The sequence below is a fragment of the Mobula hypostoma genome, chromosome 8 (genome assembly GCF_963921235.1).
Source record: "Mobula hypostoma chromosome 8, sMobHyp1.1, whole genome shotgun sequence".
Classification (NCBI taxonomy): domain Eukaryota; kingdom Metazoa; phylum Chordata; class Chondrichthyes; order Myliobatiformes; family Myliobatidae; genus Mobula; species Mobula hypostoma.
In genome coordinates, this window is record NC_086104.1 from 125,764,728 (window position 1) to 125,886,623 (window position 121,896).

Genomic DNA, 121,896 nt, shown 5'->3' on the forward strand with positions numbered 1-121,896 from the left:
CGGGTGCTTCCAATGGTGTTGCATCGGCAAGTTTGCGGCGCTTGGAGGTTCATGGCAGTGAAAGTTTCTCCCTTCTAGCGCCTACGTGACAAGTTGGGGCTATCAGGACTTGAGACTTTTTTTTACCGTGCCCATGGACTGCTCTTTATCAAATTATGGTATTGCTTTGCACTGTTGTAACTACATGTTATAATTATGTGGTTTTGTCAGTTTTAATCTTGGTTTGTCCTGTGTTTCTGTGATATCTTTCTGGAGGAACAATGTATCATTTTTTAATGCATGCATTTCTAAATGATAATAAATGAGGACTGAGTGTCTTCATAATCTAATCTAATATTCCAAGTGTAGCCTAACCAAAATTAGGCTATATGGCTTGCACTGCATGAGTGAGGGAGTAGTTGATGGAAACATAGAGAGAACAAATGGACTATTGGGATGGGAAACCGAGTCTGTCCTCAGGTACTGAGACTGCTGACTACTGATCTTCCTACAGGTCTAATCACAGATGAAGCGCCAGCAGCGTAATACTGGTTACTTTTTAACTTGTGTCGTAAATGCTCCTTGTGCTAAAGGTCAATCTTCTGTAATATATCTTATTATTTGTTCATTTATTTGTGGTAATATTACATTATGTGTTATGTGCAAGTTGTATTGTGCACCTAGGTCCGGAGGAACTATGTTTGGCTTGGCAGTGGACACGTATTCGGCTGAATGACAATAAGCGTGAACATCAACTGGTATAAATTGGTGAGTAACGGTCAGTATGGACGGTGGGACGAACATCCTCCTTCCTGCTGTGTAGTTCTATTGGTCAGGTCTCCTTATGACCTTAGGGTTTTGTCACCTAAATCAAAGAACCAGAATCTAACCCAACTTCATCACAATTACTACCACACAAATTCCATTAGCAATAATGTTCCACGGTTATAAGAAACAAGCTGCAACTCCCAAACATAGACTATTCATTTGCCTCTATAAATGCTGCCTGACCTGTTGATCACAATCTGTTGTTCACAATGTTTACAGACATTTAGGAAACTTCAAAGATAGGAATTGTTTAGAAGAATATGGCCCAAATGCAGGCAAGTGGGACTAGCTCAGAAAAGCATCATGGCCGACATGTTGAACTGGAACAAAGTGCTTGTTTCCCTGCTGGATAACACCAGGAATTTAATGATTTGATCTCCAGTTAGTTCCAGCGCAATGCCATTCTTCTGGTGTATGGAGATACTTACAATTTGGTCCTGACTGACTTCCCTGAATCCATCTGTATCAACATATTAGAGAGTTCTGTGTCATGCAATACTAATGTAATGTCCTGGTTCATTTTTTTTTACTGTTATGCTGTATGTATTTCATTTTGTGCTGTTCTGTGACAGCTGCTTGTTTCAGCTTATGTTTGAGTTATTTTTGAAGATGAGAGATGAGAAGAAATGTGTGCCATCCAATTAGGATGTTTGGATTAAGGGGAGGTTTCTCTCATGAGGGACACTAAGGTTGAGCTTGGAGCTTTTGTTTGAGAGGAGATGAAGAGAGAAGAGGCTGGGTAGAACCGGTCATAGCATATGATCCGGTGGGAGACCCGTTTGTTCAATATAGATTGCGAGCGACGTTCGGAAGGTGATGTGTGCTTTCACGCTGACCCAGGGCCCAGCGCGTGAGTGACAGAGAAGTTCAAGATGAGCACCAACTTGTGCATATTTGACTGTTTAATTAGAATGGGCCCTTTTCTTTTTGTTATTCTTTACTAACCCTTTAGTTAAGATTCATAAATATAATTCCTTTAATCGTATGCAGTGTATTGTCTGTTATTCCGTGGCATTCATTTGTAACAGGGTAGCAAATGACACAGCATCCACACAAACCGGGGCTTGGGGTGGGATTGAGCGCACCTCAATCTCATGAGTTTGATGGGGCTGGAGCTTGTCTTCCCTACACTTACGCAGCCAAAGAAACCAGGGTGTTTCACTAAATAAAATTAAACAAAATTCCTGAACACCATTCCTCATTCCCATCCCTGCATTCAAAGGATAATGCTTTCTGGTGTCAGGCTCCCTTCCAAATGGGAACACTGCCCTTATTTTATCGAGACCCGTTCATGAGTCCAAACACTTCTAACTGCTTTCTCTGAGAGAAAAAAAATTAATCCCAGTCTCCGCATCTGGTTGGAATGTATTGACCCTGACTCAATTTAATTGACCTCCCTACCCCAAACCCGGCAGAACAGTGGCGGTGCTCGTAGAGCTGCTGTCTCATAGTTGCAGTGAGCCCGGTTCGATTCTGATCCTTGCCTCTGTCTGTGTTGAGTTTGCACGTTCTCCCTACGACCAGGTGGGTTCCCCCCAGGTGCTCTCACATCCCAAAGATAATCGCCCCCACGTGTAGAATCTATGGCGATTTGGTAGGTGTGTGAGGGGATACAGAATGGGCATTAGTGTAGCTTTGGGGTGTATGGGGTGTCTAGGGAGTGGCAGTGCCTATAGTGAAGGGGTTTGTCATGCCCAGTCCAGCACAACTCACTCACCCTTGGTTCCCACCAGATAGTCAGCTCTCACCTGTAGCTGTGTACACGTGACAGTGGCTACGCCCCGATACTCCACTTGGACAGGAAGGCTAAACCAGGTAAGGGTAGCCAGTGGGGATCATGCGCTGGTGTGATAGGCTCCAGCTGACTGGGTGGATGAGATCTACACAGAGATCCGAGGCCAGGAAGGTGGTTCAGCAATGTCTGTAGAGAGCAAAGGGCATGACGAGGCATTGAAGGAGTCATGGCCATTCATTGCAAACAAGGAAGACCCCAATTGTGAGAACTATCCATGCCACTAGACCCAGATTTCCAAGGTCGAGAGAATGGAACTTCACCAGTGCAACAGCTTTTCCGCTTTAAAAACTCTGAACAGGTTTCCAGTCATGTTGGATATGATGGACAACCACCAGTGTAGCACTGATGGCTGAAGGGCGTTTCTCCATCATCTTGTGTCTCTTTATGACTATGACATCCCTATTGTGTTAGTATTTACAATATAGAGTCACTATTCTTTGCAAAAAGTCACAAGAGCAAGGCATTTGCATAGAACATAGAACATAGAATAGTACAGCACAGTACAGGCCCTTCAGCCCACAATGTTGTGCCAACACTCAAACCCTGCCTCCCATATAACCCCCCACCTTAAATTCCTCCATATACCTGTCTAGTAGTCTGTTAAATTTCACTAGTGTATCTGCCTCCACCACTGACTCAGGCAGTGCATTCCACGCACCAACCACTCTCTGAGTAAAAAACCTTCCTCTAATATCCCCCTTGAACTTCCCACCCCTTACCTTAAATCATGTCCTCTTGTATTGAGCAATGGTGCCCTGGGGAAGAGGCACTGGCTGTCCACTCTATCTACTCCTCTTAGTATCTTGTACACCTCTGTCATGTCTCCTCTCAACCTCCTTCTCTCCAAAGAGTAAAGCCCTTGTTCCCTTAATCTCTGTCATAATCCATACTCTCTAAACCAGGCAGCATCCTGGTAAATCTCCTCTGTACCCTTTCCAATGCTTCCACATCCTTCCTATAGTGAGGCGACCAGAACTGGACATAGTACTCCAAGTACGGCCTAACCAGAGTTTTATAGAGCTGCATCATTACCTCGTGACTCTTAAACTCTATCCCTCAACTTATGAAAGCTAACACCCCATAAACTTTCTTAACTACCCTATCCACCTGTGAGGCAATTTTCAGGGATCTGTGGACATGTACCGTGAGATCCCTCTGCTCCTCCCCACTACCAAGTATCCTGCCATTTACTTTGTACTCTGCCTTGGAGTTTGTCCTTCCAAAGTGTACCACCTCACACTTCTCCGGGTTGAACTCCATCTGCCACTTCTGCATCCTATCAGCGTCTCTCTCCAATCTTCGACAATCCTCTACACTATCTACAACACCACCAACCTTTGTGTCATCTGTATTTCATTATGATTTCACAATTTCATTGTGATTCTGTAGTGTCTTGGTGAGACTGTAACTGGAAAATGTTGGCAATAAATGGATAGGCTTGCCTTTAAGACGATACAGTGAAGGTATGCCCAGGGATGGTGGGTTTGCTTTATGAACACAGACTGAGCAGACCAGGATGGTATCCTTTAGAGTTCCGAAGAATGAGAAGTGATGTCACAATAAGTTAGAAAATTTAAGAAATTCCTTTGCCCAAAGGAGTGGGAATCTCAGGAATTCAGTACCCTCAAGGGCTGTGGAAGCTTGGCCACTGACTGTATTGGAAGTAAAAGATTTCTATATATAAGGGGAATCATAGATTCATGGAGATGCACAGGACAAAAACAAGCTCTTTGCCCCAACTCATTGTTGTCCAAAGTGCTGGAGGAACTCAGCAGGCCAGGCAGCATCTAGGAGAAGAATACAGTCGACGTTTTTTTTCCTGGATGCTGTCTGGCCTGCTGAGTTCCTCCATCATTTTGTGTGTGCTGCTCAGATTTCCAGCATCTGCAGATTTTCTCTTGTTTGTGATTAAGTTAGCTACCTGAGCTAGTCCTATTTTTGGATATTCTATCCATGGTTTTCAAGGGATATTGGAAACTTGTTTCGGAAAAAGAGAGGGATCTTCAATAAATATTGGCAGCTTGGAGTTAATGAGGTACTCGAGGACTATAAAGAATGTAAAAAGAATTTTAAGAAAGAAATTAGAAAAGCTAAAAGAAGATATGAGGCTGCTTTGGCAAGTAAGGTGAAAATAAATCCAAAGGGTTTCTACAGTTATGTTAGTGGCAAAAGGATAGTGAGGGATAAAATTGGTCCCTTGGAGAATCAGAATGGACAGCTATGTGTGGAGCCAAAAGAGATGGGGGAGATTTTGAACAATTTCTTTTCTTCGGTATTCACTAAGGAGAAGGAGATTGAATTGTGTAAGGTAAAGGAAACAAGAAGGGTAGTTATGGAAAGTATGACAGTTAAAGAAGAGGAAGGACTGGCGCTTTTAAGGAATATAAAAGTGGATAAATCTCCGGGTCCGGACAAGATATTCCCTAGGACCTTGAGGGAAGTTAGTGTAGAAATAGCAGAGGCTCTGACAGAAATATTTCAAATGTCATTAGAAATGGGGATGGTGCCGGAGGATTGGCGTATTGCTCATGTTGTTCCATTGTTTAAAAAGGGTTCTAAGAGTAAACCTGGCAATTATCGGCCTGTGAGTTTGACGTCAGTGGTGGGTAAATTGATGGAAAGTATTCTTAGAGATGGTATATATAATTATCTGGATAGACAGGGTCTGATTAGGAACAGTCAACATGGATTTGTGCATGGAAGGTCATGTTTGACAAATCTTATTAAGTTTTTTGATGAGGTAACTAAGAAAGTTGACGAGGGTAAAGCGGTGGATGTTGTCTATACGGACTTCAGTAAGGCCTTTGATAAGGTTCCACACGGAAGATTAGTTAGGAAGGTTCAATCGTTAGGCATTAATATGGAAGTAGTAAAATGGATTCAGCAGTGGCTAGATGGGAGACGCCAGAGAGTAGTAGTGGATAACTGTGTGTCAGATTGGAGGATGGTGTGTAGCAGCGTGCCTCAGGGATCTGTACTGGGTCCAATGTTGTTTGTCATATATATTAATGATCTGGATGATGGGGTGGTAAATTAGATTAGTAAGGATGCAGATGATACTAAGATAGGTGGTGTTGTGGATGATTAGGAAGGTTTTCAAAGCTTGCAGAGAGATTTAGGACAGTTAGAAGTGTGGGCTGAAAGATGGCAGATGGAGTTTAATGCTGAAAAATGTGAGGTGCTACATTTTGGTAGGACTAATCAAAATAGGACATACATGGTAAATGGTAGGGCATTGAAGAATGCTGTAGAACAGAGGGACCTAGGAATAATGGTGCATAGTTCCCTGAAGGTGGAATGTCCTGTGGGTAGGGTGGTGAAGAAAGCTTTTGGTATGCTGCCTTTATAAATCAGAGCATTGAGTATAGGAGTTGGGATGTAATGTTGAAATTGAATAAGGCATTGGTAAGGCCAAATTTGGAGTATTGTGTACAGTTCTGGTCACCAAATTATAGGAAAGATGTCAATAAAATTGAGAGAGTACAGAGGAGGTTTACTAAAATGTTGCCTGGGTTTCATCTCCTAAGTTACGGAGAAAGGTTGAACAAGTTGGGTCTTTATTTTTTGGAGCATAGAAGGTTGAGGGGGGACTTGATAGAGGTGTTTAAAATTATGAGAGAGATAGATAGAGTTGACGTGGATAGACTTTTTCCATTGAGAGTGGGGAAGATTCAAACAAGAAGACATGAGTTGAGAGTTAAAGGGCAAAAATTTAGGGGTAACATGAGGGGGAACTTCTTTACTCAGAGAGTGGTAGCTGTGTGGAACGAGCTTCCAGCAGAAGTGGTTGAGGCAGGTTCAATGTTGTCGATTAAAGTTAAATTGGATAGGAAAAAAGGACAGGAAAGGAATGGAGGGTTATGGGCTGAGTGCAGGTCAGTGGGACTAGGTGAGAGTAAGAGTTCGGCACGGACTAGAAGGGCTGAGATGGCCTGCTTCCATGCTGTAATTGTTATATGGTTATTTGCCTGCTTTTTCTCTATATCCCTATAAACTTTTTCTATACACCAACCTGTCTAAATTCTTTTTAAACATTGTTCCTGCTTATTCTATTTTCTCCAGCAAAACTTTCCATATAACACCACCCCCACTCACCCTGTGTAAAAATCTTGCCCCTCAAGACTCCTTTCTCTTCTCCCCATCTGCCTATGCCCTGTAGTTTTAAACTCCCCAACCCTAGGGAAAAATCCTTGACTGTCTATCCTATCTATGTCTCTCATGATTTTATAAACCTCAACTAGGTCACCCATCAACCTCCTACGCTCCCGCAGGGAAAGCATCTCAGCCTATCCTGTCTCGCCGCATAAATCAACCTCTCTATTCCTGGCAGTATCCTTGTGAACTATGGGTTTTGGGTGAGAGCATGAAGATTTGAAAGGGACCTGACGGGCATCTCTTTCACCCAGAGGACGGTGAGTACATGGAACTAGCTGCCAGAGGGAGTAGTTGAGGCGGGTACCACAGTATCATTTGAGAAGCACCATGATAGGAACTTGGAAATGCGGGATATAGGCCACAAATAGGAAACTTGGCGGTCACTGTGGTCAGCATGGACTTAGGCCAAAGGACCCATTCGCATGCTACATTCCTCTAGGGCTCTCTACAGCAGCATCTGCGTGAAGCACACGCTGGATTATTTGCCCAAAGCCAGTAGAAAGGTTTGAATCCACAATCCTTCCCAGTTCTGAGAAAGGGTCATCAGTCTGTGGCCCCCTCGCCTCTCAAAGATGCAGCTTGGACCGATGACGGAAGAGGAGCTATGCGGTACGGGACATTGGCACCACCTCCAAACCAATGAAAGTCTGGTCCTTCCCTGGGCTAATGTTTGCCCTTTAAGAAGTATCAGTGCGAGAAATCAGAGTGCATCGTCACAACACAGTTGAGGAGAGCACCACTGGACATCCAATTATCGACCTTTCAATCAAACCTCATTGTCTGCAAAGAGTTTGGGAAGCTGTTGACTGGCGCTACGAATAACGCCTTTCTTGTAACTGGGTCACGAAACAGGTGATATTTATTTTGCGGCCCCATTCAGTCCAACGGAATGCCACATTACAGCAGGGCATAATTGAATTTCCACTTGAAGATCAGATCAGCTTACCACAGCCAGCAGCAATCTCTCCACAATGTGTGATGTTGGATTGGAATCTGAAATAGTGTTTATCCTCATTAGATAAAAATTCTGGGCCAGCTACTCCAGTGTTTTATTCCAGCATAGTTCTCTTTCTCTGCCTTCTGTATTTCTTCACCTCTCTATTTATACACCCTCCTCCTTTGCCATCTAAGATGGGTTTCCCACTTGTCTGAGGATGGCGTGGAGGGATCACTGCACAGGATCAGAAAAAGCTGCAGAAATTTGCAAACTCAGCCTGCTCCATCATGGGCACTAGCCTCCCCAGCATCAAAAGCATCAAAAAGACGGAATCTGTCATGAAGACCATAAGATACAGGAGCAGAATTAGGCCATTTGGCCCATCAGGTCTGCTCTGCCACTTCATCATGGCTGATCCATTCCCCTCTCAGCCCCAAGCTCCTTCCTTTCTCCCCGTATCCATTCATTCCCTGACTAATCAAGAATCTGCCAACCTCTGTCTTAAACATACCCAATCACTTGGCTTCTATAGCCACTTGGGGCAACAAATTCTACAGATTCACTACAGAAATTCCTCCTCATCTCCATTCTAAATGGACATCCCTCCACTCTGAGGCTGTGTCCTCTGGTCTTAGACTCCCCCACCATAGGAAACATTCTCCCCACGTCCACTCTATCAAGGGCTTCAACATCTGATAGATTTCAATGAGATTTCTCCCCTCCCCAACCCCCAATCTTCTGAATTCCAGTGAGTACAGGCCCAGAGCTGTCAAATGCTCCTCATACGATAAGCCTTTCAATCTCGGAATCAATTTCGTGAACCTCCTTTTTATGCTTTCCAGTGTAGATATGGGGCCCAAACCCCGAACATTCCAAGTGAGGCCTCAGCAGTGTCTTATGAAGTCCCAACATTACATCAACGCTTTAATATTCTAATCTTCTTGAAATGTATGCCAAAATATCATTTGCCTTCCTCACCACTGACTCAACCTGCAAATTAACTTTAGGGAATCCTACACATGTGTTTATATATATTTCTTACTATAATTAACAGTATTTTATTATGTATTGCACTGTACTGCTGCCAAAAAATAACATATTTCACAACATATGCCAGTGATATTAAACCTGATTCTGATTCTGAAAATGGTGCATGACCTCCTCATCACCTTTCCCAGTGTGGCAATCCCTTTGCAATGCCCCTCCCATATTGCAACACACCCTCCGCATCGCTCCTATAGCAACAGCACCCCTACAGTGCAGTGCTCCCTCAGCCCACCCCGCCCGCGGTAAGCTGTTCCTCTGACAGATATCCACCCGCACGGCGAGGCAGTGCCTTGTCGCGGCCTCGTTAACGGCTCAGTGCCAAACCATGAGACGAAAAGTTGTGACGGGGGGGGCGACAGGCAACGGTTAGTGTTGCCAAAAATAATACCCAACTGCAGAAAATAGATTTCTTTAAATCGTAAGGAACCAACAGGAAAAGTGATTCATCCACAGCTGACAGGGGAAATTAAAGATAGAGCTAAATCTGTTTCCAGAAATAGCAACTGCCTGAGGATTGGAAGTATTACAGATCTCACTGAGATGGGTAGCGACATGGGTCAAGAAAGGCTAGGCAGGATTTGAAAGCAGAGTGATAAGTAACATACAACAGATCAGCACCTTTTTTTTAAGTGAGTAAAGAGGGCAAAGGCGTGTTCACTACACACATCCCACCCTCTGTACTTCCTTGGGCTAACATACAGGAGGAACATGGAAATGACAGAGTGATTAAACAGTAACTCTTATGGAAGGAAACCTGGCAGCTGCTGTATGTTGCAAAGTCAAGGGGTCCAGTGACAACAAGGAACTGAGAGAACAAAGTGGAGACACAAGAACAAATAGCAGTAGAGCACAGGAGCAGACCCTGGGTCCCACATTGTCGCTGTTGACCATAATACCAGACTAAACAAATATCAAATTAAACTAATCTCATCTGCCTACACACGATCCACATCTCCCCATTCTTTACCTGCCGAAATGCATCTTAATCTCCACTATCGTGTCTGCTTCTATCACCATCTCTGGCAGCCCATTTCAGGCACTCAACACTCTGTGTAAAAAAAACCTTCCAGATACATCTCCTTTAAGCATTCCCCCTCTCACCTTGAAGCTACGTCCTGTAGTATTTTATATTCCTTCCCTGAGAAAAACTTCCTTATCAATGCCTCTCATAATCTTATAAATTCCTATCAGCTCTCCCCACAGCCACTGCTGTCCTAGAGAAAACAGTCTGAGTTTGTAAATGTCTCCTTATCGCAAACACTCTCTCACCCAGACAGCATCCTGGTGGACCTCTTCTCCACTCTTGCTAAAGCCTCCACATCATCCCTATAATGCGGTGGCAAGAACTGCACACAATACTCCAATGTGGCCTAACCACAGTTTTATACAACGACAACACAACTTCTTGACCCTCATACTCAATGCCCAGCTGGTGAAGGTAAGCATGCCACATGCCTTATTTATAAATCTATTTATTTCGAGCCCAACTAGCCACGCTGCCTAGCAACCGACCTATTTAACCCTAGCCTGATCACAGGACAACTTACAGTAACCAGTAACCTATTAACCATTGCATATTCGGACTGTGGGAGGAATCTGGAGCACTTGGAAGCAACCCACGCGATCATGGGGAGAACATACAAATGCCTTACAGACGGTGCTGGAATTGAACTCTGAACCCTGCTGCCCCGAGCTGGAAAAGTGTCGCACTAACTGCTACGCTATTACGGCACCCTGTTACCATCCTACTTACTTGTGTTGCCGCTTTCAAAGAGCAAGGGAGGCTAGAACACCAGGATCTCCCTGTACATCAAAGCTTTTAAGAATCCTGCTATTTACTATACAGTTAGGCTGGCACAGTACCATAGCAGCTGGCACAAGACTATTAGAGTGCCAGTGACCCCGGTTCAATTTTACTGCTGCCTGTTCTCCCTGACACCGAGTAGGTTTCCTCCCTCAGCTCACAGTCAGGGTTAATAAGCTGTGGGCATGCGATGTTGATGCTGGAAACATGACAATATTTGTGTGCTGCCCAGCACAACACTCGCTGATGTGATTTGATGCAAATGAAGGATTTCACTGTGTGCTTTAATGTTTCCATGTGCATGTAACAATTAAATAAAGCTAAAGCTAATCTTTGAAATAATCTTAGTCTTCTATGGCCAAACAGTTTTGGATCTAATCTCCCAAGTCTTCTTAGATTCCATGTGCCTTAATCTCCTGTATCATCCTACCCCATGAAGAATCTGGTTGAATGTGCAGTGGCTGTGATCAAAGTCAGTATTCTTCACAACAAGCAGGCATTCTCTGGAGACACACTCGGTAGAGTTTCACAAGTACAATGCATTTTTATACCCTAAAGACCAATTGGTGATTCAATACAGTTTCAATAGTTACAATGATATGTTTACTTTGGGTTGACATGCTTCTTCTGAATTGTATGTCCACAGTGGGCAGCACCTGTGAATGTTCAAATACCTTGGCTGAGACAAAGCCAATTGCAGCGTTTTGAATTTACACAACTGTTCACAATGTTAAAACGATGCAAATTCTTTAATCTGTTTTTTTTTGCGAGGGAGGAGGTTGGGGGTTTGGGGTTTGATGTTCCAGACACCATTTTCCATGTGGGCGATCTGTTAGCTTTTGTGTGAGGGAGTCGGTAGAGGGGTTTTGGGTTTGCAAACTTTTTTTTTCCTTTTTGTGCGGGAATGGAATTGATGTCTTTTCTTTCAAAACCTCCGTGCTTTTTTTTTGTACTTCATGGCTATCTGGAGAGGGTGAATAGCAGAGTTGTATTGTACATGAATACTTTAACAATAAAATGAACCTTTGAACCTCTAGTTGACGCAGATCAATTAACACGACACAACTGTGTTAACATTTGGCTGGTGTTATGCAAACATGATTCCTGGTCACCATATTGTAAACCCTTTCTCTTAGTCCGTGGGCTAGCCTATGCTTTAAACTTCAATTTACTGCTTGCAATTTATAACCTACTACTAAAAACTGAAGACTGGATCTTGTTTGAGTTAGTATCTACTGTATCCACATAACTCCGGAATACTCCCTAAAAGAATGTCAGACTAATTTCCATGCAGATAACATCCACTGGCCCACAATCATCAATCATCTTCGTTACCTCCTTATAAAACTTCAATATTCTGGTCAGGAGGTTCACTCGCACTACTTGGAAGGGCTTAAACTAGTTTGGCAGGGGGACAGGAACCAGAGCAACCAGGTCAGAAATTGGAAGGATGGAGAAGAAGCTAGATGTGAGGGCCAATAAAAACACGCAGGATCAAAATAATAGATGCGATGGGATGGCGTAGTTTGAAGTGTGTGTATTTTAATGCTATGAGTGTTATGGATAAAAAGTGATTAACTTAGAGTGTGGATCAGTACACGGAACTATAATGTTGTGGTCATTACAAAGGCTTGGTTGAGAGAGGAACAGGAATGGGTGCTTAATGTTCCAAGGTTTCAATGTTTTAGGAAAGATAGAGGGGGAGGTAAAAGTGGTGGTGGGGGTGAGATGTACTATTAATAAGGCACAATATCACAGTTGTACACAGAGGGGACATAATGGAGGGCTCATCCACTGAGTCTATATGGGTAGAACTCAAAAATAGGAAGGGTGCAATCACTCTGATGGGATTGTACTACGGACACCCCCCACATCCACCAGTCGCCAACAGGACATTGAGGAAGAGGTATGGGGGCCGATATAAGAAAGATTTAAAATCAATAGGGTTGTTGTCATGGGGTCTTCAACTTCCCTAATATAAACTGGGAGCTTCTTAGTTCAAGGGGTTTAGATGGGGCAGAATTTGTTAGGTGCATCCAGGAGGGTTTCTTAAATCAATATACAGATTGATAAAAGAGAAATGTTTGTACTGGATCCAGTAATGAGCTTGGCTAGGTGATCGACCTATCAGTGGGTGAACAGTTAGGGAAAAGTGACCACAACTCCTTTTTAAGATAGCTGCAGATAACAATAAGAATGGACCAAGCGGAAGAGTATTACGAAGGGTCTCGGCCTGAAACGTCGACTGTACCTCTTCCTAGAGATGCTGCCTGGCTTGCTGCGTTCACCAGCAACTTTGATGTGTGTTGCTTGAATTTCCAGCATCTGCAGAATTCCTGTTGTTTGTGAGAGTACAGGTCAGGTATGTTTGTTAGAAGGAAGAACAAGGGCGGCAAGATAAGAGACTCTTGGATGACGAAAGAGCTGATGAACTTAGTCGAGAAGAAAAAGGAAAAGTATGTAAAGCTTAGGAAGCTACAATCAAACAGAGCCCTTGAGGATTATAAAGAAGCCAGAAAAGAAATGATGAAGGGAATTAGGACAGGCAGGAGGGGCCATGTCAAGTCTTTAGCAAGTAGGATTAAAGAGAATCCCAAGGCATTGTGTACATACATGTATACCAGGAGCAAGAGGACAATTAGGGAGAGGGGTAAGGACTACTCAAGGATAAAGAGGGGGAAGACTTACTCGGGTGCGGAGGATGTAGGTGAGGTCCTTAATGAGTACTATACATCAGTATTTACCAGGGAGAAGGACGTGGAGGATAAGGAGATCAATGATATGCTACTGCATTTTGAGGTAAACGAGAAGATAAGGTTGGGACTCTTAAAGAGCATTAAGGTGGATAAGTTCCCAGGCTCTGAGAACTTGTACCTATTGAGAGAGGAAAGATTCAAAAATTCAAAGTACATTAATTATCAAAGAACATATAAATTATACAGCCTTGATTTTTTTTTGTTTGTTTACAGTTAGGGTTGCCAACTTTCTCACTCCCAAATAAAGGACAAAAGTAGCAGTCAAATATGGGACACTTGTGTTTACCCCGAGAAAGGGCTACCACGACCATGATACCTTGCGCGGGCACCTGTGTGCGCCTGCGTGACGTGCGCAAGCACGTACGTGCCGATTTTTTTCTACAAATCGGTTTTGCCTTAATCTTCCTGATTCTGTTAAGTGAAACTACACTGTACATACATTATTTCTACTTTATATAGGCTGTGTATTTATCATATCATTCCTGCTTTTACTATATGTTAGTGTTATTTTAGGTTTTATCTGTTACTTGGTGTGATTTGGTAGGTTATTTTTTGGGTCTGGGAACACTCAAAAATTTTTCCCATATAAATTACTGGTAATTGCTTCTTCACTTTATGCCATTTCTGCTTACGAACGGTTTCACAGGATTGCTCTACCTTAGCGGGGGAAATACAGGATAAGGGCATTCCCGTATGGGACAAACCAATATATGGGATGTCCCGGCTAATACGGGACAGTTGGCAACCCTACTTACAGGAAGCCATAAAGTTAGAAACGTGAAAGAACCCAATTAAAAAAAAAATTAGAAGACCAACACCTGATGCACGAAAGGAAAAAAGAACAAATCATGCAAACAAATTGAAGCGAACAACAACATTCTGAACCAAATTGAGTCCTCAGATCTGAAACCTGGAGCAGCCTGGAGTAGGCCCAGATCCTTGCTCATTATATTCACCAGCCAGCCAGCCCGAAGCCTCTCTCAAGCTCTTCAGATCAGCTTGATGCCCAGGGCAATCCAACCCCACACTCCGGCCAGTTGTACGGGCATTGGAACTCCACTGCCCCAACTTCTCCTCTCCAAATGGCTCACTCCATGTACATCAATTCTGCGACACACCATCTCAACTCGTCTCGCCATCGCTCGCCCCCTCACTGTTTGTGGCGTTAATTTAACACAATTTACCTCAGAAGAGGTGTTTTTAGTGATGTTTTAGTCAAATTTCTTACCAGTGAGCTGCCGCACATGTTCGGTAACACCATCTCAAAGCGGAAGAGATTCCTGGGGCCTTAATCAATATCTGTGTAGCCACAGGCAAGGTTCTGGAGTACCAGCGAGTAGCTAATGTTCCATTGTTGAAGAAGGAAACCAGGGGTGATCCTGAAAACTATAGAGTTTCAGGTGAGTAGTAGGGTGATTACTGGAGAGAACTCTTAGGGATAGGATTTATAAGCATTTGGAAAACCATGGCCTAGTTAGGGAGAGCTAGCGAGCTTCTGTGCAGGGCAAGCTATGTCTCACTAACTTGATTGAGTGTGATGAAGGTGATTTGTAAAGGCAGAACTGTATATGGATTTAAGGAAGGTATTTGACAAGGTCCCTCTCGGGAGACTCATTAAGATGCATAGGTTCCATGGTGAATTGGCCATTTGGATTCAGAACTGACTTGCCCACAGAAGACAGGGCAGTGATGAATGGGGCTTATTCTAGCTGGAAGGTCTATGATTCGTGATGTTCCACGGGGATCTGTGATAGGACTTCTCCTGTTTGTCATATACATATATAAAAATGATATGTATGGTGACAGGGTGGTTAGGAATGCATATGGCATACCTTATTTATTAGTCAATAATAAAGCAGTCATTTTATTAGAAACAAGAGAAAATCTGCAGATGCTGGAAATCCGAGCAACACACACACAATGCTGGTGGACTCAGCAGGTCGGGCAGCATCTATGGAAAATAAGTACAGTCGACGTTTTGTGTGAGTCACTTAATTAGTCCAGGCATTGAGTTGAAAAGTCAGGAAGTTATTTTGCAGCTTTGTAAAATTCTAGTTAGATCGTATCTGGACTATTGCATACAGCTCTGGTCGCCCTGTAATAGGGAGGATGGCCAGGCTTTGGGGAAGAGTTAACCAAGATGTTCGCTGAATTAGAGGCATGACGGAAGGTTGCTCCAGCCCGGATTGTTTTCTCTGCAGAGGCGGAGGCTGATTGGTCTTCCGGCAACCTGCGTGCTTGTGTCTGGAGCGCCGGTAAGCCACTTCGTTTGCTGATTGGTTCCTTCCGTCACCGGCGCTCGCTGATTGGTCCGCGGCTGCGCTCTGCCCTTCCCTTGCCTCCTGATTGGTGGAATCGTGGAAAGGGTGGTTCCCGTGGACGTCATTTCCGTTGCCAACTGGACATCGGAGGGAGCGACGATAGAGGTAGGGAATGGGGGCTTCAATGGACCTCCGACTCAGTTATCGAACCAACCCCGCGTCAGCCTGGGGAGACCCGGGGATAGGGTAGGTTTCGGAAATTCTTGTATCCAGAGTCGTGGGCTGGGTCAGTCCTATGGATACCTGTGCCCGGGATAGGGTTAGTCTGGGGAATACCTGTTCCTAGAGACAGGGTCAGTTTAGGGAAGGTCTGGAGAAAACTGTGGGGGACATAGTCGGTCATGTAATACCTGTACGCAGAGACAGTGTCGGTCTGGGAATACCTGAACCCAGGGACAGTGTCGGTCTCTGGATACCTGTATCCAGGGATAGTGTTGGTCTGCAGATACAAGCATCTGGTGGAGCAAGGATGTATATACCCATGGGGAGAGAAATCAGTCTGGGTATACCTGTGTGCAAGGACCTGGGGAATGAGATGTTATGATTGTATATGTGTTTCTTTTAGTTACTTCCTACTGCTGCATTGAAGCCCGGGAACCATGACGACAAAGGCAGAGGATGTGTTCTCTCTCACCAAGGAGGAGGAAGCGACAGGTGTGATGGGCAGGTAACACGATACTGAGCGATGTTACAGACCCAGCTTGCCCATTGCCTCTTCTAGCCTGCTTCCAACCATCTGCTAAGTGGGTAGGGGCAGCCTGTGGGCAAAGTCTGCCTCCTTTGAGAATGGGCTCAGCCTGGAGACATGGCAGATTGTGGGCGGAGCCTTCCCCTGCACAAGGGTGGGTCCAGCTTGTGGGAGGACACTGCATTCTGCGTAAGGGCATGTCTAAACTATATGCAGTTGCTACCATCTGCTGAGAGGTCTCCGGGCCATAGGGTGAGCTTGTGGGTGCTACTCCCCTGCTTTGGTGGTCTATCTCTACACTTGGTCCATTACATAATGAAGATCCCTCTATTTTACAAACCCACTTTTGAACTCTGGTCTCATCCTCTGCCCCCTTCCCTTCCCACCCCTACATCCCTCACCAGGATCTACATCCCCAAGATTATCTCGCAGGGCCCAGCCAAGGAGTGGATTGAGAAGCGCCGGCTGGCCATTCGCCCCTGGGCCAACTTCGTCGACCAGAAGCGTTTCTCCAAGCCCAAGAACCTGGGCGAGATGTGCAAGCGGCTGGTGAAGAATGTGGAGTACTTCCAGAGCAATTACGTCTTTGTCTTCCTGGGCCTCATTGTCTACTGTGTGTGAGTGCCAGGGGAAGGGGTTGGAGGGATGGGGCCATGAGGGTATCTGGGATGGAGGCTTGCCTTGCGACGACTCACTGGGGAGTGAAGGACATGGTATAGTCATAGTCATACTTTATTGATCCAGGGGGAAATTGGTTTTCGTTACAGTTGCACCATAAATAATTAATAGTAATATTACTAATAGTAATAGTCATAGAAATAATAAATAGTAATAGAAGATAGTAATAAATAGTTAAATAGTAATATGTAAATTATGCCAGTAAATTATGAAATAAGTCCAGGACCAGCCTATCAGCTCAGGGTGTCTGACTCTTCAAGGGAGGAGTTGTAAAGTTTGATGGCCACAGGCAGGAATGACTTCCTATGACGCTCTGTGTTGCATCTCGGTGGAATGAGTCTCTGGCTGAATGTACTCCTGTGCCCACCCAGTACATTATGTAGTGGATGGGAGACATTGACCAAGATGGCATGCAACTTAGACAGCATCCTCTCTTCAGACGCCACCGTGAGAGAGTCCAGTTCCATCCCCACAACATCACTGGCCTTACGAATGAGTTTGTTGATTCTGTTGGTGTCTGCTGCCCCAGCACACAACAGCAAACATGATAGCACTGGCCACCACAGACTCGTAGAACATCCTCAGCATCATCCGGCAGATATTAAAGGACCTCAGTCTCCTCCGGAAATAGAGATGGCTCTGACCCTTCTTGTAGACAGCCTCAGTGTTCTTTGACCAGTCCAGTTTATTGTCAATTCGTATCCCCAGGTATTTGTAATCCTCCACCATGTCCACACTGACCCCCTGGATGGAAACAGGGGTCACCAGTACCTAGCTCTCCTCAGGTCTACCACTAGCTCCTTAGTCTTTTTCACATTAAGCTGCAGATAATTCTGCTCACACCATGTGACAAAGTTTCCTACCGTAGCCCTGTACTCAGCCTCATCTCCCTTGCTGATGCATCCAACTATGGCAGAGTCATCCAAAAACTTCTGAAGATGACAAGACTCTGTGCAGTAGTTGAAGTCCGAGGTGTAAATGGTGAAGAGAAAGGGAGACAAGACAGTCCCCTGTGGAGCCCCAGTGCTGCTGATCACTCTGTCGGACACACAGTGTTGCAAGCACACGTACTGTGGTCTGCCAGTCAGGTAATCAAGAATCCATGACACCAGGGAAGCATCCACCTGCATCGCTGTCAGCTTCTCCCCCAGCAGAGCAGGGCGGATGGTGTTGAATGCACTGGAGAAGTCAAAAAACATGACCCTCACACTGCTCGCTGGCTTGTCTAGGTGGGCGTAGACACGGTTCAGCAGGTAGACAGTGGCATCCTCAACTCCTAGTCGGGGCTGGTAGGCGAACTGGAGGGGAAGGTAATTATCATTGAGGGATGCTACCTGGTGAGGGTGCGACTGTGATCATTGGGAGATGTTGCCCGGTGAGGGTGTGACTGTGATCATTGGGAGATGTTGCCCGGTGAGGGTGTGGCTGTGATCATTGGGAGATGTTTCCTGGTGAGGGTGTGACTGTGATCATAGGGAGATGTTGCCCGGTGAGGGTGGGACTGTGACCATTGGGAGATGTTTCCTGGTGTGGGTGTGGCTGTGACCATTGGGAGATGTTTCTTGGTGAGGGTGTGGCTGTGACCATTGGGAGATGTTTCCTGGTGTGGGTGTGGCTGTGACCATTGGGAGATGTTTCCTGGTGAGGGTGTCACTGTGATCTACCATTGGGAGATGTTTCCTGGTGAAAGTGTGACTGTGACCATTGGGAGATGTTTCCTGGTGAGGGTGTGACTGTGATCTACCATTGGGAGATGTTTCCTGGTGAGGGTGTGACTGTGATCTACCATTGGGAGATGTTTCCCGGTGAGGGTGTGACTGTGATCTACCATTGGGAGATGTTTCCTGGTGAGGGTGTGACTGTGATCTACCATTGGGAGATGTTTCCCGGTGAGGGTGTGACTGTGATCTACCATTGGGAGATGTTTCCTGGTGAGGGTGGGGCTGTGATCTACCATTGGGAGATGCTCCCTGGTGATGCTGGGTCTGTGGTCTGCCTTTGGGAAATATCCCTGTTGAGGTTTTTCATTAGTGAATGTGACCTGACTTTGAGAGATGTTCTACTGCTGAAGCTGTTACATAGTAAATGTCATCTGTATGATCTGGCGTTGAGAGACATTCCTTGGTGAGACTGTGAACATTGACTTACATCTGCCATTGAGAGACTCTCCTTGTATGGGCAATGTCTGTTGGGATGATCCCATCTGACATTCGTGCTTCTTTTCTTCCCCCCCCCTTAGGGTCACTTCACCGATGCTGCTGGTCGCCCTGGCCGTGTTCTTTGGCGCCTGTTACATCGTCCACCTGCGGGCCTCCCAGTCCCGGCTCGTGCTGTTTGGTGAGAGAAATCGAGATGTGTTCCTGTTGCGGTTTATGGAGGCTGCCTCATCCCACCCCTTCATCCAGCCCCTGTCACCTGCCATCAAGAGTGGGGAAGGCCAGTCCAGACTTCAGCTGCTAATCCCAGTGAAGGCCCCTGCAGTTGAACAGCAGTCCCCTTGGAGACCCCTCCATCTGCAAGATGTCATGGAGTCTCATGGCTTAGTAACAGGCCTTTTGGCCCATAGTTTCCATGCTGACTGCAAAGTACCAAGGTACATTAGCAGTTGGTCCAGAACCTTGTCTATCCTGGTGATTTAACTGCTCATATAGGTTTAGATTCACTGTTATGCAGCACCAAAACAGGCCTTTTAGCCCAAGTCATCCATACCAACCAAGTTACCTATCGAAGCCAGTCCCATTTACCTAACCGATATCTATCTGAACCTTTCCTAACTGTGTTCGTGAATACAGAACAGTACAGGTCATTCAGCCCACAATCTTGTGTCAACCTTTGAACGTCTTAGCTAGCAGCTATACCTCGTCTACCCTTTCCTCTGGCAGCTTGTTCCATCTGACTACCACCCTCTGTGAAAAATATTTCCTCCTCTGATTCCTGTTAAACCTTTCAATAGTTCCAACTAATATTTGAGAAATGTATGCAATATACATCCTGAAATTCTTGTTCTTCACAGACAGGAGTGCCCCAAAGAATGAGTAAAAGTGTTAGAACCCCAATGCCCCCACACATAAACAGCAGCAAATCAACAGCCCTCTCCCACCCGACTTCCACAAAAGAGGTGTCCTTTTCCACAGCGAGTGGGGAGACATAACAAATGACTTGCAGTTTTAAAAGTTTGTCACGCCCCTTTTTGTCCTGAGTTCTCTGCCCAGAGAATTGGCAACCATCTCTCCTCCACCAATGAGAGAGAGAGTGTGTGATTTGCCAGGAGTTGCAATTGTGACTCCTTCGAGTTCATCTATGAAAAAACAGCTTAAACCTTTCCCATCTCACCTTACATGTATGTCTGAGGGAGACACCAGAGAATATAGATGCTAGAATCTGGACCGACAAACGAAATGTTGGAGTAACTTGGGACTGTCATAGAGTCTTGACCTGAAACATCAACAGATCCTCCTTCCACCCTGCACCCCACAGATGCTGCTTGACCAGCTATGTTCCACCAAAGTTTAAAGTACATTTATTATCAATGTACTATATGTGTACTATATACAACCTTAAGATTTATGTCCTTACAGGCAGCCACGAAACAAAGAAACACAATAGAACCCATTGAAAAGACTGTAAAATGTGCAGAGTAAAAATACAAACAAATAATAAAAGTAAGCAAATAACATTTGAACTGGGTCCACAGCCAGTAAGCCAGTCATCACTGCAGCCCAACCAGGAGCCCACTAGTTGCAGGCCACAGCGTCAGTTCAGCACAGAGATGACTAAACGTTGCAAGTGGTGAGCTGAGCCCTCTCCTCAGGCCGCGACACCCTAATCGTTTCAATCTGGCCCAATAAACCTCGAGTCCTCACTCTCAGTCCCCTCATTCCAACCTGACCTTTCCAATCTGACCTGGTCCAGACCCGGTAACCTCCTCATGAATCTTTTCCTCGTCAGCTGGAAGACCAGAACTGCGCACAGTACTTGCATGGTAGTTGCAGGAGGATTGGAACCAGAGTGCCAGACCAGATGGTGGCGTCAGATGTTGTTAAGACTTTAGAGAAAGTCAGGAATTAAAAGGTTGAGCATGGTGGGTGCAACTAATGTCCTGAGCTGCACATATTTCAATGTAAGAAGTAGGAAGGGCAGATAAGCTCAGGGCATGGAATTATTATATTGCAGCCATCAGCAAAACTTGGTTGCAGGACTGGCAGTCCAGTATTCTGGGGTTCCATTGTTTTAGACACGGCAGAGTGGAAGGGATTAAAGGAGAAAGGGTGGCATTACTACTCAGGGAAAATGGCATGGCAGTGCTCAGACAGGAGAACTCGTGTGGTGAGGTTTTACAGGTGGAACTGAGAAATAACAAAGATATGACCACATTAATGCGGCTTTATTACAGACCACTCAATAGTCCAAGGGATTTGGAGGAACAAATAATTAGTACGTAGAAGTCCGAATGAGACTGTGCGATACTTTATCTGCTATTAGGAAATTAGACGGGGCAGGTGACAGAAATTTGTGTAGGGAGCACTTTGCATCTAGTGATCATAATGCCATCAATTTCAAAGTAAATATAGAAAAAGATAGGTCTGGTCTGCGGGCTGAGTTTCTAAATTGGAGAATGGCTAATTTTGATGGTATCAGAAAGGACCTAGCAAGTGTGGATTAGGACAGTCTGCTTTCTGGCAAAGGTGTACTTGGCAAACGGGAGGCCTTCAAAAGTGAAATTTTGAGAGTACAAAGCTTGCATATGCCTGTCAGAATAAAAGTTAAAGATAACTGGTTTAGAGGACCTTGGTTTTCAAGAGATATTGAGACCCTAGTTAACAAAAAAAAGGAGGTGTATAGGATGTATAGGCAGGTAGAAACAAATGAGATGCTTCAGACAGATAGATGACCACCAGGTGAGGTAAGGGGATTAAACAGTCAGTGTGGGGGTCCTCTGTGTCCATTCCCCTCAGCACCAAATATACATCTTTGGATACTGCTGGGGGTGTGTGGGGGGGCATAACCCATCAGGGAGCCCGCAGCCAGGCTAATGGCACTGAGGCTGATCAGGGAAGGGTAAAGACAGGCAGAGCAGTAGTGATAGGAAATTGATAGAGAGGCGGACGGGAGATTCTGTGGCTGCGAAAGAAACACCAGGATGACCTGTTGCCTCCCGGGTGCTGGGTCCAGGATGCCTCGGAGTGGCTCCAGTACATTCTCATGGAGGAAGGTGAACAGCCAGAAGTCATTGTACATATCACCACCAACGACGTAGGCAGGAAAGAGGAAGCGGTCCCACGCAGTGAGTTTATAGAGTTCGGAAAGAGGCTCAAAAGAAGGAGCTCCAAGGTAGTAATCTCCGGATTACTCCCGGTGCCCCAGGCTAGTGTAAGTAGGAATGGGATGATAGCACAGATTAATGAGTGATTTAGGAGATGGTGCAGGGGGCGGGGTTTCAAGTTCTTGGATCATTGGAACCTTTTCTGGGGAAGGGGGTGACCTGTACAAGAGGGATGGATTACACCTGAACTGGAGGGGAACAAATATCCTGGCCGGGAAGTTCGCTAATGCTACTCAGGAGGGTTTAAACTGGTTTTTCAGGGTTTGGGAATGGGAGCACTACGTCAGTAAGTGGAGGATTGGACAGAAAGGTAGATGCCAGGGAAGTATTGAAAGGTAAAATCAAAATTACAGGTTTGATGGGTAGGATAGTCGAAGTATTTGTGTTTTAATGCTAGGAGTATTATGGGTAAAGGTGATGAACTTCGAGCATACATGGAACTATGACATTATGGCCATGACAGAAACTTGGTTGAGAGGGGGGCAGGAATAGGTGATTAACGTACAAGGTTTTGAATTTTTTTTTGTATAGTGGAGGAGGTAAAGGGGAGGTGGTGAGAGTTGCACTACTAATCGGGGACAATATCACAGCTGCATTCGGGAGATATACTGGAGGGTTCAGACACTGAACCCATTTGGGTAGAATTCAGGAATAGGAAGGATGCAATCACACTGATGGGATTGTACTGCAGACCCCTCCCCCCCCATAACCTTCAGGACATTGAGGAACAGACATGTAAACAGATTAGGGAAATGTGTAAAAATAATAGGGTTATTGTTATGGGGGATTTCAACTTCCCTAATATAAACTAGAACCTTCTTGGTGCAAGGGGTTAGATGGGACAGAATTTGTGTATCCAAGAGGGTTTCTTAAATCAGTACCTGGACATTCCAATGAGAGGAGGGTGTGTACTAGACCTGTTGAGTAATGAGACTGGCCAGGTGATTGAACTTTCAGTGTGTAGGCAGTTAGGAAGCAGTGACCACAACTCCTTATCTTCTAGGTTAGCTATAGATAAGGACAGATATGGTCCTAGCGGGAGAGCCTTAAATTGGAGTCCAGCAAAGTACAAGGGTATTAGGCAGGAGTGAAGAAGAGTTAATTGGGAACACCTTTTCTCTGGTAAGTCCACATCAGACATGTGGAGAGTGATTAAAGATCAATTGCACAGAGTACAAGAAATGTATGTTCCTTTTGGAAGGAAGGGATGGAAAGATAAGATAAGATAAACTTGGATGTCCAGAGAGGTGATGAGTTTAGTCAAGAAGCAAAAGGAAAAGTATATAAAGCTCCAGAAGTTAAGATCAAATAGAGCACATGAGGGTTATAAAGAAGCCAGAAAAGAACTCAAGAAGGGAATTTGGAAAGCCAGGAGGGGCCATGAAAAGTTCTTTGGGAAGTAGGATTAAGTTGAATCCCAAGGCATTCTGTACATACATCAAGACCAAGAGGATAATAGGGAGAGGGTAGTTCCACTCAAGGGTAAAGAGGGGAATATTTGTTTGGATGCAGAGAATGTGAGTGAGGTACTTGACGAGTACTTTGCTTCAGTATTTATCAAGAAAAAGGAGATGGAGGACCAGGAGATCAGTGCTGAGTGCATTAATATGTTGGGGAGTTTAGAGGTCGAGGAGGAGTTGTTGGGTCTCCCAATGAGTATTAAGGTGGATAAGTCCCCAGGCCTGATGGGATTTACCCCAGGGTTTTGAAGGCGGCAATAGATGTAATTGCTGGGGCCTCTTGACCAGTAACTTTGTGTCCCCCCTCGGCATAGGTAGGGTTCAGGAGGAGTGGTGAACGTTGTACCTCTATTTAAGAAGGGAACAAGGGAAAATCCTGGGAACTATAGACCAGTGAATCTCACGTCAGTTGTAGGGAAATTGATGGAGAAAATTCTTAGGGATGGGATGTATGAGCATTTGGAAACCCATGGCCTAATTAGGGAGAGACAGCATGGCTTTGTGTGGGCCAGTTTGTGTCTTACCAATGTGATTGAGTTTTTTTGACAAGATGATGAGAGATAAATGAAGGTAGAGCAGTGGATGTTGTCTACATGGATTTTAGGAAGGTGTTTGACGAGGTCCCTCATGGGAGGCTAATCCAGAAGATTAGGATGCATGGGGTCTGCAGTGAATTGGCTATTTGAACTGACTTGCACATAGAAGTCAGAGGGTAGTGGGTGAAGGGACTTTTTTGAGCTGGGTGTCTTTAATTAGCGGTAATCCGCAGTGATCTGTGCTGGGACCTCTACTGTTTATGATGTAAATAAATGACCTGAGTGAAAATGTAGATGAGTGGGTTATTAACTTAGTAGATGATACCAAGATTGGCAGAGTTGTGGATAGTGTAGAAGACTGACAAGGAATACAGCATGATATAGATCAGCTGCAGATATGAACAGAGAAGTAGCAGAGTTTATCCCGGATAAACGTGAATTGTTGCTCCTTGGTAGGGCAGATGCAAGGAGACAGTACACTTTTAAGGGCAAACCCTTAAAGCTGCTGAGCAGAGAGATCTTGGGATCCAGGTTTATAGCTCCATAAAAGTGGCTACACGCGTCAAAAGAGTGGTTAAGAAGGCTTATGGATTGCTTACTTTTACTGATTGAGGCATTCGGATCAAAAGTCAAAAGGTTATGTTGCAACTTTATTAAACTTTGGTTCAGCCACATCTTGAGTATTACATACAGTTCTGGTCGCCCCACTATAGGAAGGATGTTGATGATTTGAAGAGGGTGCAGAAGAGGTTTACCAGGATGCTGCCTGGTTTAGAGTGCATGTGCTATCATGAGAGTTTGGACAAAGGAGCCATGGAGGCTGAGGGGAGATCTGATGTATAAAATTGAGAGGCATAGATAGAGTAGCCAGGGAGTATCTTTTTCCCGAGGTAGAGATGTCACATTGAAGGCAAGTGGGGGTAGATTCATAGGGGATGTGAGGGATAATTTTTTTTTACTCAGTGTTAGATACCTGGAACGTGCTGCCTGGTATGATGGTAGAGGCAAATACATTATAGGCTTTTAAGAGGTGTTCGGATAGGCACATGAGTATGAGGAAGGAAGATGGAGGGATATGGACATTGTGTGGGTTATAGGGATTAGTTTAAGGGGGGGGATTTGATTTACTTTTTAGCTGGATCAACAACAACATTTTGGGCCGAAGGGCCTGTTCTTTTGCTTTCTGTTCTATATTCTAAATGCAAGAGAACCCTTTTTTCTGAGATTCAACATGGAATTGGTCCTTCCAGCCCTTTGCACCATGCTGACCAGCAATCTCCTGATTTAATCCTAGCCTAATTGCAGGACAATTTACAATGATCAATTGACCTACCAACCGGTACATCTTTGGGCTGTGGGAGGAAACCCACACGGTTGTGGGGAGAACATACAAACTCCCTACAGGTACTGCCGCGAATTGAACCCGGGTCACCTGTACTGCAAAATGTTGTGCTAACCACTACGTGCTACCATGCCGCCCCACTTAAGAAAGAAATCAGGAGGTCTTTTTTTTTTATTAAAAAAAAAGACGATGTTATTTGAGCAAACAAGGCAAGGGATTCTACAGATACGTTAAGAGCGAAAGGATTGTAAGGAACAAAATTAGTCCTCTGGAAGATCAGAATGGTAGTCCACCAAAAGAGATGGGGGAGACTTTGAGTGAAGTTTTTGAATCTGTATCTACTCAGGAGATGGACACAGAGTCCATAGAAGTAAGGCAAAGCGACATCAAATTCTTGGACCCTATACAGATAACAGGAGATCTTTGCTGTCTTAAGGCAAATTACTAGGACCTGATAAAGGTGTTCCCTCAGACCCAGTGGGATGCAAGTGCAGGTATTGCAGGGGCCCATCTTTAAACGACAAGTGAGGTACTGGAGGATAGCTAATGTTGTTCTGCTGTTTAAGAAAGGCTCTAAAAGTGAATCAGGAAATTACACGCTAGCGAGCCTGACATCAGTAGTGGGAGAGTTATTGGAAGGTATTCTAAGGGACTACATATGAGTATTTGGATAGGCATGGATTGATTAGAATTAGTCACATATCTTCGTGCATGGTAGGCTGTGTCTCACCAATCTTACAGTTTTTCGAGGAAGTTACCAGGAAAGTTGTTGAAGGCAAAGCAGTAGATATTGTCTACATGGACTTTAGCAAGGATTTTGCATGGGAGGTTGGTCAAGAAGGTTCAGTTGCTCAGTATTCAAGATGAGGTAGTAAATTGAATTAGACTTTGGCTTTGTGGGCGAAGCCAGAGAGTGGTAGTAGATGGTTCCCTCTCTGACTAGAGGCCTGTGACTAGTGGATTGCCGCAGGGATCAAGGCTGGGTTCATTATTGTTTGTCATCTATATGAATGATCTGGATGACAATATGTTTAACTAGATCGGCATTTTTGCAGATGACACCAGGATTGGAGATGTTGTAGAAAGTGGAGAAGACTGTCAGAGCTTGCAGTGAGATCTGGACCAGCTAGAAGTGGCAGATGGAATTTAATGTAGACAGATGTGAGATGTTGCACTTCAGTAGGTCCAACCAGGGTGGTAGATCTTGCACCATAAATGTTAGGACGCTGAGGAGTGTTGTAGAACAAAGGGATCTGAGAATATAGGTCCATAATTCATTGAAAGTACCATCACAGGTAGATAAGGTCACCCAGCAAGCTCCTAGCCCATTGGTCGTCTTAAGTCAATATATTGAGTGCAGAATGTTATATTGAAGTTGTATAAGACATTGGTGAGGCCTAACTTGAGGTACTGTGTGCAGTTTTGGTCACCTACCTCCAGGAAAAATGCAGATAAGGTTGAAAGAGTGCAGAGAAAATTTACAAGGATGTGTCTGGGACTGGAGGACCTGAGTTATAAGGAAAGGTTGAATAAGTTAGGACTTTATTCCTTAGAACGTGGGAGATTAAGGGGAGATTTGATAGAGATAGACAAAATTATGAGGGGTATAGATAGGGAAACTGTAAGCAAGCTTTTTTCCACTGAGGTTGGGTGAGGCTACAACTGGAGGTCATGGGTGAAAAGTTTAAGGGGAATATAAGGGGTCACTAGTTCCCTGTGTTGTGAGAGTATGCAACAACCCGCCAGTGCAAGCAGGAGGTGCATGCAAGCTCAATTTCAATGTTTAAGAGAAGTTTGAATAGATACAGGGGTGTGGAGGGCTATGGGCTGGGGGCAGGTTGATGGGAGTAAGCAGCTTAAATGGTTTGGCATGGACTAGATGGGCTGAAAGGCCTGTTTCTGTGTTATACTTGTCTATAACTCCACTCCAAGTCTGATCTCGCCAACGACTTGTACATTTGCGATATAATGTCTCCACTCCTGGACTCAGATGTTTAAATGCCATGAGAGTCTGTCTCCACAGCCCCCTCCATCAGAGTGTCCATGATTCCAGCACCATCCCCAACCCCAGTGCGAATAAGTTAATCACAGACCCCTCTCAACCTCTTACTGCTTGCCCTACCTAAATCGATGTGGTCTGCGAATGATGGAATGTCTCTCTAATACCCACCCCAACACATCGGAGATTTGTGAGCCAAAATTCTCAGCCCACGTATGGGGCACATCAACAAAAGTTACCATCCCCAACTCCCCCAACCCCCGTGTGGCCCGTGTAAGAATGCGGGCAGAGAGGGAGACAATGGACAGGGTAATGGGGAGCGTGGATGTCCCTAGAGCAGTCCTACCACACCATTTCCCAGCCGAGCACCTCTGAACTGCTCTTACCCTCCCCAAAATGACCTTCCACACCGCCCCCAGCCCTCTAAACTGCTCTGAATAAAGTGGCTGCAATGTTGCTGTTGCCAGTATCTTGCCATGCACCAGCCAACCTCTGTCCTTACTCCTCCTCCGCCCGTACTTTTGCCAACCCTCACATAACCTTGTGCAGCCCGTCTCTGATTCTCGTTGGGGTAGTGGGGGGTTGGTGGTTGCCGGTAGTGGGTTTGAGCGAGTTGTGCCGCGACTGAGCTGTGTCTGCCTTGCTGCCCACAGGCCGAGAGCTGAGTCCTGCCCACCAGTATGCTGTTTCCGGAGCAGTGTCCTTCCCCTTCTTCTGGCTGGCTGGTGCTGGCTCCGCTGTCTTCTGGGTGCTCGGTGAGTAATGAGTGTGGTAGGGGCATCCCACACAGCGGTGCCGGGCTGATTCCCTGCCCCATCTTCGCCCTGGCCGCTGACTTCTGTCTTCCCCTCGGGAGGTCTCCATTCCCATCACTCTATGCATCCCTTTCCTCTCGTTACTGCACCTTTCTCTTCGGGTTCTCCACGCTCCATGATCCCACTGCTCTCCCATTCCCTGCGCTCCGTGGACTTGCCCTGCCCCTCCCCATTTTCCCATCTCTATCCTCCAGGCCCAACCCTTTCCCTTGTGCAGTCACGGCACCCCCTGCCTCCCTCCCAGTCCTTATAGTGGTTCGTCATCTCCAAACCTCTCCTCCTACCACATATCCCTGACCCTAAGCCACTGTTAAACATGTCCTTTGCCCCCCCCAGCCCTTTCCCCCTCTCAGAACCACACTGCTCTCTCCTCCCCCTTCACCTTGCTTAACTCCTCTCTCACTCCCTCTCCTCTCCTCCATTCCTCTGAATTGTATTTTTCCTCCACCCCCAGTCCATACTCGCTGAACCTCTCTGCTTCTTCTCCTCGCTGAGCCAATATAACACTCTCTCTGTCCCCATTCTGGCCTTCCCCCATTCGCTGAACTGGTATTACCCCCACCTCTCTGAACCAGTCTCTCTAAACTCCTTCCTACATGCACAACTTTCCTCCACCACCCCCCCCCCATGTTCTCTTCTCGCCCACACTCAAATCTCCACACACGCCTGGCTTTCCTCTTCTTCTCTGCTCGCCTTGCCAAGCCAGAACCCCTCTTCCTCCCTCTCTCCAGGCTTGTCTCTGCATGCACAACTCTCTCCTCGCTGATGCCCTCTCTTTCCGCGCCCTTCCCACAGGAGCCACGCTGGTGTTCATCGGGGGCCATGCCAGCTTCCACGAGCTGGAGTCTGGAGACGGGGAGGAGTTGCAGATGGAGGCGGTATGAGCAGCTGCCGATACGGACGGGTGCCGCACGGAGGGACAAACTCTGACTCCTGCCGCCCCTCCCATCCACCGGTTCAGTCCGCTCCTCCCCACTGTCATTGTAACTGTACCTCATTCTCACCTCTTGCCCTCGTCAGTATACATCTTCTGTTTCGGACTCACTGACCCTCACCATGGCAAGCGGAATCTTGTTTAGAAGGCGTTTTCTTTACACATTAACCTTGGTTGGGACGTTTACACGGATTTCAGGCTTGAAGCTCGACCTGATCTGGGACACTCTGTGTTGGGACTGGGGTTACTCCTCAGAAGAACCCCAGAGATATATTCCCGGGTTCCCAGACATGAGCATATCGTCAGAAGGAGGGAGCAGATGGCTGCCTTGGGCAGTGGCTGTGGTCAGAGGCAGTGTGCACTTGGGACACTGGTTGACCTTCAGTTCTCCCACCTGCATTCCCCTGCGTTGCTCCTGAGCAGGTCTGCTAGCTGTGGGGTGTTGATCCCAGCTTGGAGGTACCTGACTGTAGCTGTTCTGTCCTGGACCCTCCATCCTGTGTGGGTGGGGGCTCAGGTAGGTACACTGACCTTTCCACCCACTTGCCGCCTGTCCTGTCGCTCCCAGAGTCGCTTGTCAGAGCACCACCACCCCCATCCCCTCCTCCACGTATCTCCCCTCCATACAAACCCCATCCACTCCACACTCTTTCCCCATCCCCTCCACCCGCCTCACATCTCCCCTCCCAACAAACCTTCCCTTCACCTCATCTCCTCTCCCCACCCCCTCCACTTCAGTCATTCGCCCTCTCTGGGGAAAGAGTTACTTGCCCTACCCCATATTTCTTGCCCCTGGTCCTCCCACTTCTTTTTCCCCCCCACAACCCTCCCTCTCTTCTCTCTCCCCCACCCCCCCAATTATCTGGTTACTGCTCGGACACTCCTACCTACCAGGCGTTTCACTGTGTTGGGAGTGAATAAAATGTGTGCACTAACAGAGTGACTTGTTGGACGTACTGAATCCGGGTCGCTGGGTGTTTGGGAGAGGGCCCCACTGAACCCTGCACTCCTGTGAGGGTCAGACCACAAGGACCATGCCTGGCACTCGTATGGAAAAGAAGATCATGGAGGCACATAGGACAGAACAATACAGCACAGTAAACCGGCCCTTTGGACCACGATTTCAGTACCGAACACAATGTTGAATTTAAATAAATCTCTTCCACGTGGATATCTCTCTACTGTCTGCATATTTGTGTGTCCAGGTAGCAGCCACTATTGCATCTGCTTCCAACAGTACCCCTGGCATCTAACACTAGTTTAAAACAAGCACTTATCTGCCCCCACCCCCCCCCCAATCTCATTTCAAACCTGTTCCCTCAAGTATTTGATATTTCTATTCTGGTTGAAAAGATTCTGCTGGTCTACCCTGTCTGTGCCTCTCATCCTATAAACTTTTGTTAGGTGTCATCTCAGTCTCTGCTGGTCATGAGAAAACAACCCAGATTTATCCAACCTCTCCTTGTAGCTTATATCCTCTAAAGTAGGCAGCACCCTGGTGAACCTCTTCTGCACTCTGAACATCTTTCCTGTATTGGGTGACCAGAACTGCACCTACTACTCCAAGTATGGCCTCAACATGTTGAATACAGCTATAAAAAATTGTTTCTGCCAACTCATGTTGTTTTTCTGGAGCTGAGTGTTACTGATTGCCCCTTAAGGTAGGAGTGAGCTGCCTTCTCAATCCGCTGCAAGGTGGGGAGGAAGTTCCAGAGTTTAGACCCAGTGTCAGTAGGGAAATGGCAATAGATTTCCCAGTCAGGATGGTGTGTGACTTGTAAGGGAATCTGCATGTCATGGAGTTTCCCCCTATCCTTGCTGTCCTTTTAGCCCTTTGTAGTGGCCATGGTCACAGATCTGTGAGGCAGGTGTGGAAGGGAGGGAGTGTTAAAGAAACAGAGCCTGCAGAAGGACGTGGACAGATTGAATGAGCAGAGAAGTGGCAGATAGACTATTTGTAAGCAAATGTATGGTCATACATTTTGGTATTTTTTTTAAAGGGGAAGTGAATTCAGAAATCTAAGGTGCAAAGGAACTTGGGAGTGCTTGTGCAGGATTCCCTAAAGATTGACTTGCAGGTTGAGTTGGTAAGGAGGAAGGCAAATACAATTTAGCATTCATTTCCAGAGGACTAGAAATATAAAAGCAAGGATGTAATGCTGAGGCTTTATAAGACATTCATCACACCACATATGAAGTAGTGTTGAGTAGTTGTAGGCTCCATGTCTAAAAAAGGATGTACTGGGATTAGGGTGGGTTGAGAGGAGGTTCGCAAGAATGAAAAGGTTGATATGTGAGTGGTTGCAAACGAGAAAATCTACAGATGCTGGAAATCCAAGTAACACACACAAAATGCTGGAGGAGCTCAGTAGGCCAGACAGTATCAATGGAAAAGAATACAGTTAACACACATCAAAGTTGCTGGTGAATGCAGCAGGCCAGGCAGCATCTCTAGGAAGAGGTACAGTCGACGTTTCAGGCCGAGACCCTTCATCAGGACTAACATAGTCCTGATGAAAGGTCTCAGCCTGCAACGTCGACTGTAAGTTAGTCCTGATGAAGGGTTTCGGCCTGAAACGACAACTGTACCTCTTCCTAGAGATGCTGCCTGGCCTGCTGCGTTCACCAGCAACTTTGATGTGGGCTGCTTGAATTTCCAGCATCTGCAGAATTCCTGTTGTTTGCGTTTTTAAAGAATACAGTTGATGCTTTGATGTCTCTGGGCCTGTACTCTGGAGTTTGGGAGAATGAGGATGATCTCACTGAAATATTAGAAGGCCTAGATAGAGAGCACATGCAGACTTTGATAATAAAATGCATCTTTGAGTGGACAAAGGATGTTTCCAAGTGCGGGAGAGTCTAGGACCAGAGGACACAGCCTCAGAATAGAACATCCCTTTAGAACAGAGATGAGGAGGAATTCCTTTAAGCAGAGGGTGGCGAATCTGTGGAATTCATTGTCATAGTCAGATGTAGAAGCCAAGTCATTGGGTATATTTAAAGAGGAGGTTAATAGGTTCTTGTTTAGTCGGGGTGTCCATGGTTACAGAGAGAAGGCAAGAGAATGAGATTGAGCAGTAAAATAAATCAGCCTCAAATAAATGCAGAGGAAACTCCCTGGACCATTTAGCCTAATTTGGTCCCTATGTCATATGGTCTACGAGTATTTGGGGTGGGGAATTGAGCACACTGCTCTGCTGGGTGGTATCAAGCTTCCGGAGAGTTGTTGGAGCTGCAGATACTAAACTAAGTGCAAAGTTTTCCATCACACCCCTGACTTGTGTTGAGTCTTGTGGGATTCAGGAGGTGGTTCACTCACTGGAGGATTCCCCAGCCTCTGACCTGTTCTTTTAGCTTCAGGATTTATGAGGTTGATATACTTGTTTCCACTTGATAGTGACCCCTCTTCTCCCAGGACACTAAACAGTCAAGGGACAAGCACAAAATGCTGGAGGAACTCAGCAGACCAGGCAGCATCTATGGAAAAGAGTACAGTCGACATTTTTACGTCTCTGGGCCTGTACTTTCTGGAGTTTAGGAGGTCTTGTCATGAAACGTCGACTGAACTCTTTTCCATAGATGCTGCCTGGCCTGCTGAGTTCCTCCATCATTTCGTGTGTGTTGCTTGAAGATTTTCTCTTGTTTGTAAACAGGGGAGATGGATAGACTACCCCTTGTTGGAGGAGACTGTCACTTAGGATATGGATGTTACTTGCCATATCTCAGCCCCTCCCTGTGCGTTCTCTTGCTCTCGCTACTTGATATAAGGTAGGCTCTCCGCGGGTCTGGTCAGCCATAGACGTTGCATCCCAGCTGTCTATGCGGATACTCAGCACGATGTGGAGAGCAAGCTGTTGCCCATGCGGCAGGCTCCCCCTCTCCATAAGGCTGATGAATCCAAAGGAATGGCAGAGACCGATCAGCTGCGTCGCAAGTTTCGCCAGTCAGCGTTGAATTCGATGTAGGACTGCCTAAGGGATTCCAGCTCCGGAGTGTTCCTCGAGTCTTCCCCATCAACGGGTAAACCTGTAAGGCAGCAGGCAAGAGTTTTCTTTCTCCTAGGTGAGTTGCCGATCACAGCTGATGAACCCCATTTACCCGAAGCGATTGCTTCTAAGACGCCAGTAACCTGCTATGCCCCATCTGTCAGTAAAAATGGTTCGGGCGGGCTTGGTAGCTAAACCAAGACTATATCCTGGCTGAATATAACAGAGTGCTAGCACCTATATTTCTGAACTCGTCAACGATGAAGAGGTGCTTGGGTTCAGCGCAATGTCCAGCAGTGATGTCCTGGGACGGGGAAATGGCTGACTCCCTCCCTTCGTGTGGGGTGTGACCCCCACCACCACCACTAGAGGGCTCTCCCCTCGATACCCTGGAACTTCATGCTTCCCGGGGCTCTCTGATGCCACACTCGATGTTGAAGGTAATCACTCAAAAAGTTCAAAGTACATATTTATTATCAAAGCATGCCTAGCTTATACGACCTTGAGATTCGTCTCCTTACAGGCGGCCACTTTTGTCTCACACTTGGAGTTCGGCGCTTGGGTTCATGTTTGGACCAGGTCTGGAGCTGAGTGGTTCTTGCGGGACTTGGGGCTAGGCAATATTCACGGGTTAAAGGGCGACAACCAGCTTGGTTGGATTTGCCCTGCTTCTGGTTAACGGGTAATTGTCCACAGAACCAGAGGGGTGCATCTGTGGGAACTATTGCAAGAGCTTCGCTGAGCTGAAGGTGGCGATAGTTCAGCAGCAACAATCGATTGGATGGAAAGCCAAGGCTGGGCTGGCATTGAGAGACTGACTCCGTGAAATAACTGGTATTAAGAGACGCTCCCTGGTGAGTATGAATGGCCGAATATTGAGACTCCCCTGGTGAGGATGATTGTGGTAAATGGACACAGGCATCGAGAGATGCTCCCTGGTGATCCTGGGAGTGCGACTCTTGTCTTTCATTAAGAGAAAGCTTCCTGGTGGTTAGGAGTGGTGATTCTGCCCAGGCATTGAGAACGTTCCCTGATTGTCCTGGCATTGAGAGACGTTCCCTGGGAAGGCTCGTAGCGGTGAATATGCTCTGGCGTTAGGAGAATCTCCCTGGTAAATCAGAGAACGCTAGCAGGGGCGAATGGAGTGCTGCAAATGACAGTCGCACTCAGGCTCGGAGAGTTAATGAGAGACGCTCCCTAGTGAGGCTGCTCGTGGGGAATGGGGGACTAATATTAAGTGTTCCCTGGTATTGAAGAGTTGCTGGTATTGAATGACAATCCCTAGTACAGCTGGGCGTGGTGACAGTGGCCTGACATTGATACAATCCCTAGCGAATATTCTGACATTCAGAGACTCTCCCTGAGGTTGTGAAGGGTGTTGATAGGCCAGGGACGTGCAGATGGAAGGTGAACTGTAAATACGTATTGGTTGAAGTGCTTAACTGCTGAGAGATGGGAGGTGTTGTGTCCTTGTTCAGCATTCATTGAAATCTAAGGTGCAGAAGGCAGAGAATGTGCTAGTCTTTATTGCAGAGGCTCTCATTACCAGAGGAAAACCATCTTACTGAGGTAAACAGAGCCATGTTGAGACTACACAGGGAATATTAGGTGCAGGTCTGGTCTCTTTTCAAATATATATGAATCGTATCAGAATTAGAATGAGATTTAATATCACCAGCATATGTTGTGAAATTTGCATGGCATAGTAATAAAAACTATAAATTACAATGAATTATGTATGTATTATATACATAACAGAGAAAAAGGAGAGGGGAAATACTGAGGAAGTAACTGTTCATGGGTTCATTGTCTATTCAGAAATCTGATGGCGGAGAGGAAGAAGCTGTTTCTGAAATGTTGAGTGTGTGTTTTCAGGTTCCTGTACCACCTCCTTGATGGTAGGCATGAGAAGAGGGCACGTCCAAGTTGACGGGGGTCTTTGAAGATGGACGCCACCTTTTGGAGGCGTTGACTTTTAAAGGTGTCCTGGATGGAGCTGGATGAGTTTACAACCTTCTGCAGCTTTTTCTGATCCTGTGCAGTGGCCCTTCCATGCCAGATGGTGATGCAACCATTTAGAATGCTCTCCACAGTGCATCTGTAGAAATTTGTGTGTCTTTGGTGACATACCAATTCTCAAACTCCTAATGAAATATATCCTCTGTGGTGCCTTCTTTGTAATTACATCAATATGTTGGGCCCAGGATAGATTCTCAGAGATGTTGACACCCGGGAACTTGAAACTACTCGACTTTCCATTTCTGATCCCTCAACTTTAGCCTTCCTGAAGTCCACAATCAGTACTTTGGTCTTACAGACGTTGAGTGCCAGGTTGTTACTGCAACACCTCTCAGCCAGCTCATCCCTGTACACCACCTCATCACCATCTGAAACTCTGGCAACAGTAGTTGGCATTTGGATTTTCAGAAGGCCTTTGACAAGGTGGCGTGCGTGTTGCTGCTTAACAAGGTAGCCCCATTCTCTTGCATTCAGCCCACATCTCAACAAGCCTCTCCCCTCCATGTACCTATCAGTGCTTCTGAAATGATACTGTTTGTGGCTGCCTCAACCACTTCCTCTGGCAGCTTGTTCCATACACTCACCACATTCTGTGCAGAGAAAGTTTTTCCCCTTTCACTCTAAACCTATGCCCTAGTTTTGGACTCCCCAAGCCTGGGGAAAAGACTGTTACTATCTGTTTTATCTCTGCCTCTAAGTTTAAACACTTCTACATGATCTCTTCCTCCTCCCACTCTCAAGTTCCAAAGAATAAAGACCGATCCTGGCCAACCTCTTCTTATAACTCAGGCCCTCCAGTCCTGGGGACATTCTTGTAAATAATCTCTGCACTCTTTCCAGATTAACCACACATTTCCTATAACAGAGTTAATGGAATAAAGGGCTGTGGTGTTAATGCAAAACAAAAATGACAATGTCTTTTCCAATCCATATACCCATCCAACTGTCTTTCAAATGTTGATAATAAACTGTAGTCAGAGATTTGGACTACAGTATTAATGGATTTGTGGCTAAATTTTCCAATGATACAAAAATAGGTAGCAGAGTGGGTAGTGTTGAAGATACAGAGAGCCTGCAGAGAGACTTAGATAATTTAGGGGAATGGGCAAAGAAGTGGTAAATGAAATACAATGTTGGAAAGTGTATGGTCATTCACTTTGGTGAAAGAAATAAACAGGCAGACTATTTAGATGGGGAGTGAATTCAAACTGCAGAGGTGCAAAGGGACTTGGGAGTCCTTGTGCAAGATACCCTAAAGATTAACCTGCAGGTTGAGTCAGTTGTGAAGAAGGCAAATGCAGTGTTAGCATTCATTTCTAGAGGTATAGAATATAAGAGCAGGGATGTGATGTTGAGGTTCTAAAAGGCACTCGTGAGACCACACTTAGAGTATTGTGTGCAGTTTTGGGTTCCTTATTTTAGAAAGGGTATACTGCCATTGGAGAGGGTTCAGAGAAGATTCACAAGAATGACTCCAGGAATGAAAGGGTTACCATATGAGGAACGTCTGGCAGCTCTTGGACTGTATTCCCTGGAGGTCAGGAGAATGAAGGGGGATCTCACAGAAACATTCCAAATGTTAAAAGGCCTGAACAGATTAGATATGAGTTATTTCCCATGGCAGGGGATTCTAGGACCATAGGGCAGGACCGCAGGATTGAAAGACGTCCTCTTAGAACAGAGATGCGGAGAAATTACTTTAGTCAGAGGGTGGTAATTCTGTAGAATTTGTTGCCACGAGAGGCTGTGGAGGCCAAGTCATTAGGTGTATTTAGGGCATAGACAGGTTCTTGATTAGCCAGGGCATCAAAGGGTATGGGGTGAAGGCAGGGGAGTGGGGATGACTGGAAGAATTGGATCAGCCCATGATTGAATGGCAGAGCAGACTCGATGGGCCGAATGGCCTACTTCTGCTCCTATATTTTATGGTCTTGTATACCTTCCTCTGAATATTCACATTCCAAGGTCCAGGAGGTTTACTGCTAACTTCAGCTTTCCAACACAACATTATGACATTTAAGACCACAAGAACTTAAGATATAGGAGCAGAATTAGGCATGGCTGATCCATTTTCCCTCTCAGCCCCAATCTCCTGCCTTCACACCGTATCCCCTCATTCACTCTGCCTTAGATATACATAAAGACTTGGCCTCCACGGCACCCTGTGAATTCCACAGATTCACCACTCCATTCTTCCTCATCTCCATTCTTCCTCATCTCCATTCTTCCTCATCTCCATTCTAAAAGGGCATCCCTTTATTCTGAGGCTACATCCTTTGGTCTTAGACTCCTCCACCATAGGAAACATCCTCTCCACATCCACTCCATCAAAGCATTTGTGAATTTGGTTTCAATTAGGTCACCCTTTATTTTTATGAATTCTGGTGAATACAGGCCCAGAGCCATGAAATGCTTTTCAGATAACAAGCCATTCAATCCTGGAATCATTTTTGTGAATCTCCTTTGAACCCTCTCCAGTTTTAGCACATCCTTTCTAAGATAAGGGGCCCAGAATTGCTCACAATACTCCAAGTGAGGCCTCAAAGGTGCTTTATAAAGTCTCAACATTACATCATTACTTTTATATTCTAGTCCTCTTGAATGCTGACATCACATTTGCCTTCCGCACCACAGACTCAACCTGCAAATTAACCTTAAGGGAATCTTGCACAAGGACTCCCAAGTTTCTTTGCACCTCAGATTTTTGTGTTTTCTCTCCATTTAGAAAATAGTCAACCCTTTCATTTTTTCTACCAAAGTGCATGATCATAAGCTTCCATCTGCCACTTCTTTGCCCATTCTCCTAATCTATCTGTCCTTCTGTAGCCCCTGTACTTCCTAAAAACTACCTGCCCCTCCACCCACCTTCATATCGTCTGCATACTTAGCAACAAAGCCATCATTTCCATCAATCAAATATTTGACATATTAAAAAGAAGCTTGCAGACTAGATTTATTTTGTCACTCAGCACATCAAATATTGTCACAGGTATAGTTAATCAAACAATAATTAGGATATCGAGAGTCACAACATCAATGTTAGATACCTGTATTGGATAGGGCTTAAGTATCCTTTTAAGTTTGGGACTTTACAGAAAGTGAACCCAATACTATCACACCTCAAGTGCTTCCTCTGGCATCTCATTCCACACACTTACCACTTGTTGAGAAAAAAGTTGCCCTTCAAGTTCCCATTAAATCTCTTCCTTCACTCCTTAATCCTATGTCCTTTAATTCTTGATTTCCCCAGTAATGGAAAAAAGACTGTGCATTCACCATATTTTTTTTACACAGATCAGCTCTCTGTTTCCTCTGCTCAAAGGAATAAAGTTCTAGCCAGTCCATTTTCTCCCTGTAACTCGACATTTTCAAGAGCCAAGATTGGTTATTGTCATTTCCAGTACATAGTGTAAAGAAAACAAAACAATTGCTACTCCAGATCCGATGCAGCACAAACCAGAACAATAAGATAAAGAACATAATAATGAAAACAAAAAATATAGATACATAGGACAATGCATAAAGTGATGCTAGGGGCAGGAGTGCCTATACTTGAGGTGACTGTTAGAACTCTGGTCAATTCCGGGATTGGCCAGCAGGGGCAGACATAGTTCCCTCAGGGCTTTTTTTCAGAACTGACTGGGCTCTTGTTGATCGTTGATTGCACATGTTCCCAATTAGCATCTATATTTAAACCCTACTTCCTGTTTCTTACTTTGCTCAGTGTTAAAATATGATCTTGTAAGTGGTAAGAGTCCCTGATATGTTTGAGTCTTCTTTATATGTTTTTTTAAATGTCTGCTTACTGCCTGCCACTTCTGGATCTTATTTGTGCATCAAGATCTTGGATTACTGTATTTGTGTGTGGATTACTGCTTTTTTGAGTTGGACTGGTTGCCTGTTTTTGTTCATAGAACCATAGAACACTACAGCACAGAAAACAGGCCATTCGGCCCTTCTAGTCTGTGCCGAAACTTTATTCCACTAGTCCCATTGACCTGCGTCCAGTCCATAACCATCCAGACCTCTCCCATCCATGTATCTATCCAATTTATTCCTAAAACTTAAGAGTGAGCCCGCATTTACCACGTCAGATGGCAGCTCGTTCCACACTCCCACCACTCTCTGAGTGAAGAAGTTCCCCCTAAACCTTTCCCCTTTTACCCTAAAGCCATGTCCTCTCGTATTTATCTCTCCTAATCTAAGTGGAAAGAGCCTACTCACATTTACTCTGTCTATACCCCTCATAATTTTGTAAACCTCTATCAAATCCCTCCCCTCATTCTTCTACGCTCCAAGGAATAAAGTCCTAACCTGTTCAATCTTTCCTTGTAACTCAACTCCTGAAGACCCGGCAACATCCTAGTAAATCTTCTCTGCACTCTTTCAATCTTACTGATATCCTTCCTATAGTTAGGTGACCAGAACTGCACACAATACTACAAATTTGCCCTCACCAATGTCTTATACAACCTCACCATAACTTCCCAACTCTTACACTCAATACTTTAATTTATGAATGCCAGGATGCCAAAAGCCTTCTTTACAACCCTGTCTACCTGTGATGCCACTTTCAGAGAATTATGTGTCTGAACTCCCACATCCCTTTGTTTCTCAACACTCCTCAGTGCCCTACCATTTACTGTGTATGTACTACCTTGACTTGTCCTTCCAAAATGCAACACCTCACACTTGTCTGCATTAAATTCCATCTACCATTTTCTGGCCTATTTTTCCAGTTGGTCCAGATCTCTCTGCAAGCTTTGAAAGGCTTCCTTGCTGTCCACAACGCCTCCAATCTTAGTGCCATCAGCAAACTTGCTGATCCAATTTACCACATTATCATCTAGATCATTGATATAGACAACAGACAACAATGGTCCCAGCAAAGATCCCTGAGGCACACCACTAGTCACAGGCCTCCAGTCAGAGAAGCAATCATCCACTACCCACTCTCTGTCTTCTGTCTATTCTTTGTCCGTCTTGGCTAAAAGAAAGCACAACTTGCTTTGAATCTGCACATCAGCTCCAGTCTGCATCATAGTTTCTCAATTGGGTTCACTCACAGTGGCAGAGTGCTAGGCTTTTAACTCAGAGACCCAAGTGTGATTCCCGATCAGGCTATTTCCTTACAGTAAGACTGAGCCACTCCATGGACCCGGCAGAGACAACCCCACCTCATCTGGGGCCCTTCTGACTTTGACAATCCCCTTTCTGCTATGGCCGGACAAGAAACGACTGTGGGGAGGCATGAGCAAGCCTTGGCCAGACAGGAAACTGCAGTTACTAGGCATGAACAGCTGCTCACCCAAGTTCTACACTCTTTGCAGACTCTCCAGTGGTCCAGTCCAGCACCTGGTTTGCCAGATCCTCCTGGTCCACTAGTTTCCAGGTCTGAGCCACGCCTACCATCTCGTCAGAGGTATGATGGGAACCCAGGGGAGTGTCAAGGGTACCTCACTCAATGCTCCCTCACAACAAGTTCTAACCTTCCCTACATAAAGTAGCCTGTGTCATCACCTCACTTGCTGGAAAAGCACTAGCTTGGGCTACCGCCATCTGGGAACAGCAGGGACCTCTCTGCCTCAGTTACCAAGCCTCTATGGATGAGATGGTGGTTCTCCTACCACCCAGTCAGCAGTCCCAAAGCAGCCTAACAGCTCCTCCAACTTTGTCAGGGCAGCCTCCGCATCACTGTTTACGCCATTTCCTTCCACATCCTTGCCGCTGAGAGCCATGGGAACTCAGAATCACTCATTGCTGTTTTTTAACATGGGCTTTCAGATGCTATCCAGAGATGTGGTGCGCGATCTGGATACCCTGATTGACCTCTTCATTGGACTGAACAATCGCCTTTGTCAGAGATGAAGGGAATGCTCTTCTGCTCCTGAAGCCCCTGAGAGCAGATCACTGACATTACCATCACCAGCACAGTGCCCTCAGGTTTCCACTGCCTTACAAGAGTTAGGTGAAACAGAACTCTCAGGCTGAGCAAAATCATAGGATGAGGGCAAGGGGCTGCCCCTACTGCAGGAAACAGAGCCACTTTGGGTCAACTAGTCCCTAGCTCTCCGGGGGATGGGGGCAGCCAAGCCCATCTGGATGAGGGGGATCTGTGACAGGTCCTTCTTCACTCCCAAGACCTCAGTTACATGAAACCAGAGAAATACAAATTCCATCAATCTAAAGTCTTCTTCCTGGGGATCATCGTCTCCAAAGGTAGATTCCAGATGGATCCCAGGAAGACCAAAGCAGTCAGGGACTGGCCACAACCCTCTTCTGTTAAGCAGGTACAACACTCCCTTGGGTTTGCCAACTTTTACCAGCAATTAATTTGTAACACTAGTTCTATAACAGCCCCTCTCACAAGCCAGCACCATCTTATCACCCTGGAAAAAAGGTTTGGCTCTCTACCCAGGATCTTCCTCTGAGAATAATCTCACAAGCTGGCTCCCTGCTTTTTTGGCCATTTCAAAGTGTTGAGGAGGGTCAATCCCGTGTCCTATCATCTCCTGCCCCCAGATCAATGTGGATTAACCCCACGTTTCCCATCTCAGGCTTGTCTTCTGGCTCCTGCTGCAAGCCCCTGCACCTCGTCCAAGGCTCACTGATGGCCATCCTGCATACTCGGTCCGCTGCCCACTGGACTCCTGCCAGGTCCATGGGCGAATCCAGTTTTTAGTGAACTGGGAGGCTTACAGGCCTGAAGAACACTCTTGGGTTCCAGCTCGGGATATACTTGGATCCTGGTCTCATTCAGGAGTTCCATCAACATCCTGATCATTCCTGGGGGAATTTCAGGAGCCGTTCCTAGGGGAGGGGGCCCTGTTAGGACTCCGGTTCTATCCTGGGGTTGCCCAGCAGAGGCAGACATAGTTCCCTAAGGGTTTTTCCAGAACTGATTGGACTCTCTTGTTCTTGATCATTGACTGCACATGTTCACAATTAACATCTGTGCATTTAAACCCTGATTCCTGTACTTTACTCAGCTTTAAAGTGTGATCTTGTAAGTAACAAGAGCCTCTGGTATTTTTGAGTCTTTTCTGTGTTTTTTTCTGCATTGAGATCTTGAAGTACTGAATTTGTCTTTGGATTACTGCCTTTTTTAAGTTGGACTGGTTTTGCCAATGTCTGTTTTTGCCATCTTGGCTAAAAGAAAGTAAAGCTGGCTTTTGAATCTGCACATCAACTCCTGTGTACGTCATGGTTTCTGCCGTTGGTTTCATTCACAGTCCTCAGTGATACAGTGGTAGACTTCCAACCCAGCCACCTGAGTTTGATTCACGATCAGGCCATTTCCCTTGCAGTGACTGATAGGGTTTTAAAGGTGGGTTGGTGGCTGGGGGTGTTGATCAGCCTTACTGCTTGGGGAAAATAACTATTTTTGTGTCTGGTGGCCCTAGCATGGATGCTACATAGCCTCCTCCCTGATGGGAGCGGGATAAACAGTCCGTGAGCAGGGTGGATAGAATGTATCTCCTTGAAGGCAGGTAGGCAGGTGCCGGTTAAGAAACTACATGAGTAAGAAGACCCTGAAGGAACTTGTATCCGAACAGTCACAAAGATGTGGCTACAAATTACAACAGGAGATAGAAAAGGCGTGTCAAAAGGGCAATGTTACATTAGACACAGGGGATTGCAGGTCAATCGGGAAAATTAGGTTGGGTGCTGGATCCCAGGAGAAAGAATTTGTAGAATCCTCACGAAATGGCTTTTTAAAGCAGCATGTGGTTGAGCCCACTAGGGGATCAACTATACTGGATTGGGTGTTGTGTAATGAACCAGATTTGATTAGGGAGCTTAAGGTAAAGGAAGCCTTGGAATTCACCCTGCAATTCGAGAGGAAGTGCTAAAGTCAAATGTAACAGTATTACAGTGTAGTAAAGGGAATTACAGAGGCATGAGAGAGGAGCTGGCCAAAGTAGATTGCAAGGGCACACTAGCAAGACGATGGAGCAGCATAGGCTGAAGTATCTTGCAGCAATTCGGAAAATATATAGATACACCCCAAAGAAGAAGTATTCCAAAGATTTCAACCCTGGCTGACAAGGGAAGTCAAAGCCAACATGAAAGCTAAAGAGAGGGCTTATAATAGAGGAAAAATTAGTGAGAAGTTAAAGGTTGGAAAGCTTTTAAAAACTTACGGAAGGTAACTAAACAGCCACAAGGAGAGAAAAGATGAAATATCAAGGGAGCTAACCAATAATATCAAAGAGGATATCTTATTTTTCAGATATATAAAGAGTAGAAGAGAGGCAAAAGTAGATATTAGGCTGCTGGAAAATGATACCAGAGAGGCAGTAATGGAGGACAAGAAATGGTAGATGAACTGAATAATTATTTCACATTAGCCTTCACTGTGGAAGACACTAGAAGTATACAGATATTTGCGAGTGTCAGGGGGCAGAAGAAAGTGCACTTGCCATTACTAGGGAGAAGGTGCTTGGGACACTGAAAGGTCTGAAGTAGGTAAGTCACCTAGACCAGATGGACTACACCCCAGCATTCTGAAAGAGATCGCTGAAGAGGTTATTGAGGAATAGGAAGAATGAAGAGATTCTGTCATTCTGAAGGACTGCAAATTGAAAATGTCACTTCACTCTTCAAGAAGTGGGGGATGCAGAAGAAAGGAAATTCTAGGCCAGTTAACCTGAGTTCAGTGGTTGGGAAGATGTAGGATGAGGTTTCAGGGTACTAGGAGGCACATGATTTTAAAAAAAGGCCAATGTCACCATTGGTTTCCTTAAGGGAAAATCGTGCCTGACAACTCTGTTGGAATTTTTGAGGAAATAACAGGCAGGATAGACAAAGGAGAATTGATGGATGTTGTGTACTTGGATTTCAGAAGGCATTTGACAAATTGCCACACATGAGGCATTCTTAGCAAGTTGCATGCCCTTGGTGTTACAGGAAAAATACTAGCCTGGATAGAGGATTGACTGACTAGCAGGAGACAAAGATTGAGAATTTAGGGAGCTTTTTCTGATTTGCTGTCAGTGACTAGTGGTGTCCCACAGTTGTCGGTGTTGGGACCACTTTGTCGGCCAGAAAGAACTACAGTCTATGAATTTCAGTGTGGAGGATCAGAGGGATCTTGGGGTCCGAGACCATAGGACACTCAAAGCTGCTGCACAGGTTGACCCTGTGGTTAAGAAGGCATACAGTGCATTGGCCTTCATCAATCATGGGATTGAGTTTAAGAGCTGAGAGGTAATGTTGCAGCTATATAGGACGCTGGTCAGACCCCACTTGGAGTACTGTGCTCAGTTCTGGTCGCCTCACTACAGGAAGGATGTGGAAACTATAGAAAGGGTGCAGAGGAGCCTGGACTGGGGAACATGTCTTATGAGAATAGGTTGAGTGAACTCGGCCTTTTCTTCTTGGTCGATGGAGAATGAGAGGTGACCTGATGGATGTGTATAAGATGGTGAGAGATATTAATCGTGTGGATAATCAGAGGCTTTTTCCCAGGGCTGAAATGGCTAGCACGAGAGGGCACAGTTTTAAGCAGGTACAGAGGAGATGTTGGGTACGTTTTTTATGCGGAGAGTAGTGAGAAGTGGAGGCAGATACGTTAGGGTCTTTTAAGAGACTCCTGGACAGGTATTTGGAGCTCAGAGAAATAGAAGGCTATGGATAACCCTTGGTAATTTCTAAGGTAAGGACATGTTCAGCACAGCTTTGTGGGCCGAAGGGCCTGTATTGTCTGTAGGTTTTCTATGTTTCTATATGAATCATGGCAGTGGAAGTAGGTAAACCAATTATCTTTGTTCTTGCATGTGCTTGAAGGAGATGGAGGTGGCCATTTTGTGAGTCTGTCTTTGGAGCCCCCCATTTTGTGAACTCATTGATGTACTGATCCTTGCTCTGGGGTAGTCTCATCAGAGCAATTGAATATGGACACAAGGAGTTTCAGCGAATGATAGGCTAAACCTGAGACCATTCTCAGGTGAGTAGTTATTTATTATGTAAAGTGACAGACTTTCTGGAGAAGCAATCTGTGATCACATTAGACTCAGTGTCTGGGTCACCTAGTTTAACTGAATTATTTAGAGTTGAAAAGAACAAAGGCACAGGGCTGGGGGGCAGAGACCATAGAACAATGCTGATTGTCGCCCTGTACCAGAGCCAATCAGGATATGACCCAGGTAGGTCAGGTGACCTTGAGCCAACAGAATGGAGATGCATCATTTGAACTGATGAGGAACACTATAAGAGTCAGGAGCTTCAAATATGAGAGAGTGAATACTCTCCAACCACCAGAGAGCAATCATTGTTGTTGTGAAGGACACCACGGACACGTGGGGATCTGAATGGGACCACGAGGAATACTTGGCCAGCGTAGACTCCTCTCCCGAGTAACACCTTTTCTCTTCGTTGACTTCAGAGAATCCTAGTGATGTGCACTTCGGTAGTTTGTTTGTGAACCCACGTGCTTTTTAGTTGAGATTAGGTATTTGTCAGTAATTACAGACTCTCTCTGTGTCTCTCTCATCATTATTATTTAGGGGAATATCCTTATAACATTGTATGTCAATGATTTAGACGATGGATTGATGGCTTTTTGGCCAAGTTTGCAGACTATATGAGGATAAGTGGAGGGGCAGGTAGTGCTGAGAAATCAGGGAGGCTGTAGACAGGCATAGATAGATGAGCAAAGAAGCAGCAGATGGATTACAGTGTTGAGAAATGGATGATCATATACCTTGGAAAAGGAATAAAAGCATAAACTATTTTTTTAAATGAGGAGAAAATTCAAGAATCCGAACTACAAAGGGATTCGGGAGTCCTCGTGTGGGATTCCCTAACATTTAACTTGCAGACTGAGTCGGTGGTGAGGAAGTCAAATGCAACGTTCATATTCATTTTGAGAGGACTAGAATATCAAAGTAAGAATGTAATGCTGAGGTACTGGTGAGGCCACACTTGGAGGATTGTGAGCAGTTTTGTGCTGAATTAGAGAGGATTCAAAAGAGGTTCATGTAAATGATTCCGGGAATGAAAGGCTTATCATTGAGGAGTGTTTGATAGATCTGGGCCTGTATTCACTGAAGTTTAGAAGAACGCAATGGGTTTCTCATTGAAAGCTGTTGAATGGCTTGGATAGGGTGGTGATGTAGAAGATGTTTCCTATAGCAGGAGAGTCTAGGACCAGAGGGAGCAACCTCAGAATAGAGGAACTTCCATTTAGAACGGAGATGAGGGGGAGTTTCTTCAGCCAGATGATGGTGAACCTGTGGAATTCACTGTTACAGGCAGCTGTGGAAGCCAGATCATCGGGTATATTTGAGGTACAGTGTGATACGTTCTTGATTAGTCAGCATGTGAAAGGTTACGGGGAGAAGGCAGTATGGGCTGAGAGGAAACTGAATCAGCCAGGATGAAATGGTGGAGCAGACTTAATGGGTCTAATTCTGCTCCTGCGTCTCCTTGTCTTCAGCTCCATTTCACAGCCCACTTCTTCAGCTGATTAAGATTCCCCCTGTAATTTATGCAGTTCCTGAAGTTTATGTTGATCCTATCAGAAGAGGGAACCACAGAAAAGCAAGTCAGTGTGGGAATGGGGAGGAGAATTAAAATCTCATAAATGGGGGATCCAAAGAACAAGGACTGATGGAGGGAAGCAGTTGCCTTGCTCTCAGTGATGTAGATCTGCTTCCAGAATCTGCCGTCTCCTGTAGTACCAGCCCAACATTCACAGATACAATTTGTACTTCAGAGATCCCTTGTTCAGGGAATTAAAATTAACTCTTAAACAGAACAAAAATGAAAATGAAATAAAAAACTGGTGACAAAGAAATTTACAAGAGGTCTAGATACGAAAGTCATCTCGCGGGCAAGGTGGGAATTCTGGACTAAACTTGAATCAGTGAAGGATGCTCGACAGTTGTGGCAGGTCTTGAATGCTATCAGCTCTTATAACATTAAATCAAGTGACATGGGTGACAATAGGGCTTCATTTCCAGATGAGCTCAATGCATTCTACGCTCGCTTTGACCATCGAAATATGGAGGAAACATCACAAACTCCCACAGCCCTCGGATACTGTGATTTCAGTCTCTGAGGCTGTTGTGCAAGAGGCCGTCAGGAGGGTGAACCCCCAAAAAAGCATTCAGCGGAGACGAGGTACTGGCCAAGTACTAAATACCTGTGCTGATTAACTGACTTAAGTGTTCACGGAGATCTTTAACCTCCTGCTTCGGCAGTCTGAGTTACCTACCTGCTTCAAGCAGACTGCACTTATACCGGTGCCCAAGAAGAAAGTGGTAACCTGCCTCAAAATGAAGATTTTTCATCCACAGTGATGAAGTGTTTTCAGAGATTGGTGATGAAGCATATCAACTCCTGCCTGAGAAACAACTTGGGTCCCTCCAGTTTGTCTATCAGAGCAAATGGTCCACAGCAGAGACCATCTTATTGGCTTGTCACTCAATCTTGGAACATCTGGACAGGAAAGATGCATACATCAGGATGCTCGTTATTGGCTACAGCTCAGCATTCAACGTCATCTTCCCCTCAAAACTAATCAGTCAAGGTTTTGGCCTCAGTTTCCTTGTTTACAGACCCTTACATTGGGAACACCATCTTCTCCACAATCTCCATCAGCACAGGTGCCCCACAAGGCCGTGTGATTAATCCCCTGCTCTACTCGCTTCACACTTATGACTGCGTAGTTAAGCACAGCTCCAATGCCATATTCAAGTCTGCTGAGGACACCACTGTGGTAGGCCAATTCAAAGGTGGTGATGAATCAACATATAGGAGGGAGATTGAAAATCTGGCCGAGTGGTGCCATAACAACAACCTCTTACTCAATGTCAGCAAGACAAGGAGCGGAAGAGAAGGAAACCAGAGGTCCATGAGCCAGTCCTCATCAGAGGATCAGAGGTGGACAGGGTCATGCACTTTAAGTTCCTTGGTGTCATTATTTCTGAGGATCTGTCCTGGGTCCAACAGGTCAGTGTCATTACAAAGAAAGCATAGCAGCACCTCTACTTTCTTCGAAATTTGCAAACATTTGGCATGTCATCAAAAAGTTTGACAATCTTCTACAGGTGTGTGGTGGACAGCACATTGATTTGCCTCACCATGGCCTGATATGGAAACGCCAATGATGTTGAATGGAAAAGCCCACAAAAAGTAGTGAATTTAGCCCAGTCCCTCATGAGTAAATCTATCCAAACCATTGAGCACATCTTGTTGCTGAAAAGCAGCGTCCGTCATCAGGAATCCCACCACCAAACCCATGCTCTCTTCTCACTGCTACCACCAGGAAGAAGTGACAGGAGCCTCAGAACTCACACCATCCAGTTCAGGAACAGCTATTACCCCTCAACCATCAGGCTCTTGAATCAAAGGGAATAACTTCACTCATCTTCACTTGCCCTATCATTGAAATGACCCCACAATCAGTTTTAAAGACTCGTCATCTCAGGTTCTCAATATTTATTGCTTATTATTATATTACCTTCTTTATATGTTTGCACAGCTTGTTGTCTCTTGTTTGATCGTGTCTTACCTTCTGGAGAACACATGCTACACTACTTTTTTTCTAACTCGATCACCTCTTTGCTACTTTTTTTTTTGTTTGAATATCTCACTGTGCCTCAACAGGTTGGTAGCCATCTCAGGTTCATTTTAAAAATACCTTGTTGCCACAATTATGTTTTGTACCTTGAGAACATTAACCTAATTCAAAGGAAGACATGGAAATCATGGATGCAGGTCTAACCAAGCGAGGTGGGCACATATCCCATGGTGACATGTGCAATTCACGTATTTATACACATAACCTGTAACAAATAATTTAAACAAATAAGAGTGTTTAATCAACCAAAATGTATACACTCCACCTTAAATACACTCAACCACCTGGCATCCACAGCTGCCTGTGTCTACAAATTCCACAGATTCACCAACCCCCCGCCCCACCTTTCATCTCTGTTCTAAATAGCGGTATTTCTATTCTGAGGTTGTTCCCTGTGGTCCTAGACTACCCCACTATCAGAAATATCCTCTCCACATCAACTCTATCTAGGCCTTTCAACATGTTTCAGTGAGACCCACACCCCCCCCCGCCTCATTCTTCTAAATCCCAGCAAGTACAGGCCCAGAGCCATCAAATGCTCCTGATACAATAAGCCTTTCATTCCCAGAATCAGTTTCATGAACTTCCTTTGAACTCACTCCAAAATCAGCACGTCCTTTCTGAGATAACGGGTCCAAAACTGTTCACAGTACTCCAAGTGAGGCCTTACCAGAGCCTTATAAAACCTCAGCATTACATCCTTGTTTTTGTGTAACAACACACATCAAAGTTGCTGGTGAATGCAGCAGGCCAGGCAGCATCTCTAGGAAGAGGTACAGTCGACGTTTCAGGCCGAGACCCTTCGTCAGGACTAACTGAAGGAAGAGTAAGAGATTTGAAAGTGGGAGGGGGAGGGGGAGATCCAAAATGATAGGAGAAGACAGGAGGGGGAGGGATGGAGCCAGGAGCTGGACAGGTGATGGGTAAAAGGGATACGAGAGGATCATGGGACAGGAGGTCCGGGAAGAAAGACAAGGGGGGGGTGGGGGAACCCAGAGGATGGGCAAGCGGTATAGTCAGAGGGACAGAGGGAGAAAAAGGAGAGAGTGAGAGAAAGAATGTGTGTATATAAATAATGGATTGGGTACGAGGGGGAGGTGGGGCATTAGTGGAAGTTAGAGAAGTCAATGTTCATGCCATCAGGTTGGAGGCTACCCAGACGGAATATAAGGTGTAGTTCCTCCAACCTGAGTGTGGCTTCATCTTTACAGTAGAGGCCGTGGATAGACATATCAGAATGGGAATGGGACGTGGAATTAAAATGTGTGGCCACTGGGAGACATCCTTTCTCTCTCTCTCTTTTTTCTCCCTCTGTCCCTCTGACTATACCCCTTGCCCATCCTCTGGGTTTTCCCCCCCTCCCCCTTTTCCTTCTCCCTGGGCCTCCTGTCCCATGATCCTCTCATATCCCTTTCGCCAATCACCTGTCCAGCTCTTGGCTCCATCCCTCCCTCTCCTGTCCTCTCCTATCATTTTGGATCTCCCCCTCCCCCTCCCACTTCCAAATCTCTTACTAGCTCTTCCTTCAGTTAGTCCTGACGAAGGGTCTCGGCCCGAAATGTTGACTGTACCTTTTCCGAGAGATGCTGCCTGGCCTGCTGCGTTCACCAGCAACTTTAGTGTGTGTTGCTTGAATTTCCAGCATCTTCAGAATTGCTTGTGTTTACGTTGTCTATCCTGCCTGTTATTTCCTCAAAGAATTCCAACAGATTTGCCAAGCAAGATTTTCTCTTAAGGAAACCATGTTGACTTTGACCTATTTTATCATGTGCCTCCAAGTACCCTGAAACCTCATCCTTATCAATTGACTCCAACATCTTCCCAACCACTGAGTTCAGGCTAACTAACCTATAATTTTCATTCTTCTGCCTCCTTTCCTTCTTGAAGAAGGATTGCACTATTTCCAGTCCTCCAGAGCTATGCCAGAATCTCTTGATTCTTGAAAAATCATTGATGTTCCCGCAACCTCTTCAACTATCTCTTTCAGAACCCTGGGGTGTAGTCCATCTGGTCCAGGTGATTTACCTACCTTCAGTCCTTTCAGTTTCCCAAGCACCTTCACCCTAGTAATAGCAACTACACTCACTTCTGCTCCCTGACACTCTCAAACTTCCAGCATTCTGCTAGTTTCTTCCACAGTGAAGACTGATGTAAAATGCTCATTTAGTTCATCCGCCATTTCCTTTTCCCCCATTACTGACAGTGTCATTTTCCAGCAGTCATAGAATCATAGTCATAGAAAGGTACAACACTGAAACAGGCCCTTTGGCCCATGTAGTCTATGCCAAAACATTATCGAATCTCCCCTTTTTTTTACTCTTTATATATCTGAAAAATGTTTGGTATCCTCTTGAATAATATTGGCTAGCTTACCTTCCTATTTCATCTTTTTCCTCCTTATCACTGTTTTAGTTGCCTTCTGTTGGTTTTTAAAAGCTTCCATGTACTCTAACTTCCCATTAATTTTTGTGCTATTAGACAGGGGTCTCCAACCTATTTTGCACTGCGGACTGGTTTAATATTGACTGTATTCTTGCGGACCGGCCGACCCGGGGAGGCTAGGGTCGCCAACGGCCAAGAGTGGCATTCAAATACGTTGTGTTTATCCAGAGAAAGACTACAATGACCATGAAGCCTTGTGCGGGCACCAGTGCGCATGCGTGTACCTGCCTCTTTTTTTCCTGCAAATCGTTTTTGGTGATTCTGTTCGGGGCGGGCGGTATTAATCACGACCGGCATATAGGTGATAAGTGGCTACTACACTCAATTTCGTTTCTGAAAGGATTTTTCTAATGGGCGTCATGGGAGGTTGTTCCGGCCTGTGGCCATTGAACTTTGCAGCTCCTCCCGTGGAGGGTCAGACACCTTGAGCCAATAAGCTGGTCCTGGACTTATTTCCATCTGGCATAGTTTGCATATTGGTGTTTGATTGTTTGTAGTTTTTGTATTGCTATATTTATGCTCTATTCTTGGTTGGTGCAGCTGTAACGAAACCCAATTTCCCTCAGGATCAATAAAGTATGTCTATCTGAACACACAGCGAATATTTTCCTCGCATGAATATAGCGATAGGTCAATTATCGGGGAGGACAGGGGAGCTTGAAGTAAGTGTTGAATGAACTTCCAGTAGAAGTGGTAGAGGCAGGTTCAATATTATCATTTAAAGAAAAATTGGATAGGTATATGGACAGGAAAGGAATGGAGGGTTATGGGCTGAGTGCAGGTCAGTGGGACTAGGTGAGAGTAGCGTTCGGCACGGACTAGAAGGGGCGAGATGGCCTGTTTCCGTGCTGTAATTGTTATATGGTTATATAAGTAAGTCAATAGCATCATAACATTTTAAGTAATGTTTGGATATTAAACACACAGCGCATATTTTCCTCGTATGAACATATAAAATCATTGCAACACACCAATATCACTGAATCAGTGGGAGCCCTGGGCTTGTTTCCCTGCAACAACATTGAGGGGTGATGGGAGACAGCGATACTCGAAGGGGGTTCCTTATGTCCAGTCTATTCCGCAATTTAGTTTTCGTTGCATTTATCGCAGAAAACACCGTTTCATAGAGATATGTTGGAAATGGAAGCAACGTTTTCAGTGCTTTCCTGACTATCTCAGGATATTTAGCCTTGACTTTGATCCAGAATACCGGCAGAGATGTTATGTCAAACATACTTTACTTTTCAGCCCGCTGTCATTTGCAAGCTCGAGGAGTTGATCTTCTTCCCACATTGACATGGATGACGCACGGGTAATGACCTCGCGTACGTTCAAGTTCCAACAGTGGGCGTGACAGGGAATGAGGAAAGATGCAGCTGACTCATATCACCAAATCATATCGTTTCTTCGCAGCCCGGTAGCACACGCCTTGCGGCCCGGCACTTGTCTGCGGTCCGGTGGTTGGGGACCGCTGATTAGATACCCTATCTATTGCTTTTATGTTGGCTTTGACTTCCCTTGTCAACCGCAGTTGTGTCATCCTGCCTGAAGAATGCATTGTCTTCTTTGGGATACATCTATCCCGCACCTTCAGAATTACTCCCAGAAACTACAGCCCTCTCATAGGCATTCTACAAATTCTGTCTCTTGGAATTCAGCACAAAGCTGATTTTTTCCCAATCTACCTTAATGTTGAAATTCACCATGACTATTGAAATGAATTTTCTATCTTTCATTGTAATTTGTCGCCCACATCCTGGCTACTGTTTGGAGGCCTGTATATAACTCCCACCAGGGTCTATTTACTGTTGCAGTTCCTTAACTCTACCCCCAACAATTCTACACCTTGTATGTCATCTTTCTAAGGATTTGATTTCTTTTTTTTTTGTACCAACAGAGCTTATCTGCTTGTCCTTCAAAACAATCTGTATTCTTGAATATTAGGCTGCCAACTGTAATCTTATTTCAGGCATGGCTCAGTGATGCCAATATATACCTGCCAATCTCCAGCTGCGCAACAAGATTATCTACCTTATTCTGTATATTTGCATGCAGTACAGCACCTTCAGTCCTGTATTCATTACCCTGATTTTGTCTCATTACACTGCAACTCATCCCACTGACTGCAATTTTGCCCTATCATCTGCCTGTCTTTCCTGACAGTCTCACTACACACTGCCTCTACTTGTATACAACCCTGCTTTTAATTCTGATTGTAATACCACCCTTGGAAAAAGGCTACTCTCTCTAAACCCTTAATATCAACTTCTATCACATCTGCCGTTCCTGAGAAAACAACCCAATCAAATTCATAAACCACTCCTTATAGCACATGCTCTCTAATCTGGTCTACCTCTGCCGCACCCTCTCAAAGATCTCCACATCCTTCCTGTAACGGGGCGACTAGAACTGCACATAATACTCCAGGTAGGGCCTCTTATTCAGCTGCAACATGCCTTCCTAACTTTCAGGGAATTTACGAGAGGTAAAAATAACTAAATAGACAAAAATTGAAAAAGCGGTGTATTGACATCAATTTTTGTCAAGGGTTGATGTTACATAAATTCACAGTAAAGACTGTTGAATTCCACTCTCCTGTAATGCATTTGGTGTACCTGTGCCTCAGTACGTGAGATAATACTGATTTACCAGCTTAATGCTTTTCCCAACAGAGTTGTTGCCCTCACATTTTTCCCCATGATACCCAGCCTGCCACATCATAGAATGGAAAAGGGCCTTTTGGTCCATCACGTCCAACCTGACCAGTGGACTCCCATCTGTATTAATCCCATCATGGTCCATTCTCTTCAATGGCTAGGGATTCAAGTGCTTACCAAAACACTTCTTCAATGCTGTCAGTGACTGTTTCCACCACTCTTCCCGGCAGTGTGTTCCAGGTACTCATACTCTCTGGGTGGAAAAGATCCCCCTCAGATCCCCTCTAAATCTTTACCCCCTTTCCTGAAATTTGTCTGCTCTAGTTTTATTTGCCTCTGACATGAGAAAAGGTTTTCTGCAGACTATCCTGTTGATAGCCACACACACACTTAATGCAGGATGAACTCAGCAGGCCAGGCAGCATCTACAGAGAAGAGTAAATAGTCAACGTTTCGGGCCAAGACCCTTCATCAGGGCTCGTCTTGGTGTTTGTGACCTCCACTATAGCCCTCATTTTACATACTTCAGCCACATCCTTAACCTCCTCAGCTCCAGGGAGAACAGACCTGCCTTCTCCAATATCTCCATCCCAGGCAACATCCTAGGGAATCTCCTCTGGAGCCTCTCCAGTGTGGTCAGTCATCTCCTTCCTGTGGTGAGGAGACCAGAACTGCACACGGGGCTCCACCTGTGGTCTGGACAGTGAACGTTTGGGGCATAATTCCCCTGCTCATTACACTCAGTGTCCATTCCTTATAAAATCGTGAAGGGTGTAGTTAAGCAAGATGGTCACATTCCCTCCCCCAGGGTAGGGCACAGGTTTAAGGTGACTTATTTAAAGAGGACTCAAGGAGCAGGCTTTCCACACAGAGAGTCGTAGGTGTGTGAATGAGCAGCCAGAGGAAGTGGTGAAGGGGAGGCAGAACTACAATATTTAAAAAACATTTGTATGGCAACATGAATAGGAAAGGTTTTGATGGGTTTCAGATTCTGAATATTCAGGACATGGGCCAAAGAACCTGTTTGCCTACTGTAACTCTCAGATACTTGGACAGGTTCATTAACAGCAGGTTAGGAAGCCCTGCTTTGGAGGGATGCAGACCAAATGTGGGCAGGTGGAACTAGCTTGGTGGACAACAGAATCAACATGGACAAATTGGGCTGAAAGGCCTGTTTTTGTGGTGTATGACTATGTATCTTGCCTGTCTGTATCTCCCCGCATCCTGCAGGGATGGTCAAAGAGTCCATCTGTGGACTTCAAGAATGAGCAGTCAGGAAACGTACACCAATCCTCGCTGAGGGGTCAAACAGTGGAAAGGGTGAACAGCTTCAACATTTTGGGAGTTAACATCTCAAAAGATCTATCCTGGGCCCAAAAATTACAAAGAAGGGATTTCTCACTGGGAGCTTTGGGAGATTTGGTATGTCACGAAAGACTCGAGCAAATGTTGACAGACTGTGGTGAGCATTCTGACTAGTCCCATCACCTTTTGGTAGGGAGGCTCCAAGGCACAGGATCAGAAGTCGTAGACTCAGTCACCTCCATCACGGGCACAACCCTCCACACCCTCGAGGACATCTTCAAAAGGCAGCGCCCATCATTCAGGATGCTGAATACCCAGGATATGCCCCCTTTTCATATCATTGGGGAGGAGGCACAAGTACCTGAAAACCTAGTCTCAACATTCTTCCCCTCTGCCATCATATTTCTGAACGTCCATGAATACTACCTCCTATTTCCCTTTTGGGCTGTTTATTTTAGCTTTTATTGTAACTACTAGTAATCTTTCATACCTGCACTGTACTGCTGCCACATGAGCACATTTCACGACCAATGTCAGTGACAGTAAACCATTCTGATTCTAAAGACCCTTTTGCCCGTGCGCTCCGTGTCAGCCTCTGTGCTCGCTCCCTGCTCTGCTCTAACCAGCCCGATCTGCAGTGGTTACCAAATTAACCCCACCAGTGGAGCTCCAGGCAGAAAAATAAACTCAGAGGCAGAGAGTGGTTGTATTAAACAGTCAGTTTTATTCCCTCGGTAGGAGATGCCGGGGGTGGGGTGGGGTGGGGGGGGAGGGGAGGCTGGGGGGTTTTGGTTCTAGTTACACAGGTCGGACAGCAAGCACGGGGGGTTTGAGGGGTGGGAGGATGGGTATGGGTGGGAGGAGGGGCAACAAAATCACAACAATACAAACCTACACAAACCATCGATCGTCCGGAGAAGGGCTGACCCCTGGTGTCCCGCGGAGACCAGGTGAGGGGGGAAAGGCATGGGGAAGTGCACACACCTATCCCAGAGATTATGAGGGAACCCTATGACCTCTGGTGTCCCGGGGTGGAATGGGTACGGTGGGATGATGAGGTGCTCACTTACATCCCAGAGAGGGTGGGGATGGGGGGACCAACCACTGGAGTTGCACGGAGATCCCCGGTGGAGGGGAGGAGATCTCCCTGGAGATTGCAGGGAGCAACATTCCCATGTCACTGCTCGGGAGAGCCGTTACTGACCCGGGGTGGGCCAAGGTGCTATGCTGCAGGCTGGAGACCCACCATGCAGAGGGTGGTTGGTGGGAGAGAGAGAAATGGTCTCTGCCTTTCTTTCCAAGGTGGGACACCCCAGGATGGGGTGGGAGAGGCTGAGGCAGATTGGAGAGCTGGGGAAGGGAGAGGCTGGCCCCTCTCGGTCCCCATCCCACCCTGGGACACGTGTGCCCGCATGCATCCTGAAGCTCCAGCACAGGGAGTTATGCCAAACCAGCCTGAGATCCCTGTTACCCGCGCGTCCGAGCACAGGCCTTGGGAAGAGTCAAACGCAGACCGCAGAGGGCCGCGCACCGGTTAAACGGAGACTGCGGCAGGTTGTGCACCCATCAAACACAGGCCGCGGTGGGTTGAGTGCGAGTCGAACACGGGCCGCTGAAGGCTGCACGCTGTCCGACGCAGGTCGCTGTGGGTTTCGAGCTGTTCAACACAGGCTGCACGACGGCCGACTGCAGGCTATGGGGACCGTGCCTGGTTCTGCGGCGAGTCCAAACACAGGCCCTGGACCCTGGACGGTCGAGGAGGTGGCTCCAGCCACTCGAAGCTGCACTGAGGGCGAGTCAGTGGCCTATTCCAGAGTGCCGGAGAGGAGTGGAGAGAGCGGGGAGTAGCAGAAATTGGGGAGGAGGGGGCTGCTGCTGTTGAGCCAGGGCCCTTAGCGCAAGCCGAAGACAAGGTTACCCATGGTCTCGAGGTCTGCTTGGCTAAAACTTCACATCACAGCTGAGCCTGGGGAGATCATGGATCCAGGAGTGGGACGGGTCAGGGTAGTGCCAAATCCGGACAGGTGGCATTGCTGGGTCTGTCCAACGAGCCTGAACTCAGGCTGATGGTGGGGGTGGTTTGGGGGGAGGCCAGAGGGCATAATCACTGTGTGACTGAGAGGGGGATGGTTTGGGGAGGATATAGTCACTGTGTGACTGAGAGGGGGGTGGTTTGGGGAGGGTATAATCACTGTGTGACTGGGAGGGTGGTTTGGGGAGGGTATAATCACTGTGTGACTGAGAGGGGGATGGTTTGGGGAGGGCATAATCACTGTGTGACTGGGAGGGTGGTTTGGGGAGGGTATAATCGCTGTGTGACTGGGCGGATGGTTTGGGGAGGGTATAATCACTGTGTGACTGAGAGGGGGATGGTTTGGGGAGGGCATAATCACTGTGTGACTGGGCAGGTGGTTTGGGGAGGGCATAATCACTGTGTGACTGGGCGGGTGGTTTGGGGAGGGTATAATCGCTGTGTGACTGAGGGGAAGGTGGGGTGGGGAACAGGGTCAGCTCTGATGCAGAGTGTGGGAGCACTCGAGTTCGGGCACAGCAGCAGGAAGGGAAACAGACAAAGAGACTTCAACAGAACAGTTCATGGTTGGCGGCAGGGGACAGGTACAGCAGGTACAATGGAGGGAATGGGGAGGGGTCTGTCTGTAACGGGGAGGGGGGAGGAGGTCCGTGTAGGAATCTTGAGCAGTCCATGTAATATTGAGTCAGTGGTCTGTCTACGTACTGGGGTATCTGTGTAATAAAAGGGGGTCTGTGCGTAACCTGGGATCAGGAGTTTCACTGCAAACCTGGGGGTCAGGGGTCTCGTCCTGAACCAGGAACGTGAAGTGGGTTTAGGATCCTGTCTCACCGCGACACACAGCAGCCTCCAACAACATTCTGGCCGGATGTGGGGAGAAACACAGCAGGGGTGGGATGGAGCGGGCTGTGGGGGTTCCAAGGTAAGAAGTCCGAGGTCTCTCCCATCTGGATGTTGTTCCTCCAGTGGGGCGAAAGGGAGAGGGCAGAGCAGAGGGAGAGGTGGGCGGGGGTCTCAGTAGTAAGTCTCTCTCTCCACCCAGCCTGCAGAACACAAGGGGAGAGGCAGCATTTAGTTGGAGGGATTCATATGGTCCAGCAAGCAGCCTACCCGTACATACCCAGTCCCAAGTGTGCACCACCCCACAGCACAAACCCAGCATACAACGCACATACCTGGAACCCGGAGCGGCCAGCACCAGATCCCACTGCTCCAGGATGATGTAAGGAGCACAAATACCCCGCACAGAAACAGACACACACATACACATGCACTCACTCACAGGGTGACCTCACACACGTCGTGTCACACACACACAGACCCCCACTGGGGACAGGCTCACACACTCAAACACAGACACACTGAGGCTGGCACACATCCTTACCTCCTGGGTTCCTGCGGAGAATGAGTTTTCGGATTTCGTCGTACACAAAGATCAGGAAGCTGTATGGGAATGCACAGAACCACCAGTTGGGCCTGTCGTTGAGAGGAAGGAGAGCAGAGATAGCATTAGATTGAGTGGTGTCAGGGAGAGAGAGCTCCCCCCACAGCCCCAGCCCTGCCTCACTACCCTCAACTCATGCAGCATCGAAGAGCTGTGTCCAAAGCAATGTGCATCGGGACCTATCTCGGCTGGATGAAACTCAACCCAGTTGAAGAAATCTCTGCCCTGTTATCACCAACATATCACCTGCCACAGCGGGGGTCTCAACAAACTCAAGCACTGGTACACTACAGCTAGGAATGTCTACTACCCCATGCCCTGACCACATTTTGGGAAATCTGATCACTGAGCTGCCCTCCTACTCCCTGCATACAGGCAGAGGATGAAGAGCAAGGGACAACAAAGGTTGCAGGAGGCTAAGGAACAGCACTGGGATTGCTTTGAATTGGTAGACTCAGCCGTGTTCAAGGACTCAGAGGGTTCAAGCAAATTCACCACTGTTGTCACAGACTTTATAAAAAACAGTGTAGACAAGTGTGTCCCCACAAAATTATTCATTCTTCCCTAACCAGAAGCCCTGGATGTACCAGGAAATCTGCAACCTGCTGACGGCATTCAGGTCTGGAAACCAAGAGATCCAGGTACGATCTCCAGAAAGCCATCTTAAGTGCCAAATGGCAATTCCAGACTAAACTTGAATTACCAAAGGGTGCTTGACAGCTCTTGGCAAGGCTTGAAGACTATCACTTCCTACCAAGTGAAACCAAGCGACATAGATGACAACAAGCCTTCACTTCCGGATGAATTCAATGCCTTTTACGCTCGCATTGACCACCACAACATGGAGGCACCTTTGCGAACTTCCACAGCCCCCAATGGCCCTGTGATTTCAGTATCTGAGGCCAATGTAAGAGCATGCTTCAGGTGGGTGAGCTGACGGAAAGCATCCGGCCTAGAAAGGGTACCTGGCCAAGTACTAAAGACCTGATCAACTGGCTGGAGTGTCCACTGAGATCCTTAACCTCTCACTTTGGCAGTCTGAGGTACTTACCTGCGTCAAGCAGGCTTTGATTATACCGGTGCCTAAGAAGAACATGGTAATCTGCCTTAATGACTACAGTCCAGTAGCACTTACATCTACTGTGATGAAGTGTTCTGAGAGGTTGGTGAGGAAACAAATCAACTCCTGCCTGAGAAGCAACTTGAATCTGCTTCAATTTGCCCAATGTCACAACAGGTCCACAGCAGATGCCATTTCATTGCCTCTTCACTCAATCCTGGAACAACTGGACAGCAAAGATGCGTACCTCAGAATGCTTTTCATTGACTACAGCTCAGCATTAAATACTATCATCCCCTCAAAACTAATCAATAAGTTTCAATTCCTAGGCCTTAATACCTCCTTGTGCAACTAGATCCTCGATTTCCTCAGAAATGAATAGTCAATCTTTAAGGTCCTGAAGAAGGGTTGCAGACATCCCACCCCTCCCGGAAGTTCTGGGAGTCTCTTGCAAATTAATAGTGGCTCCCTGATGCCCACAAATCATATACAATGTCCCGGAAATTGATTTTTTTGAGAGCCAGCGCGAGAGAGTGAGAGAGTGAGAGAGAGAGAGCGCAAGAGAGCGAGCGTGAGTGAGAACGACCACGAGAGAGAGAGCAAGTAAGCAAGCGTGAGAGAGAGAGCGAGAGCAAGAGCAAGAAAGCAAGCGTGAGAGAGAGTGAGAGCGAGAGAGCAAGCACGAGTGAGAGCAACCACGAGCGAGAGAGCACGAGCAAGAGCAAGAGAGTTCCAAAAAAAGTCAGAGTGGTAGAGTGTTCCAAAAAACATATAAAACGTACGTCACCCCAGACTACACTAAAGTGTACCCCTGCCTAATAGGGGTCAAAATAATGACAGTGTTGCTCGCTGCACTGTTTGCAACAGTGACTTTTCTATTGCCCATGGTGGGTTAAGACTGTAAAAGACATGTTGAGGTGAGTTTAACAGGTGTCATTCGTTCACTAGCATAGCTAACGTTATTTGAACGAGCTGGCTGGCTGCGACGGAGCTACTCTATTGCAGACATCCCACCTCTCCCGGAAGTCTCCCGCAAATTGATGGTGCTACCTCCCTGAAATGAGTTTTTGCAGGGTGGGATGTCTGGGGTTGCGGCCTGAAACATCAACTGTTTACTTATTTCCATGGATGCTGAGTTCCTCCAGCATTTTGTGTGTGTTGCTTTGAATTTCCAATATCTGCAGAATTTCTCGTGCTCAATTTCCTCACTTGCAGACCTCAGTCAGTTCAGGTTGGCAACAATATCTCCTCCACAATCTCTCTCAGCACAGGTACACCAGAAGGCTGTGTGCTTAGCTCCCTGCTCTACTCACTTTATACTCTTGACTGTGAGACTAAGCACAGCTCCAATGCCATATTTAAGTTTGCTGCTGACACCAAAGTTTTTGGCCAAATCAAAGGTGGTGACAGATCAGCCCACAGGAGGGAGATTGAAAATCTGGTGGAGTGGTGCTAAAACAACAACCCCTCACACAATGTCAGCAAGACCAAGGAGCTGATTATTGACCTCAGGAGGAGGAAATCAGAGGTCCATGAGCCAGTTTTCATCAGAGGATTAGAAGTGGAGAGTGTCAGCAACTTTAAATTCCTTGGTGTTGCTATTCAGAGGATCTGTTCTGGGTCCGGCAGGTTAAGTGCCATTACAAAGAAGGCACAGCAACACCCCTACTTCCTTAGAAGTTTGCAAAGATTTGGCTTGTCATCTGAAACTCCGACAATCTTGTCTGGATGTGTGGTGGAGAGTATATTGACCAGTTGTATCACGGCCTGATATGGAAACACCATTACCTTTGAATAGAAAGGTAAAGTAGTGGATATGGCCCAGTCCATCTCGGGTAAAGCCCTCCCCACCATTGAGTTCATCTACATGGAGCATTGTCGCAGGAATGTAGCATCTATCAGTCAGGACCCCCACCATCCAGGCCATGCTCTCTTCTCACTGCTGCTATCAGGAAGAAGGTATAAGAGCCACAGGACCAACACTACCAGGTCCAGGAACAGTTGTTACCCCTTCAACCATCAGGCTGTAGAACCAGAGGGGATAACTTCACTCAGTCCATTACTTATGTAACTATTCCCACTGAACTGACTCACTCTAAAGCACTCTTAAATGTCCCAAATGTGTCAACTTGACAATATTCACTGCTTATTTATTTGTTGGTATTTTTATTATTAATCCTTTCTTTTTGCTCTTTTTTTATATTTGCACCTTTTGATTTTTTTTTAGTACACTGGTTGTTGTCTGTCTTGTTGGGTTTGATCTTTCACTGATTCTATCATGTTTCATGTATTAGCAGTGATTGCCCACAAGGAGAGGAATCTCAGGGTTGTATATGGTGACATATGTACTTTGACAATAAATTCACTTTGGACTTTAGACACACAACAAGTGGAGTGGTGTTTGTGGAGCTAGGCAGTCACCATGCAGTGCTGGCTAGGATCGGTAAGGACAGGGGACATGTGCAGAGATTGTCCTAAGCGGGACCCTGTGCCTCTGTACCATACTCCAGACCATTTCGGACAACTTTAGCAGAGGGGCCTCAGAGTTCAGGTCCACTGCTAGTTGATAGGGTGTTTAAGAAGGCACATGGTGTATTGGCCTTCATTAGTTGGGGAATTGAGTTTAAGAGCCACGTCGTAATCTTGCAGTTTTGTACAACTCTGGTTGGACCACACCTGGAGCACTGTGTTCAGTTAAGAAAAGATATGGAAGCTTTAAAGTACAGAGGAAATTTACCAGAATGCTGCCCAGATTAGAGAACGTGTCTTAGCAGGAAAAGTTGAGAGAGTTTGGGCTTTTCCCTTGGAGAGAAGGAAGATGAGGCGACTTGATAGGGTTGCATAAGATTACGAGAGGCATAGATAGCCAGCTAGCTCCTTTTTCCCAGGGCCAATGTCAGAGGACATCAGGGAGTGGAGGAAAGTTTGGGGGGGGGGGGGATGTCAGAGATAGGCTTTTTTTTAAACACACAGAGAGTGGTAAGTGGCTGAAATGCACTCCCAGCAGAAGCTGACACATCAGGGACATTTAAGAGGCATAAGGATGTAGGAAAATGGAGGGTTATCGGCTGTGTAGGAGGGAAGAGTTAGCAGGTTGTGACCCGGTTAACAGGTTGGCACAACATCAGGCCCCTACTGTGATGTACCCTTCTATGATCTATGTTCTAACCCAACTCCCCCCGGACCAATTTGCACTTCATTGACAGACAGAAACCACTGTAGACACTCAGTGTCAGGCAAGAGGTGTCAGTGCACGTGCAGGTATTGGAAGCCATGAGGCTCCAGGCACAGCTACTGACCTCACTCAAGACCAGGAGAGACAGAAGGGCAGAATGCGTGCACTGGGGGCCTGACAGTGGAGTTAGCATCCCCACTCTCACGGAAAGGCAGGGTGATCTAGAGGCCACCATAGCCAGCATGGAGAGGTTGGACCAAAGGACCACCTGCTTTCTATTGCCCCTGGGGGCTGGATGATCAGGTGCAGAACCCCGACCATTGGTGCTGTGTTCCTCCATCCGGAGAGCCAAGGAGACCTCAGTTCGATATCTGTCCCGGGCACTGTCCTGGGAGCGTTCATACTCCAATGTGGATACAAATTTGCTCACACACCATCCACCCCTAAGTTCACCTTCACCCTAAACTCTGCAGCTAAAACACACCGCCAACCGTCCACCTCTCAACATCATCCCCACCCTCCGACTGCACTGGGGAGCGATCAGGGATGGCAGGATGGGGAAGGGGAAGGAGAAGCTTATGACCCTGGCACCTACTTGAGGGGGTACATCCGCAGGGCGACGTCCATGCCAGGACAGTAGGAGAGGAAGGCCGCTAGTGCTGTCTCCTCGAAAAGGCCGAAGATCAGGATCTTATTCCTGCCGGGAGTAGAACACAAGTGAGGGGAGGGGAGGGAAGTGGAAGGGTCTCTTTACCCACACCCTCTCTCAAATTCCTCCTCATTCTCAACTCTCCACATCCCCCCTCCCTATTTCATCCACCCCATCACTTCTCCAAACCCAACCAGCACCCTCGCTTTTCCTCATCCCACACCCCTCCCTATCTCCCAACCCCTCATTCATCCACAAGCCTTCTCCTCCCGCACCCCCCCACATATCTGCTTTCTCATCCCCTTGTTCGCCCCCACACCCTCATTCATTCCCTACAACTCCACATCTCCCACCCACAACAACCCCATCTTCTCACCTCCTCTCTACTTCCCCTCACCTCTTCCAGTCTTCCATCTCCTCATTCACCCCTGTCGGTCTCTTCACTCACTCCAAACCCCCATCTCCTACCCCTCCCCCTCCCCATCCTCATCCCTCTCCCATCTCCCCACCCTGCTCTGATCATCCTACCGCTCGTTGTCTCCCTACCCCCTGGCGTCACCTCACACACCCCCACAAGCCCATCTCCTCAGCCTGGGGCACTCCCTTACTCACACCAATCACCACCCCCAAATCGTCTCACTCACCCCTTCCCTCACACCAGCCCACCAAATCACCTGACTACGACCCTCCTGCCTCTCCTGCGCTCGTCTCCACCTATCCTCTCCCCACTTCGCACCCTCTCACCGCCCCCAATTCTCCTCTCCTGTCAGCCACCCTACAAGCCCATTCTCGACCCACTCCTCCCATGGTGCTCCCTCCTTCCTCTCCGCCCCTCCCTCACCACCCCTCCGTCAGCGCGGTGCTCCCTCATCACTGCCCCTTCCTCACAGCCCCTCAGTGCGGCACTCTCCGTGCAGCTGGGGGGGGAAGTTTCCCAGATTGTTGGTGACTCACTTCATTCCCTGCTGGAAGATGGAGTTTCTCCTGGTCTTACAGATCAGCAGATCAGCCCACTGCACCACCACAATGCTGACGAAGAAGGCAGTGTGGCAAGTAAACTCCACGATCTTACGCTGCTCGTATGTCTGCACGTGACAAGCCCAAGGCAGGGAGGGGCAGAAGGGGATGCAGAGAGGGGGTGAGAAAGAACAGACAAAGAGCATAAATAAATATAATGAAGGTCACTCCACACTGTCCCACCTTACCCTTCAGGGTCAGACACAAAATGAAGCTCCCTCCACACCATCCCATCACACACTCCCGGGGTCAGATAGAGAGTGAAGCTCCCTCCACACCGTCCTATCACACACTCCCGGGGTCAGATAGAGAGTGAAGCTCCCTCCACACCGTCCTATCACACACTCCCGGGGTCAGATAGAGAGTGAAGCTCCCTCCACACCGTCCCATCACACACTCCCGGGGTCAGATAGAGAGTGAAGCTCCCTCCACACCGTCCCATCACACACTCCCGGGGTCAGGTACAGAATTAAGTTTCCCTCCACTGTCTGATTACATATTCCTGGTGTTAAACACAGTGCATCTCCCTCCACACCAACACATCACATAGACAGGGACATTACTGCGGGCTCGCGGCTGTGAGGCGGTGTTGGGGTTGGGGGAGTGAGAGTTCCTACTCACCCACTGCTGTCCGTAACTGTCCTCCAGGTCATTGACATTCCTGTCGTCCCAGTGCAGTCGAATCCCCACCAGGTTTTTTGGGAGGAAGCCGTTCTCTGCCAGGATGACAAAGTAGGAAAAGAAACCTCCCAGGGCCTGTATCATTCCTGTAGGGAGGCAAGAAAGCAAGACAGTCACACCTTTCACACAGAATGCACCCCCTGAATCTAGTCCCACGCCTCCCTGTACCTCATCCTAGACCATCCCCCCACCTCACTGACTTTCCACCTTGCCACTCACTATGAGCTACAGACCCAAAAGGGGCAAAGAACTAACTTTTCCAAATGGGGAAAGAGGCGGGAGACTCTTGGACCATAAGGGGTAGGAGCAGACGTATGCCAATTAGCCCATCGAGTCTGACCTGCCGTTCCATCATTTATTTTCCCTCTCAACCCCATTCTCCCGCCTTCTCCCCATAAACTTTGATACCCTTACCATTCAAGAAATGATCGACCACCACTTTAAATATAACTTGGCCTCCACAGCCACCTGTGGCAATAAGTTCTACAGATTTTCCACCCTCTGGCTAAAGAAATCCCTCCTCATTTCTGTTCTAAAGTGATGTCCTTCTATTCTGAGGCTGTGGCTTCTGGTCCTAGATTTCTCCCCACTATAGAAAACATCCTCTTCACATCCACTCAATCTGGGTCTTTCAATATTCAATTTGTTTCAATGACATCCTCCCCACCATCCCCATTCTTCTAAACTTCAACAACTACAGGTCCAGAGCCATCAAACACTCCTCATATATTAATCATTTTATCCTTGGAATCATTCTTGTGACCTCCTCCGGACCCTCTCTAATGCCAGAACCTTCTTTCTTAGGTATAGGGCCAAAAGCTGCTCATCTGACCAATGCCTTATAAATCCTCAGCATTACAGCATGTTTTTATATTCTGGTCCTCTTGAATTGTGAATATTGTATTTACAATCCTCATCATCGAATTTGCTCCCATTTTAGAAAATAATCTACACCTTTATTCCTTCAATCAAAGTGCATGACCATACACTTCCTGACACTATATTCCATCTGCCACTTCTCTGCCCTTTCTCCTAATCCATCTGTCCTTCTGCATCATCCCTACTTCTGCAACATCACCTTCACCGCCCACACACCTATCTTTGTATCATCCACAAACCTAGGCACAAAGCCATCAACTCTGTCATCCAGATCATTAACATATAATGTCAGGAGATGTGGACCCAACACAGACCCCTGCAGAACAGCAATAGTCACCATCAGTCAACCAGAAATGTCTGCCCTCTTTATTCCAACTCTTTGTCTTCTGCCAGTCAGCCAATCTATCCATGCTAGTATCTTTCCTGTAATACTATGGACTCCCATCTTGTTTAACAGCCTCATGTGCAACATGTTGTCAAAGGCCTTCTGAAAATTCAAGTAAACAACATCCATTGACTCTCCTTTGTCAATCCTGCCAGTTATTTGCTCCAAAAACTCCAATAAATTTGTCAGGCAAGATTTCCCCTTAAGGAATCCATACCGACCAGCCAATTTTATTATGTGTCTCCAATCATTCCAAAACCTCAAGGGACATCTTGCCAAACACTTAAGTCATGCTAACTGGCCTATAATTTCCTGTCTTCTGCCACCGTTCCTTCTTAAAGAGTGGAGTGACATCTGCAATTTTTCAGTCCTTTGGAACAATTCCAGAATCTGGTGATTCTTGTAAGATCACTCACACACCTCCATAATCTCCTCAAATACCTCTTTCAGAACCCTGGGGTATAGTTTATCTGGTTCTGGTGACGTACATAGCTTCAAATCTTTCAGCTTCCCAAACATCTTTCCCTTAGTAATAGCAACTACACTCATAAACATCCAGCACACTGCTAGTGTCTTCCAAAATGAAGACTGACGCAAAATACTTATTAGTATATTCAACATTTCTCAGTCCCCAATTACTACCTCTCCAGTGCATTTTCCAACAATCTAATGTCCACTCTTAGCTTTCTTTTATGCTTTATACATCTGAAAAAAACTGTTGGTATCCTCTGTTGTTGGCTAGATTACCATCATATATCATCTTTTCTCTAACTGATGTTTCTGGCTGACTTCTATTGTTTTTTTAAAAGCTTCCCAATCCTCTAGCTTCCCACTAATATTTGCGATATTATACACCCTCTCTTTTGCTTTTATGCTGTCTTTGATTTTCCTTGTCAGCCACAGTTGCCTTATCCTCCCCATAGAATACCTCTTCTTTGGGAGATATCTATCCTGTACTTTCTGAATTGCCTCCATAAATACCACCAGGCATTACTTTTCTGCCATCATCCCTGCTAGTATTCCCTTCCAATAAACTATGACGAGCTCCTCTCTCATGCCTCTGTAGTTACCTTTACTGAACTGTAATACTCATACTCCTCTCTCTCCTTTGCACTGATTCATTGTAATCGCTCTCTTTTCCTCTCTAGTTGATCACCGTCACCTCTCTGTCCCCTTCCAGTAGCCCAAACCTTTCCACGTTCTGGCTCCCTACGTACCGATCTGCCCATAGGCGATGCTGATCAGTCTCTCGTTCACCAGCTTGTCCATCCGAGGATTTCGGGGCTGACGCTTCATGATGTCACTCTCAGCCGCTTCGTAGGCCAGTGAGATGGCGGGTACCTGCAGACCATCGCAGGAAGCTCAGTGACTGTGCCGTGTCTGCGCACAAGAATCCACAGTGCAGCAACCTCCCTCCTCACCGGTCCTCCCCCAGCACAATGCTCCCATTCCTCGCCGTCCCTCCCATGGCACTCCCTCTCCTTGCAGTCTCTCCTGTAGAGCTCCCATTCTTCGCCACCCCTCCTGCATTCCCTCCCACCACCCCACCCACAGCGCTCCCTGACTAGCCGCCCCTCCTGCAGCACACCCCCTTCACTGCCCTTCCCACACTCCCTCCTTTGCCACCCCTCCCGCAGCGCTCCCCCTCTTGCCGCCTCTCCCAAAGTGCTCCCTCCTCACTTCCCCCTCCAATAACTGTCCCTCCGTATTGCCCCTCCTCGCCCACCCCCATCACCACTGCCCGTCCCACAGTGTGACACTCCCCACTTGCCGCCCCATTCCCCCCACACTGACCATGTCGGTTCCCAGGTCAATGCACAGGATGGTGATGGTGCCCAGTGGCAGAGGGATGTTGGCCATGATAAACAGCAGGAAGGGTGTGATCTCGGGGATGTTGCTGGTCAAGGTGTAGGCAATAGATTTCTTCAGGTTGTCAAAGATCAGCCGTCCTGTGTGAGGGGGGAGAGAGCGAGAGGGCAGCAGCCAATTAGTAAGAACCGTCCACTCCTCCATATGGTCCCCCTCCTCCTACTGCCCCAGGCCCTACCTCCCTCCCTCGCTCCACACAGAACCTCCTTCACTCTGCATGGGCACAGCTCAGAACATCACAGAATTCAGCAAACCCACCCCCCCCCCCCATGGACTCTGTCTGCACTTCATAAACACAAGAGGTTCTGCAGGTGCTGAAAATACTGAGCAGGACACACAAAATGCGAGGAACTCAGTAATCAGGCAGCATCTATGGAGGGGAATAAAATTTACATTTCAGGCCGAGACCTTTCATCAGTTCTTCTGAAGGGTCCTGACGAAGGGTCTTGGCCCAAAACATCAGCTGTTTATTCCCCTCCATATATGCTGCCTGACGCCGAGTTTGTCACATTCTGTGTGTCTGCGTTTCTCGCTGCCTCAGTAAAGCAGCTAACACAATCAAAGACACCACTCTCCCCCAGACATTGCTTCTTCTCCCCCCTCCCATCGGACAAGCCGAAACACATACCATCAGGCTCAGGGACAGCTTCTATCCCGCTGTTAAAAATATTGAACAGTCCCCCACAGACTCTTGACCTTACAATCGATCTCATTAAGATCTTGCACCTTACTTTCTAACTGCACTGCACTTTCTCTGCAGCTGTTATAATTTATTCTGCATTCTGTTATTGTTTTCCCTTGTTCTGCCTCAATGCACTGTATGAATTGATCTGTATGAACAATATGCAAGACAAGCTTTTTGTTGTATCTTGGTACATGTGATAATAATAAACCAATTCCAATTCCCTCCACACCATTCCTTCCTCCTCGTCCCACCATCCCTAACCCTTTCTACCCCTCCTTACTCTGTCTGCCCTACTTCTCCAGACTCCAATACCCCCTGCCCATTATCACACCTTCCTTCCTCATGCCCCCTTTCCTCACCCTCCACTTTCCCCCACACACCATCATCCAACCCAGACTCTCCGCAGTCCCTCCCGCTGTACACCCACTCAGCACCTCCAACATACACTCGCCAGCCCTCTCTCAAACCCCCACCCCAGTTTCTCCCCTTCCTCTCCCACTGCAACACCCCTCTCACAGCCCCCTCACCACCGTCTCTTCCCTGGCCCCTCCCTCAGCTCATCCAACACCCCTACTCCATCCATCTCTGGGTTCTTACTATACATCACCCTCCACCATCTCTCCCCAGGCCCCTCATTCACTTTCCTCCCTCAGTCCCTCATCCCTCGCCCACTACCCACCCTCCACCCCCTCAGGTTTGGAGCCCACCTTCCTCCACTCCCGTGACGATGGAGGCAAAGTTGTCATCGAGGAGGATCATGTCAGCGGCCTGTTTGGAAACGTCAGAGCCTGCGATCCCCATCGCCACGCCGATGTCAGCCTTCTTCAGGGCTGGGGAGTCATTCACCCCATCCCCTGTCACTGCCACAATCGCACCCTGGGGAGACAGAGAGAACGAGTGAGCTCGGCGGGAAGTCACTGAGTGAGGGGGGGTAAGAGAGAAAGCACCTCACGAGAGAGGAAGAGTGAGCAATTACCCTGGGGAGGCAGAAGGAGTGGTGGTGGGGAAAAGAAAGCACCCTAGGGAGACAGAGTGAATGAGCACTGGGGGGAGGTGCAGATGGGAGGGGGGGAAGGGACAGTGAGCAGGAGAGAGACAGTGAGCGGGAGGGGGAGGGAAAGTGAGGGGAGGGAGAGTGAGAAAGAGAAATGAGAACATGCTGGGGAGCAAGAGGGGAGGGGAGCATGTGGGAGAGAGTGTGCAGGAGGGGAGAAAAGGTGACAGAAGTGAGGGGGAGAAGGTTGAGTAAGTGAGTGGAGACACCACCCTGGGGAGACAAGGGAAGGAGGCAAATCTCTGAAGAGGCAAAGAGAGAACACCATTGTTCTACAATCTCACCTGCCCCAGCCTTCCCTTTTCAATGTATCAATGAGTGCTGATTTCTGAACTTCTGACCTGTCTCTGAATGCCACCATTGGCCAGACTCTGGTCTTCAGTGTGTCTAAGGGTGACCACTGGCCAGCTTTTGACTCCTGACCTAGGTCTGACAGCCCCCATGATGAAAACAGTTGGCCTGTTCTTGACCCCTGACCACTGGAAGCCCTCCCCCAAAATGATGACTATCACCCAGCTCCTGACCCGTCTCCGGCAGCCCCGCACAAAGATGACCCCTGGCTGGTTGCTGGCCTCTGACCTGTCTCTGGCAGCCCTCCACAATGATGAGTTTCTGCTGAGGCGACGTCCGTGCGAAGACAATCTCAGTGTGGTTACGGAGGATGTCGTCAATCTGCTCCGAGCTGAGATCCTTCAGGTCAGTTCCATGGATCACACATGCCTTGGCGTCTCTGCAGGATAGGACAGAGGGTGAGATGGACTCACGGTAGGAAGTGGAGGAAATAAAGACAATGTCCAGAGGTGTCAGGAAGCCAGCAAGATCCAATGGCAAGTGTCGGCGTTTGACAAGGGAGACGATGCAAATAGCTGACTGTGCTGGGGAGGGTGCAGAGGAGATCCCCTAAGACATTGCCTGGGATGGAGCAGTCAAATTACGAGGAGATAGAGGAGAGAGTGAGTCTGAATATTATTATATTCATCTAATTACAAAGAAAGCATGACAGCAGAGCTTGAGGGGAATTGGTATGTCACTGAGGACTCTTGCAAATTTCTACAGATGTATTGTGGAGAACATTCTAACTGTGCAGCCATTGTTGGAGTGGCCACTGCTGGAGTGGGGAGTGCTAGAGTGGTTATTTGAGGCTTTAGCTCTTTGAGGTTTTGGTGAGGAGGAGGCTTGAGTGAGAGAAGGGAAAAAGCTGTGGGTAGATTTTCTCCACCCATTTTATTCCTTCTTTACATTTCCAAAGTTAGAACAGTAGGGATTCCAGACAGGATAGCTGAATGCTCCTCTTGCGAGATGTGAGAAGGCAGGGAGACCTCCAGTGCCCCTGACGACTACAGCTGCAAGAAGTGCACCCAGATGCAGCTTCTGACCCTACGCATTGAGGAATTGGAGCTGGAACTGGATGATCTCCGGATCATTCGGGAGGCTGAAGGGGTGATAGATAGGACATATAGAGAGGTAGTCACACCCAAAGTTCAGGACACGGGGAACTGGGTGACAGTCGGGAAGGAGAAAGGGGTTAAGGAGCCCCTGTGGCCATCCCCCCACAACAACAAGTATATCACTATTGTCGGGGTGAGCAAGAAGAGGAAAGACACAGCAGTCAGGTCTCTGGCACTGAGTCTGGGTCTGTGACTTAGAAGGGAAAGAGGAGAACAGCCAAGCTGTGCTGATAAGGGATTCGTTAGTTAGGGGAACAGAAAGGAGATTCTGTGGATGAGAATGAGATTCCTGGATGCTCCCTGGGTGCTAGGGTCTGGGATATCTTGGATCGCGTCCTCAGCATTCTTAAGCGGAAGGGTCAGCAGCCAGAGGTCAGGGTCTCTGTAGGTACCAATGACATGAGTATGATGAGTGACAAGGTTCTGAAAAGTGAATTCAGGGAGTTAGGTGCTGGGTTAAGGATAAGACCTCCAGGGTTGTGATCTCAGGATTTCTACCCGTGCCACATGCGAGAGAGGTCAAAAATAGGAAGATCAAACAGTTTAACATGTGGCTAAGGAGCTGGTGTCGGGGGGAGAGTATCAGATTTTTGGATCATTGGGCTCTCTTCCAGAGAAGGTGAGACCTGTACAGGAGAGATGGTTTGCACCTGAACGAGAAGAGTATTAATATCCTAGCAGGAAGGTTTGCTAGTGATGCACGTTGGAGGGTGGGGGGGGGGGCGGGGGGAGCGGCAGGCGGAGTTGGGGAATGGGAACCAGAGTGCCAGAAAAAATCGTGGACAGGTTGTGGAAACAAATACTGTTAAAACTTCAGACAAAGTCAGGAATCAAAAGGTAGAGCATGGTGTGACTAATGTCCTGAGCTGCATATACCTAACTGCCAGAAGTATCGCAGGAAAGGCAGATGAGCTCAGGGCATGGATCAACACCTGGAATAATGATATTGTAGCTGTTACTGAGACTTGGTTGCAGGAGGGGCAGGGCTGGCAGCTCAATATCCTGGGGTTCCAGTTTAAGGGGAGAGGGATGGCCTTACTACTCAAAGAAAACGTCACACGGTACTCTGTCAGGACAGACTGGAGAAATCATCTTGTGCCGCTTTATGAGTGGAACTGAGAAATAAGAATTATGACCACGTTAATGGAGATCCACCCAACAGTCTGCAGGACTTAGAGGAACAAATTTGTAGAGAGATCGCAGACTGTTGCAAAAACATAACATTGTTATAGTAGGTGATTTTACCTTTCCATATATTGACCGGGACTCCCATATTGTAAAAGGACTAGATGGGACAGAGTTTGTCAAATGAGTTCAAGAAATTTCAGAAGTCTCAACGAGAGAGTATGCCATTAGCGAATGAGGCAGGGCAGCTGAAAAAAGTTTGTGTAGGGGGACACATTGCATCTAGTGATCATAATGGAAAAGGATAGGTCTGGTCCGTGGGTTAAGATCCTAAATTTGAGAAAGACCAATTTTGATGGAATCAGACTCAGAATCAGAATCCTTTATTATCGCCAGGTATGTGGACACATACAGGGAATTTGATGCCGGTCAGAAAGGATCTGACAAGTATAGATTCTGTCAAAGGTGTACTTGGTAAGTGAGAAATCTTCAAAAGTGAAATTTTGGGAGTACAAAGCTCGTATGTTCCTGTCAGAATAAAAGATAAAGATAACTGGTTTTGGGGATCTTGGTTTTCAAGAGATATTGAGGCCCTGATTAAGAAAAAAAATGGAGGTGTATAGCAGGTATAGGCAGGTAGGAACAAATAAGGTACTTAGAAAATGCAAGAGAACACTGAAAAAAATTAATCACATCTACCTAGAGGAAATATGTAAATAAAGTTGAAAAAGAACAAAGAAAATTTACAATGATGTTGCTGGGACTGAAGGACCTGAGTTATTACAGAAGATTGATAGGTTTCGACTCTATTCCTTGTAACGTGGACGATTGAGAGGAGATTTGACAGAGATACACAGATTACGAGTGGAATAGATAAATGCAAGCGGGCTTTTCCCACTGAGGTTGGGTGGGATTACAACCAGAGGTCATAGGTTAAGGGTGAAAATTGAAAAGTTTAATGGAAACAAGAGGGGAAACTTCTTCACTCAGAGGGTTGTGAGGGTGTGGAACGAGCTGTCAGCGTAAGTGGTGCATGTGAGCTCGAGTTCAACACTTAAGAGAAGTTTGGATAGGTACATGGATAGCAGGGGTATGGAGGGTTATGGACCGGGTTCAGGCCATTGGCAGTAGGCAGTTTAAATGGTTCGGTACAAACTAGTTGGCCCAAAGGGTCTGCTTCTGTGCTGTACTTTTCTATGACTCTATGACAATAGACAATAGGTGCAGGAGTAGGTCATTCGGCCCTTCAAGCCAGCACTGCCATTCACTGTGATCATGGCTGATCATCCATAATCAGTACCCCGTTCTTGCCTTCTCCCCAGATCCCTTGACTCCACTATCTTTAAGAGCTCTACCTAACTCTTTCTTGAAAGCATCCGGAGAATTGGCCTCCACTGCCTTCTGAGGCAGAGCATTCCACAGATCCACAACTCTCTGGGTGAAAAAGTTTTTTCTCAACTCCGTTCTAAATGGTCTACCCCTTATTCTTAAACTGCGGCCTCTGGCTCTGGACTCCCCCAACATCGGGAACATGTTTCCTGCCTCTAGCATGTCCAATCCCTTAATAATCTTATATGTTTCAATCAGATCCCCTCTCATCCTTCTAAATTCCAGTGTATACAAGCCCAGTCGTTCGAATCTTCCAACATATGACAGTCCTGCCATCCCGGGAATTAACTTCGTGAACCTTCGCTGCACTCCCTCAATAGCAAGAATGTCCTTCCTCAAATTTGGAGACCAAAACTGCACACAATACTCCAGGTGTGGTCTCACCAGAGCCCTGTACAACTGCAGAAGGACCTCTTTGCTCCTATACTCAACTCCCCTTGTTATGAAGGCCAACATGCCATTAGCTTTCTTAACTGCCTGCTGTACCTGCATGTTTACTTTCTGTGACTGATAAACAAGGACATCTAGATCTCGTTGTACTTCTCCTTTTCCGAACTTGACATCATTCAGATAGTAATCTGCCTTCCTGTTCTTGCCACCAAAGTGGATAACCTCTCAGTGCGCATGCGCCGGTCGTGCATGCAGCCTGTTACAGCCATTCTGACCAGTATTCTTACTTTTTTCTTCTTACTTTTTAACTTACGTTATTTTTTGTTTTTTTTTCACGGTAACACGTAGAAGCTGCACCCTCTCTAACATGCTGGTAGAGAGAGTTTTATATGGGTTTTTAGCGCTGGAAATAGTTACATTCCGACACGTCTCATTAGCGGGACAGAAGCAAGGTCGCATTGTGTATTCCAGGGACCAGCTGATTGAGCTGATGCCGGCCGGTTTAGCGAGCAGAGTGGCGGACACCCCTGCTGAAATCTGGAGGAAAACACAGAGAATGCAGAGGGGGATCACAAAGTCGAGGAAAGAGGACCAGGTCGAGACAACAGAGACTTATGGAGAAGAGGAGTTCAGTGGGTAATAAAATGGACGAGTTCACGGCGCTAGCCAGGCGTCAGAGAACATTTCGGGAGTGCAGTGTTATGTGTTTCACGGGAACGGGGCTGCACGAGGACATACCCGATCAAAACTTTTCCATGGACGGCTTCCAGACCGTTCGGGCTGACCGGAAGTGCACTGAGAGCGGTAAGCGTAAAGGAGTTGGGTGCTTACTGTTCTGGTTAACAACAGATAGTGCAATCCGGGTCATATTACGATCGAGGAACGTGTTTGTAGACCGGATATTGAACTTTTTACTGTTGGACTTCGGCCACATTCCACCGAGATTCAACACTTGGCGGCACGGGAGGTCGTTCCTGCCTGTGGCCATCGAACTTGCAGCTCCTCCCGTGGAGGGTCAGATACCCTGAGCCAATAGACTGGTCCTGGACTTATTTTCCATCTGGCATAGTTTGCATTTTGTTGTTTGATTGTTTGTGGGTTTTGTATTGCTGTATTTATGCTCTATTCTTGGTTGGTGCGGCTGTAACGAAACCCAATTTCCCTCGGGATCAATAAAGTATATCTATTGAATAATAAGTTTACCGTCCTGGATACTGTTGGTGGGGACGACTGACCGGGTGTGAGCCACGGTGGCAGGGCCTCCGGCACTGAGTCTGACCCTGTGGTGCAGAAGCGTGGGACGGAGAAGAGGAGAGCTGTTGTCATTGGAGACTCTATAGTCAGGGGAGCAGACAGGAGATTTTGTGGACGTGAGAAGGACACCCGCATGGTTTGTTGCCTCGTGGGTGCCAAGGTCCGGGATGCCTCTGACCGGGTGCACGACATCCTGGTACAAGAGGAAAAGCAACCAGAAGTCATGATACATGTTGGGACCAACAACATAGGCAGGAAGAGGGATGAGGTCCTGCAGTGTGAGTTTCGGGAACCAGGCAGAAGGCTGAAGAACAGGACCTCAAGGGTTTCGTTCTCAGGATTGCTGCCAGTGCTACGTGACAGTGATGGTAAGAACTGGAGGAGATGGCAGTTGAATGTGTGGCTGAGAAGTTGGTGCAGGGAGCAGGGTTTTAGATTTTTGGATCATTGGGATCTCTTCTGGGGAAGGTGGGACCTGTACAGATTGGATGGGTTGCACCTGAACTCGAGGGGGCGCAATATCCTTGCAGGTAGGTTTGCTAGCATGGTTTGGGAGGGTTTAAACTAATTTGCGAGGGGGATGGGACCCAGAGCGATAGAGCAGTGAAAGAAGTGCATGGAGTAAAGCCAGATCTAACATATAGAGAGGCTTTGAGGAAAGAGAAGCAGAATAAATGGTGTAAAGACCATAAGGTAGAAGGGCTGAAATGTGTGTACCTCAATGCAAGAAGCATTAGGAACAAAGGTGATGGACTGAGAGCGTGGATACATACATGGAATTATGATGTAGTGGCCGTTACAGAGACTTGACTAGTACCAGGGCAGGAATGGATTCTCAATATTCCTGGATTTCAGTGCTTTAAAAGGGATAGAGAGGGCGGAAAAAGGGGAGCAGGGGTGGCATTACTGGTCAGGGATACTATTACAGCTACAGAAAGGGTGGGTAATGTAGCAGGATCCTCTTTTGAGTCAGTATGGGTGGAATTCAGGAACAGGAAGGGAGCAGTTACTCTATTGGGGGTATTCTATAGGCCCCCTGGTAGCAGCAGAGATACAGAGGAGCAGATTGGGAGGCAGATTGTGGAAAGGTGCAAAAATAACAGGGTTGTTATCATGGGTGACTTTAACTTCCCTAATATTGATTGGCACCTGATTAGTTCCAAGGGTTTAGATGGGGCAGAGTTTGTTAAGTGTGTCCAGGATGGATTCCTGTCACAGTATGTGGACAGGCCGACTAGAGGGAATGCCAAACTAGATCTAGTACTAGGTAATGAACCGGGTCAGGTCACAGATCTGTCAGTGGGTGAGCATCTGGGGGACAGTGACCACCAATCCCTGGCCTTTAGCATTATCATGGAAAAGGATAGAATCAGAGAGGACAGGAAAATTCTTAATTGGGGAAGGGCAAATTATGAGGCTATAAGGCTAGAACTAGCGGGTGTGAATTGAGATGATGTTTTTGCAGGGAAGTGTACTATGGACATGTGGTCAATATTTAGAGATCTCTTGCAGGATGTTAGGGATAAATTTGTCCCAGTGAGGAAGATAAAGAATGGTAGGGTGAAGGAACCATGGGTGACAAGTGAGGTGGAAAATCTAGTCAGGTGGAGGAAGGCAGCATACATGAGGTTTAGGAAGCAGGGATCAGATGGGTCTATTGAGGAACATAGGGAAGCAAGAAAGAAGCTTAAGAAGGGGCTGAGAAGAGCAAGAAGGGGGCATGAGAAGGCCTTGGCGAGTAGGGTAAAGGAAAACCCCAAGGCATTCTTCAATTATGTGAAGAAAAAAAGGATGACAGGAGTGAAGGTAGGACCGATTAGAGATAAAGGTGGGAAGATGTGCCTAGAGGCCGTGGAAGTGAGTGAGGTCCTCAATGAATACTTCTCTTCGGTATTCACCAATGAGAGGGAACTTGATGATGGTGAGGACAATATGAGTGAGGTTGATGTTCTGGAGCATGTTGATATTAAGGGAGAGGAGGTGTTGGAGTTGTTAAAATACATTAGGACGGATAATTCCCCGGGGCCTGATGGAATATTCCCCAGGCTGCTCCACGAGGCGAGGGAAGAGATTGCTGAGCCTCTGGCTAGGATTTTTATGTCCTCGTTGTCCACAGGAATGGAACCGGAGGATTGGAGGGAGGCGAATGTTGTCCCCTTGTTCAAAAAAGGTAGTAGGGATAGTCCGGGTAATTATAGACCAGTGAGCCTTACGTCTGTGGTGGGAAAGCTGTTGGAAAAGATTCTTAGAGATAGGATCTCTGGGCATTTAGAGAATCATGGTCTGATCAGGGACAGTCAGCATGGCTTTGTGAAGGGCACATCGTGTCTGACAAGCCTGATAGAGTTCTTTGAGGAGGTGACCAGGCATATAGATGAGGGTAGTGCAGTGGATGTGATCTATATGGATTTTAGTAAGGCATTTAACAAGGTTCCACACTGTAGGCTTATTCAGAAAGTCAGAAGGCATGGGATCCAGGGAAGTTTGGCCAGGTGGATTCAGAATTGGCTTGCCTGCAGAAGGCAGAGGGTCGTGGTGGAGGGAGTACATTCAGATTGGAGGATTGTGACTAGTAGTGTCCCACAAGGATCTGTGCTGGGACCTCTACTTTTCGTGATTTTTATTAACGACCTGGATGTGGGGGTAGAAGGGTGGGTTGGCAAGTTTGCATATGACAGAAAGGTTGGTGGTGTTATAGATAGTGTAGAGGATTGTCAAAAATTGCGGAGAGACATTGACAGGATGCAGAAATGGGCTGAGAAGTGGCAGATGGAGTTCAACCCGGAGAAGTGTGAGGTGGTACACTTTGGAAGGACAAACTCCAAGGCAGAGTACCAAGTAAATGGCAGGATACTTGATAGTGTGGAGGAGCAGAGGGATCTGGAGGTACATGTCCACAGATCCCTGAAAGTTGCCTCATAGGTGGATAGGGTAGTTAAGAAAGCCTATGAGGTGTTAGCTTTCATAAGTCAAGGGATAGAGTTTAACAGTCGTGATGTAATGATGCAGCTCTATAAAACTCTGGTTAGGCCACACTTGGAGTACTGTGTCCAGTTCTGGTCGCCTCACTATGGGAGGGATGTGGAAGCATTGGAAAGGGTACAAAGGAGATTTACCAAGATGCTGCCTGGTTTAGAGAGTATGCATTATGATCAGAGATTAAGGGAGCTAGGGCTTTACTCTTTGAAGAGAAGGAGGATGAAAGGAGACATGATAGAGGTGTACAAGATAATAAGAGGAATAGATAGAGTGGATAGCCAGCGCCTCTTCCCCAGGGCACCACTGCTCAATACAAGAGGACATGGCTTTAAGGTAAGGGGTGGGAAGTTCAAGGGGGATATTAGAGGAAGGTTTTTTACTCAGAGAGTGGTTGGTGCGTGGAATGCACTACCTGAGTCAGTGGTGGAGGCAGTTACACTAGTGAAGTTTAAGAGACTACTAGACAGGTATATGGAGGAATTTAAGGTGGGGGCTTATATGGGAGGCAGGGTTTGAGGGTCGGCATAACATTGTGGGCCGAAGGGCCTGTACTGTGCTGTACTATTCTATGTTCTATGTTATCTATCTATCTATCTATCTATTTATCCACATTAAACTGCATCTCCCCACTCACCCAACCTGTCCAAGTCACCCTGCATTCTCATAACATCCTCCCCACATTTCACTCTGCCACCCAGCTTTGTGTCATCTGCAAATTTGCTAATGTTACTTTTAATCCCTTCATCTAAATCATTAATGTATATTGTAATTAGCTGCGGTCCCAGCACCGAGCCTTGCGGTACCCCACTAGTCACTGCCTGCCACTCTGAAAGGGACCCGTTAATCCCCACTCTTTGTTTCCTGTCTGCCAACCAATTTTCGATCCGTGTCGGTATGGATGCATCATCGCCTGGTGCGGAGGGGCCACGGCACAGGATTGGAAAAACCTGCAGGAAGTTGTAGGCTGTAAGCCCAGCCTGCTCAGTCTCCCAAGCATCCAGGACACCTTCAAAAAGCCATGCCTGAAGAAGGTGCCGTCCATCAGTAAGGAGAATCACCCAGGACGTGCCCTCTTCTCACTGCAATGAACTGATGAACACCACCTCAGTGTTTCCACTCTCCTTTCGCACTGTTTGTTTAACTTAATATAACTTATCTATCTACTTCTCTTACTGTAAATTATAGTTTTAATTTGTATGTTTTACAATGTACTGCTGCCACAAACCAACAAATTTCAGGGCATATGCCTGTGATATTAAACCTGATTCTGGAGTGGAGGAGTCTGATGATTGGAGTGCAGAGGGTGATAATAACAATCCTCTTCCCACGATAGGGATTTCGTTGCCACAAGCAGCTGTGGAGGCCAAGTCACTGGGTGTATTTACGGCTGGGCAATGTCCATCGAAACCAGAAAAGAGCAAAAGTGAATATGATTTAATGACGCGCATCCTAAAGGATTTTCACAGTGGAAAGGGTGTTTCACAAGGTAGGCAATCCAGAGCAACTAGCTACAAGTTAAACCGGACAGATGGGCTGCTTCATTCACAGTGACTTCCTTTGCTGAGGCCAGTGACGTTTTGGAACTTCCTTTAACACTGGATCGGTTTTAAGACAGATGGAAATCAATTATTGATGAATGGGATGGAGAGGCGGTGGTGAAAGATCACAGGGGGGAGGTGGGACAGAGATAAAGGAGATCAGGTCACAGATACAGATTATCTGAAATCTGATTAAAATAAATCCAGCCAGCTGCAGGGAATGAGATAAACGTTCCTGCTCCCTGGGACAGAGTGGGAAGGGGGTTTGCAGAGGGAGGGGGAGGCCCTGGTGGTTGGGTGTGGAACAAACAATTTGAAACATTCAACAGAAACAGTTTTCCACTCAAACGTGTTGATGAAGTTGGGGACTGAGTGGGAGATGTGAAGTCTGGGGAGGGGAGGGGGATGTGAGGGAAGAAGGTATTGGAGGAGAGGATGCATTGAGGACAAAGTTGGGAAGAAGCTGTGGGAAGGAATGGGAGTGTGGGTGAAGGGGAGGCAGGTGGGGAGAGGGGAGGGAATTTGTAGGGAAGTGGGTGAGGAGAAGGTAGGGGATTGGCAGGGAGGAGTGGGAGAGGGATGTGGCGAGGGGTGACGATGAAAGTTGGGAAGGGGAATGACAGAGGGGTATGGGGAGGAGGTACGTGGAGACTCTGGGAGGAAATGGGTGAATGGGAATGTGGGGGGTGTGCGGAAGGATGTGTAGGGGAGGAGTTGTGTAGAAATCCTGGGAGAACAGGGTGTTGGGGGTGGGAGGAGGGAGATGGTGAGAGAAGAGGTGTTGTGGGGAGGAAGGAGGGTAGTGTCAAGGGCGTGAGGGTTGTTTTCGTGGGGGTGGGACAGAGCTCTCTCCTCACCGTGGGTTGACCTGGCTGACAGGGATATTGAGCCGGGCTGCGATGTCTTCCACCGTCTCATTACCCTCGGAGATGATGCCCACTCCCTTGGCGATAGCCTTGGCCGTGATCGGGTGGTCTCCTGTCACCATGATCACCTTGGGGGGGGGAGGGGGGAGAGAGGAGGAAGAGACCGAGGTCAGCCACCCATAATCCACTCAAATCCCATCCACCCACCCACCAATCCCTAGCCACACAAAATCAACCCAACCCCATCTCCCACTCTCACACCCAACCTCCCCCCCGCACCAATCCACACCTCCCACAGGGCCACACCCAATCCAAACTTCCAACCCCCTTCCATCCAGCATTCCACCCATGAAGCACCTCCTCTCCTGAAGGTCCCAACTCACACCACTGAAGTTCTGACTCCTCACCCTCTCCTGGCTCCCCCTTCTCTGGTCCCCACTTTCCCGTTACCTTAATTCCGGCGCTCCGGCACTTTCCAACAGCATCAGGAACGGCAGCCCGGGGTGGGTCAATCATGGACATTAGGCCAATGAAGCACAGGTTCTCAGTGGGGAAGTTGACATCGTCAGCATCGAAGGCAAATCCCCGCGGAAATTGATCCTCAGGGAGGTAGAAATGGCAGAAGCCTGAGGAGGGGTTGGTGGGGGCAGTGAGAGAGGGTTTATGGGATGAGAAATGTCCCATGCAAATCCTGCACCCCCATCTCACTCAGCCTGAACACCCACACTCATAAACCCTGTCCTCCTCTGTCTGCCAAACAACCCCACCCAGTACTCCCCCTGCCCTCCCTCTCCCCAACCCTAAGCCTCCCCTTCACCCAACTCTCTGTGCCTCTCTTACCCCCTTTTCTCCCCAACCCTTTTCCTCGCATCCTCTTTCCACCACCTGTCCCACTCTTTCCTACATACTCTACCCTTTCTCCCCTCACTCCACTCTCACTCACTGTTCCCTCCACTCCTTTCCCCCACATCCACCTCTTACCCCCTCCCCAGCTCACCTTCCCACCCTCTCTCTTTCCTCTAACACCTCTCTCTCTCACTCAGCACTCCCTACCACACTCTCCCCTCACCCGGCCCAGTACTATCCCTTACCCAGCCTCTTTCCACCGTTCTCCCCTCCCATCCTCAGCACTTCTCCCCCACATCTCCTTTCTCATCGAACATTCTTCCCCACCTTCTCCAACTCTACACGTCCGACCTCACTTAGCCCTGTCCACCCCACCCTCTTTCCCAACACATCCCCCACTTTCACCACTCTCTCCTCACCCAGTGCTCTCCCCATCCTCTCCTCTCATCGTGTTCTCCCGCACCCTCCTCTCACCCAGCACCCAATGCTCTCCCCTTCCCCTCACCCAGTGGTCTAACCCCACCCTCCCTCTACCCAACCCTCGCTCTTCCTTCCCTTCTCTCGCAGTGCTATCCCCCCACCCTCCCTCACCTCTCCTCTATTACCCAGAGCTCTCCCCCCCACCCTCACTTTCTCCTTCCTCCTCAACCAATGCCCTCCCCACCTTCCCTCTCCCTTCTCATTTTGCACTTTCCCCCCTCCTTTCCACCTCTCACCCAGCACTCCCCTTCCCCACCCTCCTTCTCCCCACCCTCACTCCCTTACCTTCTCACCCAGTGTTTTCCCCCACACTTTTCCCCTACCCAACACTCACTTTCTCTTCCCTTCTCGCCCAGTGCTCTCCCCATCCTCCCTCACCCCACCCCTCTCACCCATTGTTCTTCTCCCCCCACCCAGTGCTCTCCCCCACCTTCCCTCTCCCCTCCCTTCTCACCCAGTGATCTCCCCCACCCTCACTCTCTCCTTCCTCCCCAACCAATGCCCTCCCCCACCTTCCCTCTCCCTTCCCTTCTCACCCAGTGATCTCCCCCACCCTCACTCTCTCCTCCCTTTTCACCATGCTCTCCCACCCACCCTCCCCTTGCCCTCTGCCTCAGCACTTTCCCCCACCCTTCCCCCCTCACCTATCACTCCCTCCGTCTCACCCAGTGCTCTCTCCCTCCATCCACCTCTCTCACATAGCAATCTTCTCCCCACCCTGCCGGGTTTCTCCCCGGGATTCCCTCCCAAGCCCCTCACCGAGTACTCTTTCGCCTAGACCGCCCAGCTCCATGTAGGCGTTCTGGAAGGCCTCCTTCATCTCCTCATCGAGTGTCTGTTCCTTGCCCTGAAGCATGATGGTGGAGCACCGGTCCAAGATCCGTTCTGGCGCTCCCTTCATCACCAGAAGGTACCGCTTCTCATTGGGGTCTTCTGTCTCGTGAATGGAGAGCTGGGGACGAAGGAAACACCCATTACTGGACACCCTTGGACAACACAGCTCCCCTCCCCCAACCACCGTTTCTCTGCTTCCATTCCGATCCATGGAAGAAGCTGTGCTCCCAGCACACCTCTCCTCACTTCCCATCACAATTCTGTCGCTTCACCTTACACCCCATTGTACAAGGGTCCAGTATGACTCCAACAGAAAGGACATACTTGTGACAGAAGGAATGTGGTAAATTTCTACTTTGTTCGGAGTTTGAGGAGATCTGGTGTGTCACCAAAAACTCCAACAAATTTCCTAGATGTATGAGTAAGGTAAAGTAAGGTAAAGAGAGGGGACATCTGATTTATGGTCAGTTCTCGTTGGTGCTCCAACATGGCAATTCTGTTGAACTCATGTTCCCCCAAACTGGAACACTTAATGGTCAAATGCAGACGGCTCTATATACCTTGGGAGTTCTCCTGTATAAACCTGATGGCAGCTTATGTACCACCAGCGGCCAACTATAAGCAAGCACTCGCAACACTGCTCGATGCCGTCTCCAAACAAGAAACAGCCCATCCAGATGCATTTCGAATTATAGTCAGAGATTTCAACCAGGCTTGTTTGAAGAAGGCCTAATTATCACCAGCGTATAACCAGAGGTCCCAACATACTAGACCACCGCTACACTAAGATGAGGAATGTCTGCCATCCCTTGCTCGGACCGCATTCGGTAAATTGGATCACTTGGTTGTCCTCCTCCTACCTGCATACAGGCAGAGGCTAAAAAGCAAGTCTCCAGCAATCAGGACAACTAAGAGGTGGTCACTAGAGACAGAGGAACGATAACAGAATTGCCTTGAGTCAGTGGCCCATTCATCTGGAGATCTGAACGAACACAGCGTGGTTGTAAAGGACTTCATTAAAACAGCTGTAGATGAGTGTGTCCCCACCAAATCATTCAACGTCTTCCCCAGTCAGAAGCCCTGGATGAAGCATGAGATTCAAAATCTGCTGAGGGCCAGATCAGAGGCATTCAAGTCTGGAGACCAAGAAAACCACAAGAGGTGCGGGTATGATCTCCGGAAAGCCCTCTCACCGGCAAAGTGGAGATTCCAGACCAAACACGAGTCAATGGGGAATGCTCAACAGCTATGGCAGGGCTTGAATGTTATCACTTCCCACAAAGTTAAACCAAGCAACATGGGAGACAGCAGGGCTTGACTTCCAGAAGAGCTCAATGCCTTCTACGATCACTTTTGACTGTCAGAACATTGCGAACCCTCAAAACGAACCAATAAGCTCCAAGACCTTGGCCTTAATAACTCCTTGTGCAATTGGATCCTGAATTTCTTTACTTGTAGATGCGAGTCAGTTCAGATTGGCAACAACATCTCCTCCACAACCTTCACCAGCACAGGCACACCACAGGCTGTGTGTTTAGCCCCTGCTCTACGCGCTTTACACCTCTGACTGTGTGGTGAAACACATCTCCAATACCATATTCCAGTTTGCTGATGACACCACTGGCTGAATCAAGGGAGGTGATGAATCAGCATACAGAAGGGAGATAGAAAATTAGGCTGAGTGGTGTAATAACAACAACCTCTCACTTAATGTCAGCAAGACCAAGGAATTGATTGTAGACTTCAGGAAAGGGAAACCAGAGGTCCATGAGACAGTCCTCATTGAAGGATCAGAGGCAGAGAGGGTTAGCAACTTTAAATTCCTGGGTGTTATAATTTCAGAGGATCTGTCCTGGATCTAGCAGTAAGTGCAATTGTGAAGAAAGCACGGCAGCGCCTTTACTTCCTTATGAGTCTGTGGAGATTCAGCGTGACATCAAAAACTCTGACAAACTTCTATAGATGTGTAGTGAAGAGTATATTGTCCGGCTGCATCATGGCCTGGTATGGAAACACCAATGCCTTTGAGTAGAAAATCCTACAAAGGTCAGTGGATTCAGTCCAGTACATCATGGGTAAAGCCCTCCCAATCATTGAACGCATCTACATGAAATGCTGTTGGAGGAAAGCAACATCTATCATCAGAGATCCCCACCCAGGCCATGCTCTTTCTCACTGCTGCCATCAGGTAGAAGGTACAACAGCCTCAGAACTTATACCACCAGGTTCAAGAAAAGGTATTACCGCTGAACCATCAGGCTTTAACAAAAGGGGACAATTACTCTCACTTGCCCAACATTCAATCAATGATCTCACTTTAAGGACTCTTTATTTTGATATCTCATATTCTCAGTATATTACTATTTATTTTATTTGTATTTGCACAATTTGTTGTCTTCTGCGCTCTAATTATAGTTACTATTCTATACATGTATTATACTATTCCAATGTACAGGCTCGAAAGAGGCTGCGAAGGGTTTTAAAACTCAGCTAGTTTCATCATGTGGACAACTCTCCTCACCATTGAGGACATCTTCAAAAAGGTGGTATCCAATATCTAGGCCCTCAGCACCCAGGACATGCCCTCTTCTCTTTGCTACCATCAAGCAGGAGGTCCAGGGGCCTGAAGACGCACACTGAATACCTTAGGAACAACTTCCCTCCCTGCCATCAGATTTCTGAATGGACAACGAACCCATGTACACTACCTCAATATTTCTCTCTCTTTTTCCATTACTTAATTGTTCAAAATATATTTCTTAATGTAATTAATAGCTTTTTATTATTATGTATTGCAATGTACAGCTGCCGCAAAGCACAACAAAATTTCATGACATAAGCCAGTGATATTAAAAACCTGATTTTGATTGTCTGTGTAAAAGATTCGTTGCACATCTTTAAATTTTCCAAGCGCTGTAACACCATGCTCTCTGGTATTTGGTGTTTCCATCCTCAGAGAAAAGACTCTGACTATCTGTGCCTCTCATAATTTTGTACACTTCTATCAGGTCTCCCCTCGGTCTTTGAAGCTCCAGAGAAACCAAACCAAATTTATCCTACCTCTCCTTACGCTTCATGCTCTCGAATCCAGGCAGCTTCCTGGTGAGTTTCTTCCTCACCCTCTCCAAAGTGTCCACAGGGAGAATGACCAAAACTACATACCATGGAAAAATATATTAACTTTCTGCCCTATTAACACTGCTCAGTCTATCATATCTGTGCTCCATCTCCTCCACTCCAAGGAAAGCCCAGCCTATGATTCCCCACCCCACTGCGCAATCATTTGATCTGTGTGAACAGTATACCTGACAAGCTTTTTTCACTGTACCTTGGTACGTGTGACAATAATAAACCAATTTCTCCTCCTAACTAAATCAGGAGTACCCTCTGTCCCACCACCCATGGGAGGTGCTGCCTCAGGAAGGCAAAGATCAGAAATTCCCACCATACAGGCCGTGCCATCTTCTCACAGCTAGGAGGTACACAAGCCTGTAGTCACACACCACCAGGTTCAGGAACAGCGACTTCCCTACAAAACCATTCAGTTCTTGAACCAACTGGCACAGCCCTCAGTATAACAACACAACACTAGGACCACTTTGCACTAGAATGCACTTTATTCATTTAGTGGTACAGCATGGAGTTGGTCCAAGCCGCCCCAGCAACCAATCAACCCTAACCTAATCACAGGATGATTTACAATAACCAATTAACCTAGCCGGAATGTTTATGGACTGTGGAAGGAAATCAGAGCACCCGGGGAAAACTCACGCATTCCATGGGGAGAACATACAGAGGCTCCTTACAGAACGTCACCGGAACGTAACTCTAAGCTCCGGAACGCACCAGGTAATATCATCACACTTACTGCTATGCTATGCCTGCAATTCATTGTAATCGTGCCCTTTCTTGTATAATTTTGTGTAAATTATGTTTTGCGTGTAAATGTGATGCATCTGATGCTGCGGGCTGGTGATGCTACTGCAAGTTAGTTTTCTAGTGCACCCATGGACTTGTGCAATAAACAACAGTAAACTCGACTTTCAGCGTGTACAGATGAATTTCTGGATGTTGAATAAGGAGAGGTTAATCGGACTGAAATTTTCCAGACGAACTTGTTCCAATGAAAGGAAGCTCAGTCATTTCAGATGTTTTCCTTGGCAACAATGGTCACAGTTAGCTCAGTGGTAGAGTGGTAACAGACATGTTGATATAAGCACCCACCACCTGGAGGTCACTGCAGAATCAGTTTGAATTTCTGTTCTCTGCATGAGGCACGGCCCTCAGACAATGGCCCAGACCTGCAGCCAACACTTCACTAACTACAACAGTGACCAGTTTGGATATGTCAGGAGGGGAGTAAATATTGCTCAAAATTTCCTCCGTATTGGTCCCATCACACACTCCCAGGGTCAGACACAGGATAAGACTCCCTCTACAAACTTCAAGTTCAAAGTTCAAAGTAAATTTATTGTCAAAGTACATATATGTCACCACATACACCCCAGAGCTTCATTTTCTTGCGGGCATACATGGTAAATCCAAGAAACATAATAGAATCAACAAAAGACCGCACCCAACAGGATGGACAGCACCCTATCGCACACTCTTGGGGTCAGACACAGAGTGATGCACCCTCTAATCCGTCCCATCACACACTCAAAGGGTCCAGCGCAGGGTGAGAACACTGAGGAGTGGGGTTTACCTGGTATTTATTCGTGGAGTTGAAGGGGATCTCGTTAATCTTCTTGTTCTTGTCTCGCGTGGCCCTGACTGAGCCAGACGATAGCTCGATACACTTCAGCAGTGCTGACTCAGATGCATCACCAGCCACTTCTCGCTGTGGAAGGAGCACAGAGATAGGATAGGCTTCAGCAGACTTATCTCCCTAGGGTGACGGGGGTTGAGGCTTAGTATGGATCCCACGATGACACCCCCCCCCAAAAGCCCCAGGAACCTGTGCCTCACCCATAGCATCACCCGCAACCACACCACTTCTCCACCAGGACTCACACCCTCCACTTCCCTCAAGGAATCCTTGAACACCTCCCCCTCACCCGGCTCCTGACCCAAGACAGCCCCAGGTGTAATGGGAAAGCCCACAGCATTCTGGCGGAAGTCCTCATCCATTATCCCAACGAACCCCCTCAGTTTCCCAGGAGAAGCCCCCAACATGGAAAGGAAACCATCACGATCCTAGAAGACGAAGGAACAACTGGATCCCAGGGAAGGTCCTTAAAGTACAGCAAGAGCCTGCAATATTCCAGCAAACCTCAACATTCCTGGGTATATCCCTCAATATCCCAAGGAGGTTTTCAATCCCCAAAGAAAGTTCCCTGTATACCAGCAGTAAATCCCCAGTATCCCAGTGACCACTCCAGGTATCATGGGAATCCCCAATAGTCCAGGGTAATATCCCTCAGTATCCCAGTATCTCAGGGAGTGACATCGGACCCTCTGTGCCCAAACCCCCAGGGACCCAAAGGGGAGGTGAGGTGATGTTGGTGTTGCCTCTAGCTCTTACCTTCAGGATGGGTACGTTCTCCTGTCCGGGTTTGAAGGTGGCGCGGTTACAGAGAGCGGCAATCCGGGACAGGGAGGCCCAGGTGATGGAGCTTTTGTCGAAGGAAGCACCTGGGGTGGGGGGCAGACAGAGAGGTCATATGGGCTCAAGACTGGGGGAGGGACAGGAATGTGCTGATGGGGAGTGGGAGAAATAAGGTGAATGGGGAAAGAGGAAGCAGAGAAGAGGGCAGGGGGAAAAGAGAAAAAAGAGAGGAAATGAAGGAGGGACAGGAAAGCAATGGGCAGAGGAGAAAGAGGAGGGGAGGCAGTGAGCTGGAGAGGGGGACGAAGAGAGAGAGGGATAGAGAGAGAGAGAAATAGAGAGAAAGAAAGAGACAGATAGAAATAGAGAGAGAGTGATAGAGAGAGAGGGAGAGATAGAGAGAGAGAGAGAGAGAGAGAGAGAGAGAGAGGAGAATGGGGAATGGAGCCAGAGACAGGCATACAAGACCCCAACACCCCTGAGAACTGCCTCACTCACCGGACTGGTCCTCAGTGGTGTCAGCCTCATGAATCTGGTTGTCAAACCACATGTGGGCCACGGTCATGCGGTTCTGGGTCAACGTGCCTGTCTTGTCTGAGCAGATGGTCGAAGTGGAGCCCAGGGTCTCTACTGCCTCCAGGTTCTTCACCAGACAGTTCTTCCGTGCCATCCGCTTCGCTGTTAGGGTCAGGCAGACCTGTGTGCACAAGGCCGGGGTTAGGGGTCAGCATGAAGAAGAGGGCCAGGAGTCCACATGTGCCTGGTAGTTGAGGGTGAGATAGGCCGGGGTCAGTGACAACAAAGTGACAGATTGGCAGGGAGTACAGCCGGGGCCAGTGAGCAAGGCATGGCTGGGGTCAGGGTTCACAGGACATCGTCTGGATGGGATGTAGTCAGGGGTTCAGAAAGGACCTAGTCAGGGATCACGATTTGGAGGGGCCAAGGTGAGGACCATGGATTGGGGTGAAGGAGTTCAGGGTTCAGATGGGAGACTCAGGGACATAGCTCAGTGTTCAAAGGGGATAGAAAGGGATCAGGATTTAGACGGGAGGGTCAGGCATCATGGGTTCAGAGGGCATGCTGTAAGAGGTCAAGGTTCAGGATGGGCAGGGATCAGAGGGGAAAGAGGACAGTCAGGGGTCAGTATAGGGGACACGGTCAGGTGTGGAGATTCGGAGGGGGCAGTCGGGGTTTAGAGAAGACTTTCAGTCAGGACCCTCACCGTGACGGTGGCCAGTAGCCCCTCAGGGACATTGGCTACGATGATGCCGATGAGGAAGATGACAGCCTCCAGCCAGGAGTAGCCCAGGATGATGGAGAGGATGAAGAAGGAGAGGCCCAGGAAGACAGCCACGCCAGTGATGATATGGATGAAGTGCTCGATCTCCTTGGCGATGGGAGTCTTGCCCGTGTCCAGGCCCGAGGCCAGCGTGGCTATTCGTCCCATCACTGTCCGGTCACCCGTGAAGATCACAATCCCCCGCGCAGTCCCTGGGACAACACAGGATGGTGGCTTTCACTGTGCACTCCGTACCCACTTACCTAACCTCCCGCCATGCCCATCCCACAGACCCACTGTCCCTTACACTTCTCAATGCAACTCACAGGCTTTCCCCACACCCCCTCACATTGCATATCCCACACCACGTACACCTTCCTCCGTCCAGCACCTACACCTCCTTCACACAGTGCTCACAGCTGCTCTCCCACCCTACACACACACATAAAAAACACCATTCCTGTTTCACACACACCCCAATACACATACCCCTATCCCAAATACACACACAGTGTCTGGTCCTACTCGACCACCTCCTCCAGCCCTGTGACCCCCCACCCCCTCACCTTCGACGCAGTTGGTGGAGAAGAAGGCGATGTTGCGGGTCTCCAGTGGGTTGTCGTTGGTGCAATCAGGGGAGCGGGTCTGGGGCTCCGATTCCCCGGTCAGCGAAGAGTTATCCACCTGTCGGACACAGACGGAAGAGGGGGCAAGGACAGGGGATTGGAAATCAGAGGGTGGGGGAGCAGGCAGGACGGTGGAAGGTGCAAGTGTGAACGGTGGAGGGAGAAGGCACAAGGAAGAGCAGAGATGGTGGAGGAAGGGGAGGGGGATAGATAGGGAGTGAGAGGGATGGGGAGGGGGGAGTGAGAGGGATTGGGGAGAGAGAGGTATGGGAGGGGGAATGTAAGTGATGAGAAGAGGGGGAAACAGGGAGAGAGGAGAGAGTGGAGGGAAGAGAGGGGGGTAAAGGGAGAATGATGGGAAGTAGAGAAATGGAGGTGAGGAAGAGAGAAGAAGGGCAGAGGGGAGAGTGAGAGGGGACGGGGAGGGAGAAATTGAGCAGAGACAGGGAGGGGAGATGGAGAGGCAGGAGGGTGGAAAAGAGAGGTAGAGGAGAAAAGGAGAGAGAGGGAGGGGACAGGAGGAGAGAGGGGAAGGGAGAAGAGATAGGGAGAAGGAGCAGAGGGGGGAGGGAGGGGAGAGGAGATGGGGAGAGGAAGAACATGTCAGAGATTAATAAATGTAACAGGGAGGGTGTGGGAGAACGAACAGACAGAAGGAAATGTAGCGAAGAGCCGCAGACAAGGAGCATGGTGGGGGGTGTTAGGAAACAGAAGACAGGATGTTGATTTTGTCCCCACTGTAAATGAGGAGGAGTAATATCAGCTGTTGGGAGGGGGAATGTGTACAAGAAGATGGGGTGATGTGGGAAGGAGGCACAGTGGAGGGGTGACACCAGAGGGAACGTGCGGAAAGACGGAGAGATGCCAGGTTGGGGGGGGAGAGATGGGGAGCCGCCTGTGGGTGGGGGAGGGTGGGAGATGGAGTGGTGCCAGAGGGGGTGTTGAGAGACAGGGACACTCCAGAGGAGGGTAAATACGGGAATTCCCGGGGGGGGGTGGTGGTGAGGAACGAGCAGATGCCGTGGGTGGGTGAGAGACCGGGAGATGCAGAGGTGGGGTGAGTGAGGAGATATGGCAAGAAGGGATGGAGAAACTGGGGATCTAGCTGGGGATGGAGGGTAACAGGTCACTGGGCAGCCACACATAGTAAGGGGTGAGGGGTGGTGCGTGCTCTGTACCTTGCAGCCGTGCGCGGAGATAATGCGGAGATCTGCCGGGATCCGGTCTCCCCCCTTCACCTCCACCAGATCGCCCGCCACCACCTCCTCTGCGTTGATCTGCATCTTCTCGCCCTCACGGATCACCATGGCTTGCTGTGGGGGGGGGGGAGCGAAGGGGAAGAGCTCATCACGTGGGGAGTGACACCCGTCCCGCACCCCCGCCACCCGCCGTTCCCAGCACCTTCCAGCCACAAGTCACAACCCGCAACCCTTGTCCCATCATTGGTTCTGTGGGCAGCAGCTGAGCACTGATCCCCGTGTCCAGTCCTGGGGACTGGGGGCAGTAACAGACTGCCAACTCCATGTCCCATCTCAGACCCTGACACCCCATCTGACTCTATGACCCAGTGACTAATATTCGGCCCCATCCATCATTGGGTCCTAGACTAGAGAACAATACAATGTTGTACCGTACTAATTAAACTGGTAATTAAATGCCTAACAAAGCTCATCCTTTCTCTCTATACAATGTCCACATCCCTCCTATTCACGTGCCTATCTATTTACTTTATTACTTTATTGTCGCCAAACAATTGATACTAGAGCATACAATCATCACAGTGATATTTGATTCTGCGCTTTGTGCTCCCTGGAGTACAAATCGATAGTAAATATAATAAAAATTTAAATTATAAATCATAAATAGAAAATAGAAAAGGGAAAGTAAGGTAGTGCAAAAAAACCGAGAGGCAGGTCTGGATATTTGGAGGGTACGGCCCAGATCTGGGTCAGGATCAGTTCAGCAGTCTTATCACAGTTGGAAAGAAGCTGTCCCCAAATCTGGCCATACGAGTCTTCAAGTTCCTGAGCCTTTTCCCGGAGGGAAGACGGACGAAAAGTGTGTTGACTGGGTGGGTCGTGTCCTTGATAATCCTGGCAGCACTGCTCCGACAGTGTGCAGTGTAAAGTGAGTCCAAGGACGGAAGATTGGTTTGTGTGATGTGCTGGGCTGTGTTCACGACCTTCTGCAGCTTCTTCCGGTCTTGGATACAACAACTTCCATACCAGGTTGTGTTGCAGCCTAGAAGAATGCTTTCTACGGTGCATCTATAAAAATTAGTGAGGGTTTTAGGGGACAGGCCAAATTTCTTTAGTTTTCTCAGGAAGTAAAGACACTGGTGGGCCTTCTTGGCAGTGGACTCTGCTTGGTTGGACCAAGTCAGGTCATTTGTGATATTGACCCCAAGGAACTTAAAGCTTTTGACCTGTTCCACTTGCGCACCACCAATGTAAATGGGGTCGTACGGCCCGCTACTCCTTCTGAAGTCAACAACCAATTCCTTCGTCTTGCTGACGTTGAGGGATAGGTTATTGTCTTCGCACCATGCCACCAGGTTCTTAATTTCCTCTCTGTACTCAAACTCATTATTACCCGAGATATGGCCTACAATTGTTGAGTCATCAGCAAACTTACATATTGGGTTCGATGGAAACTTGGCTACACAATCATGGGTGTACAGTGAGTACAGGAGGGGGCTGAGTACACAGCCTTGTGGGGCACCGGTGCTCAGAGTGATTGTAGAGGAGAGCTTGTCCCCTATTTTTACAGCCTGGGTCCAGTCTCTGAGGAAGCTGAAGATCCAGCTGCAGATCTGAGTGCTAAGGCCCAGGTTCCGGAGCTTAGGAATCAGTTTATTTGGAATGATGGCAATAAAGGCAGAGCTGTAGTCAATGAAAAGGAGCCTTACGTATGCGTCTTTATTCTCCAGGTGTTCTAAGGAGGAACATAGGGCCAGAGAGATGGTATCTGCTGTTGACCTGTTGCTCCGGTAGGCGAATTGCAATGCGTCGAGGTTGACCGGTAGGCTGTGGTTGATGTGTGCCATAACCAATCTCTCGAAGCACTTCATAGCAATTGATGTCAGAGCCACAGGTCGATAGTCACTCAGGCATGCCACCTTGCTCTTCTTCGGCACTGGGATTATCGTTGCCTTCTTAAAACACGAGGGGATCTTAGTCTGAAGCAAAGAGCAGTTGAAGATGTCAGCAAACACTCCAGCTTGCTCGCTTGCACAGGCCCGGAGAACCCATCCCGGGACGCCATCTGGGCCTGTCACCTTCCTTGGATTTATCTTCAGGAAGGCCCTTCTAACGTCCTCCTCAGCGACGATGAATCTCGAATCTTGTGTAGAATACATTAAGTTCGTCAGGAAGAGAAGCGCTACAGTTATTGATATTCCCAGCCTTTTCTTTGAGCCCAGTGATCTCATTTAGACCCTGTCACAGTCTACTGGCATCCCTCTGGTTAGCCTGGGCTTCTAACTTGGCTCGATATTGCCTCTTGGTGCCCTTAGTGGCTTTCCAGAGTCCTGACTATCTAAGGGTCCTGTCCTATCTGCCTCCGTCACCACTCCAGGCAGCATATTCCAGGTATCCACCACTCTGTAACATAAAACTTGCCCTGCACGTCTCCTGTGAACTTATCCCTTCTCTCCTTAAATGCATGCCCTCTAGTACTTCCACCTGGGGGGGGGGACAAAAATACCAGATATCTACTCTGTGTATGCTTCTAATAATCTAATAAACTTCTATAAAGTCCCTACTCTTCACCTCCACCAGGTGAAGCAACCCCTAATCAACCCTTGCTGCTCCAGCAAAAACAACACAAACTTGTCCAGCCTCCCCTCATCGTACAGGCCCTCTTGTGCAGGCAAAATCCCTGCGAACCTCTCCAAAGTCTTCACGTTCTTCCTGTAAAAGGGCACCTAGAACTGAATGCAATACTCCCCATGTAGCCTAACCAGAGTTTTATAACTTCCTAACTCTTGAACTTGATGTCTTGACTAACGCCATATGCCTTCTCTTCCACCCTATCAACCTGTGCAGCCACGTTCCACGCCAGGGGGCCCAACCTCTGACCCTGTGTCAGAGCCTGACACCCACCCCCGGGGGCCCTGACCCCTCACCTGATGTAGGGGGAGGGTTTACGGCCTACCTGGGGCACCATGTTTTTGAAGGACTCCATGATCTTCGAGCTCTTGGCTTCCTGGTAGTAGGAGAAGCAGCCGGTGATGATGACGACGGCAGACAGCACGATGCCCAGGTACAGCTGCAGAGGGAGAGGTGACACAGCTCGTCAGTCAGGACCCCCAACAGCCCCGGCGCCCCCTCACTCCACCCACCACAGGAAGCCGCACCGCCCATCCAGGCTGTGCACCGGTCAGTGGAACCGGGAGGTCTGGCACACCATAGTGCCGACTGAGGGGGAGGTGGGGGAGGCATCAGTGAAACCACCTTGCCTGGCAGAACCGAAGGACCTTCTATCCTCCCAGACACAATATAACCCCTCCCCTCTCTCCCTGCCAGCATTTCACCTCTCCTTCAACCCTCCTCCCTCTGCCCTACCCCTCCTTCAACTCTACTCTTTTCTTCCTTGCCCTTCCCCATACCCTCCTTTCCTATTCTCCCTACACTTCATCTATCCTCCACCCCTCCTCCCCTCCTCCCCTCCCCACCCCTCCATCTCCCTTCCATTCCTTCCCTCATCCATCCTCCCTCTCCTCTACCTCCCCCTCATCCCTCCCCACCTCTCTCCCCTCCTGCCTCCATCCTCCTTCTCCTCCCCCTCCCTCACCCCTTCTCTCCCCTCCTCCCTCTCCTTTCCTGCTCTCCCCTCCCCTCTACTTCTTTCCCTCCCTACCTTCCACCTACTCCCCTCCTCCTCCTCCTCCTCCTCCTCCTCCTCCTCTCCCCCACGTCTCCTCCCTCTCTCTTTGCCCCACCTCCCGTCGCCCTGCCCACTCACATTGTCTCCGGAGGGCGAGTCCTCGGTGGCAGCCTGGATACCGTAGGCGAGGAAGCAGAGAATGGCCCCGATCCACAGCAGGATGGAGAAGCCCCCAAAGAGCTGTCGGCAGAACTTGATCCACTCGGGGGTGGTGGGGGGAGGGGTCAGGGCATTGGGGCCGTCCCGCTGTAGGAACTCCGCTGCCTTGGCGTGGGTCAGACCCTGCGGGATCAAAGGTCGCTGAGGTCAGAGCAAGAGACAGGGGATGGAGGAGATCGCTGGTGGGAGGGGAGACGACCTGTGGGGAAACATTCGGACTGGAGGGTATGCACAACATGCCAGATGCCATGGGACAGAACAAGAGGGAACCGACGGGGACGGGATGAAATAGAATGGGTCGACACTACATCTGGGACCGGTCAGAATGGAACAGGCAGATGGAATTTGTTCCTGGAATGGGACGGAACTGGTCGAGACACTCACCTGCACACAGTCAGCCTGGTGCTTCCTACACACCTCCTCCACGGACATCTTGTGCTCCGTCTGTTGAGAAAGGCAAGAGGGTTAGGGGGAGGAAGTGTGACCCATCCCACCCCCTGCACGGTTCCGGCTGGTGTCCCCATCCCTCCACTCACCAATGGGAAGGTGGCGACCCAGCTCCAAGCAGAAATGTGATGGGCCACTCTGTCGAGCGGCCCAGGCTGCCAACCAGGGTCAGACTCCCCGCGGAGGACAATCTGACCAACTGACTCCTCATCCAGGAGAAACAGGTTTGGGGGTGAATGATTGCCCCTACTGCCCTTACAGTCTGTATACTTACCCCTCACAGTTCAGCTCGTTGAGGCAGGAAGGGATGGGTAGACCGCCACGTCTAAGGCAGGACGGGACGGGCAGACGCCATGTCAAAGCCAAGACAGGACGGGACAGAACTGCTAGTTACAATGTTTAAGGCAGTGGCAAATCTGCAACTCAACTGTGTAGCAGCCGTGAAACCTGCTCCCAGAACCTCCCAGGAGTGCCTTCTTTGGATTCACTGGAGATGGTGCTTAACGGGACTGCTGGGAAACCTTCCGGAAGTATTCAATCAGGCTCAGGGAGGAAACAGAGGGTGAAAAGCATACTTACAGTAAAGTGGCCCTGGGGAGCAGGAACAAATCCGTATCCTGGGTTCTGTTCCCATGAAGTGTTCCTTTAAATGGGATGCTGTCCCATCACACACTCCCGGGGTCAGACACAGAGTGAAGCTCCCTCCACACCGTCCCATCACACACTCCCAGGGTCAGGCACAGAGTTAAGCTCCCTCCACACTGTCCTGTCCCACACTTCTGGGGTCAGACACAGAGTGAAACTCCCTCCACACCGTCCCATCACACACAGCTAAGTCAGACACAGAGTGAAGCTCCCTCCACGCCGTCCCAACATGCACTCCCGGGGTCAGGCACAGAGTGAAACTCCCTCCACGCCGTCCCATCACACACTCCCGGGGTCAGACACAGAGTGAAGCTCCCTCCACACTGACCCATCACACAATGCCGGGGTCAGACACAGAGTGAAGCTCCCTCCACACCGTCCCATCACACACTCCCAGGGTCAGACACAGAGTGAATCTCCCTCCACACCGTCCCATCACACACTCCCAGGGTCTTTTTGCCCACCCATCTCCAGCGCGGACTCTTTCTGTGCCTTCACTCACCAGTGCCACCTCCTTCTTCAGGTCATCCATGTCCCGTTTCTGACTCTTGGGTTTCTTGGGTGACTGCTGGTCATCCTTCCCACCCTGTGTGGTGGCCACACGGTAACTGTCCGAGCGGCCGTACTGTGGGAAGGGATGGACAGTGCACTGTCAGAGTGGGCTTCTTCCCACGCCATCCAAATCAATACTACTAAACCCCACCCCAAATGACCAGAAGCAAAACCCTCTTTTTGCACTCTACCCTCACCCCACTCCCTCCTACCACACATCTCCCCTTCACACTCCCCCACTCAGCACACTTCCTCCACCCCCACCTTTGCCCCAACCTACTTCATCCACCTTCCCCTCCCTCTATCTGGCCACACCTGTCCATTCCTGTGCTTGACCCCCTCCTGCCCAAAGTCTATTCTTCTCCCATCGCCACCCCTTGTGGGGGGTGGGTGCCAGGTGGGGTAGGGAGAGGGGGAGAGGGGAGCTTGAATTCCGTGTAACCTTCCATCAAAGATACTGCCCCCACCCTTCTCCCAATCCACCAAACATCTGGGCCAGTTTGTTGCTGGTGGAACAACCCTGAACTTGAGGCCAGAATCTACTATCACAATTGGGAATGTCGGCAACTGGGCCAGCACTGGCTTTGGATCGTGGAGGCCTGGTGGATCACTCTGGATTTATCCAGTCATCCAGTTGATATCTCCTGGATTCAGGATCCATTGGTCAACAACATTTGCCTCTTTATCTATGAATTCTGCCCCCTCCTTCCCCAGTTCCAGAGATCATGGACTCTCCCCAGTCCCTTCTAGAAAATCATCTCCTTCCTTCCCCACATCATGGAAACCAGCCTCCCCTCCAAAGCCTCTGACTACCCTCCTCACTGCCTCAGTAAAGCAGCCAACATAATCAAAGACTCCACCCACCTCAGACCTTCTCTCTTCTCCCCTCTCCCATTGGGCAGAACATGCAAAAGCCTGAAAGCATGTACCACTAGGCTCAAGGACAGTGTTTACAAGACTACTGAATCATTACCTGGTACCTCACAACCTACCCCATTATGATCTTGCACCTTATTGTCTATCTACACTGCACTTTTTCTGTAGCTGTTACACTTTACTCTGCATTCTGTTACAGTTTTACCTTGTTCTACCTCAATGCACTGTGCAATGATCTGATCTGTATGAACAGTATGCAAGACAAACTTTCATTTTATCTCAGTACATGTCATAGTAATGAAACAATTCCAACACCCAGACTCCGTGGAAATTCCATCTCCAATATTGCTCTTCCCAGGATTTGAACCGTGGAAACCACACAATCCTGTTTTTCTGCACAGAGCTCCCTGTGTATGCCAGGCATGGGGGAGGGGGGTGTCTGCAGAGAGGAGAATGATTGGCCATCTGATATCTATCGCTCTCATCGGCTGTGTTTATCAATCCTATTACTGTATCTTTGATCTGATCCCATATCACGCATCACGGCTTGGTGTGGCAACTGCTCTGCACCAGATTGCAAGAAATCTTCAAGAAGGGAGGGTGGCAGAAGAAACAAAATTATAGGCCAGTTAGCCTGACCTCAGTGGTTGGGAAGATGTTGGATTCAATTGTTAAGGATAAGGTCTCAGGGTACTTGGAGGTACATGATAAAAGAGGCCAAGGTCAGATTGGTTTCATAGAACATAGAGAACATAGTACAGCACAGTACAGGCCCTTCGGCCCACAATGTTGTGCCGACCCTTAAACCCTGCCTCCCACATAACCCCCCACCTTAAATTCCTCCATATACCTGTCTAGTCATCTTTTAAATTTCACTATTGTAGCTGCCTCCACCACTGACTCAGGCAGTGCATTCCACACACCAACCACTCTCTGAGTAAAAAACCTTCCTCTAATATCCCCCTTGAACTTCCCACCCCTTACCTTAAAGCCATGTCCTCTTCTACTGAGCAGTGGTGCCCTAGGGAAGAGGCACTGGCTGTCCATTCTATCTATTCCTCTTAATATCTTGTATACCTCTATCATGTCTCCTCTCATCCTCCTTCTCTCCAAAGAGTAAAGTCCTAGCTCCCTTAATCTCTGATCATAATGCATACTCTCTAAACCAGGCAGCATCCTGGTAAATCTCCTTTGTATCCTTTCCAATGCTTCCACATCCTTCCCATAGTGAGGCGACCAGAAATGGACACAGTACTCCAAGTGTGGCCTAACCAGAGTTTTATAGAGCTGCATCATTACATCGTGACTCCTAAACTCTATCCCTCGACTTATGAAAGCTAACACCCTATAAGCTTTCTTAACTACCCTATCTACCTGTGAGGCAACTTTCAGGGATCTCTGGACATGTACCCCCAGATCCCTCTGCTCCTCCACACTACCAAGTACCCTGCCATTTACTTTGTACTCTGCCCTGGAGTTTGTCCTTCCAAAGTGTACCACCTCACACTTCTCCAGGTTGAACTCCATCTGCCACTTCTCAGCCCACTTCTGCATCCTATCAATGTCTCTCTGCAATCTTCGACAATCCTCTACGCTATCCACAACACCACCAACCTTTGTGTCGTCTGCAAACTTGCCAACCCACCCTTCTACCCCCACATCCAGGTCGTTAATAAAAATCACGAAAAGTAGAGGTCCCAGAACAGATCCTTGTGGGACACCACTAGTCACGATCCTCCAATCTGAATGTACTCCCTCCACCACGACCCCCTGCCTTCTGCAGGCAAGCCAATTCTGAATCCACCTGGCCAAACTTCCCTGGATCCCATGCCTTCTGACTTTCTGAATAAGCCTACCGTGTGGAACCTTGTCAAGGGAACCTTCCTCAAGGGAAAATCTTGCCTAACAAATCTGTTGGAATTCTTTGAAGAATTAACAAGAAGAACAAACACAGAAAAAATGGTGGATTTTCAGAAGGCTTTTGACAAGGTGCCACACATGAGGTTGCTTAACAAGAGCACGATAATACAGAAAACATACCAGCATGGATAGAGGATTGGCTGATTGGCAGGAGGCAAAGAGTGGAAATAAAGGGAACCTTTTTTAGTCAGCTGCCAGTGACTAGAGGTGTTCTGCACAGATTGGAGTTGGGACCGCTTCCTTTTACATTATATGTCAAGGATTGATATTGGGATGATGGAATTGATGGCTTGGTGGCCACATTTGTGAACTGTATATCTGGAGCAATGCATCTCGCTCTGGTCGCCCGATTACAGAATTTGTGTAGAAGCTTTGGAGAGGGTACCGAAGAGGTTCACCAGGATTAGAGGGCATGAGCTATATAAGATGGACTCTGACCTCACTATACAATATGTTGAGGAAGCAGGGAGGCTGCAGTGGGATTTAGACAGATTAGGAGAATGGGCAAAGAAGTGGCAGATGGAATACAGTGTTTGCAAATGTATGGTCATGCATGTTGATAGAAGGAACTAAAGCATAACTATTTTCCAAACAGGGAGGAGATTCAAATATTCGGAGGTGCAAAGGGACTTGGGAGTCCTTGTGTAGGTTAACTTGCAGGTCGAGTTGGTGGTAAGGAAGGTGACGCAATGTTAGCATTTATTTCGAGAAGACTAGAATGTAAAAGCAAGGAAGTAATGCTGTTTAACACTATCCACCCAACTGCAGGTACCTGCATGGGGAACTACCGGAGAATGGGAGAAAAGATGGTTTGTAGTTTAAGCAGCAATCACACCAAGTTACTGGGGCCAGTTGAACTGCCGAAGGTGGATCTAATTCATTGTAAAGTCTGTCCTGTTTGTCTGAATTATATGTGGTGTGCAGTGAGTTGGGCCCAAGATGAGAATGGCAGGCTGGTATAGGGCCCTCATCATTAGCATTGTGGTGCCGATTTGTGGGCAGTGAGGAAACCCCCCCCCCCCACTATGGGCCCAAAGGGTTTGTGCTTTCGGGTCCAGGGCTGATTACTCTTCACCTCTGTTGCTAAGGTTACGACTGCACCGTACATGGCAGGACCTCAGGAGCATAGATGTGCAGAGGGATCTTGGGGTCCAAGTCCATAACTCCGTGAAAGTGGCTGCACATCAGTGGGGTGGTAAAGAAGGCAGTGGCTGCACTTGCTTTTACTTACTCAAGGCTGAAACTCCACACCTGGAGTATTGCATCCAATTCTGTTTGCCCCATTATAGAAATTATGTGGAAACTTTGGAGACGGTGCAGAAGAGATTCACCAGAATTAGAGGGCTTGAGTTATATGAGGAGGGGTTGGGCAAAATTGGGTTGCTTACTCTGGAGCATCAGAGGCTAAGGGGAGACCTGACTGAGGTTTATCAAATAATAGGGTAGAGACTCAGAGCTACTGGAGGACATAGGTTGACGACGAGAAAGGGAAGGTTTAAAGGAGATTTACAAAGAAGTCCCCAAGGACAGGTGGGGTGGGTGTTGTTGCTCAGTGACCTATGATCAAACCTCTTCTCCAGAGATTTGAGTCCTTGGACCTCAGCTGACTTGAGGTGAATGGAGGGTAGGTGTTGCCAGATCATGAGGTCTAGACAAGGTAGTTAGTCAAACTACTTTTCCACAGTGGGAATACCAAAAACATGAGGATATAGGACTAAGCTTCAGAATTGACTTGCCCATAGAAGGCAGAGAGTGGTTATAGACGGAGCATATTCAGCCTGGAGGTTGGAGGCCAGTCACGTTCCTTAGGGATCTGTTCTGGAACCCCTGCACTTTGTGATTTTTACAAGTGCTCTGGATGAGGAAGTGGAAGGATAGTTTTGTAAGTTTGCAGATGGTGATGTTGTGGATAGTGTAGAAAGCTGTTGTAGGTTACAACAGGATATTGACAAGATGCAGGGCTGACAGAGAAGTGGCAGATGGAGTTCAATCCATAAAGTCTGAAGTGATACCCTTTAGGAGGTCAACACTAATAGTATAATATTAATGGCAGGGTAGAAGAACAAAGGAGTCTTGGGGTCCAAAGCCTCAGAGATTTCTCAAAGTTACTGTGTAAGTTGATAGGGTGGTTAAGAAGGTGTATGCTGAGTTGCCCTTCATTGGTCAGAGGATTGAGTTCAAGAGGTGTGAGGTTATGTTGTAGCTCTATGCAAGCCTGATTAGACCACACTGGGAGTATTGTGCTCAAAGTTCAAAGTAAATTTATTATCAAAGTACATATATGTCATCATACAAAAGCCTGAGATTCATTGTCTTGCAGGCATACTCAATGAATCCATAACAGAATCAATGAAACAGCACAGCAACCTGGGCCTTCAACCAGTGTGCAAAATCAAAATTAAAGTAATAATAAATAAATCGTTATGAACATGAGAACATGAGATGAAGAGTCCCTGAAATTGAGCTATTAGGTTGTGGGAACATTTCAATGATAGGGCAAGTGAAGTTGAGTGGAGTTATCCCTTTTGGTTCAGGAGCCTGATGGTTGAGGGGTAATTACTGTTCCTGAACCTGGTGGTGTGAATCTTCAGACTCCAGTAGCTTCTTCCTGAGGGCAGCAGCAAGAAAATAACATGGCCTGGGTGATGATAGTCCTTGATAATGAATGCTGCTTTCCTGCAACGACTCTTCCTGTAGATGTACTGAATAGTGGGCAGGACTCTACCCATGATGGACTGGGCCGTATCCTCTACTTTGTGTAGGAGTTGCCATTCAAGGGCATCGGTGCTTCCATACCAGGCTGTGATACAGTCAGTCAATATACTCTTCACCATTCATCGTCATCAGTTCTGGTTAATTTGTTATAGAAAGGAATGTTGCCTTGTTCTCGTTCCTACCGTTAGGAAAGAAGGTACCAGAAACCAAAGGCACACACCCAGTGATTCACGAACAGCTTCTTCCTCTCTTCCATCTGATTTCTAAATGGACTTTGAACCCATTAACACTACCTCACTACTTCTTTATTTCTATTTTTGCACTATTTATTTAACTATTTAATATATACACTTTCTGTAATTCTTGTTTTTTTCTGTTATTATGTATTGCTGCCACAAAAACAATGAATTTCACAACATATGCCAGTGATATTAACCCTGGTTCTGATTCTTCCTGCAAGGAGTTCGTACGTTCTCTCCATCTGCTCCCACAGGCCAGCACCAACTCAGCAGGCCGAAGGGCCTGTTTCCAACTCCATGGCATACGTTCTGCTTGGAGAATTTTCTGACCACTATTTTTGAGCTACTTCAGGGTGCATCCAGCAAGAAATATTCAAAATAACACTACTTAAACCACTTAAAAGTCTTTGAATATGGCAAAATGCCGAAGTCTGGGATCAGTTCCCATGCACTGCATTCAATTCTGTTTGCCCCAGAAGGATGGATGTTATGTGCAAAACATGTTCAGCAGGATAATCCCTGCCAGTATTTGCCCACCCTATCTATCAGGAAGTACAATGAAAACTCAGGGAATAGCACCTCGCATGGTGTACACTGCTTGGGACTCCACAGGAATTAAGTAATTTCAGATAGCCAGCTTTTCCTGTTTGTGAAAGAACTCCAGCTCTGATGTAAGCTTATCAACCTGTAACATTGATTAAGGTTTGGATACACAAAAGATGGCAAATGCTGGAATATGGAGCAACACAGGGTGCTGAAGGAGGCAGCATCTGTAGTAGGTGAGGGGGAAGTAGAATTGATATTTGAGAGGAGACCCTTCAATTTGGACTACTTTTGCTCTCTCTTCAGATTCTGCCTGATCTTCCAGGTGTTTCCAGCATCCTCTATGTTCACAATTTAGTTATGCATCCCTTATCTCTCTCTTGCTCTCTCTCTCTCAAACTATTGTTATCTGCCTGCTAACCAAAGCATTTGCGTCACCTTGATAAACTTGTCTCCATGCTATTGAGGTTCTAGCGCTCCACCACCCATCTCCCCTCCTCTGTATATGAACACACTTAACTCTGATAGCTTGAGATGTAGACAATCTCTCTTTCTCCACAAATACTGCCTGACCTAGGGTCATGGCATTACACACCACAGAAATGGGGTCTTTGGTCCAACTCACCCATGGCAACCAAATTCCCATCTGCCTGCACTTGGCCCATATCCCTTCTTTTCTACTCATGCACCTGTCCAGGTATCTTTTAAATGTTGTTATTGCCTCAATTACTTCCTCTGGCAGCCTGTTCTATCTGAACGCCAACCCTCTGTGTGAAGAAGTTGGCCCTCTCTCGACTTTAAACCTGTACCTCCTGGTTTTCGATTCCCCTTCTCCGGTGAAAATACTGTGTGCACTCACACTGTCCGTGTTCTTCACGATATGTACATTGCAGAATCAGAATCAGGTTTATTGTTACTGTCTTATGAAATATGTTGCTTTGCTGCAGCAGTCCGGTGCAAAGATATAAAATTACTCCAAGTTAAAAATAAATAAACAGTGCAGGAACGGTGAGGTAGTGTTCATGGACCAATCATAAACCTGATGGCGGAGGGGAAGCTGGTTTCTAAGGTAACGGCTCAGTTTCCTACGCTCCAAGGAATGAAGTCCCAGCTGCCCAGTTTTTCCCTATAACTCAGGCCCTCGAGTCCTAGCAAGATCCTGATCAATCTTCTCTTCCAGCTCAATGACATCTTCCCTAATAATAGAGTAACCAACAATCAACACAATACTCCAGGTGTAGCCTCACCAACGCTGTGTACAACTACAAAATAACATCCTATCTCCTGTACTCAGTACCCTGACTGATTAAAGCCAGCATATCAAGCACTGTCTTCACTATCCTGTTTAGCTGTGATTTTTGCTACAGTACAGCTCTGACACACAGTGCAGGACCCTTAGATCCTCAGTATATGCACTGAACAAGCACGATGCCAAATTAAGATAATTCCCTTCTGCCTGCACATATCCAATCCCTCCAACCCCTGCTTATTCATGCATTTATCTAACAGCCTTTTAAACATCTGCCTCCCAGCACCTAACACTCCGTGTGAAAAAAAATACTTGCCCCTCACATCTCCTTTAAACTTTCCCCCTCTCACTTCTTAAATGAATGCCCTCTAGTATTTGATATTTCTACCTGGGAAAAAGATTCTGAATGTCCCTGTCTATGCCTCTCATAATCTTACAAACCTCTAGTCATCTTCAGCCTCGTACGGTCCAGGGAAAAGAAGCCAAATTTGTCCCAATTCTCCTTATGGTATGCTTACCCTGAATATCTACCCAAAATCATAATTTTATAAACCTGGATTAAGTCGCACCACCCCCCCCCCAGCCACTGATGTTCCAGGTAAAAGAAGTCAGACTTGTCCAACCACTCCTGATAGCTCATGCCCTCTAGTTCAGGCAGGATCCTGGCGAACCTTTTCTGTGCCTCCTCCAAAGCCTCTGCATTCTGCTTTCTGGGAATCAGGTACTTACACACCTTGGCCCTTCTGTTCTACAACACTCCCTAAAGGCCCTATTATTCATTGTCAAAGTCCTACCCAGGTTTGAATTCCGCTAATGGGTATTCTCATTCGCGTTCCATTTATCCTTACCTTCACAAGTTACCATGTGTTACGTGAACTGCTCTGCTTTACACCCTGGTTCGGAGAAACGTTGTCTCATTTCTATATATGTTACATGCATGTATATATTTAAATGACAATAAACTGGACTATTTTCCTGTTCGCATCCGTTTTGAATTTTGAAGGATTGAGAGGAGATGCTTCTGAAACCTACAAAGCCCCCCACAGGGAGTCGGCCAAGCGGAATATGAAAACGGTGGCGGTTAGCGCGACACTATTACAGCTCAGGGTGCTGGAGTTCAGAGTTCAATTGCAGCGCCATCTGCGAGGAGTTTGTACGTTCTCCCCGCGACCACGGGGATTTCCTCCAGGTGCTCTGGTTTCCTCCCACAGTCCAAATGTTAGTAGGTTCATTGTTATTGCAAGTTGTCCTGTGATTCGGTCTCGGGTTAAACAGGTGGGGTTTGCTGGGCAGCACAGCTTGTTGGGTGGAAGGGTCTGTTCCCCACTGTTTCTCTAATAAAAAAAACGGTAAAATGTGGAACAGCGGAAAAAGCCCTGTGGCCCAGGATGTTGTGATGAACCAATTAAGCTAATGACGTGTAATTCCTTCTATCTGCAGATGAACCATCTCCCTACTCTCTGCATATTCATTCGAGCATTTTAAACACCTCTATTGTATCTGCCTCCACTACCACCCCCGGCAGCACAATCTGCGCACCCACCGCTCTCCATAGATATAAGAACTTGTCCTGCACATCTCATCCGATCTTCACCATTCTCACCTTAAAGGCATGCCCTCTAGTACTAAACATTTCCATTCTGAGAGAAGGATACTGGCTTTCTACTCTCTCTGTGCCTCTCATAATTTCCTGAACTTCTCTCGGGTCTCCCGCTCAGTTTCCACAGCTCCAGACAAAACAATCCCAGCCCTCTGTTGTGCGACTGTTCGGTATTCTAAAACGTTACTGGTTAAATCAGCCAGCAGGTGGTGAGGAAAAGGTTAACTCAGACATGCCCATCGCACGCACTGTGACCTCCTACTAGTTATAATCCCAGGGTGCATAATTAATGAATTAAACAGTTCCAGTTTTACGAAAGCCTTCCGTAACTAACCCACAGAAGCCCGCGGTTGAAAGCCAATCCCTGCTCCACGATGGGAACAAATGCAATGGAATTGAATCGAGCTTTGGAAGCACGGGCTTCAGCAGCGTGGGGCTGAGGAGGCCCCAGTCTTCAGCCAGGGTGCAGTCACAGTTTGGAAGCTGCTCCCTCGGGAAGAGGTGGGGAAAAGGTCAGTGCATTTAAGGGAAAGCTGGGGGATAAAAGTGAGAAGGGGGTCACCTTTAGAAATTGCTTCTGTTTGCCTCTGAAGTGTGAGGTGTTGCATTGGGAAGTCAAATCGTAAAGAGAATGGCAGGGTCCTGGAGTGTGTTGTAGGCCAGAGGGGTGAAGCACATGGCTGCCTGAGTGTGGAGTCACGCACTGCTAGAAAGGGTGCTGAACGAGGATTTTGACATTGTGGCCTTCGTCAGGGCACTGAATATAAAAGTTGGGAGGTCATGCTATGGTTGTACTGGAGTATTGAGCTCAGTTTTGTTCGCACTGCTATATTAAACATTTAATTAAATTGCAAAGGGTGTAGAAAAGGTTTTCAGGGATGCTGCCAGGAGTGAAAGGGCTGAGTTATAGGGAGAGGTTGGGAGAGGCTAGTGCTTTATTTCTTGGAGCACGAGAAACTGAGGGATGGTCTTATAGAGGTGGATGAAAGTAAGTAGTGAGAATGGACTCACCTTTCCCCCCCAACTGGAGGGCATGGGGTTTAGAGTAAGAGGGGAAAGAATTAAGAGGAAGTCGAAGAGTATGTTTTTGTTTAAAACACAAATGGTGATATTGATGTGGAATGAGCTGCCAAAGGAAATGATTGAGACAGTTACAGTGACAACTTTTAAAAGACAATTGGAGAGATACAGGGATTGGAAAAGTTGAGATGATAATGGGCAAATGTGGCTAGCATGCACGGGCCACCTTGGTCAGCAGGGACCAGCTGAGCTGAAGGACCTGTGTGTGTTGCATGACCCTACGAGGAGGTAGGGTTGACTCGTCACCCTGAACTGCTGTCGTCTGTGTGGGGAAGTCTGTCCCAGCCACAGTGAAATAGATAGATAGACATACTTTATTGATCCCGAGGGAAATTGGGTTTTGTTACAGTTGCACCAACCAAGAATAGAGTATAAATATAGCAAAATAGAACCATAAATAGTTAAATAGTAATATGTAAATTATGCCAGATGGAAATAAGTCTAGGACCAGCCTATTGGCTCAGGGTGTCTGACCCTCCAAGGGAGGAGTTGTAAAGTTTGATGGCCACAGGCAGGAATTACTTCCTATGACGCTCTGTGTTGCATCTCGGTGGAATGAGTCTCTGGCTGAATGTACTCCTGTGCCCACCCAGTACATTATGTAGTGGATGGGAGACATTGTCCAAGATGGCATGCAACTTGGACAGCATCCTCTTTTCAGACACCACCGTCAGAGAGTCCAGTTCTATTCCCACAACATCACTGGCCTTACGAATGAGTTCGTTGATTCTGTTGGTGTCTGCTACCCTCAGCCTGCTGCCCCAGCACACAACAGCAAACATGATAGCACTGGCCACCACAGACAATCAAGGAGCGCAGGAAGCTGAGGGGTGACCTTACAGAGGGTCATAAGATCACGAGGGGCATATGAAAGGTGAATAATCATGGTCTTTATCCCCAAAGTAGGTGAGTCCAGAACTAGAGGAGATGGGTTTAAAGTGAGAGGGGTGAGATGTAAAAGGGACACAAGGGTATGTTTCTCCATTCAGAGGTAGTGGTTATATGGAATGAGATGCCAGAGGAAGTGACAGAGGGGGTTACAATTGCTATATTTAAAAAGCAGAGACAGGAAAAGTTCAGAGGGAAATAGGACAATTGCAGGTAAGTGACGAGGTCAGGGAGACAGTATGGACGAATTGGGCCAAAGGGCCTGTATCTAACTCTCTGACTCTGCTTTACAAGGTCAAAGCTGGAAAACAGGCCCTTTGCTTTAACGTGCTCATGCTGACGCACCTTTCCTAACCCCGTTGACCCTCACTTGGTCAGCATCTCTCTGTGGCTGGGTGATTGGGGAGTTCATCCTGATGCTTTGTACAAGCTCTGAGAGGATCTGTCTCCACCACTCCCTCAGGCAGTCTGCTCCAAATTCCTCACCTCCCTCTCACACTCTGAGGAATTATATCCTTCCTCAGGTTTCCTCCACACTGCCTCCACCACCCCCTCAGGCAGTCTGCTCCAAATTCCTCACCTCCCTCTCACACTCTGAGGAATTATATCCTTCCTCAGGTTTCCTCCACACTGCCTCCACCACCCCCTCAGGCAGTCTGCTCCAAATTCCTCAGCTCCCTCTCACACTCTGAGGAATTATATCCTTCCTCAGGTTTCCTCCACACTGCCGCCCCCACCCCCTCAGCCTAAACTCATTCCTCAGGCACCTCGGCAGCAGAGAGAAATTTACCCATTATCAACGCCTCTCACGGCCTGGGCTACCAGATAACCATCAACCCCATCTCTAAATATGCTCGATAATTGAGACCTTTTAGTCCTCTGGGATGAGGACAGAAAGAGTTCTGCACTCTGGGAAGGAAAAGTTCTCTCTGACCTCAAATCCAAATGCCTAACAATATTAGCAGGGATGAACGGCAACTTTATGGAGGTGTAAGCACCACACACAAAATGCTGGAGGAACTGAGCAGGCCAGGCAGCATCCACGGAATAGAGTACAGTCGACGTTTCGAGCCAAGATCCTTCAGCAGGACTTTTCTGGAGGTGTATTAGACGATAAGAAAGTTTTTTAAAATGTATTGTACTGCTGCCACAAGACAACAAATTGCATGAGAATAAACCTGACTCTGATGAAGAATAGCAATGGCCAACACCAGAGGGCATCCTTTTAAGGTGAATGTTGGAATTTTTAGGGATGATGTCAGAGGTAGTTTTTAAACACAGTAGGTTCCTGTATGGTAGAGACTGATATATTAGAGGCACAAGAGACTCTTAGCTCTCCATCCCCTATTGTACTTATCCAAATTTCTCTTAAATGCTGAAATTGAACCTGCTTCCACCACTTCTGTCGGCACCTTGTTCCACACTCACAGCATCCTGCAGTTCCTCCTCAAATATTTCACATTTCACCCTTAACCTATGAACTCTAGTTCTAGGCACAGCTGAATAAAAGCATGGAGGTTACGAGCTGCGTAGGAGGGAAGAGTTAGATTTATCATGGGGTAGGCTAAAAGGATAGCACAATATGATAGCTGAAGGGCCTCTGCTACAGTGTGCTATACTGTTCTATGTTCTAACCCCTAACTGTACGTCCCAATCAAATGCAAGATATTCTGTCATTAAAATTTAAATTGGAGAAAACTAACCCAATTGTGGAGGACTGCCAAATACCTCTACTCGGTCTGTTAAGGGTGATTTTGAGCTTCCAGCTCTTTGACCTTTCACACTCCACGTTTAGCATCCTACACTGCCTCAGTGTATCTGCCCCCATCCTCACCAACTTCTCCCACTCCTCAGCTCTGCTGCCACCCTCGGCTTCACGAGTTCCCGGGAAAACTGAGCCCGTCGCTCGGGATAGCGAAACATCCTGACTCGCTACCGCATTGGAAACAGGATATAGCCCTTGCTGAGTACCTGATGAATTATGCAGGACAGGAGCATTGAATTATACAGGAGCAGACCGCAGTGGGGATATCACTGGCACACTCTGCCTCTCCCCTCCAACGACACCCCAGTGCACACCAGAGCCGGACCCAGCTGTCGCCCACCAGCACCCACCATGCCCACCATCAGCTCCCACCCCCAGCCAAGAACACCATCCCACACTGCTGCTGGTCCAGAGAGGGTGGTACCTCTCCGAAAACCTGTCACTCACCTCCCAATAATGCACCCAACCAACTAGCTTCCTGCTCCTTGACAGGAGATCTGTGAGCCAGTCCTAGAATCTCATCCCCATCTCCAACTCTTTCCTTCCCTCCAATTACCCCATCACGACTGCTTCCGACATCCCTCCCTCCCTCCAATACCACCTCCACTTTCCCTCCTATAACCTCACCCCCCTCCCAATCCCGTCTCTCTCTAAGGTCTCCTCCTCCCACCTTGACTTCATGAGGAACCTCTCTTCATCCCACTGCCCCCTCCAGCCCTGACTCCCAACGAGATCCCTCACTCCCACCTGCACTCACCTCCCTTTAAGATCCCTCCCGATCACTGATTCCCTCCAAGATCCTTCTCTCCTCCCATCCCTCCCTCTGCAACCCCCTCTGAGATCCCTCTCACCCCATTCAACCTACAGCCTTTCTCCCCTTCCATTCCTTGCCCTCTGAGCTCTCCACCTACTCTCGCTCTGAGGAACCCTCCCTCCTTCGCAACTCACAACCCACCCCACCCCACCAGCCACTAGTCCATCATCCCTCTGTCCCTGTCCCACCTTCTGATTTCAAACCTAGTATTCCCCCAATGCACCTGAGGACCCTCCTTCCCTCCCTCCCTCTATCCATCCTACTCCCCATCCCTCAGGGTGCTCCTAAACCCTTCCTTTCTGCAGATTGTCCCCGAGACAAGTGGTCTGCCTGTACGCATTGGACGAGGGGTTGAATGGCAGCCCCTTTGTTTATGGGGAGAGGGGACAGGTTCTGCAGCAGGGGCAGACCCTGCCCAGCCCAAGGACTTACCCTCCTCCCCTCCCTCCCATCCCATCCCCACTATCATCATTTATCTCTGTCTCTCTTTCTCACCGTCTCCCATTGCCACCTCCCTCAAGGGTAGTGTCTCCCTCCCTTTCTCGCTCCTTCCATCTGTGGTCTCTGTTCTTCCCTCCTTTCTTCAGAGGTCTCTCTCCTTCATTCCTCCCACTACTAGCCCCCTTCCTCATTTCCCCCTTTCTTTCCAAGATCCTCTTCCCTACACGGTCCCACTTTCCACATTTAGAGGGCTTTCTCTTCTCATACAATACTCTTCACTTCCCACATTCCTCCCTCCCTCCCCCCAATGCAAACTGCGCCATACTCCCTCGAAGGTCCCACTCTCCCTCCTGTTCACCTCCCGATTCTCTCTGAGGTCCACCTTGAATTCGTGAGGAACCTCTCTTCATCCCGCTGCCCCCACCAGACCCTTCACCAGGGATGTCCTGATGAAGGGACTCGGCCTGAAATGTTGACTGAACTCTTCTCCATAAATGCTGCCTGGCCTGCTGAGTTCCTCCAGCATTTGGTGTGTGTCCCTGTCTGTTTCTCTATCCCTCTCCCAGGAAGCGTAGTGATTCATTGAGGGTTTGCCGGAAGGGTCCATTCTGCGCAATATCTCAATCAATCAATCTTTCCTTTCCTCTGTCCCTCTCTTCTCCATTTCTTCCCACCTCTCCCTTACTCCCCTCCCCGTTTTTCCATTTATCTATCCATCACCCTTTATTCTTACCCCCACCCCCTTCTCTCCATGCCTCCCTCCAAGTGCCCCTATGCCTCTGTGCTGGGGAGAGCACCGACACAACAGCAGCAGGCCTCTGGCTGGGCTCTCGGGGGTTAACAGCGAGCTCTCCCCACGGTCGAGCAGCCGCTGCAGCTGAGCACTGCAAATGGAGACACTGCGGCAACCTGCGGCAGACAGCCCCAGCGTTCCCTGCTGCCAGGCCAGGGACGGGCACAGGGCACCAAGGGAGGAGGGCGAAGAGACAGGGCATGGAGTTGGAAGGTGGGTAGGTGAGGGAGACAGGAGAAAATGATCATAGGGAGAGGGGAAAATAAAATGAGGAAAGGAGAGTAGGGCAAGAGAGAAAGGCGAAGATGAATGAGGTGAGGGAGAGGGATTAACAAAGGGAGAGCTAGAGGGGAAAAGAAGGGAAGGAGAGGAGAGGAAGTGAAAGAAACAGAGGGGCTAGGTGAATAAAGAGGCTATAAAAAGGGATAGGTGAGTTTTGAGGGGGAAGGAAGAGAGAAAGAGAGGGAGGTAGAGGTAAAAAGCACAAAGAGATCAGAGAAATAAGGCGGCGGAGAAAGGAAAGAAGAGGGAAGAGCGCCGTATGAAGAAACACAGATTGGAGATGGGTAAGAAACAGGAAAGAGAGAGGCAAAGCCAGGAAAGGCAAGAGACAAGTGGGGTGAGGGACAGAGAAAGGGGGAGACACAGAAAGAGGGGAGAGAGATAGAGAGAGGGAAGGGGAGAGGGAAGAAATGATAACAGGGAGAAAGATGGAGGAAGGAGAGACAAGACTGATGGGAAAGCGATAGTGAGAAGGAGAATAGCAGTGGAGAGAGAGCAAAAATTGACAACAGGAGAGAACTGAGCAAAAGGGAGGAGAGAAACTGATGGAGACAAGCACGGGGGAGGGAGGTGGAAAGAAAACAAGATGTGATAGGGAGATGGAGGGAGTGGGGGAAGTAGAAAGAGAGAGAGAGAGAGAGAGAGAGACTGACGATAAATATATATATAGGGAAAGAGAGATAAGGAAGGTCATAAATAGATCAGGGATGAGTGAGCGAGGAGATTTGGGAATAACATTCCTCTAAGTTCAGGCTGGCAGAGCTGGGCAGTGTGCTCGATGCTCCCAGCTGTGCCCTGCATACAGATGTGCTGCCATCTCACCTTCACACAGCTGGAGCTCCCTGACCTTGGCTCATCCCTCCCTCCGTCCCCTCCCCCACAGCTCCGCAGTGAGCTTGGCTGCCGGCCAACTCTGCACCACAGCAACGCGCAACCTGCTCTCGCAGCCCGGTCTCTCTGCACCGCACTCCCTCCCACTCAAAATGACGGGAGAGCCCACCGGAGGCAGGGGAGGGGGCAGAGACGGAGGAACAACAGAGAGAAAAACACAGATGGAGATGGAGACAGAGAGAGAGGGAGGGGAGATGGAGAGAGAGAGGGGGTAGAGAGGGCGTGATGGAGAAAGAGTGGGAGATGCAGAGAGAAGGAGATGAAGAGAGGGAGGGAGATGGAGAGAGAGAAAGCGAAAGAGAATATATAGAGAGAGAGATGTCGAGAGAAAGAAGATGGAGAGAGGGGAGATGGCAAGAGAGTAGAGATGGAGAAAGGGACATGGAGAGGGAGACGGCGAGACGGGTGCGATAGACAGAGGCAGAGAAGAGGTACAGTATGGAGACAGAAGAGGGATAGAGAAAGACAGGATGGAGGGGATGAGAGATGGAGGGATAATTGAGGGAGTAAGACAGAACGCACAGGGAAGCATCTTATCCTATTTCACATGATCATTAAAGGTCCACCATCGGTCTGACAATTCCTCCCCGCCTCCATCTTTGCTTCCTTGCGTCCCTCATCAGCTGCCGATTCTCTCTCCTCATCTCCCTCCTCCTTCACTGTGTCCCCATCTCTCACTTGCTTCCCCTCCTCCCTCCATCTCTGTCTCCTTCCCTCCCTCTCACACCGCTCCCTCCATCCTTTCCGTACCCCACCTTTCTTTTCTCTCCCCTCATCCCTGTCCATTCTTTCCTCCCTCTTCTCCGCTTCCCGTTCATTCGCACTCTCGCTCCATTTTACCTCCATTCTCTCCCCCTCCCTTCTCTTGCCCTTTGCATACCCACCTTCTCTCTCTCCCCCCTAATCCTTGTCACTTCTTTCACCCCCCCCCCAGCCTTCCTCCGTTATGTCTCCATCTCTCCCTTTCTTGTCCTTCTCTCTATTCGTCTACTTCCTTTTCTCTCTTTCCTATTTCTCCCTTCCTATTATTCCTCTCTCCTTCTCCCCGCCTCCCTTTCTCTCTCCCCCCAATCGACCGTTCGATCAGCTCCTTTCCCCGGGCGGGCGGGCTGGCTGACTCCCTCCCGTCCAACGCCGCCGCCCTCACTGCGGATCGCAGCCCTCCCGCTGTCCCGTCTCCCCTGTCCTGGGCCCGATCGACTTACCCCCATGCTGAGAGGCGAGGAAGCGACTGGGAACGAAATCGGCTGGAGAAGGAGATGGTAACCCGTCGGCTGAGGGAGCAACACAGACTGAACTCCCCTCCCCACTCGCCTCCGCTCCTCTAGTCTCTCCTACAAAGAGACAGAACCGCCTCCTGCACAACGAAAGCCAATCGGCTGCGGGCTGCGGCTGCTGACTGACAGGCAGGCCCCGCCCAGTACTGCAGAAATCACCTTGGACGAAAGATGAGGGTCTCCTACCTTTCTTCCCCGTCTCTACCATCGCCTCTCCGTCTCCCATCTTCTAATAGTCGTCCCTTTTCATCTGCATCTCCCTAATCTCTTCGCGGTTTCCTTCATCTCCTCCATCTCCCTGACCCCTTCTCCTGGTATCCACCAGTATCTTGCTGACTCCCCGAACCTTGGCCTCTCCAGTCTCTTCCCTAAGCTCTCCTATCTCCCCAACCTCTCCCCATTTCCAACCTCCCTCCATCTCCTCAATGTCCCTCTGTTGCTTGAAACTCTCCCCATCACCCCAATCTCTCCCAAATCAACCTCCTCCCCATCTCATCCTCTCCCCATTTCCAACCTCCCTCCATCTCCTCAACATCCCTCTGTTGCTCAAAACTCTTCCCATCATCCCAATCTCTCCCAACTCAACCTCCTCCCCATCTCCCCAACCTCTACCATCTCACCATTCTCTCCTATCTTCCCAACCATGCCCCATCTCCCTAGTCTCCCAATATCACACACCTCTCCCATCTCCTCAACCTCTCTCATCTCCCCAACCTCCCCATCTCCCCAACCTCCCTCTGTCTCATAAATTCTCACCATCTCCCAATGCTCTCCCTCTCTCCCCCAATCTCTCCTGCATCTCCCCATCACCTCTCCAAACCTCTTTGTCTCTCTGCTCAGTAATTCTCCCCCCTCCGACCCTGTACATGTGTATGTGTCCATCTGTGTGTCTCCTCAATCTATTATGAAACATCACCGTCGATCTCAATATCTGTTTGTATCTCTGCATCTAGTTCCATCCATCCCCCTTCCTCACCCTGTCTATTGACTTCGAGCCCCAACATCGCTCTCTATCTTTCGATTTTACTCTTTATCTCCCCATTTTCTCTCTTGGTCTTTCCTTCTAAAACACTGGTGAGGCCTCACTTGGAGTATTGTGAGAAGTTTAGGGCCACTTATTGGAGAGGGTTCAAAGGATGTTCACAAAAATGTTTTCCGTTTGAGTAGCCTCTAACCTGATGGCATGAATATTGATTTCCGGAACCTGCAGTATTCCCGCCCCCCCCTCACCATTCCCATTTCCCTCTCTCACCTGCCCGTCGCCTCCCTCTGGTGATCCTCCCCTCTCTCCTATCAGATTCCCCCTTTTCCTTCCCTTTATCTCTTTCACCAATCAACATCCCAGCTCTTCACTTCACCCCCTCCCTACTCCCCATTTCGCCTATCACCTGCCACCTTGTACCTCCTCCTCCTCACCCCTACCTTCTTACTCTGGCTCCTCAACTTTTTCTTCCAGTACTGGTAAAGGGTCTCAGCCCAAAACGTCGACGGTTTACACTTTTACATAGATGCTGCCTGGCCTGCTGAGTTCCTCCAGCATCTTGTGTGTGTTGCTCATGGAAATGATTCCGGGATCGAATGGCTTGTTATATGAAGAGAGTTTGATGACCCTGAGACTGCATTTACTGGAATTCGGAATAATGAGCGGTGATCTAATTGAAACCTATTGAATGTTGTAGGGCCTCAATAGAGTGGATGCGGAGAGGATATTTCCTCTGGTGGGAGAGTCTACGACCAGAGGACACAGCCTCAGAATAGAGGTGTGTCCTTTCAGCATGGAGATGAGAGAGTGGTGAAGCTGTGGAGGCCAAGTCTTTACTAATATTTAAGACAGAGGTTGATAGATAATTGATTGGTCAGGACATGAAGGAATACAGGGAGAAAGCAAGAGACGGGGGCTGAGAGGGAAAATGGATCAGCCATGATGAAATAGCAAAGCAGACTCGATGGGCCAAATGGCCTAATTCTGCGGCTGCCTGTGGTTTTATATCACGCTCTCCCTCCCGCTCTCTTATACTTTTATTCCACCCTTCATCCTCCTCACCTACCCTCCCTGCCTTTCTTTCCCAGTCTCTCTCTCCTAATCTCCGCCCTCTCCTCGCTCTCTCTTTCTCCGTCTCTATTTTTCCCTCGTCGCATTTCTCTCTGACTCTCCCTCCCCATCTATCTTTATTCCATGCCTTTCCCCTCCCTTACTCTAACTCCCCTCGCAGCCCCCCCCCATTGCTTTCTTCTCTCCCTCCCTCCCAGCTGCAGCAGCGAGATGATAAAATGGAGATTACGCGGGCTTCGTTGCCGTGGTGATAGGAATTTACGCAGACGGTCTATATACAGAATAGATCAATGGATGGCACCGAGGTGTGAGAGAGGAGGAAGGAGGGATAGAGGTAGAGAGGGAGAGGGGGTATGAGAAAGGGAGGGGAGGGAGAGAAGGGAGATGAGAGATGTCGAGATGGATGGAGGAAGGATTGAGAGATGGGTGGAAAGAGAAGAAGGGATAGATGCAGGGTGGAAGGGGGGATGCGGACATCCCTCTTGATTGATTGGAGGGACAGTGAGTCGAGGGGTAGACAGATTGTGTGTGGAAGGATCTTCCCTAGGCATTCGTGGTCCAAAATCCCGACGTCCCTGGTCTTACTAAAAGACCGGAGTAAGCCTCGGGCCGCAAATCCAGATCCCATTCCTACAGAGTAGGGTGCAAAGTACGGACCGGAGTAGAGAGCATTGTGGAGACGGGAGCGGAGTATGGACTGGAGTGCCGACCATTGAACAGACACGAATAGGAAGTGGAATACGGAACGGGGGGCAGATTGATGTACAGACCAGAGTGGGGTCCAGAACATGGACTGGAGAGTGGAATGGAGCGTGTAGCTGAGGGTAGCGCAGAGCGTCAATGGGAGGATGGGCTTGGACGTAGAGTGGAGAGTGGGAGCAAAGTATGGAATGGAGTTCATAAGAGTACAGGGTCCGGAATGTGGAACAGACCAGAGTATGGACTGGAGCGTAGAATGAAGCACAGCAGGGACTACAGAGCAGGAGGTGGAGCAGATTGCTGACTGTAGGGTGGAATGGTGTATAGATTGTGGTGTGGATTGGAATATAGATTGGTACATGGAGCAGAGTGTGGGGTCAAACAGAGTGAGAACTGCAATTGGAATGGGTTTATTACTGTCACAAGTACTGAGATACAGTGAAACGCCTGTCCTGCAGACCGCTCATACAGATCAGTTCATTACACAGTGCTTTGAGGCAGTGCAGGGGAAAACACTAACTATGCAGAATATAAAGGGTAACAGTTACAGAGAAAGTGCAGTGCAGGTAAATAATAAGGTGCAACATCATAATGATGTGGACTGTGAGTTCAAGGGTCCATCTTATCGTGTTAGGGTATCGTTTGTACTGGAGTCAGTTGGGTGGAGTGGTGTCAAATAGCACCAAAAGTTGCCCTTCAGCCAATTTTGCCCATTCTGGCTGAGATATCTGTCTGTGCTAAACCCTTTGCCTGCATTAGGCACACATCCCCCCTACACTTTTCCAATCCAAGCACCTATCTGAATGCGCTTTAAACATTACAATTGTGCCCACATCCACCGTCTCTTCTAGCAGCTTGTTCCAGATATTCACCACCCTCCATGTAGGAAAACCTACCCTTCAAATCCCCTTTCACCTCAAACTTGCTCCCTCTATTTAAGACTCCTCTACCTCAAGGAAAAAAATATCTATTTATACTATTTATGCTCCCCATAATTTTACGAGTGCCTGTAAGGTCACCCCTCAATCTCCTACATCCAGTGAGAATAAACCCACCCAATCTAGTTTCTCCGTATAACAACAGCCCTCCCTTCCAGGCAAGCATTCCACTGGATATCTTCTACACTTTCTCCGTTACTACCTCATCCTCTGTATTGTGTGAGTCCAGAACTATACTCCAAATAATGCTCCTAACAATACCCCCAAGTGCAGTCTCACCAGTGTTTTATACAACTGTAACATGACATCCCAATGCTTACACTCAATGCCTCAGCATAGCAAATGCTTCCCCTCTCCACCTGTGTCACGGCGTTCAGGGACCTGTGGACTTGCACTCCAAGATTTCTCTGCATATCAAAGGTCCCTGCCATTTACTGCTCATGTCCTATTAGAATTTGATCTCCAAAATTGCATTATCTAACATTTGTCTGAACTGAATTCCAGATGACAATGTACCACCCAACTTTCCCTAGTATGATAAGATGGACCCTTAGCCTCACAATTTACCTTGCACCTTATTGCCTGCCTGCAGTTCACTTTCTCTGTAGCTGTCTGCATTCTGTTATTGTTTTACCTTGTCCTACCTTAATGCACCACTACATTGAAATGATCTGTAGGGATGGTATGGAAGACAAGCTTTTCACTGTATTCTGGTAGGTGTACTAATAGTAAACCAATTTACTTTCCAGTTAATCTGTGTTCCGGTGTATCCTTAGGTGACTATCTAAGTCCCTAACAATTTTTGGATCATCTGCAAACTTATAAATATCTGGCTTTCACGAAGGGAGAGATTGGAGAACACACACCACTCCTCACCGAGACTTCAGAAACTGTACTTCAGTAGGAGCTTGACGAGATTTGGAAATTCACCAAAGCCCCTGACAAATTTCTACAGATGGTCCGTGGAGAGCATTCTAACTGGTTGCATCATTGTCTAATACAGAGGCTCCAACGCACAGGATTGAATGAGGCTGTAGGCTCAGCCAGCTCCCTCACAGGGACAATCATTCCACCATCAAGGACATCTTCAAAAAGGGTTGTCTCAGGAAGGCAACATTCATCAGGAAGGACCCTCACCATCCAGGACATTCCATCATCCCAATACTACCATCAGGAAGGACCCTCACCATCCAGGACATTCCATCGTCCCATTACTACCATCAGGAAGGACCTTCACCATCCAGGACATTCCATCGTCCCATTACTACCATCAGGAAGGACCCTCACCATCCAGGACATTCCATCGTCCCATTACTACCATCAGGAAGGACCCTCACCATCCAGGACATTCTGTCATCCCAGTACTACCATCAGGAAGGACCCTCACCATCCAGGACATTCCATCATCCCATTACTACCATCAGGAAGGACCCTCACCATCCAGGACATTCCATCATCCCATTACTACCATCAGGAAGGACCCTCACCATCCAGGACATTCTGTCATCCCAGTACTACCATCAGGAAGGACCCTCACCATCCAGGACATTCTGTCATTCCAGTACTACCATCAGGAAGGACCCTCACCATCCAGGACATTCCATCGTCCCATTACTACCATCAGGAAGGACCCTCACCATCCAGGACATTCCGTCGTCCCATTACTACCATCAGGAAGGACCCTCACCATCCAGGACATTCCGTCATCCCATTACTACCATCAGGCAGGAGCCCTAAAGGAGAGTTTTAGATTTCTGAATGGTACATGGACCCAGTAACACTCCTTCACTATTCATCTTACGCACTTAAAAAACATTTTAAGTAGTGATTTTTATGTCTTGCATTGCTCTTCTGCGATGAAACAACAAATTTCATGGCATACGTCAATGGTAATAAATCTGACTTGGATTCAGATCATACCCCTTACATTCCAGGTACCGTATCCCAGAAGATTAAGATGCGTGTGGCCCTTGGTGACTTGACTGTTTGTATTCAGGACTGGCATGGCCATAGAAGGTAGTGGGTGATAGGACTTATTCTGACCAGAGTTCTGTGCCTTGCAGGGGTCCGTAACAGGACTTCTGCTTTTTGTGATATATGTAAATGATATGGATGAAGAAGTAGATGGACTTATTCATAAACAATGATTGATGGAGTTGTAGACAGTGAGGAAGGCTCTCAAATAATACGAGATATAGGTCACTTACAGGTATGGGTGGAGAAATGGCAGAGGGGGTATAATCTGGACAAGTGTAAGATGTTGCACATTGGGAGGTTAAATGCAAATATACAGACAATGGCAGGACCCTTTGGAGCATTCATGTAGTGAGGGATCCTGAGATCCAAGTCCATAGCTTCCTGAGAGTAGTAGGTAGGGTGGTTAAGAAGGACCATTGACATGCATGCTTTATTAGTCAGGCATTGCGTGTAAGTGACAGGAAGTCATGTTGTAGCTGTACTAAACTTTGGTTAGGCCTCATTTACATGCCTTTCTGGTGGCCCCAGTACAGGAAGGATGTGGGGACTTTGGAGGAATTGCTGAAGAAGTTCACCAGGATGCTGCCTGGATTAGACGACAGGAGCAAAAAGAAAATGTTGAACAAACTTGAGCTGGTTTCCCTGGAGCAGTGGAGGCTGAGGAATGACGATAGAGTATAACATTATGAGAGACATCGGGTATACAATGCCAATCTTTTCCCCCAGAGTAGAATGCCAAATACTAGCGGGCATTCATTTAAGGTGAGAGGCGGTAAGGTTAAGGGAGATGTGCAGGGCATTTTTTTTTACACAGGGAGTTGTGGGTGCTTGGAATGGGCTGCCAGGGATGGTGGTGGAGGTAGATACAGTAGAAGTGATTCAGCATCGTGTTTGGCTTAGACATTGTAGGCAAAGGTGCCTTTCCTGTGTTCCACTGTTCTACGTTCTATTTCATCCAAGTCATTTATATGCATCACGAACATTAAAGGTCCCCACATTCATCCCTGTGGTACATCGCTGCTCGCAGACGTCTAGTTGGAAAAACACGGAGCTGAGCTCAGACTGGAGTATGGAACGGAGTGCAGAGATGAAAGTGTGGACTGGAGATCAACAGGAATGAGGTCTGGCATGTAACAATCACAAGGAGAGAATGGAGAGGCAGGTATGTTTTCTTTGGAGTGGGTGGAGGAGAGGTTCATACAATTCTGAGGGATGTAGAGGGACCTGTAAGTGGGGGGTA

General features: G+C 47.8%; 2 protein-coding genes across 2 annotated transcripts; one reads left to right on the forward strand and one right to left on the reverse strand.

Moving 5' to 3' along the window:
- The first annotated feature begins 15,671 nt into the window (after window positions 1–15,671).
- Window positions 15,672–30,588, forward strand: rabac1 (Rab acceptor 1 (prenylated)). Its single transcript, XM_063056724.1, has 6 exons — window positions 15,672–15,727; window positions 16,188–16,289; window positions 16,715–16,927; window positions 19,228–19,325; window positions 28,302–28,403; window positions 29,259–30,588. Exons 2-6 carry the CDS (start codon window positions 16,222–16,224, stop codon window positions 29,345–29,347), a joined length of 570 nt encoding a protein of 189 aa, XP_062912794.1. The 5' UTR covers window positions 15,672–15,727; window positions 16,188–16,221; the 3' UTR covers window positions 29,348–30,588.
- Window positions 30,589–58,329: 27,741 nt separating this feature from the next.
- atp1a3b (ATPase Na+/K+ transporting subunit alpha 3b) lies at window positions 58,330–115,034 on the reverse strand. Its single transcript, XM_063056725.1, has 23 exons — window positions 114,918–115,034; window positions 97,567–97,689; window positions 96,357–96,416; window positions 95,892–96,095; window positions 95,082–95,195; window positions 92,105–92,239; window positions 90,867–90,984; window positions 90,244–90,512; window positions 89,520–89,718; window positions 88,998–89,107; window positions 88,179–88,313; window positions 83,399–83,591; window positions 81,764–81,939; window positions 81,305–81,441; window positions 70,904–71,054; window positions 69,978–70,146; window positions 68,511–68,665; window positions 67,934–68,057; window positions 65,393–65,538; window positions 64,709–64,839; window positions 63,701–63,802; window positions 58,811–58,902; window positions 58,330–58,469 (listed from the first exon to the last, which is right to left on the reverse strand). Exons 1-23 carry the CDS (start codon window positions 114,921–114,923, stop codon window positions 58,441–58,443), a joined length of 3,078 nt encoding a protein of 1,025 aa, XP_062912795.1. The 5' UTR covers window positions 114,924–115,034; the 3' UTR covers window positions 58,330–58,440.
- Window positions 115,035–121,896: the final 6,862 nt, after the last annotated feature.

Excerpts from the sequence above, each read along its gene's own strand:
- atp1a3b (XM_063056725.1), bottom strand. Across the intron at positions 95,196-95,891 it reads ACTCGCCCTCCGGAGACAAT|CTGTACCTGGGCATCGTGCT; the intron begins GTGAGTGGGCAG and ends CTCCCTCTGCAG. Across the intron at positions 64,840-65,392 it reads ACAGTTACGGACAGCAGTGG|ACATACGAGCAGCGTAAGAT; the intron begins GTGAGTAGGAAC and ends TGTCACGTGCAG.
- rabac1 (XM_063056724.1), top strand. The coding sequence starts at position 16,222 with ATGACGACAAAGGCAGAGGATGTGTTCTCTCTCACCAAGGAGGAGGAA. Across the intron at positions 16,928-19,227 it reads GGCCTCATTGTCTACTGTGT|GGTCACTTCACCGATGCTGC; the intron begins GTGAGTGCCAGG and ends CCCCCCCCTTAG. Across the intron at positions 28,404-29,258 it reads CGCTGTCTTCTGGGTGCTCG|GAGCCACGCTGGTGTTCATC; the intron begins GTGAGTAATGAG and ends CCCTTCCCACAG.